This window comes from Cavia porcellus, unplaced genomic scaffold, assembly GCF_034190915.1.
Source record: "Cavia porcellus strain 051 isolate PalLab524CR breed Dunkin Hartley unplaced genomic scaffold, mCavPor4.1 scaffold_28, whole genome shotgun sequence".
Lineage (NCBI taxonomy): Eukaryota > Metazoa > Chordata > Mammalia > Rodentia > Caviidae > Cavia > Cavia porcellus.
Window position 1 is genome coordinate 19,368,026 of NW_026947511.1, and position 144,179 is coordinate 19,512,204.

A 144,179-nucleotide genomic window follows, 5' to 3' on the forward strand; every position below is an offset into this window, starting at 1 on the left:
CAAAAGAAATACCTGAGATGTTCAAGCTTCCTGTCTACTTCTATTTTTTCATTTACTTGTCACAACAACAAATTTCTTTTTCATTTTTCTATGACTCTTTCTTCATGCCTTGTGGTGCAGTATTTTCTTACTGGTCATATGTGTTGCCTTAGAATTATTTTTACTAATGAGCTTTGCATTTTAGTTTAGGATAAAAAAGAGATAATCATCATTGGTAAACTGTGTTTATTGGAGAAAATAAATCTTTCAATAGAACAATGCAGAAAATCATTGACCTCTCTGACACTAGTGGGTATCCAAATTGTTCCAAACTAGTGTTTGTCAACAATGTGCTGGGTGCCTCCATCCTATAACACTGCTGTGCTTAATATTTTGATACATGGGCTGGGGATTTAGCTCAGCGGCAAGGCAGGCAGTCGTGAGTTCAATCCCTGGTACCGAAAAAGACAAAAAAAAAAAATTTGATACATGGCTGCACAAATTCTCATTGCCAATACCTACAGTACTTAAGGCCTTTTTTGACTGCAGGAATAAATTCTGCTCCCACTAGGCAAGCCAGAAATGCCAGGGAATCAAGGATTCTAGAAAACCCTACAACCAAGACTAATAGGAACTAAAAGATAAACCCTCCAACCCAAGGCCAGTGTCTCGACCAGGATAAGATCTACAAGAAATCTTCTGGAAGTATTTTATCTGCAATAGCCAGGATAAATATGTATAGAAGTGAATCTATTAATCCCAAGAAGAGGACATTTATCTATTTACCCATGTACTACACTGAGGAGAGAGGAATCACCAAATTGATTGAGCACTGTTTGGAACCAGCTCTGAGCAGACACTGGGAGAATGAAAAATATTTGAAAATGGGGAGCAGTGGAGACTAGTTGATAGATGGTGTCCTAGGCTAAGTCTGTCTCACTATGAATCAGTAAAGATTATACCCTTACCCCAGGTAAGACTTTCACATTAGTTTAGCTCTTGGAAATAAGAAGGCTGATAGGCTATGTTAAGAGAAATACTTTCATCAGGGAAAACAGAAAGGGTTCCACCAAACTCTGTGGGAAGTGGAGAAAGGAGTCTCTGACAGGTATCATTGTCTCTGGTTACTGTAACAGGTGAGAAAATACTTGAGAAAAGTAACTTCAAGGCAGAGATTTACTTTGGCTGATGGTTTTAGAGGCTGCAGTCTACAGTTACTGGTTCCATTGTTATAGGTCTGAGGCGAGGGAGAAGATCATGGCAGCAGGGAATGATGGAGCAAAACCACCTATCTCATGACAATCAGCAGAGAAAAAGGGAAAGATCCAGAGAAGAAGGGACCAAGGATAAGATAAATCTTCAAAGGCATCATAGCCTGTTTCCTCTAACCAGGCCCTATCTCCTTACTACAAACTCATAAGTAGATTAACCCACTGATGAGCTAAGGAGCTCCTTGAGGCCTCACCTCTAGACACTACTATATTGGGGATTTAGCCTCAATGCAAAGTCTCTAAGGGATATTTCATACTAAACCATAACAAAAGTACAAACAGTTGTTGCTGTATAACAGGACAAGAGAAGATCTGCAATTCAGAGAATTCACTGGAGCCCTGCTTCATGTGTCCATTCCCAGTGGCAACTCTGCAAGAGCAATTTAAGAATCCTAACAACCCTAGGATATAGTAACAGAAACACAGGACTCTTGAAGATGAAGGGCAGTGTGACCTCACTACCTAAGTGAAATTCACGAGCAGAAGTTCCGCTGAGGCTGAGGGGAATCTAGAGCGAGCAGTAGAGGATGCAGATGATGAGTTTCCCTTACGTGCAGTTGCAGCAGTGAAAGCCACGAACTTGTCCAGGAATTCTTTTATTTCTTTGCAACTGTGAATCGCCACAAATGTGAAATAGGATGAGATGGAGTAGACTTAACATGAGGCCCAAGTGGCTCTGGGTGACACAAGAAGAAACTGCAGCAGCGTCTATCAGTTCCTGGCTCGTGTCCCTTGACATCATTTTTTTGGCTCTGCTTTTCCAATTCTGCCACCTTCAAGTGCTGCCTGAAGGTGTTCTTTGTTCTGGAACAAAGGGAATTCATTTATCCTCATCCTGTGTAACTCTTGATCAATGCCAAGGGTAGTTGATAGATAAACACGAAGACCCTATGAGACAACTCAAGCATGACTTCTATACTGTTTCCTAGAGTTCACAGAGGAATAAATTCTTCTTGCCATATAATAGACTCTTGTTTGGCAGCACATCCTTTTTCATCTGCCTTTCCTTCCTTTTTTCATTTGTCTATAACACCACCAGTGTTTTCTTTGATCATATTCCATATATATATATATATATATATATAGTCTTAGGATTTGTTTTGAAGAGACATACTTGCTAGGCATATACGTTATGCCTAGCACAAAAAAAGAGTTCTTTATTGGATTACAACTCTTCTGCAAGTAAACTAAAAATATATGCTCCTCCCCTAAGGAAAGGAAACAAGGCTTTGAGCTTTAGACCTCCTGAATCTCCTTAGAGATATTGATAAAGGGATGAGACCATCTACGAAACTTGAAGTTTCTTCATTGTAGGTTGAAGTACTCTGAATGCATACAGAAAATAAAGGCTATAATTCTACTGGGGAACACTTACGCAGCACAACTATAAACCAGATCCTCTATAAAGTGCTTTACATCCATTATTACATTTTGTTCTCACGGTAAATTTATGCAATAATATTTTTATTCCCACTTTACTGGCAAGTAAATAAAAGGTGAGTTCATGTAGCTTGACACAGTTGAGTTTGGGCACGGCTGCTTTGCACACACACTGTCTGCCTATGCTGTGTACATTTCCTACAGTAAGATAAGTCAGTCTTTGCACAGTTAGTAGCCGAGGTTTTGAACTTTGAGCATATAGCAATTATTGCAACCTTCAAAGCCAGAATCATCATAAAGCCTAAGAAAGAACATTAATTGTGGGAATGAAGATCAAGGGTGATCAAAATATATGGTAAATGTTTAAATATAAAAAATCTATGACAATAAATGACATATAACCATTAATACCCCTCAAAATACACCCCTCACTTCAAACACGTTTATTTAATCATTCTTGTCACCTTCTGAAGTAGTTCTGAAAACCCTCTTTTATGAACGTTTTTATGACGTGACCAAACTTCAGTGTGATCTGCCAAGTGCTGTCCACCAGAAAAGCAGTTTTATAAGAACAGTGCAGTGTGGTTTCATCCACCTTATTCACTGGATCTGGTGCCATGTGGCATCTGGTTCTTCCTCAAAATCAAAATGACCGTGAAAGGTAAACATTTTGAATTGATTCAGGACATCAAGAGAGACAGAACAACACTATTAAAGACATAAAAGGGGACTTTGAGAACTGTTCCAGGAAGTGGCAAGGTTCTTAAGTATGTTCCAAGCAAGGGGGCATTTAAACAGGGATTGATGGCAATGTACATTTTACTGTGTAGAACTGTTAAAATTTAAAACTTCCCGTGTTTTTCAAACACGGTTGGTAATTGCCAGGGCGCTAGCTATCACCAGCACTGAACAGCTGCCTAGATAGCAAACAACCCAAGGTCACCCAACAAGAGGTGACAACTGAATGTAAAAAGCGTAGGATAGTCACAACAGTAGTTCTCCATCTGAAGTTTTCATTTTTACTGCCATACGCATACCTAAAGGATAAAACATACAAGGATAAAAATAAAGTGGGGTACCAACAGTAAGGCCTGTAAAATTAAAAAATTAATAAATGACCTCATCAAAATGAAAATACAACAAAAATCAAAACTTTTGCTCTGTGAAGTAAAATATAAGAAGATAAGGTATTGAGTGTGAGAAAATATTTACATACCACACATATAACAAAAATTTATGTTTAAACAAAAAAATACTCAAAAATATGTACACTGTATATATTAATGGTGAAGAAAGCGAGCAATTAGAAATAAACAATTGGAAAATGAGCAAGAGACCTGAATAGGTATTTCTCTGAAAATGGCAGATGAGCACAGGAACTTATCAGTCACTAGAGAAATGCAAATTAAAGCCCAATACAATGTCAACATATACCTATTAAAAGGCATAAAGCAGAAAACAGTGACAACCTCAAGTATTGACAAGAATGTGGAGAAACTGGATCAGCCATATTTTGTTGATGAAAATGTAAAATGGTACATACATCACTTTTTTAAAAAGACTATAACAGTTTTTTATAAAATTAATCATGCAGTTAGCATGTGAATCTGCCACTTCAATCTTTGTCATTTATCCCAAAATAACAAAATCTCTTTATTAAAAAATCTATAAACAAAGTCTACATCAGCCTTAATCATAATTTGCAAAAACTATAAACAATTCAAATCATATGCTCTTTAGCCAGTAAGTGCTTATACAAGTATATCCACCCAATGGAATAATAAAAATAATGAACTATAAATACATGTAACAACTTGAAGGATTCTCAGAGGAATTATTCTGAATGAAAATATTCTCAAGTTATTCTGTGTCCCATTTATACGCAGTTCATGAGATAAGGAAAGTGTAAAGATGAAGTATAGATTAGTAGTTACCATGAGTTAGGGAGTGCCTCCTGCTACAAAAAGATAGTGCAAGAGCTTCCTGTGATGAACACCTTTGTGTCTTGATTGTTGTGATAATTCTATCATACCAGATGTGATAAAACTGCATGGCAAAGAGACTGTCCCACAGATGAGTGCATCTGAAACTATTAAAGTACAAACAAGGTCAGTGGGTGGTAGCAATGGTAACTTCCTAATTCTATAATTATACCTAATATTGCCACTAATATTAATTATACCTAATATTACCAATTTCTCTGCAGTATTTCAACTTCATGTGAATCTCCCAGATTGAGCTAAACATTTTTTATTATAAATTACCCAGTTTCGGGCATTTCATTATAGTAATGAAAAACTGAATAATACATAATAGAATGAACTTTTCCAAAGCTATAAAATACAGCGCTCTAGAGAAATACAGGGCAAGGATTCAGGCTCTGCTTGTGCTGCTGAAAAATCGATGCTGTTATTTGGAACAATCTGTTTCCTTGTCCAATTTTGTTCCTCTAGAGATGGTTCTACCACTATGGAAAAAAGCTAAATGCTGAGCCCAACCTTTCTCATTCCAGCCAAACTTGACTTGTGGTTTCTGCTACAATACTCACTTAAGAAACAGCTGCAAAACGATTAATCAAGGAAAGTATGAGTGCCTAAATCTCTTAAGAGTACTTCTTTGTGTGTCCAAAAATATGGTAAATAGCATTTTCTCTAAAATGTACACGGTTCCGATGGAAACCTTGATTTTGCATAGAGCTGTCTCTTTTATTTCCCTACATGTAACCACCAGATATTGATTCTCCTAGGAAAGAGACAGCAAGCATGCATTTGTTCAACTGATGTTGAACTAAAAATTACTCGTATGTCATAGGAAAATCCATATAAATACATTGGATTTTTAGTTCATTACCCCAAAAAACAAATGTCTTTGGGACCCAAAGAATGGCATTCCCAGAGAAACAAAATACTTCTCTAAGTATAGCTCAAGCACCGTTGGCAGGGACAGTTCTGTCTTGCTGCAGACTACATACAACAGACAGTAAATAAATATACAATGAGTTAAAAGAAAAATACTCAGATTCCTGTTCACTGACTAGCTGTCTGCCCTTGAGTAACCACTTTGTGATGCTTGGCCTCAATTTTTCTAGGACATGGATAAGGAAGGCTGTTTATCCCAACTATTAAAAAGCAAAAACATTCTGTATACTTTGTACTGGAAGTTCTTGGGCTTCAAAATATGTTCCAGGAGCCCTACTGAGAAAATGTCACTGCTGAGCAGAAGTAGCCAGATTGATCACGATTGCGTGACAGTCACAGAAAACATTTAGGCTGCCACTTCTAGCAGCCTCCACACTTGCTCCTGAGAAGAAAGAGGAGGGAGAGTAAACAATAAAGCTATTCTTCAAGGCTATTTTTCCAGAACAAGCCAGAATTCAGCAAAATGGAGAACTAAATAGTTTATGGTTTTCCATCTTTCCATTCCATACTTAAGAGTTCAGTTTAATAATTGTTACCCTTTAAAGTAAAATGCTATTACAGAAACACAACATACATATTATAGAAAAACAAATGCAAATAACTAAAACTTAAAAAATAAAAATATGATATTCCTACCACAAAGAGATTTCCCTAACACCTTGGTGCACAGCATTCTTGGGCACTTTCTATGTTTCTATGTTTCTATATACATATGCATGTAACTGCAAGGAGGTGATGTGTCATTGTATCATTTTGGTTTTTAGCCAATTATCTTTACACTATTATTGTAACTAATACCTAGATAGTATTCAGATTCTCTTGGTTGACCCCAAAGTGTTCTTAAACTGGTTTGTTTAAACCAATATCTTACCTAGTACAAAGATGGCATAGTTTCTTTTCTCTCTCTCTCTCTCTCTTCACCCTTTTTAAGTCTGATTCAGCTTCCAGCATCTGTGAAGTAGAATGCCTTAATTATCCTAGAGTATATCCTGCTCTCTGGACTTGTATTTGTCTTTGTTGCTCTTTTGTAGTGTTGGATAGCTGTTCTTACACTAAAGAAATCCAACCTATAGGCTCAAAGGATTCCAATTGCACCACACCAAAAGCTACATAGTATCTTTGCACATCATTGGTGATGCCAAGTCTTGACCCCTGGATTGATGTGATCATGACCTGGTTGGTATCACGTTTTACTCTAAAGTTTCCTCTGCCACCTTTTTTCTAAGTGTGTATCTGTGTGTTGATACTATGGCCATGTTCAATTCTCCTTCAACTATCTATCTAAAGATTTTTAAATACAAATTGATCATGTATACCTGGATCAAACCATTTATTACAATTTCCAATTCACATTGTCCTATTTCTTTGCAAATTAAAAGTGATCCTTTCCCTTTGAGCATCATAACTGCCCTCAACCAATTGTGAATTCTAAGGTATCATACCAACGGTGCCTTTTACTTCTGGTTAGTATGGCCACACATAAATTTACGGCTTCCATATTTGTTTGTGCTGTTCAGCAATCTGGAGACAGTTCACTCTGGTCTCATCTTCATGAAATATCACCTCCATGACTTTGTGTTTTATAATGCCAGTACTGAAATGGCAGTCAGCTAGAATGGGTTGGTCATTTTCCAAAGTGTGATCATGAAGTAGGTCTTGGAAATAGGGGCATTCTGAAGTGGTTTACAACTCATAGAAGGAATTAAAAAGCTGGCCTGTTTTTTTGCTTGGCAGGTTTACTATTCCCCAACTCCTTTGTCTTTGCTGTCTAACCCTGACTCTGCTGTCCAGTCCAGCGGGGTGGGCATGACTTGATCTAAGCTGAGATCACCTGCCCACCCATTTGCCCTATCTTGTCCTCATGACCTATCAATACGTGACTCCTGAAGCAACAGTCTCCTGAAATTTTCAAGCTGTGGATGCTGGAAATTAAAAGACACACTTTTATTGAATGTGTCTTATGTGTCAGGCATTCTGTTGGATGGGTAATTCTGAAAGAGAAAGTTATAAATAAAGAATCTGAGGACATTTACATTCATGTGCTTGCCCGAGTTTCAGACTCTTAGTCTTTCTGAACACATTATCCTCTCCTATCCTGCTGGTAGCTGGCACTCTAGAGGCAAAAAATATCATGAGTGTGTGGATTGTCCAGACCAATGGTGTACAAGAAGTCTTTCAAGGGACTTCTGAGATATTGTTCCTTTCCTTTTAAAAAGGAATGTCTGAGAAGAAACTACGACCTCTCCTCACTTTCACTCTTTTTTCCTTTCTATCTTTCCTCATTTTTTTGTCTTTGTTCTGATTACAGGAGAATATTAGTCCTGAAGGCATGGAAGCTATCTCGTACTCTGTTTTTAAGACACTGTTTTTAAGGATAAATGCCAGCATACTGATGATGACAAATCAGAAAGATATCTAGAACTTGAGAACTTAATGTCAGTAAACAAGGCAGACCTCAAAGACCTCACTGTATCATGACAGGCTTAGCACTGTCCTGGGTCCCAACTGTTATTAATGAGATAGTAGATATTATCCACACATCCTAACTGATAGACCTAGAAAAGCAATAGATAGGGGTTTGAACTCCAATCTATCGGTCTCTTATGAAAACAGAAGTTTCAATTTGTTGGTCCTCCTCTTTCATCTACAGTAAAATATTCAGAGGAGACTCAGAGAGACAGCTACTGTATCTGCCTGCAAGTTTTACCTACCTGTCTTCAAATGTAAACCCAATGCTCAGCTCTTTGCCTGCCTTTTCCTCCTCTTGAATCTGGACTTATAAGTGAGTGGTTTGATCTGTGACTTCCTGGCTGATCTTGGACCACGTCTTCCCCACTCCATCAAGATTTAGCAAGCCCTTAGGAGCTGGCCTGGGAAAGGCATCTATCTCTACATCAACTTTTCTCCTACAGAAGTGCCTGCATGCAATCCGGAAGCCTGAGCCAAATAAAAAATAATTACTTGGCAAATACTTTGATCTTCAGGGTATGGTGTGCATATCATAATGTTTTCTGCTCTTAGACTTTAGTCACCCATCCATCGGACAGATAGATATACATATAGATACAAACATAGGTAGATATAAATGATGGACCAGAGTGTACTTAACACTTGCAGTTTTAGTTGTTTACATTTTTTTCAGAGAAGTACATTAATTTCATAACACCGACTTCTGTTAGGACTCATTAATTCAATAAAAATTCATCATCCATATATTATGTGTAGTTTTGTGCTATTATTATACTATGGACATATAATATGTACTTTTACACTATGTTTAAAGTATCAGATAAAAGCTTAAATTGCTCCCTTAAGAAAATTGTAGTTTGGAGGTCTGTAAGTGCCTTAGCTGAAAGGAAAGACTGACCCATGAGCTATAGGAAGAAATTTTCTTTTTATTTCTGAGATACTTCACCACCACAAATATCCCTCCCCAATACATAGTCACAGTGTGAGGCCAAGAGCAGACTTAACTCCACAAGTCACCTCTGATCTAAGAGGCTGCAAGGTGAGGGGCTGGCTTTGACTTTATTTAGAATCTGAAATTGCAGATGGCTGGAGATTGGGCAAGATGGTCTAAAGCACATAGGAAACCATTAATTGGGGACATTGGGGTGGGGTATAATTTGTTTAGTCCTCTTACCCATGATCATTGTTCTTTGTCCTTTTTGGAATGTCTATTTTAAATCCTTCAAGTATGTGTGTGCACTTCTTGATATCTGGGACTTTCTCTGGAGAACAGAAGAACTTCAGCTCACTTGTCAGACAAACAAGGGTCAACGGGTTGACTAGGCCCTTTCTAAGTGTGCATTTTTTTTCCATTTGAGCCACCTTTGATAGAGCCAGGAGCTAAAGCCTAATTCAGAGCAACTGATACCCAAAAAAAACCAACATTTACAGTAAAAGATAGAGATGCCAAGTTCCCTGGCTAAGCTGAGTCATCTGTAAAATGTGGACTCAATTCAATTTTAATATTAGAACAGTGGCAGCCTGAATTTGTATTTCTGTGTAATCTCTGCTTAGTGCAAATTAGACCCACAGATTTCGCACCAGGCAGTTTAGATGGTAGGGGACACTGCACATTCCATAATAAATCTCATTTCTTTTCAGACGGAGGGAGACAACAAAAGCCAGATGCTCATTATACTTGATCCAAAGATGGATGCAGCACATTTGTGGATGTTCTCCTGAACCACAAGGTGGTGCTCAATTACAGGAAATGCTTAAGTTTGCAGCATCAGTAGCCTGGAAGAGAAAACTGAAGGACAAGATCAGGGTGGCTGAAGGAGAGGGAGTGGGAGGAAGGAAGAGAGAGGGGCACAAGGAAAGGACAAGAAGAAGAAACATGAGAGAAAATGCAGGGCTCTAAAAGAACTAGCAAGCACTCAGTGTACGGCACATTCCCACAAATTCTTTGAGACAGAAAGAAAGGAATAGAAAGAGAGAAGGGAGAGGAAGGCAAGGAGAGAAGAGAAAAAAGAAAAGAAAAAAGGCAGTCTAGAAAAGCTCTAGGAAGGCCTCAGTGCACAGCACAGGCTCACTAATTTGTGGAGCGACACAGAGAAAAGAGAGAAAGTTAGAGGAAGTAAAAAGGGAAAGGAAAGGAAAGGAAATGTAGGTCCGAGGGGCCTAGCAAGGTCTTAGCATGCAGGAAATTCCCACTAATTCTTGGAGAAGGAGATGGAGGGGGAGAAGGAGAGGAGAAAGATATGAAAAGAAAATGCAGGGTTGGAAGGCCTAGCCAGGCCTCAGTACATGGGAAAATAGCACTAATCCTCGGTGAGGGGAGGAAAGAGGAAGGAGGAGGTCCATTGCAGGGCTCTTACAGAGTGGTTGAGGCAGAGGGGACACACAGAGGGGCTGGGTAAAGGCACTGCTACTGTCCCACTGGCTCTGCTGAAAAAAGAAAAGAAAAGAGCCCCTAATGAGGGCCTAGCAAGGCCTTAGGGCTCAGCAAATTCCTGCTAATCCTTAGCAAATGCACAAGAGCCCCTTTCAGGAGCTTCTTGCTGCAGGTAAATTAGGTCTGAAAACTCAAAGAAGCTTAAAAGAACAATTAAGTCTTTGGTTCAGTAATGAAGGCAGCTCTATACAACAGGGCAAATGATTAATATAATTGAGCTCAGAGCTGAAAGAACCACTATTTCTCTGTCGTAAGTCCTGCACCTGTGAAGGCCTGGTACCCATTTAAAGGTGGACTAACAGGGAAGGAAACCACAGGCGGCTCTGCGGGAAATGGGGAGGTCACCTTCCCCCAAAATTCAGAGAGTTAGGAAAGAAAAGAGAAGGATGTCTCCCGCCAGCTCTCCTAGTAGTCAGTCCTGAGCTTTCCCAAAGGCTAAGCACAGGTGGCTCCTGAGCGCCCTCCACACTGGCTCTGAATGCACACTGGCTCAGTCATCGTGCTGTGTATTGATTACATTTAGAAATAATATTTTAGATCTGTTGCATGAAATGAAATATTAAAATTAATTTCCCCTGTTTCTTTTCACTTTTTTACTTGGTTCCTAAAAATCAGTGGATTAATTACCAGTGCAGCTGACGTCATTTCTATGGGATGTTTCTTCCATATTGCTGCTCTCACAAGGCATCAGTGTAGCCATATCATTTATAAAGTGCTGAAATACTTTTGAGCCAGTGGGACTGTAGCAGCACCTTTACCCAGCCCCTCTGTGTGTCTCCTCTACCTTAAAACCACCCTCTCAGAGCCCTGCAGTAGACCTCCTATTCCTGGTGTCCACCCTACTATCCCCAGAATGGGTGTGGATCCAAAGAAGGGTGGGCATTCCTGATAGTGCTGACCCTCTACAGACAAATGGCCAGTGCCAGAGTCACCCTGCCATGACCTTTATGAAGTCGCCTTCTCACTGTGAGTTGGTCTGCCCAGGTAACACATGAGCTCACATGGAAGAAAATATTTTTTATTAGTATTATTATTGGCAATACATAATGCATTCATTCAATATGAGAAGTTAGTGCACACACAACAAATCCTAATCCTTTTTATTGCCCCTTCCCTTTTCCACCCTCCTCTATTCCTTCATTTCTATTCCTTCATTCCACCCACAAAAGGAATGCCTCCTTATTTCCTATCATCTTTTATTTTTCTCTTTAAATTATTTATTTGAGTTTCTCATGTAAGAGAAACTATGTGATAATAGAGTATGTGTCAAATTTATTTCACTTAACATTATAGTGTCAAGGTGCATACATTTTCCTGCGAATGACTCAAATTTATCCTTCTTTTTTGCAGAGTGGTAGTGTATAAATGCCACATTGCTTTTATTCATTCATCTGTAATGGACATATAGACAACTTCCAAGATTTAGGTATCATTATTTGTGTTCCTGTAATCATAGATATGCATATATCACCTATAATATAATATCTTTAAGTTAGGAAATTACCTAAAAATAGAAGAGCTGGGTTGAATGGAATTTCTAGTGTTAGTGTTTTGAGGGATCGCCATACTGATTTCCATAGTGTTTGTACCATTTTACATTCCTACCATCAATGTTGAAGACCACCTTTATCCCCACAGCCTCACCAAAAGTGTTTATTATTTGATTCCTTGATGCTAACCATTCTTTCTGAAGTGAGATGAAATCTCTGTTTTTCCAATTTGCATTTTTATAATGGCCAGAGATGTGAACATTTTTTCATGTAATTATTTAACATTTCTACTTCTTCTGAGAAGTGTCTATTTATTTCAGTTGCTAATCTTTTACAATGTATTTTGCAAAGATTCTTGTCTGGTTGTGACTACCAGGGGTTCTAAGGCCTATTTATACTTGAATTCTTTCCTTAAGTTTGGAACGTTTTCATTTCAATTTTTATACCTTTTGAGTCATCTTCTAATTTTTCCTTTATTTCTATAATTCGGGTGAGCTTTTTTAGTCATGTAGCAGCTCTCATGTTGCCTTGTCATTTTAGAGCATCACTGAGTTTATGATTACTATATCCACCTTGTCTTCAATTTTTGACACTCCATCCTTATATTGTTCAAATTTGTTGCCCAAATCTGTTATGATTTGTGTCTGGATGTCCCCCCAGTGTCTCATGTGGTCATGGGGGCAGGCTTTTTAGAGGTAGCTAAATCTAGAGTTTGTGATCCGTTCATTGTCTAGTGCTGAGATTGGGGGTACATAACTAGAACAGGTAGCCTGCATACAATATAAGGGAGGAAAAGATACTTGCTCCTCCCCTTCATGCTCTTGATGCTTTTGCTGTCTTTTGTCACCATGAACTGTTGCCCCTCTGCCACACCACTCTGCCTTGAAGCCAGCTGATTATACACCTAAATCTCCACAAACTGTGAGCTAAATAAACCTTTCATTTCTTAACTTTGAATGTTGGGTATTTTGTTTCAGCAATGAGAGAAAATAACTAAGACACTATGCTTCCTATTGAATTTTTCCTGTCTTGTGTTTTGCTTACTTTCTTTTCATAATTTCCAAATTTTAACAAAATTAGCCATTTATATCTTATATTATCTTTACTCCATTAGTTTATTGTTTGTCTCTTCTTTAAGTTTGTCATATATTTTATTAGTAAAATCCTATATCTGTTTAATTAGATCCTCTCTCAAGTCAGTAAACAGCTTATGAATTTACTTACATATTTCTCCTTTGGACTTTTCAATCATTTTGACCATTTTGGTTTTTATTCTTTACCTGAAATTGCCTCTACTTCAGTGACTATGAAAGGGGAGGGGATTTTTAAAGGCATCACTTTTGGGGAATTGTTTTACTGTCTCATACTTCTGTTGTTTTAGTTCTGTAACTTAAAAATCAGCTACAGTCTACTGTATATAGAATCTGTTCCCTATGATATATCCTTGTGTTTGGCTATGTCTTATTATTTATAACCAACTCTTCAAGCTACTCAGCATAAATTTGAAGGTCTTCTTAATACCCAATTTTCATCTGGTGGCTTGATCCCCATACCACACAGAGAAAAGAAAATAAACCACAGTAACATTAATGACACAAAGACAAACCAGAAGTTGTCTTACAGTAAAATCTAACTAATAGCAACAATTATGACACTCCTGGCAATAGAAACCAGCAAAAACAATAGAATCAAAGACAAACCAAATATTGACATATATAAAAACAAATAAAAGCTATCTGCAATAATAATATAGACACAAGGAAACAAAATATTGATAGATAGTATGTATCTACTAACTGCAATGACTGCACTATCATTAACAATAAGTAAGTCAACAATCAGCATGGAGTCAATTAAATATCTTACAACTATAAAGTTTAGTAGTAATAGTAAAAATGGAAGGGTTCAGAAAGTGAAAAATTGAAGAATTAAAAGTTGAAAAAGAAAGAAACAGAAGATGAGAAAGAGATAAAAGTGAAATAAAGAATTCGTATAAGAACAAAAGAAATAATAGAAGTAGGCAAGAGTAACAGAAAAATATGAGTAAAAGAAAAGAAGAATGAAATAAAGAGCAAAAGAAAGATTAAAAAGTAGAAGAAAAACCAAATTCTGAAGAACAAAGAAAATAAGAGTTGAGTCCACAAAATTCTTCCACGTGTTAGAGTAGGTGATCTCTCTCTCTCTAGGGCCAGTGTTTCCTTTCTTTCCTGCAGTGCTTCAGTTGTCTGGGTACGAGGGAAGGATAGTGAGTCACAGCCAGGTTCTCTCTTGGTTCCATGCCCATTCTTTTCCTGTATATGCTGAGTCCTGCCCCACCTTTCCCTTTGTGTGAGATCAATCAATGGATAGTGTCTGCTTTAGGATTATTTTCCCTCCAGTGACTGTGATTGTGCCTCTCTGTGAACCCTAAGTCACTGCTACCTCCATTTATGATCTGTAAGTTTGGGATTCCTGGGACTGTGGCAAGTATCCAAGTCAATTTGTATCCCTGATCATGTTGGCGTTGGGGAAAGCAAACAGACTACTGAGTTCTGTGTGGAAGCAGACGATGGACAGGAGAGGGAGTGTTACACAGCAGTCCACTGGACTTAGTATCAGCACTGTCAGACCCAGCCCCCTCAGAAAACCACTTGCACCTAGCCTCATTCCACACCACAGAGGGTGGGGTCACTGTATTTTTCCTGGTCTTAGTTCACCAGGCCTTAAACTTCTCGAGGGGGGATTGTCTATGACTAGCCTCACCCCTTTCTGTGACTGTTTTTGTGACTATTGCCCAACCAGTCACTGTGGCATGCTAACCCCAGAAACCCTGAAGTGTAGTTGTTCTGTATCTTCTGACTGTAGGAACAGCTCACTCTTAAACAATTAACTCCTTCCCCAAATGGCTCTTGATTATTCCCAATTATGGTAAGTACTACAATAGACTTCTTCTCCAACTCTAGTTCACCATGCAGAAAGAGTTCCTTTCAAGTTTCAAGTTGTCACTGCAGTGTACAATAACTGTTTTCCCCCTTGGGCCTAGCACTGCGAGGCTGCCCTGTTGTTTCTCCCCAGGGCAGCTGATTCTCTCCGACTTACTTTATATTCGCAAAGCCAGCGCTCCTTTACCATACTACAAGGTCTTAATCTGATCTAGTTCTCCAAAGCCCCATTAATTTCATTTCTCATTTATAGAAATTTCACTCCAAGCCCTCCCTTGACTCAAAAAAAAAATACAGGACAGAGAGTTAGTTAAATTTCTCTCCAGGCATGGTGGAACATGCTTGTAAACTGAGGCAGGAGAATTGCTGCCAGTTTGAGCCCACTCTGGGCTACAAAGCAAGTTCAAGACCAACCTGAATAGCATAGTGAAACCCAGTCTTAAAAAGACAAAATAAGAATAATAAGTTTTATCTTCCATGTTAATAGGTTTTTAATTTTTCAAAAATTTAGATAGTGTCTGTGGGGAACCACTCAGACCCCCAAAGCTTAAGGGGGGTCTAAGGACATCTGAGGATGTGACCCCACTTGATTAGGGCAGGTTCACAATGGGATCCAGTTATGTAACCATGACTTAGTACAGGTAAACAAGCACGCACTGCTTATGGCACTCTATAAATGTAAATATGAGATAACAATTTATATAATAACTATACAGTAAAGATACAAGCAGCCTCTTGCACTCCTGTTCTCTGCCCTGTTCATGCGGCGTACTGCTGTTGCTGATGTCTTATACACGTGTAATCTGAAACTTTGGGACCTCACCTGCCTTGCTTCCCCTCCCCCAGTGAGCTGACAGTGTCTCAGTAAGTCACTAAGTTGCCCAAGTTGGGCTCAGACCTAAGCTCCTCTTGCTTCTGCCTCTCAGAGTACTAGGATTATAGGTATATGTGCTATCCCCAGCTGATAGTAGGTCTTACACAAGTCTTGCAGTGCCAATCATCACCAACTAGATTACAGTGGAGGATCTGCTATGGCTGTCAGACTGCTCCTCTTGCCAGCGAGGAATTTAAAGAGCAAAATAGTGGATTCATCTGTGCCCTAGGGGAGACCTCCATATATTAGCAGGCCTAAAGGAGTCAGTGCCCCCACAACACAGCCAGAAGAAGGACTGTATTGATGTGGAGAATAAAGACTCTGCTCCAGGGCTTTTTCTCAGCTCTCTAATCAGAAAAGTTGCACAAGTGTGGAGGGAACTACTTACCTATCTGAATGCACAAGCATTGATGTGATATCCCAGAGTCACAGGTGCTTCTGTTAGATGAGGACAAGGGACCAGCAGATATCAGGTAATCATAACAAAACCAGGTGAGTTTGACTGAGGAGAAACACAACTTTTGAGCTCCCAATCATGGCCAGCCTCCTACTTAATCGTTAGTGAGTACTTATAAGGTCCCAAGCTCTGTTCTAACCTTATTTCACCATTCTAAATGGACAGATAAATACTGTTATTGACCCTCACTTCACAGATAGGAAAAGTAACATATTTAATTCCCACAGCAAATAAGTACTGAGAGCTTCTCTATCTATAAAATGCTACTCCTCCTCGTTCACCATAAAATGCTAGTCACTCAACAAGGAACTATGCAAAACATCAGCCTGACAGAAATCTAAGTTTCACCAGCCCCTCTCTGATCACATAACATGAAGGAGCTATACATGCCTAGAAGGAGGGCACTGAGGCACTACTCTGAACTGCTGACACCTGGTAACAGTTGTAGGTCAAATGGCTGATTTGAAGGCAAATTTGCGGAGCATGACAGTCAAGTTATGTGAGGATGCAGCTGTGATCAACTACAACTTAGAGCTATAGAAAAGAAAGAGAAAACTTAGCTATATTATGTACCACTTCACTTAACTTTCATATCTTATGGGAGAGTGGATAAAAACTGAGAATGGCTAAGTGACATGATAAATGTCAAATAACAAGTAAGAAGATAAAAAGGATTTGACTCAGGACCACCAGTCTCTAACAGGCTACCTCTCTCTAGAGTGGATAAAATTCATTTCTATGGACCTATGAATCTTATGATTGTGGGACTTTAGGAGAAACTCATATGCTAAAAGCAACTTGAAATGATAGTGCCTTGGACCCGACAACTAGCCCACAGGAGGAGTTCAGGTGCCCAGCTCCTCCCCCTGCTTATGAGTAGTTCTGTTATGTAATTGTAGATTTTGCTTCTATGGTTTAAGGTACAAAATTAATACTTAACACAGTTTATCAGTTTCTAAACTGTGCTTGATGCCATTATTATTGCTAATTATACCACTTTGGCTAAGATGTCATATCTGTTGTGGTTAGCTATTCTTCCTTTTGTAACAATACCAGGAGGCTCTGGGGTAACAACCTCACCAAACCCAACACCAAAGGACTGGAGACTGAGCCAAAGAGATACCAACATCCCACTCTTAGTTACTTGGGAATGTAGGATCTTGGGGGACAGACACAAAGCAAGAACTTCCTACACACTGAAAACATCCCTGAAGTACAGACTTTTCTTGGAGAGGCCTTGATGCTAGTGACATAGCTACCTACTACAAAAATTTACAAAGATCAACAGAGAAAACAAAATAAAATTTTTAAATAGAAAATGACAAGATGCAGAAGCAAGGTGCAATCTCAGACCTTCAGCCCACCCAGAACAAGTCCAGTAGACATCAAGAGAGAAAAAAATGGTAACACATACCTGAAATTTCTGAAATAAAAAAAATAAATCCACAAGCTATAAAGGACATTAGATCAGAAATAACTGCTCAGGTAAAATAAGAAATGTCAACATTCATAAAGGAGTTGCTCAGCATATCTAGAGAGGAGATAGATAAAAAATAGATGATGATACAGGAAGGATGAAAATCATGAGTAATCAATAAAGGAAAGAAATAGAATGCATGAAAAGGATTCAAATAGATATCCAGGAAATTTAAAATTCCATTTAAAGTTGGCAAAATCCCTTGGACAAAATTGAAGACAGACTTTCAGACCTTGAAGACAGGTTCAAGGCTAGTAATTATGAAAGGAAAGATCTCTTCAAAATTGGCCAGGGATTTAGCTCAGTGGCATCAGCACCTGCCTGGCAAGTGCAACATTGTAATCAGCTCCTCTTCCTTCTGTAATAATACTGGGAAGCTCTGTGGTAATAACCTCAACAAAGCCCAACACCAAAAGACTGGGACTGAGCCAAACAGATACTAACATCCCACGCTTATTTACTTGGGAAGGTACAATCCCTGGGAAATTCAATCCCTGGTACAAAACAAAACAAAACAAAAAAAGAAAGAAAGAAAAGAAAACAGGATCAAGAAATAATTCAACAGCTGCAAGATGGTGAAAAGAAAAACAATATGACTAATTGGTGTCAATGAAAAAGTAGGAGTCAACACAAATGATACAAAAGTACTATTTGCAGAAGTAATACCAGAAAATATTCCAAGCATGGGAAAAGAATCTGACATACAGGTAAGTGAGGCTTATAGAACTCCAATTAGCCATAACCAAATAAATCTACATCAAGATATATAATAATCAAGATCCCAGAAATTCAGCACAAGAACAGAATATTAAAAGCTATTAGAGAAAAGAAATAGATCACTTATATAGGAAAGCCCATTAGAATCATGGAAAACTTCTCAACACAAACCCTCAAGTCAAGAAGAGCTTGGAGTAAAGTATCTCACACCCAGAAAGTAAATAACAGCCAACCCAGACTGATGTACTCTGCAAAATTAATGGAGCTTCCAAAATTAATGGAGAAGTAAGATGCTTCCATGACAGTGAACAGCTGAAGAAATTCATGATCACCAAATCATTACTACAAAGGGTACTGAAAGATATTCTAGAAAGAGAAAATAATTGATAACATGACAAAGATAAACCAATATATATCAGTAATAACCATCAATATAAATAGTCTCAATTCACCAATCAAAAGAAACAGCTTGGCGGAATGGATCAAAAAATAAGATCCAACCATATTCTGTGTACAAGAAACACATTTAATGCAAAAAAAAAAAATCCCATACACTGAAAGACAAAGAACAGAAAACAACACTCTTTGCAATAGGAACCAAGAAAATAAGCAGGGGTGGCTATTCTGTTTGCAGACAATGTGAACTTCAAGCCAAAAGTGATCGAAAGAGATCAAGAAGGTCACTACATTCCTATTAGGGGAAAAATTCAAGAGGAAGACATAACAATCAAATACGCATGCACCAAATATAAGAGCAACTATGTGAGACAAACATTCGTAGACAGGAGAAATCAAAGACGCACTAATGCTGCACCTACAACCTCTAGTAAAGGAAGAGTAAGGCAATGCAAAGCCTGTACAAGGGAGGAAATTACAAAGATTAGAGCAGAAGTTAATGCAATTTAGGCTAAGAAGACAATACAAATGATTAGTGAATTAGAGTTGGTGCTTTGAAACAATAAATAAGTTGATAAATACTTAGCCAACCTTATCAAAAAAAGGAAAGCAAAAACTCAAATTCATGCACTGAGAAATGAAAAGGGATCTCAATCCTTGTTTTGAAATTATACTACAAAGCTACTGTGATAAAATCAGCATGATACTGGTGAAAAAATAGACCTGAGGATGATTAACTATTGTCAGTCTCCTATTATCTTGTTTCAAAATTCTATGGCATTTGTTTTATTGATTTTTTCCTTTTAAATAAAAAAAATAAAGCCTGAATAATCTGTTTTAAAAAGGAGAAATAACAATGCCTCACTAATTTTCATTCACTAAATGCCATCTTCTCTCTCCTCTGTTATGATAATCCTTTGTCATAGTATTTATACTAGTAAAAAATACTGATTGAAATATAATCTTCTGTAGGATTTAGAAACTTTCTCCTTAAAATCATGAAGCCTAAGAGAAAGGAAACAAATGGTTTGTAGCCAATAGGCTTAGACACTGAACACAGCAGACGTCATCCCTACCAGTCCTAGACAACGCTCTGGCAGAAGTTGGGCATCCACGCTTTTTCTTGCTTCTTTTCTCACTGTCAAGAAGATTCACTGACCCTTCAAGACACTCTCCATCAGATTTCAAATACACAGTATCTTCGTCTTCACCTTGAAATGGCCATGTTCACTCCCATCTCAAGATTGCTGCCAGGGGAAGATTCCTGAAATGTACATTCCATGGAAGGAAGCTTCTTATAACAAATAAAATATGTACAGTATCTACTTCATGATGTAGCAGGTCTAGATAATTCAAGAGAAAATAAATAAAATGTATAGAGTATCTACCTCATGACATAGCAGGTGTAGATATTTCAAGAGAAACAAAAACAAGCTTAAAAATTTGTATAATAATATCCACAGCAGCTTTACTCCCCATAACTAACAGACAATCTCCTGAATATCTACTAATAGGACAATACCAACTGTGGCATATCCATACCATGGAACATCACTCAGCATTAAAGAAATAAAGACATACTAAATGCACAGTTGTGTGGATTAAGGGGATAGAGTTAGCAAATAAAAACAGAAAATTTTATGGGAGGCACTTTTACTAAAACTTTTTATCTGAAATTCAAATATTAATTAGTACTCTAAATTTTGACAAACAACAGTGTGTTATGTAAAATAATAAAACCTAAATGATTATGTTTCTACAACACTTATTGGCAGGAAAAATTAATATGTAGACATAAAAACATACACATTTCACAAAACTGATCACCTTATGCACTTAATTTTACCTCAGGAAATAAACATTATCCTCGATGAATTTTCATTATCTAATCTTTGGACTATACCATACAAGGTCTCCCCTTCCCTTGCCTTTCTTACCCACGTCTTCCTCTCTCATTTCCCAAGTGTGGGGGGACTCTGAGGGTGCCAGTCTCCCTCTAGTAATTTGCCAGGGAGATTAAGACCCACTTTCTTCTCCAGCCCCTAGGATCCTGCAGTCTGCCTCCAATAAAGCAATGTCCTATTGCACTGCTGTCAATTTTTACAGCACACTAAATTGTAAATTCCTTTCTAAGACAGAGAGCTTTCTTCTTTGTATTCATACAGTAAAATGCAAGCCACCTAGCAACCATCAATAAATGAAAGAACAAAACATTCATCCAACCTTGTTTCTTAATTCTCTTCCTACACACTCAATACTTTCATTAAACATTTTTCAACATAATATTTCAATATAATATTTTCACATAATATTAAATATGTATGCACTACAAAAATATTCAAATGGTCAGAAGAGAATGAAAGATAAAATTTTTACAAACTCTAGTTGTAGAAGAGCTCTACCCAGAAGCAACTGCTATTTATATTTTTCAATGCCATTCCAGAAATTGTGTACTGCACACTCATGCTTATGTCTGTTTATGTATTCCTCCTGCTTACATAAATGGGCGATGTGGTGCTACTTCTTCATTTTCCATTCCCCATTGCTAATCCCATTTTACATCCTAGTCATTGCTTCCAGAAGTGTTCCTAGTATAACTCTAGACCTGAGTCCCGTGCTGGCTAGTTTCCAGGTGGGGTTGCTCAGTGAGACATAATAGAAAAAGAAACAAGAAGTTGCCTAGGCATCTTTGGTCCCTGCTTTGGCCCTGTGTCCTGGGGGTGGCTCTACAACTTCAGCCCCTTAAGTCCCAGCACCATGTGTCTTACTCTGGAAAAACACTGTAAGAACAAGGGAAAGCCAGGGTGGACCAAAAGGAGGTGCTATCCTGAAATGCAGCACAGTGAGCCTCAGCGCATGCTCCAGAGAGCTAGGAAGCTTGGGACAGCTCCTCAGAATTGTGCCACATTGAATCAAGAGAGCTGAGTTTATGTATCCTTGGGTAGGCAGTCATTGACCACAGCCACCCTAGGAGGAAGTGTAACATTTATGAGGTGTTCCTGTGGTGGCTAAGGGCAGTTCCCGGTGAGGGGTCTGCAGGGACCCAGGAACAGTTGGTATTGCCAACCCCGTGAGTAGTGCACCAACCCTGAAAGGGAGACAGGGGTGAAGTGTTGCATTTCCACGAGGATGGTAATAACTTCTCACTGCTGCTGGTGTCTGAGTGTCTGTTCACAATCTCTGTTCACAATCCAAGTCACAGCACATTCAAATTGAATCATGCAAGGTAAATTCTGTTTCTTGATAAAATCTTGACTGACACATCCCTCTTTCCTCTCTCTGTCTGTGTCTGTGTCTGTGTCTGTCTCTGTGTCTGTCTCTGTGTCTGTCTCTGTGTCTATCTCTGTGTCTGTCTCTCTCTGTCTCTCTCTCTCTGTCTCTCTCTGTCTCTCTGTCTCTGTCTCTCTGTCTCTGTCTCTCTGTCTCTGTCTCTCTCTCTCTCTCTCTCTCTCTCTCTCTCTCTCTCTCTCAAATTCATTTGTGGCAGTACTAGGGGCTGAACCCAGGGTTTTGTACATGCAAAGCAGGCACTCTACCACTGAGCTACATATCAGCCTTTTTGGTATATGTGTTTATTTGCAGTACTGGAGAGCAAACTCAGGGCCTTCACACTGAGCCACATCACCAGACCGTTTTCATTTTTTTCATTTTGAGAGAGGAACTTGCTAAGTTGTTAACTTAGGGAGACTCAAACTTGTGAAGCTCCTACCTCTACTTCCCAGAGCTCTGGGATTTATATGTGCACCACCATATCTGGCTTATTTATTTTTTTGAGATAGGGTCACACTAACTTGCCTAGGCTGGCTTTTCAATTTACAATTTTCCTTCTTCAGCTTCCCAAGTGGCTGGGGTTACAGATGTGTGCCACTATGAGCAGCTCTACTGTACTTTGATGTACGTTCCATTTCACTCACCTCAGTCTTGCTCAGTTTCTTCATATTGCATGACAAGTCCTGCATCGACATAATATTTCTCAAATCTCTTATTCTGAGACATTAAGGTTGTTTCCAGCTTTAGTGTTGGAAATGACACTGAAGTGAGCATCTGTGTATATCTAATTGCTGGATGTTTACTCGCTATTTGCCATCCTGCTGTATGAGAGAGGCTGCATCGCCTCCCAGTCATCAGGGCAGTGTGTGGATTTAAGGACTCTCAGTTTCGGGCTGTTCTCCCCCACCCTGATCCCAAGCCTCCTGCAGATACAGACACCTTAGTGTAGGTGTGGTTTTAACCCCTCGGCTGCTCATAGAAAACTAATAAAAATTCCTTCCCATCATGTAGACTGTCTTATGGCCCTCAGGACTACAGTGTCAGGTAAGCTTAGAGGAGAAATTTTCATCTCCACTTTCTCCACTCTGAGCTCAAGAAGTCCTTAGTAATTCCATTAAGGGACCACAACTGGAAACTGGAAGGTAACCTGGAACCAAGAGCCCTATAGTATGCTGACACACTTGTATCTACATTCTACAGCCTCTCAGACACTGTAATGATTGATACATTTTGTCAGCTTGAAAGGTCCAGAAGCTTAGCTAAGTAACCTGGCAACTCTACATCTTTAGTGTATGGAGGGCATGCCCTTACTGCTCTATGATGTTGTTCATTCTGTAAACTTGAGAAGTTTAGGAGTTTAATTAAGTGACTCAGCAGGGGGCCAGGGTCTTCACTTTATAAACATCCTCATCCTTTGCCAGAGAAGGGCAAGATGGTGTATTATACTCGCCTGAGGGCCAGTAGCCTGCTTGCAACATAAGGGAGGAAAAAGAGTTTGCTCTACCCAATTTTTTGCTCCTGTTGCTTTTGTTATCTTTCACTACCTTAAACTGTGGCCTTTGTGCCATGCTACCCTGCCTTGGAGCCAGCTGATTATAGACTGAAACCTCCACAAACTGTGTACTAAATAATCCTTTCCTTCTTTAATTTGGACATTGAGTATTTTGTCTAAGCAAGGGAAAAGTAACCAAGAAGGTCACTCAGCACACTGCTGCTGTTTCCAAGTACTGACCAAGTAGTGACCTCACTGGAATGCCTCATCTCAATGGAGGACTATTCCAGAAAAAAATTCCACTACCCCATTTCCAAATTTCCTCTTAATGCCCATCCATCCACACATGACATAGACACATTCCATTTGCTTTGATTAGGAATATAAATGTGTGAATTATACCCTCTAAAATTAGTTCTAGAACATTCTTGAAAAAGGAAGAGTAGTTGTATAATTATAAGAACATAAAGTGAAGTGCCACTTGTTGGGCTAATACGTTGCTTCATCTGATGGTTTAATTTCTTGATATTAAAATGAGCTGCATTTGATTCTAACAGGCATAGATGGAATCCAGCCTAATCTGATAGACTTGTCAACTCATTTCCAAATTTGAGACAAAATCTGAAGAAATCAAAAAGAAGAGAGAAGCTGTATGTCATGTAATCCCTGTAATCCTACTACTCTGAGAGGCATAGCAGGATGATCCTAAATTCAAATTGGGCAATTTCAGAACTTAGTCAAACCCTGTCCCTATCTCAGAATTGAAAGTAATAAATGCCTGAGGTAGTAGCTCAGTGTAAAGATTCTGGGTTCAATCCTCAGAACAGAGACACAGCCATGGATATAACAGAGACAGTCAGAGAAACAGAGAGAAAGAGAGACAGAGAGAGAGAGACAGAGAGATAAAGATGGAATCACTGACTTGAAGACACTGAAGTGGGCTGGTTGAGCCTGCCCCAGGCTGTGAATATACTGTAGTGAGAACTAAATGCCATCCTACTTTCCCTTTCTTTTACCAGGAAGACATCACACAAGAGAGTGAATGTGGTCTGCTGCTCAACAGAGCTTAGTGCTGCAGGGCTGCGTCAGTCAGAAGCTGACTGAATGAGAACAGGAGGCAGATGGTCAGAAGAACTGGGTGTTACTCCTAGCTCAATGCCCTAAGGCTGTGCAGCTTCCTTTCCTGTTTCTTCATTGATAAAACGATGATAGCATCATCTGCCTGGCCTATATTACATTCTTGTTATGGGACTCAGATGGGAAAATGGATAAGAAAGCACTTGCTACAGAATCCACAGAGGCTATAATCTTATGCCCTCACCTATATAACTGCCACCCAACAGGTCTAACTGGAATGTCTCGGTGGAGATGCCTTTCACAGAAAGGAAGGTCAGTGATCATTAGACATCTCAAGCAGTTTTTATAGGACTGTGGATGAGTTTTCTGTGATCTGTCCACAGTCTCCCGAGTCACCCCCAGTGATCATTGAAACCATGAATTCATCTTTGGCTCTGAGTACAGGGAAAAGAAGTTAGTTCTGCATTTAAAGCTCACATGGGGAAACAAAACAGAAATTTTGGACTAGTTAGTACCATGCTAAAGTCAGTCAACAGAGTTAGCAATAGTTTCATCTTACACAAAACAAAAAACCTAAGAGCTATTAATATTGATGTTTTCAAGCACTTTTCTCATTCTCCTTTGAGTCTTTTCTCATGACATGCATGAGCTGTCTGTGCCTCCAGACTACTTCCCAAGGTCACCAAATGATTTCTGAACCCTTTCTTAGCCATGAGCATCATTGGTCACTGCCTCCTTGAATCACTTTCTATACTTAGCTTCAAAGGCACTATTTCTCTCTTTCCTCCTATCTTACCAGTGAGGTCCCTTTCAGCCTCTTTGTTGGTTCCATCTTCTTTTATTTTTAGAGACAATGAAGTGTTTAGAAAACACGTCAGCCTCAGTCATCTGCTTTTTCCCTTCCCTACATACATTGATGCTCTCGCTGAGATTTATGGCTTCATACACACTGGCATCTCACTGCACAAACTTTTTTCCATGATTCTGCTCACGAAGTGAATTGGCTGTGAGCTGAATCAAATTTTCCCATAAGCTCAACACTGAACCGATCCCTTGAATTTGACTCCATATGTTCCTCGTGATCATACCTCCCACAGACTTTAATCTGAACTCTGTGCCTGAATACCAGTTGCCCATTCAGCATCTGTGCATTGATGTGTAGTACATATCTCAAGCATAACTCATCCACAACAGATTTTTATCTTATAGCTGTAAAACTTATCTCAGCAAATGGCAACTCCATGCTTTCAGCTGCTCAAACCAAAAGTCTTGGGATCATCCTTGCCTCACTGTTTCATACCCCATTTCAAACCCATCAACAAATCTTGTTGACTGTATGTTCAAAGTTATATCCAGAATCTGCTCGCTTTTCATTGCTTCTAATCTGTTCTAATTTACCCTCATCTCCTAATTGAATAACTGTAATAGCTTCCTTCCTGTCTTTCTGCTTTTCCTCCTGCATTTCTATAGTTTATTCTCAGCACAGCAACAGGGTCATGAATCAGATCTACCACTTCTTTTCTGCTCCCTCCTCCTCTTTGCCTTTCCTCTCCCTTGTCTCCTTTGCTGTGGCTTCAACTTCATTCTATGTAAAAGCCAAGATGTAACCCTGTATAAAGCACATCAGCTGCCCTCACTCACTGTATTCTGCACACCAGAGTTAAGTGTGCTCCTGCTCAAGGCTCTTGGTGCTTCTTTCGCTGCCTAGACAGAAACTTCCCAGATAGCCAGTCAGCTCGTTCTCCCATCTGCATCACACCTCTACTCAAATGTTGCATCCTCAGCGAAACCTTAGCAGTCATATTCAAAAACACACCCGCACCCTGTCATACTCATGCCCTTTGCCCTGATTTCTTCCAGTGCATATCACACACACACACACACACACACACACACATGCATGCACACACATACACACCTCTGTTGGATTTTGTTTCTATTCTTTACCTAAAACCTAGGTAACTTTCTGAGACCAGTAGGTGGCTGATAAATAATAAGCATTCAAAGTTCATTTTGTTTTGGTAATGAGTAAGAAAGATATAGCACATCTAAGGATCCAATTTTGGTGATTAAAAATAGCCAGCATTTCACATGACTTCTCAGGGTAAGTGAAAGGCTTTTGGCCCAGGCCAGACACTGTAACCGGAACCAGGAAGCCCCTCTCTCCCCCACCCCTAGGAATTTACCTGTGATGCTGTATTCACCGCCCCTGGGAATTTGCCTATGGCACCAAACCTAGGACCAATGGGCTACCTGATGCCCCCTTAGGTTCCACCCCAAACCGAGGCTACTTACATACCCCCCACGTCACGTGTTCGCTAGAGAGATGGCCGGACTCCAGCGGTGGGGGGTGCCGGTCATCTCTCTCCGTGTTCTCAGAATAAAGGCCTCTTTTTGTTTTATACTTCTCACCTTTTGGAAATAATTTTCATTTTTTGGAAATAATATTATCATTTGGTGCTGTGACTCGATCAGCAGGCAATTGACTCCTGGGACACACCCAGTTGAGTCCCCCAGCTGATTCACGAACTGGATAACATCCTGGATTAATTCCGTGCCTTTTCTTCTCCTGAGATGTTTGACTTGTCGCCAGCCACCTGTACTTACCATTGGCCAGACTGATTTCAGGTGAGCACTCTCTGGGGAACTCTTGGCACTGGGCAGCCGCAGTCCACTGTTCTCCCCGTTTGCATGGGTCTGTGCATTTTCACATCCCTAGGACAGCCCAGGGCAGGGTTTTTTCTGGGCAAACCTGTGTCTACCTAAAATCTCTCATGTTCTTTGGGTTTGTATAGCCCAAAGCAGAGATTTTTGGACCGCCCACACTGAAAGACCCTCACTTCCCTTAAAGCCTCGTGCTTTCATGGGCAAAACTGTTACTGACCACACGTGAACTCCACTTGTAAATCTCTCAGTGATGACTGGAATATACAAGTTTTTGGAACCTTAGCCGCCATGTGGTGCCACAAATGAGTGATGGCTTGTTCTCTGGACCACGGCTTATTTCTTGCCTGAATCAGTCATGGGAAATGTATTTTCTAACTCCCAAAAGACGCCTTTACAATGCCTAATTTCCAATTTACGTACTCTTAAGATTAAAAGTACCATAAAGACTAAACAATTAACTTTTTACTGCCAGGAGGTCTGGCCAACCTACCCACTTAGCAGCAATCGTTGGCCCAAGGAAGGAACATTTGGCCCCTGCATTCTCAGAAACTTGTATCATTTCTGTCAGGCCAGCAACAAGTTATTAGAACTCCCTTATATTCAGGCCTTTCTTATTCTGAGAACACGCTCTTCTCTCATTAAGTCTTGTGCTCCTGCTCAGATACTTTTAGCTAACTCTACCATGCTGAAAACTTTTCCGTCCTGCCCTCAGGATTCACTTGACGATGTTCCTCCGGTGTTTTCCCAGCCGCCACCTCCCTACCCCCAAAATGGTTCCTCGCCATTTTCTCCCATTGTGCAATCGTCTTCCCCTCCATCTCCCGGGATCCATAACTCTCCCAGTGGCTCTAATCCCTCTGTTAGCACTTCCTTGCTAAGTCTCCGACTTCTTATTCTCCTGAGAATTCTCTGTCCCCTACAGCATTCTCACCACCTGCCCACCATACTAGGTCTCGGTCACTATGTCCTTCCAGCAAGCAGCGTGATTGTTCCAGCTTGAACCGGGAACAGTTGCCATGTTGCAACCCTCTGCCAGGTGACAGGGCACCGCCATGTTCAGACAGGTCACATGGCGACAGGGCACCACCATGTTCAGATGGGTCACATGGCGACAGGGCACCACCATGTTCGGATGGGTCTCGAGGTCAATGGGCACCCCCTTGTGAACAGCAACAGCTGCCCTGTTGTGATCCACATGGCACTTCATTGTGCTACCGACAGCGATTCTCTCACTGCAAGGCACACAATGAAATGCCATCTGCCTGTGTTTCCTCATCCCAGGGTGAGTGGCAGCCACTCTATAGCTGCTCTTCAGATAATTCCTCACACGTGTCTACCGGACAGATGGCTGCTCAGTGGCCCTCTACTCCTCATTCTTCTCCTCAAGCTCTGCTGCCACTTTGGGAGCAAGCTGGCCCCAAGGGACTTGTTAATATACATGTGCCTTTTTCCTTTTGTGATCTGTCTCAGATTACACATAAATTAGGTAGCTTCTCTGTTGACCCACAGAATTATATCAGGCAATTTAAATTTATTAATAATTATTATGTTTTACATTTTAAGGATGTTTATATGATTCTAAATACCACCCTTAGCTCACAAGAGCGAAATCAGCTGTGGCAAGCAGCTCGAGATGAAACTGACCACAAGCATAGGGCAAACACCACTGAAAATGACCCTGGGCCTGTGGCTGTGCCAGACCAAGATCCTAACTGGAACTATCAGAATGGACAAGGTTCAACAAAATTACATAAGATGATTGAATGTCTGATTGTGGGCCTTAACACTATTGCTCACAAGCACACTAATTACAACAAGCTTCTAGGACAGGTCCAGGAGGCTACTGAAAACCCAGCTGTATTCTTAAATCGGCTTTGGGAAACCTTAATTATGTATACTAATGTGAACCCAGACTCTCATGAAGGGATGATTGTTGTTAACTCTTATTTTATTTCACAATTTGCTCCTGATATTCGTGCAAAATTACAAAAGGTTGAACATGGCCCTCAAACTCCGCAAGGGGATCATCTTAAATTAGCTTTCCGTGTCTTCAACAATAGAGATAAGGTTCAAAAAGAGGAAAAGCAAGCTCAGAAATTAAAGTTTGCTAAATATGAGTCTGACCTCTTAGCAGTGGCACTCAGAGCTCCCAAGACAAAACATCCACAACAAGGTGTGGCTGCCCGAGTCCTGTCCAGACCATGCTTCAAATGCAACAAACAAGGACACTGCACGAAAGATTGCCCTAACCCTAGCATTTCTCTAGGACCATGTCCACACTGCAACATTAAAATTGGAAAAGCGAATGTCCTACCCGCCAGCGAGTGGGTAAGCCATCCTCTAATCCTTCACGCTCACAGGAGACTCCGTCAATGCCAGATTCATCACTGACTGACCTGCTCAGACTTGCTGCGGAAGAATGATGGGGCTTGGGGCTCACAGCCCCCACTCCGGTAACCTTGTTGGAGCCCCAAGTCTCACTGGAGGTCTCACTCAAAATAATATTTCTGCTTGTGAATACGGGGACAACTTATATTGTACTTGCTGAATTTTCAGGACCTTGTAGTAAGTCCTTGATTTCTGTTGTGGGCATTGACGGCCAGCCAAATCAACCTTTGCAGACTGAGCCTATCCCATGTAGATTCCAGACTCTTTTCTTTACCCATAGCTTCCTAGTAATCCCAACACACACTCCTGGTCAAGACTGGCAGATAGATTTTACACAGATGCCCCACCACAAAACTTTCAGATATCTTCTCACCTTTATTTGTACTTTTTCAGGATGGATAGAAGCCTTTCCCACAACCAGGGAAACTGCTGATGTAGTTACCAAAGTCATATTACAAGAAATCATTCCAAGGTTTCGTCTACCTCAGAGTATTCAGTCAGATAACAGTCCCGCCTTTATTTCTCAGATCACTCAACAGGTATCCTCAAGCTTACACATCACCTGGCACCTACACATCCCATACCATCCACAATCCTCAGGAAAAATAGAAAAGGAAAATGGCCTCATAAGACACACCTTATAAAACTCACTTTAGAACTACACCAACCTTGGCCTCAACTTCTGCCCTTAGCCTTAGCCAAGCTCAGGGCACTTCCCCAGGCTCCTACTTTCCTAAGTCCTTTTGAACTTATGTACGGCAGGCCATTCTTACTCCACAGTCTTCCTACTCCCCAAAATCTCCCTCCCCTGGCTGACTATGTCCCAGTCCTCTCCTTCCTCCGACACCTGTTGCGACAACATGCTGATCTCTGCCTTCCACAACCCTCTGGAGAAAACAAACCAGATCCTCCCACACCCCCCAGGAGATCTAATTTATCTCAAATGTTCTAAGTCCACAGGACTACAACCAAGGTAGAGTGGCCCCCATCTGGTCTACTTGGCTACCCCTACAGCAGTCAAAGTTGCTGGACTCCCATCTTGGTTTCACATCACTCAGGCTAAGAGGTGCCCTTCCAGCCCTAAATCTGATCATTCTGAGTGGTCATCTCATCTTCTGTCACCCACCTGTCTCCGTTTCACGAAGGCCTCACAGCCACAGTTAACAGGCTAAGTCAGGTTTTGTTATCCATTTTGTTTCCTAATTTTTTATGTTCTATTAATGATCATTTTTACAGCAGGACTCTTGACAGTCTTTCCTAAAGACTCCCACATCATACATAAGATAATCTTCATAATGTTCTATATGATAACAGTCACAGTTCTTTCTACCCTCAGCTGTCTGGTTAAACATGACATCCCTGAAAGCCTAAGTCCTTACCTTACCTATATTGGTACAGCCACTGCCTTCCCTACTCCCCCTATTTTTTCCAGTTCAACTCCTAGACCAGAGACAAGTCTTACCGACCTACCTCTTAACTTTTATGCTTTCAGATGGGGGAGTAATCACCTCTCATAACTTCACTCCTCCTAACCCCACATTTAATTTTCAGAATTCTGCCTTACCATGGAACCTCATAGGCACCTTTCCTTCTACCTCACCTGGGTCCTTAAATATGACAGTGCCATGTCTCCTCATAACATCTTGTCTCTTTGTTTTCCCAGTCTAACATACGTGCATTCACCAGTGAAGTTGTCCTGGCTAAAACACCTGGCACCAGCTTCTACCTGGACATCAACCGTCATTCTGTCGACTCCCCTAGGCTCTGCCAGCAGGAAGTAGTTAAAGAGAGAAATCTTCGCCCCTTTTCATAATAATAATCATAAGACGGAATACGAAAGGCTTTTGGCCCAGGCCGGACACTGTAACCGGAACCAGGAAGCCCCTATCTCCCCCGCCCATAGGAATTTACCTATGATGCCGTATTCCCTGCCCCTGGGAATTTGCCTATGGCTCCAAACCTAGGATCAATGGGCTACCCGTGCATCCCTGATGCCCCCTTAGGTTCCACCCCAAACCAAGGCTACTTACATACCCCCCACGCCACGTGTCCGCTAGAGAGATCACCGGACTCCAGCGGTGGGGGGTGCTGGTCATCTCTCTCCATGTTCTCAGAATAAAGGCCTCTTTTTGTTTTATACTTCTCACCTTTTGGAAATACTTTTCATCTTTTGGAAATAATCCTATCAGTAAGATTGATGAAATTTAAGTTATATCCCTAATAGACATAGAAAAGACATGACTTGCCCAGTTTTTTCACGATGGGTTTTGTGTGAGTGAGTTAAGTGGGATCAGTGAAATAGCTAATTCACTGTGGTTTTAGATGAGACAGTAAACTTGGGAGTATTTACTGAAAGTTCCCACAGTGTCAGCAGATATTCTTTAAAAAGTATCATAAGAATACTGATGGAAAAAGATAAATTATTTAATAACTAATACGTCTAATTTGATGTTTAGGAGAAATGATAAACTTTATCCCTAGTTCAGAGCTTTCATTCACTCTGACTTTGGGGAGATAAAGGGTTGTGTTTAAGAAAGGACTCTGCAGCTCTGCTCAATGGTGATTTTTTCCTTCTCCTTTGCTCTCAAAACCTAGACTTTGTTCAAATATGTAGTCATTTGCTTCATGTGCCTCCCAAGCCTCAGGGTTAAATCATTAGTCACTTTCCAGTTTTCCAGTTTTAACTGTAATGCCACTGACTTCATGAGAAACAGCATAGGATTCAGTGTGGTGCTGAGACGTGCCATGGCCGACTGGAACGGTTTTCTGCTTTGTCAGAACCTGAAGTTTAAAGAGGAACCTCCATTCTTTACATCTGTGGTTGTCTGCGTGTGATATCTCAAGAGGGGCAACCATTTGAGGCCTGAGAAAAAACTATTACTCTTATGACGGGCAAAGAAAAAAAAGAAAAGAACCAAGTTCTTGATGACGTTGTTGAGCCACAAAATGAACCAGAATTGGAGTTTTCTTAGCTTCATATTTTTCCTATGCAAAATAACAAACATATTTTTTAAAACACTTAGTTTGATATTCTATAACTTATAGCCAAATATACTCAAACATGCATTTTAAAAATAATCTGAGGGCTAAGAAAGCCTTTCTAAGCATGACACAAAACTCATAAGGCATAAATAAAGGTATTCATAAAATTCACTGCATAGCAAGTCAATTTTATCATTATAAAAATCAGTAAATAGAACTTGTAAAATATAGTCATTGCTATATCTGAATTATGTAAATTTATAAAATATATTTGGAATAACAGCATATAAAAATCAATTGAGTATAAAATTTAACAACTTTAACAAGGCAAAAGTACCAGATACAAAGTAAAAGAGACAAGAATAAAAATTATTTTTAACTTATAGCATAGACAAAGAAGAAATATTCCTAACACATAAAAAGTTTCTAAAAGCAGAAATTTAAAAAGTCGACTATCCTATAGAACAATAGTATATAAAAAATATTCAAATACCCTTTAAATACATAAAAAGGCATTCAACTTCCTCTATTATGGGAAATTGCAAATTAAAACTGCACAAATAAACCTATATAAGTATCAAGTTGTTGATTTAGTTGCATAGAGAAGAATTATTTTATGGAACCAAAATAATCAGAGCACACAATCAGAATAGGTTACACCAAGGTATGCAAAGAAATTTTCAATACTTGTTATTAGTAACATTGTTATTTTTACAATGCTATACATCTAGTAGGATAGAGCAAATCTAATGTCACTATTTTTTTTAAAAATCAATATTTTTCAGGCACAAAGAAAAGAGTTTAAATATAAAAACAGTGAAGTTAGAAATACAGCATCATCAATTAGAATTCTCAGTATGAACTTAGGATGCATTTTTAGTTTGAAAAAAATACTTATTTTGTAGAAACAGTTTCCAACTCAATATTAGTGCCTAAATTGTAATCTAAAAACTATCCTCAAAACTCTTTGGAAGAATGGCAAATGTAGATAAGATGAATCTAAAATATGTTCTATTAGGAACTAAAGAAATTATTGAAGATTACTGATCCTATGCTGTTAGGATTCAGGAGTCAGTCTGATAGAAAAATCTGAGTGTGAACAGAGAAAAAACTATAAGCATGGTGGTACATATCGCTAATCCCAGCACTTTGGGAGGCTGAGACAGAAGGACCACAAGTTTAAGTCCAGCCTGGGCAAATTAGAAACTTAGTGACAACTTGTCACACAGTAAAAAATAAAAAGGGCTGGAGAGATAGCTCCGTATGAGGGCCCTGGGTTCAAGCCCTGGTATTGAAGAGAAAAAGAAAAAGCAAAAACTTCCATTGCTAGAAACTACCTCTTCCCCTCCCCAAATTTAAAATTCATGAGTTTATTATAAAACCTGCCACTAATAGGTAAAAAAATTCATCAGTCACATTTGAAGAATGCCTGAAAATTAACTCGCTTTCCTAAAGCTGATAAAGAGAGAAAATCAATTTTTATTTTATTTTCTTATTCATTGTTCCTTGGGAAATCAATAGCTTAAAAGAGGACCCATATGTCAGTTAATAAATGAGGGATGGGAGGACTGCACCGTTTTCTAATCCCTAGTGATATGAGCATAAGCAAAACTTTGATAAATAGCCACACAGCAAACAGGCGAAGATTTTCTGATGGGGAAATTTATAACTCAACCCCAGCAGTCAATCTAAGCATCACAGAAACTGAAACAACCAGACACCAAGTTGACTGATGGACAGATACGGCTCGATTCGTGTTGGATTCCTTGGTTCCTGTGTCTGTCTCAATGTAATAATGGCTCCTTCTATCAAAGCTAAGTACTGGCTACAGAGGCAGCTTCCTGAGCACTGCTGCACAACCAAACACAACACCACCATGTGTATGGAGGCTGTCACCGGTAGGTAGCTGAGGCTACCACCTGATTAAACAAACAAGACATCAATCAGCACAGAGAACAGGGGCTGGTCATAGACTCACAAAAGGATTACCGTGGAGGTAAACACTGTGCCCAGCCAAACACAAACCACAGGCAGTGCCCGCAGCAACAAAAGCTGAACAAGCTATCTTCTCAGGATACAGTTAAACACATCACCCAATAAGCCAGTTTACAAAATAAGATGAAGAATTTACTTTAAGGACATTTCCAACAGTCCAGCTATTCACATAAGATAGATACTATATTTAAAAGTCTGTATTTTATGATAAAAATTTTTGCTAAAGAAAACTCCCCCAAAACAAGCCATCCAAAAGCCTTATCCCAGGAACCTCAAACAGCTTCTCATTATTATCTGGCTTCCTGTTGAACTTACCTATAAAGAACATGTGACTATCTAGTGAACAGACCTCTTGGCTGTTATATTTCTCATACAAATGAATAAATGGGCATTTTGGCCCCTTGGTCCATTTGGGGGAATCTCAGCATGAATCTGATGTGACTTAACTCTAGGGGACAATGCTGAGAGACCAACCCACTTCCAGTTCCTCACAGGAGCTGAGACTTTTGTGACAAATCATATGTGGTCTCGCTCTTTCTGACTTCTTCCAGGGTCCCAAGAAACTCAAGGAGGTCAGGAGCTTTGTCAATCTTTCTCACTTTTTTTCCTTTGGCACCTGGGAGACTGCTTACACATTCCATCAGCTCAGTTAATATTTATTGGGTGAATAAGGAATGAACCGCCTGCAGCTGCCAGGAGAGAGTCAGACTCCAAATATCCTAAGAGGTTGGCACCAAACACCAGCTTTGACAAAGCCTTTGGAACTTCATCTGCGTAAGACATTGTTTGTGAACTGGATAAAACTGAGACAGAGGTTGTCTGCACTTTGAAGTAACTGCCTAGTGAAAAGCAAAGGGGCAGCTGCACTTTGGGTGGTAGGGAAGAAATAAAACGTGGTTAATCAAAGGGGCAAGGCACTGTACCTTTGAAAAAGAAATAATAGGTCAATCAAAGAGGCTAACTGTGGGACTCCTGAAGAAAGAACACCCTGCCCTTTTGGAAAAAATGCAAAAACTGTGGCTGACATATGACATTCCTTTGAGACCCTACAAATACAAAATGAATCTTTGTTTAGTGCCCCTCTACCTATGGAATTGCCTGCTTTTCTGTCCTTCCTGAGATGCTGTCTATGGACTAAATCTGCTGTTCCACCCTGCTCTGCCAATGGGGTAGCCAGCTGTGTTTCCTCCCTAAAGTATAATTGCATTTTATTTTTTGCTTTAGGACCAGTCCATTGCTGATTTCCATCTTGCATAAGCCAGTAACTCACATAGCTGTGAAAACAATACTGGGCACACATGAAACCTCAGGAAAAACGTCTCCCTCTTGCTCTGCTCCAACAGTGCTGCCTGCATGCCACGTCCCACTGTTCTGGAATACATGTTTTCAACGAGTGTCCTGGGAAGAAACGAAATATGAGACAGTTCGCTTGCAGGAAGCTAATTAAGGACTTCTCTTTACAAAATAACACTCTCCATCATTAGGGTCCAAGAGCCTTTTGAGCTACTGTTAGCAATCTCCTATTAAAATTGCAAACATTCAGGAATTTTTGACTCTAAGCCAGAGTGATAACAACTTCTTTTATTATATGAGAAACATTTCTAGAAAAAATAGACACACGGTGGTAGCCAAGCAGCTTTAAGGTGACTTATAGCAGGGCAGCTTAATCACAGCTGATTTTTTTAATTGAAAAGGCTGCTTATCAAAGATATTAGAATGTCATTTAGCAAACGCAAAATTTATACAAGTGGGTTTTCCCCACCATATGTGATGCTGCATACCTGTAGTCCCAGCACTTAGGAGGGTGAGACAGGAGGGTGCTAGTGCAAACCAGCCAGGGTATACACTGAGTTCAAACTCAGCCTGAGCTACATAGTGAGATCCTACATAGTAAAATCAAAAAAGCAACAACAAAGGGATTTTTCCCCTTTTTGTAAAGGAAAAGCATAAAAGCAAATGATTTTAGGACAAAAAGTGGATGTGGTATAAAGTAACTAATGTGACTGAGATCTGCTAAAAATAGAAGCCCGAAGGATTTGGCAAGTTTCCGTGCTCTCTCAAGAATAAATCTCCAAGGCCTGCCGAGCAAGGATGAGGTAAAGTCCTCAGAGTTGAAGCCAATTAGTGCTCAGTAAACAGATCAGATTGTTTTTCTTCCTGCCCAATTTCAGGCCCACCTTCTAAGCAGCTCATATGTGGAGGCAAAACATTCAAGTTCATATTCTCAGAGCAATTCAGCTCACACAGTGGATTCAATTAGACCACGGAGGAACAGCGTGGGTTTTGTTTTGTGTCTAAGCTTCTGGCAAAGCCAGAAAAATGTGCTGAGTCACGAATTTTTAAGGCTAAAAGATTTTGACAAGGGTAGGCTTGACGGGGGACAAGAGCTGTGACAGTTGTACAAATTGGGAATAACAGGGAACTCACTGTTGTTCTTCTAAAGGAAGCCCTGTGTAAAATAAATATTTACCCCACACCTGTGCCCAGGAATACCGAGTGCCTCCCTCCATATAGCACTGGGAAGCCCCATTCTTGAGAATAAACACAGCAAGAATAATAATAGCAAATATTTATGGACACCCATCATGTACCAAGCGTGCCTATATATTGTAAATTTAATTTCCACTATAATCCTATGGTATATTTTATAAGTGAGAAAACTGAGGCTTTGAGAGGCTAATAATTTGCTCACAGTTAACCCAGCCACAAAGACTGAGCTAGGATTGAACCCAAGCCACCTAGGTATGGAATCATAATCTTCCTAAGTGTGGATACTGCATCCCCAACAGTACCTATGTGTTCATATATCTCTGATCGCCATAATCAGCTATGGCTAACTCCTTACTTAGAGATCTTATATTCTTCACACCCTATAGAAAAAGGTCCCAAGATTATTATGGAGGAGAAATTGTATGCACTGTGCTGCTAACACTCTTCCTAAAATAAAAGAGGATGTGAGACATTCTTTTCTTCAAAATAGAGCCCTCGTTCATTTCCTGGAACGGTCAGCGAGTGGATAATCCCATACTACTGTAACTGGTGGCAGGCGAGGCTATCCAAGGTCATGGAACTTCTCCATCAGCACTTACCATTCGGTCATGACCTCCCAGTGCTGGAACTCCTAGTTCTGGGGAATTGCTCCTGTGGAGACTTTCTCTCTTCTGATTGCCCTGCAGAGAATTAGACACCATGTGGCACCTTGGAGGCTCATCAAGGGAAGAAGGGAGAAGCAGGGAGGAGTGAAGAGATACTGAAGTCTGCAAGGAGAGCTCCTGGTAAACTTTCACTCCTTACCTTTCCCAAACTCGCCCAAGCCACTTGCAATGGACGATTTGTTCCAATCAATATTTTACAATAGACTTTTAAAATGCCAATTCTAGGGATGTGGACACATCCTGAAAAATTATGTGCATAAGTGACTTCTCTATGCACTAAAAAAATGGGCTTGACAGCAACCTTCTCAAGTAGGCCTTATTTGCTAGTCGTGCTAGAAATCAAAGGGCTTATTTGAATTTTCAGAAAGTGAAATCTTTATTTTACTTTTGGAAATTACTTGTACCGAAAGGGGAAAATTGTACAAGAGAAATTGTTCCTTTTAAAGGTTTGTTCTTTTGAAACTGCCTAGCTGTGTAACTGCTTCCTGGCTTTGTGATTACTTTCTTGACCTCTGTAACCATGAGAACATAACCAAACACACAGGATGCCTGATCATACCAGTCTACCAAGCTTCATAAACTAATGATCATTAACCTACCCTTGTAACCAATGATCTCACCCTGCTAGCTAATCAGAACTGCCAGGCTGTCCTCTCACCTTTGTAGCCCCTGCTTGTGCCTCATACAGAAGCCCTAGAACACCAGAGATCAGGGCCTGATGTTCTGGGAATGATCCAGACCAGTGTCAGTCGACATAAATAAACCTGCTTCCAAACCCTGGGTGTAATTTTGGTATTTCTGCTTACCATTGCAGTACTTTTGTAATGTGTTATTCAGATCATTATGATTTTTTTTATTATAAAGAGTGTCATAATTTCTTGTTCACAGGGTTATCATTAGCTATAAACATTATAAGCTTGGAACATGTTTTAAAATTCTATAAATCATTAAGTCGGACTTGGTAGTTTGAAACTATAATATCACTACTTGGGAGACTGAGGTAAGAGGATTATTTGAGCCTGAGAGCTTGAGATCCTCTTGAGCAATACAGTGATACTCTGTCTCAAAGGAGAAAAGAAAAGAAAGAGAATTGTATAAATTATTAGTGAGCTCCTTATTAATATTGTCAGAGAGCAACGTGTCCGCTTTTCCTAAGAACATTGATTGTGCAGGACTGATATGCCAACTTTTTGGAAAGCAATGTAATAGTTAATTTTGAACATGTTCTTCTTGACTATCACGTTCTGGAACCTGAATTACATCAGATAATGTATACGTTTACATTCAAATGAAGTGTCACTATGTTAGGGAGAAAACTAAGAGAAAAGGAAGCAACTGCAGTGATGTGGGCTGGGTGTGGTGGTGCATGCTGTAATCCCAGCACTAGGGAGGCTGAGTGCGAGACTGAGTTTGAAGTCAGAGTCACACAGTGAACTCAAGGCCAATCTGAATTACACAGCAGTGAGATCCTGCCTCGGAAAACAAACATAAAAAATAATTTTAAAAAACTGATGCAAAACAAACAAAAATACTTTATTGTAGCTTAAAATTCATTCCCCAAACAGTGGACACACTGAATGACATTAGTAGATATATGGGCAATTATCAGCATTGATAATGTGGAAAGGTCATGAAAATCAGTTTTTCAGGTCATTGGATTTTCTCAAACACAATATTGGCAGAAAAGGAACTTTCAACACAAAAACACATTTTTTCTTTTAAATTTCATTTATTTTATTTACTAATATTCTCAGTGCCCAGTGATGAGGTACAGAAGTTTCCAGAAGTCTGAACACATGGAGCAGAGGTCTGAGGTGTCCCAAAGCCCCATTATTGCATTATTGAACAGGATAAACTCCTTTTGAAGTTTCTATTATACACAGGAAAGTTCTATTTACCTACTGCATGGAAGGGCTGCAAGGTCTCGTGCTAATACAGTGCTTCAGGTGCCTTCCAAGGAAAGCAATGTAGAAGTACAAAATAAACAATCATGTATTTCAAAAGAAATTAAAAAACTAATTTGGCACAATGGGAAGGGTGCCTCTTATACAAAGAACACTTGGCTACTTATTTATAAAAATCCCTGACCTCGTGGCTCTTAAAAAAATTTAATTAAGAGAATAAATGTTTCTCTATTGCCAATCACATAACGGTCATTCTCAACCCAGGCTATGTTATCAGAATCACTTGAACATGTTAAAAATGTAGATGTTTGGGCCACAGCCTACATCTACAGAATTAAATGAAAATATCTAAGCATGGTACCCAGGCACCTATAATTTTAAAGGCTCAATAAGGGATCTAGATATATACCAATGTTTAAAACCCATTTCTTTGAGAAAAAATATCAATTTATTAAACATTTTCTTCCTAGAACTTATCCTTGAGTGAAGTTAGACTAGGGCGTCAATTTCTGATTGCTTCTTTATTTTCCCATGTCCCAGGTAGACTTAGCATGTGTTCTCTCTCTCTCTCTCTCTCTCTCTCTCTCTCTCTCTCTCTCTCACACACACACACACACACACACACACACACACACACACACCTCATATATTCACTGTTTAGTTCTGCCTTTAAATTAAAATGTGATGCTGGGAAAATCTGATCACAGCAAACAAATACCTCATTATAGAAAGATATGCAAGCACTTGCAATCATCCCCACTGTGCCAAAAGCAAATGGAAGTGCCCCATTTGCTACATGGAATGGTTGAAAAATGCCATTTCCTACTTGGAAGCAGGTAAAGTCAGCACTTTCTGGGAAGCACCAGCTGAGTGGACATTGACAAACAAGTGAGCCAAGGTCTTGTGGTCAACCCCGGAGCAAGGCTACGCCTTTGCTGGGTGGGTGTCTGCATCACAGCAAACACACTACCACAGAGTGACTTAGGAACTGAAACAGTTCATGTGCAGCGGGCACCATATGGTGCTAAAGCAAGACAAGTAAAATAAAATAATGCAAACAGATGACTATAAAATAGGTTTTTATGTAATCACTTTGCTCCGCTGCAAGTCTTGATGCTGTTTTATAACTACGTTCACTTCCTGACAAAGTGGCTTGGAGCCTGTTGACGAGAAGGGGGGAAGGTCCACCACAGAGTGACTTATTGCCTGTTGGCCTTCACATACACCCCATCATGAGGCTTGCATCAGCTTCAACATAGAAGAGACACTGGGCCCCTTGCGGTGGAACTAAGGAGATGGCTGAAAATCTATACCTTCCACAGAGAAAGCCTTCAGAGGCTGGTCGAAAGTTTTACAATGTTAACAACTAATGAACACAATAAAAAATAGTCCTACTTCTTGGGGGAGGGGGTACAGGGGATAAAAGTTACACATAGAATACATAGAGTATGATATATAAAAATTTTAAAAATGCATTCAGAGTCAGCCACCATCAAATTCTGCTATGAGAAAAGTCTTGATTCTATAGAGAGTTTGCTTGAAATTTTTCAAAATATTTTTTGTGATATGGTAAAAAAGAATGGCAGAAAAAATAGTGTCTTCCAATATTCCTCTAAACATTAGAGGCAACTTTGTACAAAAAAGTTGTTGGTGTTGGCTTAGGTAGTTGTTTTTTACACATATCCCAGGGGGCCAAGGCTGCCAGCAGCAGAATAAAACCCCCTAGCAGGACACAGAAGCCACTAAAATAAAACGCAATGTCGTAGGTCTGGGTCCAGTCGTAAAACCAACCTGAAAAGAGAATAAACAAAACTGAGTTTCTTAGAAATAGATGAATGTAAAGCCATACTCTAATTTTAATCAATTTTACTTACAGTTAGGAGCACAGTACTGTTTCCAATGTAAACAACTATCCTTTAGAAAGGAGACTCTCAAATATTTAGATGACAAGGGGGATGTAATAGGGAGTAAGGGGGAACAAATATGATCAAAATATATTATATGCATGTATAAAAATACCACATTGAAGTTAGGCGTGGTGGTACATGCCTAGGAGGCTGAGACAGGAGGATGACAAGTTCAAGCCCAGCCTGGGCAATTTAGTGACTTAAAAAAAACCCTGTCTCAAAATAATAATAATAATAATAATAATAATAATAATAAAGGAGCTGGTGCTATAGTTCAGTGTTGAAGTCCTGATTTCAGTTCTAGTAGCAAAGCCAAAGTAACCAAAATGCACTGAAACTTAATGCCTTGTAAAATTAATGGGCATGAATAAAAATATATTTGCTTCTAAAAAGAAAAAATTTTAGACACAAAGCAAACATTTTGAGTTTCTCCTAAATAAAAGAATGACTACAAAAACAAAGCCGATTGACTTTCTAAACTAAAACACGGTGATCATGAATACACCATGAGACATTCCATACAGATTTATTCTTTGCAAATCTATGCAATCTGAATTTCTATATCTGGAGCTATTATAATGAAGAAGAGTAAACTGTGTTTATTTGAAGTTAAATATCTTACCAACAATTGGTGGTCCAAGGCTATTTCCAAGTCCAGCAAAAAACATTAATATTCCATAGGCGTGAGCTAATTTTTCAATTCCCACAGTCTTGGTGGTCACGTATGGGAAGATGGACCAGTTACCGGTAAGAAACCCAATGACTGCAGAAAGCATTGCCAATGTGACATAACTTTTGGCAAATGGAATTGCACACAAGGCCAGGCCCATGCTTATTAAGGTAGCCACATAAAGATATAAGGTGTTAATCCACTTAAAGTCAGCCAGAATCCCTAACAGGAGTTTCCCAACTGCTGTCATAATTCCTATAATGGAAATGAGAGGCATAATAAACTCCTCTTCCTTCACGTTGGAACTTCTTGCTACGTCTTCCATAAGTAATGAAGGTGGAAACCCCCCAATGTCAAAGAGTAAGATAGCAATAAAAAGCGCAGAAAATACTTTGTTTTTAAAAAGAGAGACAGTTTCCCCACAGTAATTTTTATACAACTGCCACTTCCTCTTGGCAAGCTGTTTGCAAAAATATGTCTGCTCTGCAACTTTCTGTCTGTAGGTTTCAGGTTCTTTTGTGTGTGTGATTGTCGTGGGGCTTTTATGAAGATTTTCCTGTTTGCAGTCACCATTGGCCAATGCGCCTTTGCATTTTGCCTCATTACTGCAGTTCTTCTCCAGAATGTTTATACTCTCCTCCTGGCTCTTTTCTCTTTCATTGTAAATGGAGTATCTGTCTGGTACATTTTCTGGAGCTGGTTTTTCAGGTAAAGGACAGTCAGAGATCTGCAGCGGTCTCATCAGGCTGCCACAGGCTAATATATTTAAAGCTAAAGCACCAACAATCAGCAGGCACCCATCCAGTCCATAGAAGTCAATCAGCATCCTCTGGAGAGCAGCATAGATAAAGAGGCCAACACTTGAACCTAAAAGGGAAATGGGAGCTGTTAGTCTTCATTTCATAGCTTAGGGTTCTCAGATCAAGCATTAGAAACATCACAATATACACCGGCATTCATATTCATACGCGTGTGTGTGTGTGTGTGTAGGTGTGAATTTCTTTCTCTCTTTCACTTTCTTTTTTAAGACAAGGTGATGATAAACTCACTATCTCGCCTACGCTGACCTCAAACACAAAGCAAGCCTCCTGCCTCAGCTTTCCAAGTGCTGGAATTACAAGTGGTGCCACCATACCTGGCCGTGTACCTGTCTATTAAAGTAACAAAATAGTGTTGATAGCAATAACAACAATAATAGTAATAGCAATATAATATTCATTTACAGTTCGGATAGTGTTAATGCTGCATTATCTTGTTTAATCCTTTTAATAATCCTATTGAATAGATCGTATTATTACTCCCATTCCACAATAAAGTGACTGACATGTGTAAAGCTTGGGACATTTGCCACAGATCACAGTGCTATAAATAATACAAGGATTCACACTTAGTCTGACTGTAGGAGCCCATAGTCTTAGCACTATGTAACTATTTTTTGTATTTATTATGAGCTGGGCCCTATATATATATTTATCGCCTTTAAGAAGGCAAATTTTCATATTTTATGTTTGAGATAAATAATACAGATTAGTTTTTAGGGTATCTGTAATGTTTTCATAGTTCAGATCCATTGCTGTATCACCAGAATAATAGATTTATATTTTTATGCATTATTAAAATCATAACAATAAATGGGAATTTGATAGAGTATATAAATTCTACATCATGCAACAAGGTAAATAGTCCTTTGTATCTGCATCCATCACATAAAAAACACTGGGATGCCAAGTTACATAAACCCAATTAATTTGTGCTGTTCTCATCTGGTTCTGCTTCTAATTTATAAAACGTGGAGTATTTTAAAAACTTAAACATCTTCAGGAAATGTGATGTGAAAAAGAAAGAAAAAGTAAAATATCAATAAAAGAAAACAGTCTGAGTGACCATACCTATAAAATGATCTATTCCAAACAATAGCTTAACGCTGACAGGGTACAAGTGGAACCAAACTCCAGACGTGATAGATGACATGAATACTTGCTGTAAAATCCCATCTCATTGCCCAGGGTAGAGGCACACACCTCTAATCTCAGCTTCTCAGGAGGCTGAGACCAAAAGACAATAAATTCAAGGCAACTTAGTGAGATCCTGCCCCAAGACTGAGGCAAAAATTGAAGAAGGGCTGGGGATGCAGCTCGGCGCAAAAAAACTGAGTTCAAACCTGTATGGTCCACAAAAAAAGAGGAGAGGACAGGGAAGGGGAGGGGAGGGGAGGGGAGGAGAGGAGAGGAGAGGAGAGGAGAGGAGAGGAGAGGAGAGGAGAGGAGAGGAAGAGAGAAGAGGAGAGAAGGGGAGGGGAGGGGAGGGGAGGGGAGGGGAGGGGAGAGGCGAGGAGAGGGGAAGGGAGAGGAGGGGAGGGGAGGGGAGGGGAGGAGAGGAGAGGAAGAGAGAAGAGGAGAGAAGGGGAGGGGAGGGGAGGGGAGGGGAGGGGAGGAGAGGAGGAGAGCAGGGGGAGGAGGAGGAGGAGAACAAATAATAATAATAAAGTAAAAATTCAGCTTGCGAAGTAGCATGTGCCTCTAATACTAGCTACTTTGGAGGCTGAAGCAATGAAGACTGCAAGTCTAAGACCAGCCCAAGCAACTTAGGGGGACCCTGTTTCAAAACGATATACATAAATATAAAAGGATGGAAGTACAGCTCAGAGATAAAGTGCTTGTCTACATGCACGAGACTCTGGGTTTAATTCTTGGTACAGTGAATGAATGAAGGAATGGAGAGAGAGAGAGGGAGGGAAGGAGGGAGAGACGGAGGGAGGAGGGAGAGGAAGGGAAGAAAGAGAAATTCTTATAAATAACCAAATGGCTCATAATTTAGAGTTGTAAGAAAACATTTTTGAGGAAAAACTCAGTTATCCCTTCTTCATATTTTTCAAGTTAACTGTTCATTCCCAAAGAGGGGAGAAGAATCTTTGCATGGGTATATTAATTAATGGTTTATGTTCCTGCATTGGGAGCTAAGACAACTTGGTCAGTACTAGGAGTGTCTCCACGCTGACTATCGACAAGTAATACTAGACAAACGTAATCCTTTCCTTAGTTCTGTAAAAGTAGTGTATTATTTGAAAGTGAAAACACTGCAGAATGAACTGACAACACTGAGTTTAACTGGGTGGCTCTTTGGACTACCATGCCGTATCAGAACCCAGTCACTTCTCATGTGTCATTTTTATCTATCATTGTGTCTTTGTACCCATTCTACAAAGTTGTTACACCATGAGAGACTTAAAATATTCTTGGTGGCTTAAAAGCTGCTTCAGCCTTAATTTGAGAAAATAAACAACTTTCCAGTGATCACCAGTCAAGGTTATCTGTCAACGTCACGACATACAAGGGAAACATATCAAATCAATCCAACAGATATTTACACACACCTACCATATGCTAACTGTATGACAAGGGCAGGGAAAAACAAACTACTTATCTTAGTCTACAGCCCATGAAAACAGGGCGATGGCTTAGAAAGATGCAGGAATTTTTCCAGGGCAATAGAAAGCATTTCCTTGTGGGGTCGGGTGTGTAGCTCAGGGATACAGATTTGCCAAGCATGTGTGAGGCCTGAGATTTGATCCCCTGTATTGCAGGAAAAAAGTTTCTTTGTGCAAATTTTTAAACTGTAAAATTATTAATTTTTAAGATTCAAAAATTGAAAAATGGCCAAAGTAAAGGGCAAAATGAAAACATTAATTATGCTTTCACCCTTGTCCAGATTAAACACTATTACAAAAGGGAAAGATTAGTTTGTGCTCTGGGAAACTGAGACATTAGGAGACACACTCATGCATGGATGAACTCCTCAACACTGGGCTTGGGTCAATAAACTTTCTGTAGAGGGTTAGAGAGCAAACATTTAAGGCTCATGGGATCCACGCAGTCCTGGTGCCAGCACTTCTGTCTCTGAAGCGTGAGAACAGCCCGAGCTGATGCACACAGGAGCAGGCACGGCTGTGTTCTGGTTAATTTACAGACACTGAGTCTCACAGCGCTGTCCCAGGTCATGAACAGTTTTTAAGGGAGTAATTTAGGAAGGACTGTCAGGTGGGAAACGTGCACTGTGGTCCAGGAAGAGACACAGCCAGAGTTTGAGGACGTGGCTAAGGTAGAAATAGGACAAAGAACACAAAAACAGAAGAAGAATGCAGAGCAGTTGGAATGCAGTTGAGAGAACCTGTTTAGATGGCCTGCAGAGTATGTCAGGGGGTATAAGAGAAGGCTTGGCCACCGGGGATCAAGAGGTTTCACCTCTACTGTTTTTGTGTGGAGGCAAAGCATGTAGCATTATAGCGTAGGCCCAGGAGCCAGACTGCCTGGTTTTGAGTGCTGCATCTGTCACTCATTGCTTCTCTGGTGTTGAATGACATACAACTATTCTATCCCTCAGTTTTGTGACCTGTGAAATGGGAGGAGTCAGAGGCGAAGGAGTTTCCATGTCAATCCACAGGGACTGAGGCAAAGTGAGCTGGGAATCAGAGAGGGATGAAGCCACCATCAATGACAGAGATGACAAATGAGACAAAGTCACAATAGAATTTTTTTTTAAAAAACCCTCAAACCAAATTACTTGAAATATTGTAACCGAGTCAAAAGGAAAATTATAGACATAAAAGTCTGGGGCAACTCTTTTCCCCCACATTAAATAGGAGCAGGTAAACTCATGCCTAAGGATCCAGCCTGGCCTACTGCCATTGTTTATCTGCACAAAAAACCAAGAGTGAATTTTGCGTTTTAAAATGAGTTTTAAAAATGGAAAAAAAGAATATTTCATGACTTGTGACAGCGTTGTGAGACTCAGTGTCTGTAAATTAACCAGAACACAGCCGTGCCTGCTCCTGTGTGCATCAGCTCGGGCTGTTCTCACGCTTCTAACCCTCTACATAAAAAGTGTATTGACCCAAGCCCGGCGTTGAGGAGTTCATCCACGCACGAGTGTATCTCCTAATGTCTCAGTTTCCCTGAGCATCAACTAATCTTTCCCTTTTGTAATAGCGTTTAATCTGGACATGGGTGAAAGCATAGTTAGTGTTTTCACTTGCCCTTTACATTGGCCATTTTTCAATTAGGAGGATGTTCTTTTGAATATTAAAAATTATAGTTTTACAGTTTAAAAAGTTGTTAAAAGGGTCAACTCAGTTCAGTTCATCCAGGAGTGCCCTCGTTGCCCTGGGGTGGCCTCAGAACAACGGTGTATGCAGATCCTGTAGCCTGTCCAGGAGCCCTGCCCTCCCAGGGGCGCCTGCCAACAAGGAGTTTATATAGACTTACAGGTTTTGGTAACTTGGCAGCTATAAACTCATAAAATACTGGCCACAAAAATTAGGAAAAGTTCCCTAAAAAGCTTTTTAAATTTTCATCTGAAAAGTGAAACACCCTTTTAAAGCCCCTGGAGGAAGGGGCTGGGGATATAGCTCTGTGGCACAGTGCTTGTCTGGCAAGTGGGAGGTCATGAGTTTGATCCCCAGTACCCCCCTAAAAAAGATTTATAAACTCTAAAACCTAATTTGGGCTAGGGATTTAGCTCAGTGGCCTATGCATCTGTCTGGCAAGTATGAGGTCATGAGTTCAATCCCTGGTATCAGAAGGCTTTCATATTTAAAATCTCTATTTTATACATATATTTTCCCTTCTGCAAGCATCTCTTGATGGCTAAAGGAATAACAAGAGTATACAGCCTGTTGTTTGGATGTGCACATAGACCAGAGAGAAGTGTGGAGAAACCAGGGGAGAAACTGCAAGCTCCATAATATGTGCAAGTAAAGAGACGGCCAACATCAGTCCTCCTGCCAGCCGCCTTGAAGTTGTCCACTTTCCCGCCCTTTCTCTTATCTTCTGCAGGGATAAGGTGCTTTACAGGAGCACTATGGTTCTTTTAGCAAAGACTTCACCAGCATAAGGCTCTCAATATCCCGAGCCTGTGGGCTTCCTTTTCATATGCTATATTGGACATATATTGGTCCAGATTTCTCACATAGGTATTTTGAAAGTTACTCTCATCTTTATGGTAAAAAATAAATAAATAAATATTTCTTCTAGAAGAGAAATAAAAGAATAATTTTACCAGCTGATACTAGGTAATAGATTGTTATCCATGTCTATGCTTGGTAAATTCTGACTTTGTTTAGACGACTAAATAGTGACAATACTTATTTTGAAAAGGTACCTGTTGTAAACCAGGGGTGGTAGCACTCACATGTAATCTCAGCACTCAGGAAGCGGAAGCAGGAGGATTGAGAGTTTAGGGCAGGCCAGAGCTATGAAGTGAGACGCTATCTCACAAAACAAAAAGAAGGGGCTGGGAATGTAGCTCAGCAGAGCCTGCCTGGCAAGTGCAAGGCTGTGAGTTCAATCCCTGGTACCAAAAGAAAGAAAAAGTTTAAGAAGAAATGAAAAGGAGGAAAGAAGGAAGGAAGGAAGGAAGGAAGGGGAGAAAGAAAAAGAGAAAGAGGAGGAGCAAGAAAGAAAAGAAAAGGAAAAAAATATACCTGTTGAAATCAGGCCGAGTGCAAGACCTCTGCGGGTGTCAAAATACTGGCACGTAATGGTTACTGTTGCAGTGTACAATAAACCACATCCAAGACCTATGAATAAAAAGACATTGCATAAATTAAGAAAGATTTCATTGTTTTAAATCCATGAGAAGAAAAGAAAAAAAGCAGTAATCAAGTGTCTCCACTAGAACGTTCTCTTACTGGTTAACTTTGGAGCACAAGTTCTTAGATTCCTTTCATGTCTATGTTATCTAACTAACAAAAATGAGTATCATTAACTAATACAGTTGTCATTGTTACATATAGCACACTTTGAGACATTAAATAATGGTGTTTTGGGTGGTTTACAACTATAATGCTAGCACTCTGGGAGGCTGAGGCGGTAGGATCACAAGTTTGAGGCAGCCTGGGCGATTTAGTGAAATCTCATCTCAACATAAATAAAAAGAAAGAAAGGGAAAGGGAGGGGAGAGGGAGGGAGAGGCAATTCAGTGCACAGATCCTGGGCTCAAACTCCCGTGTTATGAAAAAAAAAAAAAAGACGTGAAATAATACCTGGTTTTGGAAAATTGATTTTAATGATTTTAATTGATTTTTTAAGCGTCACTCCTAAAAGAGACTATATTTCTGAGAGCCTTTGGAAGGGGAATGGATTTACTTCCTGATTTTGCTGTGAGGGTTCTGTCAAATGTTAGGCACTGAGAACATGGGGAAAAAAAGACATTCCCTGACTTCAACTTTGAGATCAGTCTGAGCTACATAGCAAGTTCAAGGCCAGCCTGGACCACATAAAAAGACCTTGCCTCAAACAAAACAAAACAAAATGACATGTTGCAGCAGAATGGATACAGAAGATATGAGGACCCATATCGTCGATAAAGCCAGACATAAAAAAGATTTACAAATATGTAAAAAGTCATTTGTTTGTTTCAATTTTGGAGTATGGTTAGTTTTCACAGTAAGTGTTTTATTTATATTAGCATATTACAAGAGTTGTAAAAATTAAGAGAAATAAAAAATGCAAAATTTAGTATCTATATCTAGAATATTGTAAGTACTAAAAATTAGTCATTTAGATTGTAGTTTTCTTCACTTTTCACTCAGTTATGAAGGCATTATGCAGATATCACCTCAGACAATATTAGAAAATCATTTCCTTATTACAACTGCACAACCATGAGAATCAAGAGTATCTTTAATGACAAAAAATCATTTCAAATGGGGAAGGGAGGAGAGGCTTCTAAACGCTACTTTGTCTACGGTAAGAATACAGGAAATAGTGTTTATATTGTTGCCATCAATGTCTACAGGGGTTTTTCCTTCTGTCCTATTTCAGTGAATTACACAACAAAATAAAGTTAGATTTTTCCAAAATCAAGATGGAAATATTAAGAAAATCATAATCAAGTAGCTAGAAACAATATATTCTAATGAAAAGAAAATGCAAAGAATTGATAAGATGTGTTCTTTTCAGAAAAACAAAAAGAAATTGTGAGAAGCTTCTGTAACTCACCTCTTGTATCACCTTTCCTATAATATTCCTAACCTCATACCACACGTTAGTGAAGTTATTTCTTTAATGCAATTATTGAGAAAATAGTAGTCTGAACTACAGGTTTGGCTATGTGGCTTTGATTCACTCGAAAACTGACAAGCTGTCATTTTATTTGAGAAATAAAAAACCTAAACAAGATGATGTATGTGCAAGACTGCATTTCTTAAGAGATCAATTAATTGATCAAACAGAGTTATGGAAAATAATACACTTTAATGTTATTTTGATATTTTTAGATTATAATTGGATATCAACTATAGATTGGATATTAGTTTCTATATTTGCTGCTCTATTACACAACTGTTTCTGATTCCATGGAGACTCTTTTATAACCCAAAACTGCTCTTATATTCTTAAACTAAGAGGTGAGAGAAGAATGGAAGAAAGGGACACATATGTGTTAAATACCTCTGCATGCCACTCAAATAATTACCTCACAGTCATGCTACCTCTGTGAATTCATGAATCCACTTCATAAAAAATAAAAATGGAGACTCAGTGCAGTTGTATGATTTTAAGATCACAAAACTATTAATTGTGATTATGTCCTGTCCTTGCACTATGTCATTGATCCTTACCAAAGCCTACAAAACAGATGCTTTGACTTTGCTTTTAAAAATGAGAAAAAATGAGGACAGGAAACACATTTATCATCTCACACCGGGAAGTAGAGATAGCTAACCCACTTGGTCTGATCCTAAAGATTGCCTGTTAGTGCTAGCTCTTTCTCTAGCTCACATTATCCAGTTTATGAGGCCACCCAGCTCATCCCAGACATGGGAAGGTCCTTGGAATACGACTCTGCATAGAACTGATGCTCAGCACATTTCACCCTTTGTTACGGTTTAGGTCTAGGATGGTCCCCCAAAATATCATGCACACAAGGCAAGGCTTTTGGAAGGTGAATTGACCATGCTGTAATTAAATGTGCTATTTGGAAATAGGGCCTGGATAAAAAAGGTGGGTCACTGAGAGCTCAATCTAGAAGGGCACACTCCCCTTCCTAGCTTCTTATTCTCTTTCTGCTGCCTGGCTGCTATGATATGAGCCATTTTCCTCTGGACAGAGCCTTTCATCATCCTGCTTCTGACCTGGATTCAGTGGACTATGGGCTGAAACCTAAAACGGTGAACAAAATACACCTCTCCTCTCAGTTGTGGGTGTTGCTTATTGTGTCTCAGTGATGGGAAAATGACTAAGACAAACTTTGGTACCAAAGAAGTGCCATCATAATCAGGTGGTTTAGAAGCCTTTGGAACTGATTTACAAGAAGAGTTTAGAAAAATTTAGAGATACAGGCCAGAGAAGCCCTAGAATGCTGTAAGACAATCGTGATGAAAGATTCTGGTTACAACTCGGAAGACCAGAATCCTAATAGAAATGTATATAAAAAAGGTGTGGTTCAGGAGGTTTCAGTTAGGAATAAAGACTGTTACACAACAGGCAATATATGTTAGCCGCTGGCAGAAAATTTGTTTATATTTTGCTCATGTCCTAAACCTCTGTAGGAGACTAAGATTAAGGGTAGCAAACTAATCAATCTGATGGAAGAAATTTCAAGGCAGCCCAACATTCAGACTGTGGAATGAGTACTGTTACTGGCTCTCGCCAGATCCACATTGAGAATTCAGAGCAAATGGCACAGCTGAATGATTTCAAAAGTTTTGAGTCTCACTGGAAAGCACAGCAAGACTAAAGGACAGTATGTTTGCTAAAAAGATTAGCCTTAAAAAGAAGTCAAATATTTTGCATTAGGACAATAGGAAATATTCCTTGAAGGCATCTAAATAATCAGTGAGACACTATCTTTCACTGATTTAAAATTATAAAAGTAAAAACAAACTCCTTTGAAAAACTTTGCTTTGAGAAGAGAACCCTAGACCCCCTACTTGCAAAGGGCCACATAAGATATTGGTTTGCTGGCCTCACACGTAAAATTGTAGCATTTGGAAGAGAGAGGCACTTAGACTGGTGTGGGTTCAAGGCCAATCTGAACCACATAGTGAGAACCTATCTCGAGAAAAAAATATTTAATTTAAAAAAAATTTTTAAATAAAAAAGCCAGGCATGGTAGTGTATACTTGTAATTCCAGCACTCAGGAGATTGAGGCAAGCAGATCATCATAAATTCAAGGCCAGTTTTGTCAAAGCCAAACTGAATTACATGGGGACAGCCTGTCTCAAAAAAACAAAACAACAATGTGTCTTAAAATATACTTTTTACTTCTACTGTAAGCTTTGGTTTGGGCCTGAAAAAAGATATTGTGGATCACAAAGAGCTATTTGTGGACACAAATATCTTAACAGAGCTGTTTACCTGCCCAATGGGACGACGGGACCACTTCCAAAGTCGAAGAAGAGGCAGATATCATGACATCTAAGTTTTATTTTCTCCTTCTTTCCTTTTTTTCGGTGTTATTTAGAGACAAGTGCTAACATAGAAACTCATCACCCTATGCCTTCGAGGAGACAGGACTAAAGCAACAATTTTGGGAGAAGCAGTTACTGACAGTAAGTTATTAGTAAATTTTTTACTCCTTACTTAACTGAATAATATACCTGACAGTAACGAAGGGACTCATGATTTGTAAAGTCAGAAAAATGTTTGTAAACAAGGTCCTTACCTACAATAATACCGTAGGAAAAAAACAGAAAGTAGATATTGGGAGCAAAACTGCTGAGCATCAGGCCTCCAGCCACCATGAAGCCACTGAAGATAGTGACTGGTCTCGCTCCAAAAGATGACACACAGAGACTGCAGACAGGACCTATAAAGAAAAATCGAAACCTCCATTTATTTAGCAGTAACCCCTTTCCCACAATGAAGTGATCTGTACACCATAAGTTCAAAATGATTCTTTCCATCATAAAAACCACACCAAAAATAGACATCTGCACTACTATTTGCTATGTATGAAATACTACATGAGGCACTTCCCATAAACAATCTCTCAAATCATCTTAATGTTAGTATCACCCTGGAAGGCAGATACTAATTATCCCAATTTTTTTATAAAGAAATTAAGAAGTGCGGCTGGGGATTTAGCTCAGTGGCATAAGTGCCTGTCTGGCAAGCGCAAGGTCGTGAGTTCGATCCCTGGTACCAGGAAAAAAAAAAGAAGAAAGAAATTAAGAAGTGAGGCCGGGTGACACAAGGCTGTAATCCCAGCACTCAGAAGGCTCAGGGAGGAGAATTGTGAGTGTAAAGCCAGCTTGAACTACACAGCATGTGTGAGGCTGGCCTGGACCACATAGTAAGACTGTCTCAAAACAAAGCAAAACAAAGTGACATTTAGGGTCGGGAAGATCACATAGTTTAAAAGTTTAAAAAGGAGATTTTTAGATTCAGACTTCATTTGAATTCTAGCTTTATTTAAAATTAAGTACTACTAAGTTGTGTCATCTCTCTGTGCTTCAGTTTCCTCATCTGAAAACGGGAATAAGAACAGTACCCAACTTCCAGTATTTCATTGCCCCACTGACTGCCCAAGACAAAAAATACCAAGTGTTAACAAGTATATGGAACAAGCAGAATTCTTTTTTTTTTTAAATTTTATTTAAGGAGAAAAGAAAAAAAAAGCAGAGAAAGGGTGCAAGTTATACAGATTTACAGAAAAAAATAAATAAACAGTAGGAAATCACTAGTTAATGGATTACATATTGTCATCTTAGAAATAATTGTTCAAGTCACAAAATTAAAGCTTGTAAAGTGGACATTCCAACAATGATACTGCAAACAGTTCTGTTCAATGATCCAATAAAACTCTGTGATATCATTTTCTATCTTATACACTTAAATATACATGCAGTTATATAGTTTAGAGCACTTTCTTTTCCTCTCTTTTGTACAATGACTATTATACATTTTGGGTTTCATTGCTCCCACGGTTCTTATTACTTTTTTCAAAGAGAGTAAAACCAAATGTGACATAACAGAACAGAATCGGCCAAGTCAAAAGGGTGGACATAATAGATAATGTAAAAACATAATACAAGGTGATCAACAATGGTTACCATAATGCCTCCCGCTATCTCTAATAGAATTGCCTATATCATTAGTTATAATAAAATTGAACAAAACAGTAAAGAATAAAACCAACAAAACCAAAACATTGGAGACATTGTAGGTCTTCAAAAGTAGATAAAAGTCAACGAGAATGGGCGTTATAATGAATCTCATTATCTTCACAGCTGATGCCTAAACTTTCGAACCTGATACTATCCAGCAAAACAGAATAGGGGAACATCAGTCAAAAACAAGATGGTGAGAGTAATACAGGGCTTTAAATCGAGATAATGGAAAGTCAAAGTGGATTACTATAATATATCCTGCTATTTTTTTCCTTTAATTAAAAGGATAAAAATAAAAAAGTAGATAATGGAGTGGAGATTGAGATAAAAGAGGGCATAACAGCGAAACAGCGCAGATCAAAACATAACCATTTAAGCAGAATAGTGTTTCACCACCAGATAATCCTGACCTAAAAGTAGTTACCATATTGTCTCTTTCACAAGCAGAATTCTTATATACTGCTGGCCTCATCTGCCAAAACTGAACATGAGCCCAAAAATTCGAATGTCTATGTACACATACAATATAAATGTCACATCAAAAGTTATCTACATAAATCTCCATAGTAGAATTATTGATAATTGCTCTACTCAAGAAGCCACGATGTTCATCAGCAGGAGGGTATATGAGCAATTGGGTATATTTGTACAGTGGCCTGCCATATGATAAGAAGTATGACCTACAGCTACACATGACAGTGTGGATTCAGCTTCACAAACAGATATTCAGCAGAAGACACCCAACACAAAGTACAAACCACGTCATTCCAATTATAAAACAGGCGCTATTAACATATCAGGATGGTGTTTTCCTGCAGAGGGAAACTAGCTAGTAGTTAGCAGGGCAATGCAGTCAGAAGCACTGCTGAACTTTGAGATTGCTGTTCACGTGCTGAGTCTTAGTGTGCACAATCATATAGGTGTGTCAGCTTGTGCAAAATCATCACATTTTATTTTCATGATATGTATGCTCCTCTGTATGGATCTTCTATATAGACTTTTCTAAGTTACCACAGGCTGAAAAATGATGAAATTCTTCCACAGCCTCGCTGTTAGGAAGTGGCAGAGCCAGAACCCAATAATCCTAAACCCTCCAATCTTCCAATATCAGAATCCCTTAAGCACGTATTCAAGACCAGATTATGACCATACTGCTCCCAATGCTTATGGCTCTCCCACATTCCTCCCTGGTCATAACTGCCTTCTGTCACTGCTATGTGTGCCTCTCATGTGAGCCAGTGCAGAAGAGCGGATGACAAACATAGGGAAAAACTCTGCACCAGTATTTTAAAAGAAAAATCTATTTGAAACATCAGACTTAACATCGAATAGTGGAGCTGTCTATGTATGTAAAGAGAAATACTTAGAAATGGTCTAGTAGAAATTGTCTGGCAGAAATGGTCTTCAGGGTCAAATTTCATAGCATGGTGTCTGACAGAATATGGCACTATCCTCTCTTGTTTACTAACTTCATTGACATAGATGGTCAGCGTTTATAAAGTTAACAGGTACAGTGGAATTGAAATACACAGAGATTATTACTGGCATGCTTAAAAAGTTCCATTTTACATCCTCAAACTAAATTTTTAAATATATACTCCTTGATGCATGTTAAGTCCACAAAGAAATATAGGCTTGGAGTTTCTGAAGGTTGGGGTGAAGGATACTAATTTCCATAGTATGAACAACCTAAAACTAGTGTTTTATAAAATATGCATCATTACCAGTTTGATAAATTCTGAAACTCTGTTTTTTTTTTTTTTTATTTAAGAGGAAAAAGAGAAAAACACAAAACAAACCAAAGCGGCGTAAGGGTACACGCAATACAGAACTACAAAACAAAACAAAACAAAACAAAACAAAACAAAACAAAAAACCATAACAGTAAGAAATTACCTGCTAGTAGATTACACACTATTTTCTTGAAAATAGTTCCTCAAATGAAACTCTGTTTTTGAAGACAGAGTTTCACTAGTCTCCCTCTCCCCAAAAATAAGACCTTGCTAGAAAATAATCAGCCTTGAAAACTAGAGATCAAAATTCCTGCCTCAATCAGCCCACCCTTTTTTTAAATCTGCCTTACTAAGCAAGAAAATAGTGTTGGCAGGTAAGGCAGAGATAGGCTGATCGGGGCTGGCATTTTTGATCTTTAGTTTTTAAGGCCTTTTATTTTTCAGCTAGGTCTTATCTTGGGGGATACCTGGTATACAGCCCAGGTTGGCCTTGAACTCACTGCCCTCCCACCTCACCCTTCTGAGTGCTAGAATGATAAGCTGGTTCCACCATGCCCAGCTTGTGATCAGTTCTCAAATCATTTTTGCTAAACATATTACTCTTTCCAAAACGATGTTATGTTAGGAAGAAGTGATCAAAAATTTGGCAGATATAAACACCAAACTGAAAAAGCAGCTTTATAAAAAAAAAATCCCATTTTTCACACTGCCATCTGCTGCTAAATTAGAGGGAAAATGTCTCGATGTCAAAAAGACAAAGAAATTTATAGCAGAAACCCTTCATTTTGAAAATGATGAAACTGAAGTTCAGATATATCGTGTGATTTCACCAAGCATCCATAGCTAGTCAGTGACAGGGTTAAAGCCAAAACCAGCCAAGTGTTCATCTCAGTTGGGGAGTATTTCAATCAGTATCAGATTTTTTCACCTGAAAGTGAAAATATGAGTGAAAAAAACACCAAAGTACTGAAATATTGTACAGAGTAAGTACTTTCACAAACTTACACCAGACTAAAACATGATATTCACAACCACTTGGTATTTCAAAGTTAGAGTAAGTTGTCTTTCCCTTATCCTTAGAAAGTGTAACCAAAACCCAGCTATTACTCTCACCAATCTGGAGCTGCCTGGCATACTGGAAACTGGCCAGTGCAGTGAAATCCTGTGGGCAGCAGGAATGTCACCTTCCTTGAAAGAGTGAGGAGAGCCAGCAGCTAACACTCAAACCCACCACTGCCAGGACTTGGCACTCTTTCAGCAAGTGCAGTTGGCTACGTCGCCTCACTACTATCTTGGGGATAAGCCCACTGATTCATAAAGAATTTGAGAGCTGGAGGAATTAAGGGGAAAAAAGACTGTTAATTTGGGGCATTGTTGTGGGTTATCACAACTCATTCCATACCTTTCTAATGAAATTATGTGCTTTAGCATAATGGTAGCTGCCTGCATCTCAGTAGCTGGGCCTGAGCAATCTTTGTGTTAACCCACTTGGTATGATGCATGGCAAGGTATACACTCCTATGCAACAGTGTCAAATCTAGGTTTCTATCCACTTTATGGCCCGTGAAGCATTTTTTGTGTATGTATCCTTGAGCATCACAATGGGTAAGTTGGACACATGTTATTCTTCTCTTATGGTAAATATTCCCATTCCATACTTTTGTGATGAAATTATGTATTTAGCACAATGGTAGCTGGCTTGATGTCTCAGCAACTGCATCTGAGGAATACATAAAACATTGTTTGTGTTCACCCACTTGGTACAGCGGATGCCAAGATGTGTACACTTATGCAAAAGTGTCAAATTGAGATTTTTACTCACATAATGCTCCATGTATTGTGTATGTATACCTGAGCACCGTGGAAGGTAAAATACACACGAATTATTCTTCTGTAGAAATCTAATTTGCCACAGTGGAATCTGGGTGTGGCTCTCAGTAGCTGTGCCTCCGGAAAACAGGAATCTAGCTGTGCATTCAGCCATTTGGCAAACAACCAGCAAGGTGTATACGGGAGCTTCAAAGCAGCAGCAGGTGAATTTTACTCACGAAATGCTCATCACTGAATTTCTTGCAATTGGAATTTTTTTTTTCTTTTTATATTTCTTGTAGAAGTATCCCATTTCAGTACAATGGCACATGAAAAACTTGTTCTCTGTAGCTTTAAGTAGTATATGCCAAAAAATATACACCTTACTAGATGTGAAGACATATACTTTCAATTTAGAAATTTATCCCATTTCCCAAACTAATGGGAATGTGATATTGATAACTGGTTACCATTTTCCAATCGATGTTACATGTGCTAACACAGTATAGTGTGGGAACTGTATGCAAGAACAAAGCAGAAATTTCCAATGAATTTGTAATTTCAAAACAGAGAAAAGTACAGTACAATGTCTGGATTTCAGAAAGATATAACATTGGTCTTGTATATACAAGACAAAGAAAAACAAACTGGTACTGCTGATTTCAATATCGCAACATGATGGAAAAATTGAGAGAAAAACCTTTACAAAACTGAGGCCTGAGGTGGTAACTTTTCACAATAAAACCAAAAGCAGAGTAAATGCTTATGAGTTACTCAGAAACTGTGCTGTTCCTCAAAACACAAAGAGTTGGCCATAGTCATGTTTTACTTGATTCTGAATGTGTGTGGCATGAATATTTTAATAGTTTCAAAAGAAAATAACAATTGCAAACTATCATGGAGAAATTTTCTTAAAGTATTGGGACTAGAACTCCTAAGAGATCATTTAAAACAGAGGAAGAGCAAATGTTACTGCCTGGTAAACTACTCGAAAAACTGGTGAGCTCTCAGGTGAACAGCCAGGTACAACACCACAAAGAACTACTACAACAACAGGAAAACCAGAAAGATGTCAGCTACGCTCTACAAAGGAGGACAGGAAAACAAAACATCAGTGGAAGCAATACTTGTGCACAGAACACACAGACTTTGTGTGTGAAGACTGCCTTAAGTATGACAATTCAAGCAAAGATTATTTCTGAGGTCGACTTTTGTTTGTAGTTACACTGCAGTTCACATACACATTTATTTCCTTTTTAAATTAATATTTTATTTCACAAGCATACTAAAATATTTTTAAAAATCTTTATTTTTAGTGGTAACCATGGGCTAGGAGGAAACACAAGATGTGCTCTTCCCATACGCCTGCAGTAACTGTGGGCCAGACGGAGAAAAAGGAAGTGCCCTTCCTGTGAGCCAGTTGGCACCTGAGCTGGGAGACAAGAAGAGCTAAACTGCATTATACTTACACCGGAAGTTGATTCAGAGGAACACAGACGGAGTTGATAGCAACTGATGGGATATTTTCTTCTGTCTTGTTTTTGAAATCCAATATTGTTTCCACTGTTTTGTTTTGCTCTGTTTTATCGTTTCATTTCATGCAATGTTTTTGCTTTGATTGGCTTTATTTTGTTCTGTTTTGTTTGATTTTATTATGCCTAAATGTATGGGCAGCAATTGTTGATTTCATATTATTTTGTTTTGAAGTCCTGTACCACATTCATTGTTTTGTTGTGACTGGCTTTATTCTGTTTTATTTTGTTTGGTTTTATTCTTTTTAAAATAAAACAAAATTTATTTTAAAGAAGAAAAAAATTTAAAACAAGGTAATAGAAGAGTAACAATGGCAAAAACATTGTGTATAGTTATCTTTAAATTAGTTACTCAGAGTATAAAATACAAAGTTTAATTTTCCAAACAACATTAGCACAAAACTTTCTTTTGAATGAACTAAAAGAAACTAGTAGGGTAACTATCTTAACTATATATATATATATATATATATATATATATATACACACACAGAGAGAGAGAGAGAGAGAGTTTTGTTTTCTCTTTCAGCATTTATTTCTGATGTTATCTTTTAGGTCTTTTTTTTTTTTTATCAGTACCAGGGATTGAACTCACAACCGCATGCTTGCAAGGCAAGTGCTTATGCTGCTGAGCTAAATCCCTGACCCCATCTTTTAGGTCTTATAAGCAAGCACACAATTGATATGAGAATGTTGATGTCTATTCTAAGTACTCATTAAATATTTGATATTGTATTTTATTGATATCTTGTTTTCCTGTTAAATGCACATTGAACAATATAGCAAGAAGCTCCTGACAAAACAAGACCATGAGATGTTAAGTATGTCCACAAAAAAGACAGGAAACCAAAGCACATGTGCTGTCAGTGTAAGTGAGACACACATGTACAGAATGTGCTGTTGTCAAGGTGAAAACGACCTCAAGTGTGATAATTGTAGCAAAGATTAATTTTGTTGTAGAGTTCTGGTGATATTTTCATTGTAGTTCATATAGGAATTTATTTCTACTGTTATTTTTTAGACTTTGTAAATAAAAAAAGTCTATGCTTTATAAACCCTCAATATATATTAAAAATGAAATAAATTTACTTGTTTACTGTTAAGTACTCCTTGTTTAATTGTCATAAAATTAAAATTAATAATTCATTATTCGAAATACTTCTAAAAAAGTAGATCTGGATTTTGTATACCTTCAGTATGCTCCTTTAATACAAATTTGCTCTGAGGCCCCTAATTAGGTCTGCTTTGAGAACAAAAATATAGAACAAAAGACCTCTCTGCTGTTTCAGCAGCTAGGCTGTCTAAAAATGGCTCTACCCATCTCCTGATCTAAAGAATGGCATCCAGCCAAGAGGTGCAGTGGCTCATCTTAAAATCGCAAGGCTATCAGAGTCCTCTAGATGTTACCTTCCGCTCCTCCTGTAAAAGTCAGGTTTCAACCTAACAAAACCAGTAAAGGATCCACATTAAGGGATTTATTGTGAGGAGCTGAGGCACTGGGCCAGGCAATGCTTTACTAGGTAGGCAAGTTCATAGTCTGTAGGGCAAGTCCATCAGGAAGGGCAAGTCTGAACTTTCAGGCACAGGCCAAAGCTGCAGCCCTCAGGCAGCGTCTCTCCTTCTGGAAAACCTCATTTCTGCTCTCAGCTTTGCAATACATTCAATCAAAGCCACCCAGATTAGAATAAACTGACTTTCTGAAAATTAACTTATTCTAGACTTCATTTATACCTAGAAAATACCTTCACAGCAATGCTGAGATGATAGTGTTGGAATCACCAGGAAATGCAATTTAGCCAAGTTGACACACACAACTGACCATCACACTTCCCAACATAATCCTTCTCCAGCCAAATTTACTTCATCAAACAAGATGCTTGCAGCACAGACTGCCCTCTTTGTCTGTCTGCCTATAAGAGTGCATCCTCCCCGCTGGCCCATCTCAAAGACTGTCTCCACAAAACTGCAACCAGGCCAGACCTTGGCCTTTACTTTCCCTTCTGCCTACCTCTGCCCTGCCTCTCCCTTAATCCATTTTGGTCCCCACCCTTTGATTTGGCAAACCAAATTCAAAAGAGAACCCCACCTAGGTGTTAGGTATTAACTGCTAAGTCTTTAAAATTTATAGAACCTCAAATGTCTGTAATCCTCTCTAGTCTATAATTTTGTCCAAAAGGAAGCACAGGAGCTATCTAAGGAGGTGGGGGTCTTTGGCAAATAAGAGAAAAGACACACATGCCATGGAAGATGAAGATCCTGCTCAACACCTCAGCATTAAGCCTTCCTGCCCTACTCTTCCCTTCCTCCCCTGTAAAATCCTAGTATCGCCCAAGATGGAGCTTTGAGATTGGAGCCCCTATACCTTCTCAAGATTGTGGCCCTTGGATAAACCTGATTCCTTCCCACACTTTGCACTCCAGCTGTGCACAGAGCAGAGCTGCCCAGGTAACCCCAGTCAAAGAAGAGAATCCAAATGAACTAGCACAATCTGGAGCAATTGCCATGGAGTCCGAAAGCCCTGGTTAATCTGAACCTTGGAACTGTGATGTATAAACACCGACTTGGTTCACTTGGATTCAAGTTAACCTTTGACATTGTTAACCTCTGCCAACCTTCTGTGAGAACTACCACGTCCCCCAAATTAACCTCAAAACTGAGACCACACTCAGCCCTTTTCTTTCAAGCTGTCTTAACTCTGGCCAGTAGGAGTCAGAATTCCTGCCTAAGAAGTTAATTTCCAACCCCGGGGTAGTTTCAGGGTATTAACACAGCCAACTCAAAGCATATTTGCAAGACTTCTTGAATCTGTTTTCCAGGATTACAATCCTAACCATCCCCAATAAGTGTATGGTTTTTTGGTTTTATTTTTGGGTTTTTTGTTTTGTTTTGTTTTTGTTTGGTTTTTGTGTGTGGTTTTTATTTTGTTTTTGTTGCTTTTTTGTTTTTGTTTTTGTCACAATGAAATTTATTTTCTCTTCAGTGAACAAACCTGAGGTTATTTCATCCTTGTTATTCTCTTTGGTATATGTGAAGACTCAAATTAGTAGTGACCTTTCCTTCTGTTTCTTCCCTGAAACTACAGACCCCTTATATGCATAAACAGTGTCTCCCATCATGGGATCCTCGGCAGGGAGGTGATCGTATAAACATGTCATGAGGGTGAACACATTGGCAATGTGTAAGCTCAGAAGGCAGAAGCTTCCACAGCCAGCTTTGTTCATCCCAAGCATCACCTGGACAAATAACTCAAGTAAAATGAAGAACATTTTTTTTTTGTCAATTATTCAAGATTCAAGAAATCCCTGCCCCAAAATTTAAAAAAAAAATTCAAAAATGGGTTGGGTGTATACCTCAGTGTGAGAATCTGGGTTCAATCCCAACTACTGCAAAAATTTTAAAGTTATTAATAATTAAGATTATGAGCCAATGTGGCGTACACCTGTAATCCCAGCAGTTTGGACGCTGATGCAGGAGGACCATAAATTTGAGTCCCAGCCTGTGCAACTTAGTAACTTGACGAGACCCTGTCTCAGTAAAACACATAAAAGGATTTAAGAACATCACTCAGTACAAAAATTCTTAGGTTCAATCCCCAGTACTGTGCACCTCCCTCCCCAAGAATTATGAAGAGTGTAAAGCTCAATATTATATGCTTTTTCATAGTTCTAGTATGCTATTAAGAACAACTGTCCATTTTTCAAATGAGAAAAGGACCAAAAGAAAGAGGGGAGGGGAAGAGAAACATAAAAAGAATTAAGATGTGTCATGTACAAGAACTGTATCAACTCCCATGATCAATGTAATCATTATGTACTACAAACATGTAGTCATAAAAATTGTAGTAGATATCCATATGCAGCTTGATTAGAGGAATGGGATGGGTCTTTAAATTCCAGATGCTTATGCATAAACTTAGGGAAGCTAGCTCTCTCCTACCTTTCTTTTCTTTTTCTTTTGACTTTGTCTTTTATCCTGAATGGCCCTTTTCCCTTATGGGTTCTATACTTTCATTGGAACTACTTGGGAGAATAATTTCACTTGTGAGTGATTTCTTCTCTAATAACTGATATTTCTTGAACACTCACGATATGCTAAGCAGCATCACAATTATTCCGCTCAATAATCAGGTTAAGTTCAGTACATTTATTATCCCCAATTTAAAGATGAGGAGACAAGTCTATCGGATTACCTGAACTCAGCTGCCATTCTTCCTTTCCATTATGCACTATCCTCTAGCCTTGAAGATGGCATACTTGGCTGGGAAAGTAAAAGTGGCTGGTAGGGAGGCTGGGGATTTAGCTCAGCGGCATAAGCACCTGCCTTGCTAGCAGGCGGTCCTGAGTTCAATCCCCGGTACCGATAAAAATGAAAAAAAGACCAAAAAAAAAAAAAAAAAGTGGCTGGTAGGAAGCCATCCAGAAAGGGCATTTAGAGAATTTAAGGAAAAGTACACGAAATGTGCAATGTATATGCTGCTTGACAAATAGTCTTATTCTGTTGTGCCTTGGCCTATTATAAAGTTTTGGAGGTCAGATCACAGAATTGATCAAGGATGACAGCAACCTGACTTTCTCAGGACAAAACTGGGTACCGTTTTTCTGATATGGCATAGTCTGGTGCATCAGAATGGACTGCAGAGTAAACTAACATGCGGATTCCAGGAACCACCTCACCTTTGCCCCTCACCTACTGGTAGTAAGAAATTGACTTTGTATGCAAGCTCAAATAATTCCTGCATACCCTGATTTAAGAGCAACCGTAGATACCACTGTGAAGTTCACCTCTTATCAAACAGATATATGTGATTATATACACATATAACCAGTTATCAGTTATTTCTAACTAGGGCGATAATTAGAATCATTTATAGAAAACTTGAACATATAATTGCTTGGCTTCTGACCCTAAGCCAATCTAATTCAGTTGGTCTATGATGGAACTGAGATACATGAATTATTTTAATGTTTTAGGGATTGAGCCCAGAGTGTCAGGCATACTGAGCAGCTACTCAGCCACTGAGCTACACCTTCAGGCCCATGAATTTTTTTTTTGAAGACTCAAAGGCAATTTTTATTTGGGAATTACCACTGGTTGGAACCTTCTCTAATGAAATTTCAATTTTTAGATAATTCTCTAATGTTCAGTTTGTCTTCACTTTTGAATAAGGAAGCCTGATAAAATTCAGGTGTGGTAGCGCACACTAATTCCAACACATAGGAGGCTGAGTCAGGATTCTGAGTTTAAGCCCAGCCTGGGTAACTTAGCAACTTAGAGACAAGCTGTCTTAAAATAAAAAATAAGAAGGGCTTGGAATGTAACTCAGTGAAAAAGCCCTTGAATTCAATTCAATTGAGAGAAAAAGAGAGAGAGAGAGATGATAACCATGTGAGTCACCAACATGATATATACTTGTCCTGTTTCCAAGGTAATACTGATCTGTTTTTTTTCAACAAAACCAAATTGTCAAGAGAGTAGATGGTCAACGTGGCTCACGAACTGCTATACTCTGCTTACAAATACAATATAACCACAGCTTCCAAGATTTATTGCTTCATTTATGCTACAAAGAACCAAGGGAAACCAACTTTCAGTATGCTCAGTAGAGTCAGCTATGTTCACAGCTGCACATAATGTTGAATGTACACTGATAGTACGACAGCTAAGTTAGGTAGAAATATCAAAGGCAGTCAGACAGGGCTGGGTCCTTGAGCAAGTCAGAGCAAGGATGAAAACACATTGCAACTATAGCTGGAGCTCAGTTATTGAAGGCCAGGCCTCAAGGTAAAGCTGACATGACTACTGGGCATGGTGGCACATGCTTATAATCCCAGCACTTGGGATTACTGAGGCAGGACAATTGCTGTGAGTTTAAGGCCAGCCTGATCTACAAAGTGAGTTCAAAGCCAGCCTGAATTGCATAATGAGACACTGTCTCAACAAACAAAACAAGATGGAATGACCAGGCGTGCATGCCTCCCCAAGGGATAAGCATTCAATTAAAGATTATACCATAACTGGTAGTACCCGACTCAATAAAGACTAGAAAAATAGCAGTCATTCGGATGGGTGATCAGGACCTCCTGACCCATCTCTTCCTAAAAGGTCTTTGTCTTTACCATGTACACTTGCTATGTGACCTTCTTTCCCATTGGATCAATATTACGTCTAAGTGGCTATCCTTGTAAACCTATTGGTTGATCATAGTTTTGACCCATATTGTACACAGCTCATGATTTTGCCTCATAAAACTTCCTTTGAGAAGTGGGCTCATTGGAAACTCACTTTAAGGTCCCCTCCTATCTCTCAGGAGCTATCTCTCTCAGTAATTATTTCCTACTCTTAAACTTACTGTTCCTTAGAATTCATTCTTCAATTTTGGGAAATACAAAGTCGGCATATCTGATATGTAACAGGTTGGGAGTTACATTTTTCCCCCTATTAGCACAGACACATACATGCACACAGCCACGTAAGTGTTAGATTTTGTCTTTTTTTCCTACCATTTCATCTTTCTTCAACTCTCTGCTCTCCTTTATCTATGTTTATCTGCAAAAGCTTTGATCAGCAGATCAAAGGCCTCCCATTCAGTTGATGACATCAGGCCTAGAGAAGTTAAGTGGCTTGCAAAAGTTCGTTCAGTGGAAATGGAGACTGACACCAGGCTGCATCCTGCAGGAGATCTCAGCTACCTCTCCTCTTGCCTGGACAGACTTTATGAAAAAAAATTTGTTCTCCAGCTACATGCCAAGGGGAACATCATTTAATTATAATTTGACCCTTTGTGGAAGCTAGAGCAATTCGATTTCTATGTAAGTGTTTACAGAAATGATGACTGGGGTAGGGATTTAGCTCAGTGGCGTAAGTGTCTGCTTGCAAGTGTGTAGTCGTGAGTTTGAGCCCCAGTACAAAAAAAAAAGAAATGATGACTAATAAAATATATAAAACATTTTCTCATCTCCAAGCCAAGTTATTTTCTAGAAAGCAGTGTTTTCATATCCCTTTAATATGTCAATTACCATTTACTTGTATTTTGACAGATTTACAAACAATCCTTATTTTTAAAAACTCTTTCAAACAAATCTTGGGCAACCTTTCCTGTTTGTCTAAGGCTGATAATGGCAGTATTATTTTCATTTGTTTACTTAGGTTTGGTTACTTTATCTGACACAGCCAGATGATCCAGCATTGTTTTTCAAGTCTTGTGTATCTTGTTTCTGATTTGATAAGGTATCAACAACTAGAAGTAATTGCTTCTCTTCCTCCAAGAGCTCCCCTAAAAATCTGAGGCACAGCATATTTTAAAGCAGAAATGGCTACTGCACTCTGTTGTAAACATATTTTCATGAATCCAGTTTAGAACTCAAAAATATCTTACAAATCATTACATTCAATTTCCCCACAAGAATGTGATTTGCTCAATGAATCATGTCATGTTCATAGCATAAGGAAAATGATGCCTGGAGGACTAACCCCATTTATGTCACCATCTTAGCAAATTTATGCTTAAATAGTTCCAAGGAAGTGAGAGAAATGATGGATGAATATTAATGCAGAGTTCAAACCCTGACGCCAGAAGCTGAAGTGGCATATGGTAGTATCAACGAAAAGGAAAATAAAAATTTACTTTTCTCTAAATATAGGAATCACTATTATATCATAATATTATATCAATAACATTATATATATATCACTTATTATAATATGTCACTTATAATATTAATTTTGGTGACACACAAAATACAACACATGTATCATATACAACCCTGTGTTAAAATGCTTAGGAACACCATCATTGTGAGACAGGACTACACTTTGCTCTGTCAGATTTTTGTCATGAAGTCATAAATACAGGACATGGGATCTGAGTAGTGTAGCTGAGTCAGAGAGCAGAAGTCAAGAGTCATGCGGAAATTACCTAGAAGCCAGCTCAGCGATGACCAGCCACTTACCTTGGCCACGCCTAGCACTCACCTTCTACCTCACTGGTTTCACTCTTGGAAGCGTGTGTGTCCCTTTCTAGACTGTGAGCTTGTGAAGGACAGGGACCATGCATTTGCAAATCATCTTTTCACTTTTTGCACTTAGCACATCACCTGGCACATAGTAGCAATTAAACCAATAAAGACACAAATGAAGGAACGATCAGCTATTTTAGGGGATTCCTGGATTTTCACACAGATCTATTACAGTGAGAGAGAGGTTCACTCTCTCTCATCTCTCATCTTGAGACAATAAGAAAATATATGTTCTACTTTTAACAGAAAAGAGCCTTGCACTGTGCAAATGATGCAATAAATGTTGTTCAGTGATCAAACACAAAGAAAGAGGCATAAATTTATCCACTTACTTGCAAGCAAGCCAACTCCGCTTGCTAGGGACCCGACCCAGGCTGTTTTTCCTTTCCCTTCACCAAAGGCATCCAGCCACTCGATGTATAAGACTCCAACGGCCAGCGGGGAACCGTAACACAAAAACTGAGTGACGAAAGAGACAAACACAATCACCCAGCCCCATCCACCGTCAGGTGACTTTTTATGTTCCATTGTAAGGTGAAGTTAAGGCAGGGTTCTCCGTAGGTCCTAAAAACAAAAACAAAACAGAAAGGAAAAGAAAAGCCCATCAGAGTGTGGTGACACTGTATTTTAGACTAAAATATCTCCTCCCAAATTATATAATTTTTTAAAAAATTCTCTAAACATATACATGGACAAAGTTCCACTGATACGTCAAGTTAACTTCAAAATTTCACTTTTGATTTCTATAATCACATAGCTACTAGTACAAAAGAAGTGGGTTTTTTAAGGGTAAAAAAGACAGTGAAATGTCTTCTTCTTAGCATTATCCCCCTTCAGCAGGCTCCCAACTCTTCCCTGCTGCCAGGGAGTCACCAACTTTAGTCTCTCTGTTCTTAGTTTCTTTAGCTCCCCAGGAGGAGACCTTTGGGAAGGAACACTTCACAGGGGTGCTCCCGGGTCTGTGACTGTGGCAGGGAACACTCGCAGGGCGAGAGGGTAAGTTGCCATGCCGCTGAACGGAGGGGCTTCTCACAACTCCTGGCAGCTCCACCTTGGAAGCAGCCTGTGTGTTCATCAAAGAAAGAATGGGAAGTTTCTTTCCCTTTCTCCTTCTCAATATCTGTTGTACATTTTGGATCTTATTCTTTCAGTTTTTTACACTAGGGAAGACAATAGGAAAGAACAACTATGATAGGGGAAAAGAGGAAAGAAGAAGAAAAAAGATTATACACACACAGGATAGATAACTATACTACTCATCTCTTAGTTGATGAGAAAGAATGGTTTGTGCATCTGTTGTCTGACTGCTTGATCATTTTTTCATGCCTATATCTTATAATCTACAACTACTTTAAAGATAGCAATACATAATATGTTAACCAATATTAATCTATTATTTTATTTTGAAAGTCTACATCATCATTTATTTGTTTTAAAATTAAAAAGAAGAATGGATAAAGAAAACTGTGGTGTTTATACATAATACAGTACTACCCTGCCATAAAGAAGGATAAATTTGAGGCATTTGTAGGAAAATGGATATATCTTGAGACGATAATGTTACATAAAACAAATCAGACACCTGAGCTTAAATATTACATGGTTTCTTTTACATGACAATTCCAAAGTATAAATAGTTTAAAGAGCAAAATAAGAGACACATAAGAGAAAGAAAAATAAAGGGGCTTCTAATGTTCCAGAGATGCCTGAGGGCTGCCCCTTGTGCTGCCACTGGGATCACGTCACCCCAGGGAGGGCCGTGACCTCCAAGGATGCAGCTCCCTCCAAAGGAAGCCATCTGGCTCCAGAAAGGTGGTCAGCTGAAGGCCATCTGCCAACAGCACTGCTAGCAGCTGGGCCAGGGCATTTGCACCCTGGGAAAATAAATGAGGACCTGGGAGCAATCACAACATTCACCAGCCCAAGTGTCCTTCCAAAGTTTCCTCACACACACTTACAGCAAAGCCAGGAAAATATTCTTAGATTTCCTTTTTTTATACAAAAAGGAGCATATTACTTAACATCCTCAAACATTTTCCCCTATCAATACACAGAAAATATCCTTAGTCTTATTTCTTTTAATCAGTACATGGTATCTCACCATATGGTTATACACTTTCTTGTTTACTGATCTACTTACTGAATAAGCCACTTGCCTGGTTCAAAAATGAAAGAGGGGCTAGGGGTGTACTTCAGTGACAGAGCACTTGCCTACAATCTGGGAGACCCTGAGTTCAATTTCAGTACCACAAAAGGAGGGGGGCAGACACACAGCCCCTGTCTGCCCATTTCCTACCTAACCCTCATCTCCTCCATAGGTAACAAAACTTGCCTTTTAAAAATACCTTTCTACAGTTCCTTTATCATATATAAACAAAGATTTATATATGATAAATAGATTTCCTCTATTTAAAATAACATGGTATATTACACATGTTGGTATCTGCCTCACTTTTTTCCGTGTGATAAATGTCTTGAAGCTCTTTCACATCAACACGTCTTCCTTGTTCTTTTCTTAGTGTACCACTGAACTCCAATACAGAGCTTTCTCTTAACTTGTGTAACCAGTCCCCTGTGGCTGACAATGAAAAGCAAAAACGCTGTGAAGAACCTTCCATACATAAACATCTGTTTTGCTTATGTGCACTTCTATTAAGCAAAACGCAAAAGAGGATTTACTGAGACAAAGGGAGTGTACTTTTATAACTGGTATTGATATTACCAGTTACCACTGATATTTCAAAGAGATCAAATCAACTTATCCCAAGCCTCTGTGAAACTTTCAGAATTCTGACAATCTGTCAACCTTAAGGCGGTATTTCAAGGCATGGTAGCCCACCCCTGTAACCCCAGAGCTCTGGGAGGCTGAGGCAGGAAGACTGCAAGTTAAAGCCACCCTGGGCAACTTGGTGACTTAGAGTAACCGTGTCTCAAACTGAAAAGGGCAAGGGTGTACCTCAGTGTGAAGGGCTCGTGTTCAATTCTTAGTCTCTCTCTCTCTCTCTCTCTCTCTCTCTCTCTCTCTCTCGCGCGCGCGCGCGCGCACGCGCGCGCACACACACACACACACACACATTTCATTGTGATTTTAACTTGCATTTTTCACAGTATACCATATGTTGTTTAAAGAGTAAACAATCATGTGAAGTTCTTGAGTATATCTGATTTTGTTTGTAGATTTTCTATTCTGCCCCTTATTTCTATTTATTCATTACCAGATTACCATTACCAGATTAGTTTCATTACTAAGTCTTTTTATATAAACTTTAAAAATATATTTCAATCTCAAGTGGAGTTAAATTTCTTCTCTCTCCATCACAGTACTTCAACATTTTTCTATATACTCGTTTTACTATTTGATATGAGCTTCAGAATTGACTTTTTTGTTTCAAAAGGATAGTGTATTCATTAGGATTCAGTTAAATTGAAAAATAGGGAGCTGGAGGTTTAGCTCATCATCATAAGCACCTGCCTTGCAAGCAGGCAGTCGTAAGTTCGATCCCCGGTACCGATAAAAAGGAAAAAGACCAAAAAAAAAAAAAAAAAGAAAGAAAAGAAATTATTAAAAAAAAAAAAGAAAAGAAAAATAGAGTTGAGAGCCACATGTGGTGGTACATGCCTGCAATTCCAGCTACTCTGTAGGCTGAGACAGGAGGATGCCTGTAACAGTAAGCAACATCCCTAGTCCTTTTTATTTTTGTTTTGAGATGGCATCTTGCTAAATTGTTCAGGCTGGTCTCAAACTTGGGATCCTCTTGCTTAGCTTCCCAAGCAGCTTGGATTACAGGTATGCGCTATCATACCTAGCTATCTATGTTGAATCTTTTAAGAATATGGTATGATTTATATTTGTGCAAGTCTTTTTGCATTCTTAGTATTTTAAACTTTTCAATTACTGCTTCTTGATGTATTTTATCATTTTTACTAGTGTGTGTGTGTGTGTGTGTGTGTGTGTGTGTGTGTGTGTGTGTTTGTGTTTTACTGGGAAATGAACCAAGGAACTTCATACTGAGCTAAATGTCTGGCAGTTTTTTGTTTTGTTTTGTTTAATTTTCTTTTTTGGAACAGAGTCTTGCTAACTTGCTCAGGCTGGGCTCAAACCTGTGATCTTTCTGCCTCAACCAGAAAGCTGAGTGCTGAGATTACATGTATGTGCCACCATGCCCAATTTAATTTCCTTCTCTTTATTTTTGTATTGAATAGTACATTCTGAGTGTTGACTAATAAGAAGATACATTTTGGTCTAATTCCTAATTTTAGTGGGGATAACTTCAAATGCCCGAGTTCTGCCTCTGAGGTTAGATTTATTTTTCCCAAGTGAAGAAAGCAATCATATTTTTCTACTTTTGAGTATTACTATCAAGAATGGTTATTACATTTAATCAAACACATTTTCACTAAACAGCAAGATGATAATACGATTTTTCCCTTGCAATTTTTACTATAATAAATTTGCATTTTCTCCCATTGAAGCATCCATTAATCATTATATTACATTTTCCTTGGTTAATGCATTATATTCACTTTTAGTCTACATTACAAAAGGTTTTCATTTAATTCTTAAGTAAATTTAATTTTAGGTAAATTTGCCTATTTTTGTTTTCAAATTTTACTAGATTTGGGGCTCAAGATGATATTACTTGAATTTCTAAAAACTGAAATTATTTTTTCTTTTTCTAACATCAGAAACAGCTTCCACAGCCGTGCATTTGGAGACCTAAGGTCTGATCTTCAAGTCCACATCTCCCACTTAACCCTCAGTGTCTCTGCCATGACGGGCTTAGAGTTAATTTCAGCAGAGGCTTCTTTACCTACAGGTTTGCCAAACTATTCCCTTGGCTGTTGTTTTATCAGATAACAAGTTAAAACAGTAAGAATATCATTCATTCATGCACTTCCCGAGTTAGATGACAAAGCGTTTGGGTCCCTCAGGAGAGCCATGGCTATGCCTCCTTTACCTGAGCTGCAATAAATGTCTTCACTTTGAGTTCACATCTCTGGGAGAAACCCATGTCACCATTTCCCACAGCCCTTTGCACAAATTAGTTTTCAATATCTTTACCTAAAAATGGAAAGATTTTATAATTTGTGCACAAAACTGTAATATTTAAAATCTCAATGCTCAAACATGATTGTGTTAACAGAATAATTAAAACTTCCAAACAGAAGCCCTTTAAAATAATCAGATATATGTCTCTACCAGAAGTTTACGATCTCTAGTGACTATTATAAAAGTAATCAGTGCAATTCTGGTCCTTTGTTATATTTGGGTCTGGATGTCCCCCAAAGCCTCATTCAGTCATAGGTGGAGCTTTTTCAGAGGTGGCCCAATCTGAAGTGTGTGATGTGGGGATTAAAGGTGCGAGTGATTACTAAATCAGTCCACTGATTGGTTTAGCACTGTCCTAATTCAGTAGCCTGTATACATATAAGGGACAGAAAGAGATTTGTCTTGTCCCTTGTTACTTTGCTATGTTCTGTCCAGCATGAACTGTTTCTCCTCTGTGATGCCTGTCTGCCATGCCACCCTGCCTTGAAGCCAGCTGATTACGGACAGAAGCCTCTACAAAGTGTGAGCTAAATAAACCTTTCCTCACTTAATTTGTGGATGTTGGGTTTATTTTGTCTCAGCAAGGAGAAAAGTAACTAACACATCCTTCTATGGACAATTTAGTGATTTATAATTCCTTTCAGATCCACTTTAAGGAAAATGTAGCCTGAATTCCCCAGCTAGGTAATATATGATAGAAAGAGTCAACCAACTAATGACTTTGAGAGGGTATTTGAAGACAAATGCATATGAGATTGTCCTTCATTAAATTCTCAAATTACAGCATGAAAAGCACATGCAGACATAGGCAGAGCAGCAGAACCATGAAGAAAGCCAGTGTTTCCTGGGAGGTGAGGGTGGGCAGGATCAATTATTTTCCTTGCTATTTTTCAAACATAGAAGTAGAGAGAAATTATTTTCTATACCGAATGCTTTTGCTTTGCCTTTTGCTTCACCTTTGGAGGACAATTTAACACATGAGCCAGGAGAAAATCTCCCAGTAAATATTTAGGAAAATGAAACCTTGAAATACCAAGTGCCCATCTACGTCAACTCAGACTAGAAAGACAAGATTGTGTGGGGTTGAGTAACAGCTTCTGACCTGTCATCATCCCATAGCTTAAAGTGCAAGCAGGCAGAGGATGTAACTCAGTTAACACAGAGCTCACCTTGCCTCTGAGGGGTCTGGGTTACATCCCCATACCTCATCTCAAAAGAACACAGAGAAAATACTGTTCAGTGACTTCTTGTTTTCACCTAACTCCTATGGTTCCCTCTGCTGCTTAGCAGCCCATTTATTTGGTATTTCTCTAGGAAATTCCAACCTATGACCTGTGAGTTGGACATGCTTGGCTTGCTAGAGCCACACTAAGTAAAGAGGAATTGTCTACATATAAAATATATAATATGGTCAAGGCATGCAAGTAGTAAGATTTCTTTTTAAAAATATTTTCTAGTATGACACGGGCATGCCTTGACTTCAAACACTGGATATACCTGGAAGTAATTTCAGAAATAGGTTAGTGTGCATTTCTCTCTTTTGTTTTGGCACTTGGTTTCCTTTTGGGAAATGTATGTCTGGCATACGAGTGCAGAGTTGGTGGAACTGTTCATCAAGATTTCTTGACTTTGATCAATATAATATGAGCACAGGAGAGTATGTGACTGATGGATATTAAATGGTTGAGAATAGAAAAAAAGAAAAGCAATCAAGGCAGATGATAGAGTGAAAGATCACAGAAGCTGGAGTAGAAGGTCTCACAAAGTAGATAGGCTTTAAAGAAAATGTAGAGATTCACGGAAGGGCAGCCCGGGCAAAAGGAACAACATGAACACTGGTGTGGATAGGTTTGGAGGAACTGAAGAGGGCAGGTCTCGGAGCTCACAGAAGGAAGGAAGGTGAGAAAGATGGCACTCTCTTAGGAAGAATGTGTTTCAAGAAGCCTATGTTGATAATATAGTATAGGGTTCTTTCCATACTTATATAGTAAGTTCTGATATTAATGGAGTATAACAAGAACTATAAGAACAAAAGGCATTATATTATTTGGACTAATGTTTGGTGAGTACAGTCACAATTTAGAGGTCTTATGTCTCCACGAAAATATACTTCTATCAGATACATATACTGATAGTATACTAGTAAACTCTTAAAACTGGAATCTTTTTTTACTAGAATGTTAACCAAAAATCTGCAGGATCAAACACCTTAAGAAACTCTAAATTAGAAATTGTGTTGAGTGACCATTTGAGGAATATTGTAATTTAAATGCATTTTTGTGAAAATACACGGTCTAGCAGTATATCACAAAATCAATTTTAACTTGTCATGTATTTCTTAACTTTAACTTAAAAATTAAATTCAATTAATGTACTCTAACCCTCCCAAGGAAGACAAAGAAGGGCATGAAATAAAACTAACAATAAGAAGGTATCACAACTAATTAAAATTTGATTATGCTTAGTAGAAAGGACAATGTGTTTCCTAAAGCTGGAGTTTGTTTTGCTAATGAGGAAAGAAAGTTGGCAAGTTCCAAATCACTTCCTCCAGAAAATGAACAGGACTATTGACGAAAGTCCATATTCCATTCAGGTAGTTTTATATTCCAGTCCTGTAGGTCATATTTAAGTTTCATTCAAATGCCAGTTGTTTGCTATTCTGACTCTTTATTTTGGCAGAAAATTTTTATTTTCCTTGGTAGAGGTTGTCAGAATTTCATATTTGACATTTCATAATGACGCAGAAGCTATATGTCCCTGAAACGTACACACATTTACCATATTAATTTTTTCAAAATACAGTGATACACATTAATTTAATCTTTTTTGTTGACCATTTCCTCTTTCTTTCAGCAATAGCCTTCCTCTAATAATCCTTTTAGAACATTATCATAAATGTCTCAATAAACACCTCTAAATACATTTTTCATTCAAAATCAAGGTCAAAAGTAGGACCTTGGTCAGGACCAAGGACCAAATGGTCAGGTACTGACTCACTTTTTTTTCTTGTGCACTGCTGGGAATTGTAACAGGGCCTTGTACATGGCAGGCAAGTGCTCTACTTCTGAGATACATCGCCAGCCTAACTGACACACTTTAAGAGCTTAGAAACATGTCACCGTAGCCTGAGAAAACATAGCTGATACTAGGTGCATGTTGTATTGATCTTATCATCCGTTAGATGAATTACAAAACTAATTTGTCTCAGGGTTCTGTGACCTTCCTTCAGCTACACTTAATTTTGGCTTATGGAAGGCTATAAACTGTGGGCAAAAACTGAGAAGCCAAAACCCTCATTATGTTGTGGTGTAAATAAAAGGTCTGAAGTCACTTTAGAAAACAGTTTGAGGGATAGAAATGTGGAATGACTATTAAACTGTAATTTCTTTTGAAGATGACAAAAATGTTTTAAAATCAGACTGTGATACAAGTTACACAATTGAATAGCCTAAAACATGACTGTTTTCAACACACGCTGAATTATTCAGTTTTATCCTATGGGAATTATATTCTCAGTAAACACTCCAAAGTTATCAAAAGCCTATTTTAATTCTGATTCCAATATATATAACAAGTTTCATAAACTGAAAAGCAGACCTGCTTCACCAGAAGATTCTACTATTGATAATGCTCTTTCCCCTAAACTGTGACTGTTGTCCTACCAAATATGTATTCTCTATTATTCTCAGTTTCAGGACAGGGCTCCTGGGAATTGAGAAATAATCATTTGGAAATAATAGCTAAGAATGTAGGTAAAGAAATAATTCTTTGAGTATTGTAGTAAGTAAATAAAAACAGGCAATTATTTGGGAATTCTAAAAATAGAACGGGTTTTAATGAATCAAGAGGTTCATGAATCAAATATAAATTAATTAAATTTCATTTCTCTTCACTTAATGAGAAATAAGCATAAGAAAGACAGTGCGTCATTGTGCCTGTTTCTAGCTCTTGAATCTGGTCTTCTAAGTATCGCAGTGCTTACACTAGTCCTGCTTGCACTTTCCTATTTCTTAAGCTCTTCCATTCTACAGTCTCTGAAAGGTAGAAGGTACAACATCTGCAGTGTCCACTTGCACAGGAAGGAGCACACCAACCATTTACTGACAGTCGTAAGTAGCATTTAGCTTTAAAATAATAAAAATTCCCTGCAGGGCAAAAACAAATTTGCAAGTCAACATGCTCTACTTGTTGATTAGTAGTTTATTAGTGAACACGGTCACACTGAGATTAATATTGGTCTTTTAAAAGTTAAAGTTGCTGGATCAGCTTCGCCAATTTTCACTGACATAATGTCTGTTTATGATTTCTCTTTTAAGTCAAATACATTTAGTTATATGTCAACATTTTAAAAGGAGAATCCACCATACTATTCTTTTAAATAAAGTATCAAAATTTTGGCCAGGGATTTAACTCAGCAGCATAAGTGCCTGCCTGGAAAGCATGAGGTTGTGAGTTTGATCCTGACACTAAAAAAAAAAGAGAAAATTAAAAATAAATTATTTTGGGGCTGGGGATTTAGCTCAGTGGCATAAGTGCCTGCCTTGCAAGCAGGCAGTCGTGAGTTTGATCCCTGGTACCAATAAAAACGAAAAAGACAAAAAATAAATAAATAAATAAATAAATAAATGATTTTGTAAAATCATGTTGAGTCATTCTAACAATTTAGATATATTTAATTCTATTTCCAATTATATAAGCATTAACTTCAATATGAAATAGGTATATAAACTATTACAAAAATATTACAATATACAATAATATCTGAGTATATAAATAATAAGTATAATTATGAACACAACCATGGTAACCTCTGTATTCAGCCACTTCTGTGGCTGTCTCCTGGTGTATTAAATACTGATGAAAAGAAAGCCCAAACTAGGGATGTAAAAAATCAAGTTACCTTTAAAATTAATGCTTATCAGCCAAAATTGATTGATATTTATAGGGGGAAAAATTCATATACTAAGATAGAATGTAGATATAATATACCAAATATTTTATATACGATGAATATTTACAGACAGTAGACCCAAAGTCTACCAACTGAGGAACAGATAAATGAAATGTTATATATCCACATAATGAAATATTATGTAGTAATAAAAAAGAAACTACCAATGCATGTAGTGATAGGGGCAAACATTGAAAACCTTAAGCCAAGTGAAAGAAGTCAAGTGCAAATGACTACTTGTCTAGAAAGGCAAATCCATAAAGACAGTAGATCAGTGGCTGCGTGGGCTTACGAGCTTTGGGGGAGGACATGGGGTGTGACTCGTGATTATGAGTTGATACTCTAAAATTGATTAGGTTGATGGTTACGCTATTTTGAAAATACTAAAAATCATCAAACTACAATTTAGGAGAATCATATGGTATGTGAATTACAGTTTAATAAAGATGTTATTTTTAAAATAAAAGTGAACCCCAACTATGTACATTTTTCAAAACTCCTTATATTACATAATTATCAAATTTTATTGTATGTAAGTTATATTTTCAATAAAGCCAACTTTTAGAAAGAAAAAATAATACTATAAACACAGGGTTACAGTGATCCATATAGATGCCTGGTTTGATGATTTAAAAAAATCAACAACAACTGTATGAGACTTCCCAGAAATGTGAGGCCCTCGAGGGCAGTGGCCCCCTGGCTGCCCACGTCCATGCCCTGACTCACGCACACACCCAGGGTTTTACCTCAGAAAGAGGTGTGTGCCAGGGTAAGAAAGCCAGATCTTGGCGCTGCTTATTTCCGCTGTCATTATTTCTCTGCAAAGGGACACCGGAGTGAAGCTTTCCTGAAGCACGGGAATGACCAGAAGAATCCAAGCAATAAAAACAAAGCAAAACTCAGTTTCTTTGCGCTCGCTGTCACCTTGTGTGCGCATGTGCACATGTGTGCACGCACATGCTATGCACACGCATGGTTCAAGGAATTGATCCCAGGGCCTTCTGGGCTCAAACTTATCGCGCTGCTGAGCCTCTCCGAGCACCGGAGTAGCAGGTGTGGGTCCCCACTCTGAGCATGGCAGTTTCTGAAGTGAGCATCAGGGAGCTGTGGGAGTTTTATGGACTATGGAAAAAGGAGGTAACAGGAAACAAGAGGAAGCGAGTTAGCTGCATTAGCAGCATTTCCGTTACTTGATAGTCTCTTTCATCCCTCTCAATTTCACATGAAAATGCCAGCGAAAAATGGAGAAATTTGTCAAATAGCTGGTTCTAGAAGGACAGGAACTGAGTAATGGTCAAGATCGCGGGCCTCACTTGTAGACGTGTATCTGGGTTCTGATTCGGTCTATAATTTGTTCCATGGGATTCTGAGCTAATACTTCATGTTTCTGAATCTCATTTGCTCATTTGTAAAACAAGATGACAATGAATTGAAAATGCAAAACACACACTACCTGACATACAGCGAAAAGCCTATAAATGTTAGCTATTGATTTTATAACTAATGGATTTTAGTAACTTCTGAGTAGTTATAGCTATTCACCCCTAATTCTAGAGGTACTAGTTACGAATCATTTAGAAATCTAGGGCTTTTACGGTTTTTTTCCTCCTTATCTACTTAATATTTAGGACACTAAAAGCAAAACCTGAGTATTGGCAAATTGCAATTTGGCACAATTCAAAAGTCATATTTATCACAGGTTTAATATCCCTAATCCAAAATATCCTAAACTGAAATGCTCAAAAAATCTGAAACTTTTTTAGTGACAAACCACCTGATGCTACATCTGGAAAATCCCACACCTGACAAGTGGCAATCAAAAACAGGTGAACTAAAAATAGTGTATAAAATTACTTTCAGATTTGTACAAAACATAAACAAACTTTGTGTTTAGATTTGAGGCATATCACCAAAATATCTCATATATATGTAGATATTCCCACTCAAATCAGAAACACCTCTGGTTCTAAGCATTTCAGGTAAATGTTAGGATTTGGTTTTCTTTCTAATTTCAGGTTCCAGGTCTAAACACTTTCACTTTCACTTGTGAAATTCCTTCACATTAGGAATTCCAGAAATCTGCAGTACTTTACTTTTAAGTGCTAGGAATTGAACTCAGTGCCTTTGCAGTGAGTTACATCCTAGTCCTTTTTCTCTTTTGAGAAAGGGTCTTACTAAATTGTTACATCGCCCAGGCTGGGCTTGAACTTGTGATTCTCCTGCATCAAGCCTCCGAATTCTAGGTTTACAGATGAGCAGCACCATGCCCAGATGAAATCTGCATTTTTTAAAACCGCACCCTGTGTTGTTAACTCAGGGCAGCCATAGTCGGACTCAGAAACATCGTTAAACCACAGCGATTCTCAACCTTGCCCCAGAGGGACTCATCTGGGAAGCTGCTCACATGCCTGATGCCAGATCTCACCACACCAGACTCCCCCAGGCTGGCCCCTGATACTTCTACTTCTTCTAGAAGCTTTCCCAGGTGATTCTATTGTGCAGGCAGAGGTAAGAAGCAAGGCTCTGGGAAGGGAGAACATCTTTTGACCAACTATTCCCTCTTCTGGCTCAATGGAAGGAGAGTTCAAAGGAGAGGACAGGGTAAGAGGCAATAGGTAATGAAGCAGGGGCCGGGAGCTAGTATAAATGTGTCAACCCTGTCTTAGTCATTCTGGCTACTATAATGAAACATCACAAACTGGGTGTCTCATAAATCCCAGAGATTTATTTCTCACAGTGCTGAAGGACCAGAAATCCAAAATCAGGGTAGATTCATTGTCTGGTAAGGACCCACTTTCTGGTTCATAGATGAGGGTCATAGCTACGTCCTGACACAGGGAAGGGGAAAGAGGTCTCTCTCATAAGGACCCTCATCCTGTTCATGCACGCTCTACACTTAGGACCTAATCACCTCCCACGGAGGTTACTTTATGGATTGCGATTTCAACAAATGAATTGGCAGAAAGGGACAAATTCAAGCCATCGAATACCCTGAGTCCACCCACTGAAGCAGCAGCCAGACTGGGTTCTTATTTCTGCTCTGCCCTGTTGTCTGGATTGCTGAGGACATGGCTTGCTTAGCACATCCAACCCCGTATCAAATAGAAATCCTAACAAAATTCTTGAAGGAACAATCATCACTGAAAGACAGTTTCTTGATTTTTCTATAAAATGTTCAGGAAAACAAGGGAAGGGACTATGTGATACAAAATTTAAAGGATGAATTTGTCCATTTATCTTCAGATTCACAACGGATTTTTTAAATAAAAATATGAGAAAGTGGTGTGAGTATATCAAATACTCTTTAAGGTGACCTCTAACATTCTATCATGCCTGAGTGAATTTTGTGATTATAGGAAAGCAAGCACCTCTCTCCAAAGACTCAAAACTTGACAAAACAGAGACAATAATAATTGGACCTTGCATCCCATGACCTTCTTCTAAGCGCACTTGAGTGCAGAGAGAGAACAAAGGAATGAACTGTAGCGTGCTCCCGCCTCATTTGTGACATTTGCTCTGTTTCTCTCTACTGGTGGTTGCAACATTATTAACCCTGCACTTTGATGTGGCAAATCCCCAAAATCTACTGGCTAGAGAAAGAGGCTCATTTCACCCTTGGAGCTCCAGAATCAGCCAGCACACTCCAAGCCCAGCCAAAGAGAGGAAAGGCTTTTCCTGTCTTTCCCATGGTCCCAAATGGCCAAGCAGAAGCTCACCTACCCATAGTACCATTCTTCTGCTGGACAGCAGCCAAAGAAAAGACCCAAGACTCTGGGCAGCCATTGCTAAAAAGCGTTCATTCCAACTCTCTCCATCCACACCACACTCCCCGAGGCCTCTTCAGTCTGCTACAGCACAGTCATGACTGGAAGGGAAGCCCCAAGAAAATCCTAATGTGTCAGTGGTGTTGAGGAGAACAATTATATTAAGCCTATCAATATAATGATAGCGTAACCTACTAATTTGTTCACATTAGTAAAATACCCTCTCAGCCTGAGAAAGGTGGTAAGAGAAGGGCTGTGATCTTTTGGTAATAGAGGTCCACAAGAATAGCTGATAGGGGCTGGGGATTTAGCTCAGTGGGTTAAGCGCCTGCCTGGCAAGCACAAGGTCCTGAGTTTGAGCCCTGGTACCACAAAAAAAAAAAAAAAAAAAAAAAAAAAAGAATAGCTGATAGAATTTCTACTTTTACTTCAATGGCTACAGTTTCACACAAGTACACACACAGATGTTTCTATCTATGACTGTGTAGAGACGCAATTCTAGAACATGTAGTGCAAGGAACGCAGCCAAAGGCTGGGCCTCGACAACCTGAGTGCACATCTCACTTTCAGCAGCTGACTTAAATAAGTGCATCTCAGTAAGAGGGAATGATTATATTTATGGCATCAGATTGCTGTAGCGATTAAGTGAATTAGTATATGGCAAGTATGTAGCATGGGGCCTGTAACTGTAATAAGAATCATCATTAATTTTTATCCATTTAATCCTAATCAATTACAAAGTGATTTCTTTTTTATCCTGGTGTAGCTTCCCTTAAAATCTAAAAGCACCGAACCTTAAACATGCCTGGCCACAATGTCAACATCCTGACACTTAACACACAGCACAGCTTCTATTAGAACCCTGGTCCTAAGTTCTCACCTGCACTGGAAACATCTCTGCCCAAATAAAGAAATGGCATCTTCAACACCCTTTAATATAGGTGTTTTTTTTTTTTTTCTTTTTTGGTGTTTTGAGACAAGGTCATGCTAAGTAGTCCAAACTGGTATTGAACTCACTATGTAGTCCAGGCTGGTCTTAAACTCGCAGTAATCCTCCTGCCTGGTAGGTGCTGTGATTAGAGGCATATAACACAAGACCCAATATTTAGTATAGTTTGACAGAAAGAAAAGTCAACATTGGCCAGGGATTTAGTTCAGTGGCATAAGCACCTGCCTGCCAGTGCAAGATCATGAGTTCAATCCCCAGTACAAAGAAAAAAAGAAGAAGAAGAAAGAAAGAAAGAAAGAAAGAAAGAAAGAAAGAAAGAGAGAGAGAGAAAAGTCAATAAACAAGAAAGAAATCTTATCACAATGACAATAGGCCAGCTGCTTTTAGGTCACTCAGATTCTTTAGGTCACGAATGGCCAAGAAAATATTTAAAAAAGAAAAAATATACTAAAGTTTAAATATGATTTGCTTTCACTTCCTTTCTCTTTTTCCCTTCCTTTGCTTCCTTCTCTCTTCTTTTCTTCCTTCTTTTCTTTCTTCCTTCCCTTTAATCTGTTCTCAGTTCTAAGTCCCTGCAGGCAACATAGAGGACATCAAGTATTACAACAGCATAAGTAACATACCAAATTTTTTGAAGTTAGAAAACAGCAAAGAGGTACTCAGTGAGCTCACAGAAGAAATAACAAACAGATAACTGAAGTAATAACCAAAAGGATACAGCAGAAGCTGTCAGAAGACATTAATAAAAAGCTAGATATGCTAAACAAAATGATACAAAATCTGAATGACTAGTTTAACAAAGAATTAGAGTATGTGAAAAGGTTTCAATCAGAAATCCAAGAGATTAAAATCATATTAAAAAGTAAGGGCAGTAGAAGTGACCAGTATAAGGACAGAATTTCAGAATTAAAAGAAAATGATGCTTTCAAAGACCAGCTACTCAGACACAACAAGAGAACATGAAAAATGGATCAAACAGTTGCTAGATGATACAAAGAAGACTAATCTAAAAATAACCAGAATAGGTGAAAATCAGAAAACAATACAAATGGCATTAAAAAAATTTTTTTCACAGAAATAATAGTGGAAGACTTCACAGATGTAGAGGGAAAAATCAATATACACATGCATGAGGGACACAGAACCTCAAACAGCCATGACCAAAAGAGAACCTCTCTGTGCCACATTATACTCAAAGGAGCAGAAGTCCATCATGGTAACAAAATCCTAAAAGCTGTTAGAAATATGTTATTCATTTTAAATATAGATTTTTTATTTAAAAAAAACTGTTAGAAAAAGGCAACAAATCATATATAAATGTAAACCCACCAGAATTATAGCAGACTTCCCTTGCAAATCACAAAAGCCAGAAGGGCCTGGAGTGAAGTGTTTAAAGCCCTAAAAAAAGTAACATCTTCCAAATGTGGCTCTGTATCCTGCAAATTTTTCTTTTAAAACCGATGGAGAAATAAAATATTTCCATGACAAGGAGCACCTCAAGAAATTCATGATCACCAAATCAGCATCGCAAAAAAATTCTCAAAGATATCACACAAAAAGATAATGAATCCAACAATGCCAATAAGTCAAAAACAATGAAGGCACTGGATGAGATGAGCAGCTATGCAAAAGGAAAAAAATAAGGAAATTAACAACAGGAAAGTAATGCAATGATAGGAATAAGTCAGTACCTCTCAGTAATAACTCTCAGTATGAATTGTCTCAGTTCCCCTATCAAGCGACAAAGGTTAGCAGAATGAATCAAGAGACAAAGTCCAACAATATGCAATGAACAAGAAACATGTTTAATTCAAAAGTAACTTAGAGATTAAAAATTGAAAGGTTGGAAAACAATATTTCATGCAACAGGAACCCAGAAACAAGCAGTAGTTATTCTAAATTCAGACAAAGTCAATTTCAAGACAGGTCAAAAAGAATAACAAGAGTCACATATACTGGTTATGAGAACAAATTCAACAGGAAGAGATAACAAGTGTAAACATATATGCACCAAATACTGACACACCCAACTTCATAAAACAAACATTAAAAATGAAAAATCAGATAAATGCCAATACAACTATAATGGAGGACCTCAATATACCACTGTGACAAGTGAACTGATCAATCAGACAAAAAAAAAGTCAGACTTGACCCAAACCTTCAAATAAACAGACTTCATAGACATCTACAAAGTGTTCCACCCAACAATGGAATACATTCTTCCCAGCAACACTTGGTACTTCCTCCAAATAGACCACATACTAGCCCATAAAGCATGCTCAAATAAATGGAAAAAAGAAAAGAAATTATCCCATGCATATATCATAGTGCAATGAAATTTAAAATCAATGGCAAAAAACACTACCCAAACTATGAAAACACATGGAAATTAAAAAATACCTTCTTGAATAATCAGTGTGTCACAGATTAGTTCCTGTAATCACACATCAATGCCAGTGCAACACACTGTAACATATATGATACAATGAAAGCAGTCCTAAAATGTAAGATTATAGAAGTGAATTTCCATATCAGAAAAACAAAGCAAGCTCAAATAAGTAATCTAACAATGTACCTCAAGGTCCTGGAAAAACAAGAACAATCCAAATTCAAAGCTAATACAAGAAATGAAATTATGAAGGTCAGGGCAGAAATTAATGCAATTAAGAGTAACATAATAATACAAAGAATCAATAGATTGAAAAATTGGTTCTTTAAAATAATAAAACAGACAAACTCTTAGCCAATCTTACCAAAATTAGGAAAGCTCCAAATCCTTGCAATTACAAATGAAAAAGGCAAAAAACACAACAGAGTCTCCTGAAATTCAGATCATCAGTAACTACTTTGAGAATAGGTACTTTAGTAAAATAAAAACTTCAGAAGGGAGATTCCTAAATACATAGGAAGTGCCACCAAAGATGAACCAAGAAGACATAAAAATCCTCAAGAATGCTCTATGAGTCAATAAACTGAGGAAGAATTAAGGAAAAAAACTATCAACTAGGAAAAGCCTAGGTCCTAATGGATTCACTGCCAAATCTACAAGAACTCTAGAGAAGAGCTAAGGCCAATGCTCCTCAAACTCTTTAATGAAATTGAAAGGGAAGGAGTTCTCCTGAAGTCATTCCTAGAAGCAAGCATTCCTCTGATTTCAAAATAAGAAAGATACAACCAAAAAAGGGAACTAGAGGCCAATCTCTTTAATGAATGTAGATACAAAAATTGTGAATGACACACTAGAAACAGAGTACAGCAAATCATCAAAAGGATCATATACCATGACCAAGTGGGATTCATTACAGGGATGCAAGGCTGATTCAACACACACAAATCAATAAATGTAACGTACCACATTAAGAGAACCAAAGACAAAAACCAGATGATATCTCTGTAGATGCAAAAAGAGCCCTTGACAAAGTCCAACAACTATTCATAATAATAAAAAAAAAAAACCCTGATGGAAATAGGCACAGAATGTCTTTATTACTATCTGATAAAGTCAATCTGTGGCATATCAACAACCAATATTATACTAAGTAGAGAAAAGCTGAAACCTTTTCCTCCAAAATCAGGAACAAGACAAAGATGTCCATTATCACTGCAACTGTTTAATATGGTTCTTAAAATATTAGCCAGAGCAACTAGACAAGAGAAAGAAATGAAAGGAATATGAGTAAGAAAGTAAGGAGAAAAATTATCATTATTTGCAGATAAGATGATCCCCTATCTAAGAAACATCACCAGAAGACTCCTAGAATTAATAACTAAGTCTAGTAGCATAGCAGGACACAAAGTCAACACTCAAAAATCAATAGCATTCCTGTACACTAATAACAAACTCACTGACAGAGAAATTAGGGAAAGCATATCTTTCACAATAACATCAAGAAAAACGAAATACTTGAGAATTAACCTGGCCAAGAAAGTGAAATAGGGGCTGGAGGTTTAGCTCAGCGGCATAAGCGCCTGCCTTGCAAGCAGGCAGTCGTGAATTCGATCCCCGGTACCGATAAAAAGGAAAAAGACAAAAAAAAAAAAAAGAAAGAAAAGAAAGTGAAATACCTCTACAATGAAAACCACAATACTCTGAAAAAGGAGTCTCAGAAGGACATCAGAAAATGCAAATACAGCTCTGATACTTGATAAGCAGAATATAGTCAAAATACTATACTTTCAAAACTATTACACAGATTTTATGCAATTACAATCAAAATACCAATAGCATTCCTCACCGAACTAGAGAAAGCAATCTTAAAATTTGTAAGGATCTAGAAGACAGCTAGAATAACAGAACTAACTCTATACAAGAGGGACAAGGTAATGGGCATCACAGTTCTGGATTTCAAGTTATATGTACTACAAAAGCATGATATTGCAGGGGAACAAAAGACCTGTGGATCAAAGGAACAGAACAAAGAATGTAAAAAACAACTCTAGGCACATTCAACCACCTTATCTTTGACAAAAAGGCCATATATGTTCACTGATGGAAAGATAGCCTCCTTAACAAATGGTACTGGGAAAACTGGCTATCCACATGTTGAAGACTGAACCTAGACCCATATCTCTCACCGTGCCCTAAACTAAAATCAAAATGGATCAAAAATCTAAACATCAGAACAGAAACACTTAATCTTCTGGAAGACAAATAGGTAAACCTCTTTTTATGGTACCGGGAATCTAACTCATGACCTCACACTTGCCAGACTGACACAGTGCTGCTGAACTGTATCTCCAGCCCCGTAAAATTCTGGGAGACATATGTGTAGGTAAAGACTTTCTGAACAGAACCCAAATTGCACAAGAAGTGATATCAGGAATCCACAAGTGGAACACATCAAATCAAAAAAATCTTCTTAACAGAGAAGGAAACCACAATATAGAGTAGAAATAGAACCTACAGAATAGGAAAACAAAATTGCCAGTTACTCCCCAGACACAGAACTAACATTTAGAATACATAAAGAATAAAAAAATTAGGCATCCTCAAATTTAAAGACCCAATTAAAAAAGGATCATATGAAATGAATAGCTACTTCAAAGATGAAGAAACATAAATGGTCAATAAATACATGAAAAAATGTGCAACATTGCTAGCCATTTGAAAAATACAATTAAAATAACACTGAGATTCCACCTATTCCAGAAAAAAAATGATTACCATCAAGAAATCAACCAATAACAAATGTTAGTAAGAGTATAAGGGAAAAAGGAACTTGTCTTCAATGTTGACAACTGTAAACTGGTACAACCACTTTGGAAATCAGTATGGAGAGACCTCAAAACACTAAAAATAGAAATGCCACTTGATCTAGCTATTTCCCTTCTACATATCTTCCCAAAAGAGTTAGAGATATCATACCACAGTGATGCATGCATACCCATGCTTATAGCAGCATAATCTACAGTTGCTAAATTTTGGGAACAGCTTATTTGTCCATCAACAGATGAGCAGATAAAGAAAATATTGTATTTATGCACAATGATGTACTACTTTGTCATAAGGAAGGGAAAATTCAAGTCATTTGCAGGAAAATAATGCACCTTGAGATCATAATGCTAAGTGAAGTAAATCAGACAGTAGCACAAGGCTTCTCTTATATGAGAAATCCAATATATACCTGCAATACAAAATAAAAGCCAGATAATAGGGGGAAAAGTTATTGTAATCCAGTATAGATAACATATCTCAAAGTATACATTGATTTAGTATAATTGTCATGTTTTATATCATTTTTGGCCTGTTAGTCTGGCTATTAATATGTATGTATGATAACTAGCTTGAAGAAGACTTACAAGACCTTATAAGATAATAATTCTGGTGTTGGCAAAATAAAACAGGGCTGGAAAAAAGAACTGAAATGTATTATGTCCATGTTCCAATTCCCTACCGTGAGTGTAATCATTATATACTGCAAACATGTACTATTAAAACTGAAAAATTTTAAGAAATAAAACATAAAAATATTAATTATGATAATATGTGGAGGTAGGAGTAGCAATAAATTGTCAGCATATCTTCCTTTAACACATGAATATTCACCTGTACTTTCAAATACATTATTATGATAATAATTTAAAATAATCCCACATTGAATAAGGTTAAAAAAAGATCCCTTAGTCATTAATCCCATGAACAGTCATGAATTTCTAAATCCATTAGATCAGATGAGAAAACAGCAGGATTTGCAAACTCTTCAGAGTCTGAGAATACATGGAAAGATTTAGAGAGGTCAGCATTAAGTATAGGCAAAATGAGAGCCACAGACACAAATACAAGTTGCTACTGTCATCTGCATCCTACACCCTTACCACCCCCACTCTACCACCTGGCTCATGCTACAGCTTGTCTCCACTTCGATCCATCCTCAGAGGTTGGTCAAGGATAGTAGTATGGTGAGAAAATGAGGATTGTAAGGAGAGTCGCTAAGTATATGTTTTGAACAGTTAATACCTAATTACATAAAGTCCAATCTGTCAACTTTAGTATGCCATGTGTACCTTCAGAATAAGAAAATCAAAGCATGGAGATGTAGGTGAGATGCCAAAATGCAAAAATACCTGGTGCATTTAGGGGCTTATTGGGAATAATAAGAATATTAGAAATTAAGACTCTGGTTGGTCTTCATACGTAAGGCTATCACATTTGCTAATATTTTTGCCATCCCATATTCTGTCTTTTCCCAAAGAACTTCAGTTTATTTTGAGTGGGTTACTAACAAGTGAGATCATGTAATAGTTTTAAAGCATATGAAGACACTGAAATATGCCCTACCATTGAATGTGTAGTGTGAAATTAATTAGAGTCAGGAGGACACAAAGAAAAACCATAGAGGAATATTCCTCCTACAGCCACTGGGTCCAACTTCTACTATTAATTTAAGTTACTATGTACAATGCCTTTATTATGTGCTAACACAATAATTCGAAACACAAGCTCTGAAGGTAGCCTGTTTGGCCCAAATTCTGGTCTAACCATTCACTTAATCGAGTGACTTTATCAAAAATTTAATCTAAAATCAAATAATGCCTCATCGGATAATGTGGCTCCTTTGACATAACACATTTATTAAACATTAACAATTGCTATTTTATTACAATTAAAGCAAAATAATAGAAAGCGGCTTTACTCTTTCTTTGACCAGGAAAAGGGAGGTGTTTTCTTATCTAAAGTTTGAATCAAGCTAAAAAGAGTTATATCACAAGATTACAGGTTTAGAGCAAAAATAATGCTGAACTTGAAGAAGACTGAAGATTGAAGACTGGAATTCTGCATTGAAGATTTGGAATTCTTGATCTTACAGCAATATTGATAAGAAACAAATGTCACTGAAGTCTTTTCACTTATTTTAGGAAACCTGAACTTCAGATAAAAAGTACAGTTAAGGATGCTGAGATTGTTGATATTAATATAGTAATAATGTTCAATCCCATTTTAATTTCTTACCACAATTTGTCATGTACTCCTATTTTAGCCCCATCTCACCTCCCAGACTTAAATTCCAGGCTCAGACTGTACTCCAAACTGCTTTGCTTTCTTTGAATACACCAGACATCCACACTTCCACTCTATTCTCTATTCTAGCAGGCCTCCTTGTCACCAGTGAACTCCCTTCCCTTTTCAAATCCCAGCTGAAATGCAGCACCCACCACAAAACTCTTCTCAGTTTTGAACCCTGAATGAACCCCCACTTTTCTTTGTCATTCAATAGCACCCTATTGATGTTGCTGTTCTATGATTCCAATTAAACTGTCTTGCATTACAGAGATTTGGAAGCATCCCTATCTTTCCTCACTAAACACTTTGAAGGAAACGGACCATGCTTTCTTTCCTTGAACTCAATGTTTTTTGTTTTTTCAAGTACTGGGGACTGAACCCCAAATCTTTGCCCTGAGCTAAATCCCCTTTTGTGTTTTTATTTTGATACAGGATCTTTTTAAGCTGCTAAATTGGCCAGGCTGGACTCAAGCTTGCAATCCTCCTGCCTCTACTCCCAGAGCACAGTCCTCTTATATTTGTACCGGAAAATAGGGCTCCTTTGCCACTGAGCTAACTTATCCAACCCCTTTTCATTTTTGTTTTGAGACCAAGTTTCACTAAGTTGCTCAAAATGACCTAACTTGTGATTCCTCTTGCCTCAATCTGTTGAATAGGGGGGATTAGGACTTTACTGTGTACAGTCCAATCCCTTATCTACCGAGAAAGACAAGGTGTCTAAGAAGAACCTCCCAAAGAAAACATTGGATATCTAAAAATACCCATTTTTGTAATCTTTGCTTAAAACTGAAGTCAACAGGTGATTCTTTTCCTGGAAGGTTATAGTTTTTCAAGCAAGACTTTGTTTCAGTTCATCTTCCTACAAGCCTTCTGTATGCAACTGTGTTCTGTGAAGGAAGGTCAAGAAATATCTCACTGTAGAAAAAGACTATACAAAAGATGAGTTTAAAAGAATGGGATGTGCGAGCAAAATCTGAAGATCTGACATCTGTCTAATTGTCAACATCCAGCTCTAGTTCCATGGCCAGATCCACCCTGAAGTACTACAATCTGTCCTGATAAAGGACTCAGACACATTTACACTAATATCATTGTCATTAGCTTTTCAGAGTCAACATCTGAGGTCAGCAAAGATTTCCCACTGTCTTGATCTATCTTATCAACACCTTTTGCCCACCCCTACCCCCATACTCATCCAGTGGGAAGGAAGGAGCCCTGTTATCCCACTTGCATACACACAAACCAGGATGATCTTAGGATATGCTGGTGCTGACAACATGACTTGCTGCAAAAATTCAGGTTAAACAAATTTACTATCTAATTTCTACTTCCAAAACCTTGTGGGGGAAACGTGCTTCTGGTAATGATATGGGTGCTAAACCTATATTTACATATTACTTAAAAGAGGCTATAATCATGTAGTGAATAATCTGCCTTTCCACTCCATAATCTTCTCTAGCTTCCTCAGTCATCCACCTATAGTGCTCTGGACAATTTCTAAGAGGATGCTATCAGTTGCAGGGTGGGGATGGAGCATGGGAATCCACCCTCAATTTAAACTATAAACTATTCAAGATATTTAAAAAATACACCCAAACATTGGCCCTGTAAATTGGTCCCAAAGAAGTTGTATTAAGTAACATATGCTACAAATAACATATTTGGTGTAAATGCTGCCTAAACTTCCGGAATCATTTGTGCTAGATAGATTTGGCATCCTAAGACTACAACACTGCTTTCCTCTGACAGTCATGTTTTAAAAGTTGCCAGCTGTCTCTGTCTGGGAAGCCTCTGGGCACTGCTTGGCAGGGAACCTAGGGTGAGCCAGAAATGGAAAATAAGCATCAAGTCCTCCCAAGTTCCGCTCTGGGTAAAGGTGGCTAAGGTAACAATGGCTCCCGTGGTCAAGGCAAATTTGGACTCCTGCGCTCACCCGGGTTGACCTGGTGGTGCTGAATGAATGAACCAGATTCCACGGGGCAGAGCCTGTCTGGCCCTTCCAGACGCCTTTCTTTTAAAAAACAGCTCAGATTCACCAGGACTGTCCCAACAACTCTCATCTGGGCACCTGCATGCACAGGTCCCTGCTCTGGCAGCTGGAGGCCCAGCGGCCCTCAGGGGCATAGAAACCCACCTGGATCACATCCTCCTCTGTTCTCCCATCTGCAATCCCAGAAGCTGTGTCAGTAACCCCAGGATAGTTCTCCACCCTCAGCCACATCTGGGGACACCTTCCCCACCACCCCCACTCCCACCACCACCACTAGTATTCCTCTTCTATTTTTTTTTTCTACTCCCTGAAAAATGCAGCCCTCAGATTCCCGGGAAATTTTGCCCCCCGCGAAGAAAAACTCCATTAGGATGGAAAGCGTGGAGGGGTGGGCGCGAGCCCTTAGGCTGCACCCCAAACAAGAAACTGGTTACTAGCTGCTCGGCCGCGCGCGTCAGGGTCGCGGTCGCCTGTTCCCTCTGCTCAGACTCAGAGGAGGGACTTCTGCCTCGGGGAGGCTGGGCAGCGGGGCGCCGCCGGCCTGGGGACCCTCCGCGAGCTGCAGTTACCTGCGTGCCGGGGGCTCCGGGCGCAGCACGGGGCGCGGTGCCCGGGCGGGCCGGGCGGATGGACCGGCGACCGCGGCGCCGCTCTGGCCTCAGTGCCGCGCGCGCTATTTATCCCGGCCTGGCCGGGCCGCGGTATTGGGCAATCGGTCCGCTAGGCGCTGCCCCGGGGGCCGCCGCCCTTCGCCCCGCCGAGCCCCGCGGCGGCCGTGACCACATGGAGCGGCGGAGCCTGCCCCTCCTCGGGCTCCACCTTCTCGCCCTCTTCCTCCTCTCCGGGAAGTTTGTTTTTCCCTCCCGTCTCTCTTCTTTGCGGGGCACCCTGGCCAGTCTGAACCGGTTGTGACTGAGCGGGTGGCTGGGGGAAGGAGGAGGAGGCGGAGGAGGAGATGGAGGCGGAAAAGCGGGCGGTAGGGGCGCTGCGCCTGCTCTCGCGGCTGCGGGCCCGGCGGGAGGGAGGGCACTGCTCGGCCCGAGCCAGGTGGGCACCCCGGCCTGGCGCGCTCCCGGCCGGCGCGCACGAGTGTCCCCGGTGCCCACCGCGCGCAGTAGCCCAGCGCGCCGAGGACCGCGCGCCTTAGTGGGGGGCCCGGTCCTGAAACGAATGCAAGCTCCCCGCGTCTCCCCGGCTCCCAGGGCCCCCGGGCGCCCTCCTGGCCCGAGCTGTCTACCCGGCTGGCAGTGGTCCCGGAGAAATGGGCACCAGAACTTTGTAAAGTCAGGGCTTCTGGCCGCGGGGAGCGGGGATGCCAAGCGCTGCGCTTTGTGACAGCTCCGCGGGGAAGGAGGGCGTCCCGCGGCGGGCGCGCAGAGCGTGCTCGGGAGAGGTGGCGGCGTCCGAGGGCGTCAGTCTGCCCCCAGCCGAGCCAACTGTGCCGCGCGGGGCACTCCCGGAGTCAGCCCGTAGCAGGCTGGAGACAGTCCCTAGGAACCGGCCGTCCCCCGGGTGTGCCACCCACACCCCGTGGGAAGACGCGCTTTTCGGCGGTGCTGTGTACACGCGCGTTTTTCTAGGAAGCAGCTCGTACTTTCTGATTTCTCAAAGGGGACAAGGACCATCTGCTCCCTTGACGGGAAATCCCTTTACACGTTTAAAGCTGTCGTTCTGACTAAGACAAGGACTACATCTTGCAAGGGATTCCTTTCCGAAATCCAGATTAAACTGCCTGAACTTCCGGAACCTGTTTCCCTCTGCGAAACACCAAGAGATTCGCAGAGTCACGTTTGCATCACGGGGTAAAGTCGATGTAGATGACAATTGAAAATAACCTGGGGCCCTGGCCACACTGGCGTGCGTTCTGATAGTCCTGAACTCACAGGGTGGAGTTCATCCCCTCTGCCCTGCGCTACTCCTTTCTATCTAGCTAATTTTCACGTTATGGGAAGAGAATGACCACAGCAGTGCTGAATCAAAAGCACTGATTCTCTCTGAAAAGAAGAAAGAGTAGAAAAAAATACTAGATAACAGTGAGAATGAATGGAAAGTAGCTCTAAAAATAGTTTCTGGAAGAAAAAAATATGCACAGACTATGATGTGGACACTGTGATGTGGACACCTTTCTGAAGAGAAAAGGCACCTGACAGGCTGCTTCTTGTGAGCTGCTTTCCACCTGGGCTGTGATTACTGACCTGTCCACTTTGTGATGATGTTCGGAGCTACTCACTGACATTTGTGTGCTTTCTCTATCTGCTTACATAAAAGACGTTTTAGAAGACTTTTTGTTTGATTCAAATAGGCCCTTCAGAGCACATGTTATTTTGGTTGTGAATCAGACTAACAGACATGAAATTATATCTTGAGAATAAGCAAATCCTGCTTGAAAAATATTTCTACATCACCTACTAATTTGTGAAATTTTGCCACATACCCGTTTTTACACACACTAAATTTCCTCAGATTTCTTTGGGGATGTGGGTGTACAAACTTTTGGCTTGCCTGGGCCATACTGAGTAACAAGGAGTTTGGGGCCACATATAAAGTAAACTATTATTTTAATATTTTAACTTAGTAAATTATTTACAAATTAACAGAAGCCCAAGTTTAATAGCCAAACAGGAAAATGTCTGTGTCTGCTTAATAAATGTGTATATTTCAGGCTTGCATACCTGTCATAAGTACAAATAGTGTTATTGCTGCATTTTCCAAAAGTCACACAATCACATGTAACATATGACACATGTGGGCACCCTGTGCACTCAGCATCTATACAATCCAGGCTCAAGCACCTTGAATGGGTGACAAATCAGTCAGACGGGGTGGCACACAGCTGTAATCCCACATTCTGGGAAGATGGGAAGTCCTGCCTGGGCAAGTTAGCAAAACTGTCTCTCTCAATAAATTTGAAAAAGGTTGGGGATGTAGCTCAGCAGGAAGGCCCTGGGTTTAATCTCCAGACCAAAAGAAGAAGAAGAAAGGCGTTAAAAATCACAGAATGATGTTTAAAAGTTTACATGTGTCCTGCAGGGAAGGAGCTGAACATATGTGTCATAGAGGAAGTAAACTGGCAGCAGGGCCAGTCCACACCTGTCAACTCAGAGCTGAAAATGAGCCTGTCTGCACACACGCACGGTCCCAGCTTTTTAGTGTAAGGACCCCAGTGTCTCAGGGTGTGAAAACTCAAATAACTGCAGGGTCAGACTTGTTTAATTAGTGAAGTGGTGAGACAGCCCTTAGAGGACTTAGAGAGAGGGTACCAAAGCTGTCTCAGGGGGATGGCCACTGGGCTCAGGGACTCTGGTGGCTCTAATGTAAAAATTGTCCCTTCCTCTAGGAAGCTCACTGTTAAAGTCACAGTGCAGCAGGGTCCTGACACATGCGAGAATACCCAGCAATTTGGTCCAACCCTTACCCTGCCCCCACATGTGGACTCAGACCAGAGAAACTGGAGAAGGGACACCCTGACCACACCACGCTAAACCTGGGAGGACAGATATTTTGGTAGACAGAAAACATAATTCCCCTCCCTGCCCCATCCCCCCAAGTATTTACATCCAATGACTTGGAGATGCAAGAGTTCTGGCAGAGGAAGCTTATGTGAGAAAAATCCCACTGGTTTTCCTGCTCTGTGTGCCCCTCAGGTCTGTCTCCAGGCCCACACCTCCCTGTAATTTCAGCCAATGGACAGAGAGAAAAAGCTGAATTTAAATGAAACTGGCTGGGCAAAATAAGGAATCTCAGGTGAAAAAAAAATGATAGTGTGGAAGTGATGCCCTGAATGGGACTCCTTTTTTGCTTTGTGCTATTGTCATTATCATCACTATTATTATTATTATTATTAAGAACTTTGTGATTGTGAAATGCTCTGAATTTCCCCTCCTGGGACTGTTAGTTTCCTCAGTGCTTTAGAAAAAGAGTTGGGGAAATTAACCTAAAACTGTTCTTTTGAGTCTGAGTAAGGAAGCAGAAAGAGAGAAGAGGAAAGAGAAGAGAAGGGTGATATATCCAACCAGCGCCTGAGTCACACCGGTCCAGTAGGTCCCGCATTCCTGTGCCCTTTTAGTTTTTTAATTTTTAGATTTTGAGACAGTTTCATTAAGTCACTGAATTGCCTGAGGTGGGCTCCAACGTGTGATCCTCCTGCCTCAGCTTCACACAGTGCTGTCATTACAAAGGAGGAACCAAGGCCAGCTTCCTTCCTTCCTGATAACACTGCAGGTTTCTCCCTCACCCCCGATTCTTTTCTCCTCTAGATAGTGCTGGGCATTGAACTCAGGGCTTCACAAGTGTTATGCAAACACTCTACCATTGAGCTGCCTCCAAATTCTTTGTTCTTTTGTTTGTTTGTTTGTTTGCTTGTTGTTTAGACAGGGACTCATTTAAATTATCCAGACTGGCCTTGAATTTTGGATCCTCCTGCCTCAGCCTTTGGAGTAACTGGGATTTACTGGTGTGTGTCACTATACCAAGCTAGATTTCTTTTTCTTTCCATTGATTGTTCTTCCCCTTTTATGAAGGACAGCATATAGCCTCAAAACATACTTCGACTTGTAATAAAAATAACTAAAGAAAGTAGATTTTAGGGTTTTATAGCAGTTCCTTCAGAGATCTATAAGTCACTTAGTTCCTTTTCAATGTCTCACACTAACAGATAAAAGATCAAAAAATAATAAAAGAGGATCAATCATTCTCTACAAAAGTTTGTAGAGCTTTTGTTTAAAAGAACAAGTTTTCAGATGTTTAAATAACCTTGAAGATGTACTACATCATATTTTTACTGTCAATTGTCCAGAATATCCTTTAATCTTTTCTTCTCTTTCTTTTTCACCACACTAGCTCAAATCATTTGTAATTTTAAGGAAAGGGGAAAAGGGAAGAGAAGTGAAGGCCGTTCTTGGAAAGTCCATGGATTGTCAAGAAGTCTGCTATCTCATTAACCTTGTGAATAATCTCATGTGGTAAGGTGCTGTTATCTCCTCTCACGGATGAGGAAACCGTGATCAGAACGGTTACATCTCTTGCTGACTCATAGACAGGCAAGTGAAGGAGGGAGCCTGTGCTCTTCCTGTGCTGCAAAACAAAGTGATTCGAGGCTGGTGAGAGCTGACACGGAGGATCCATAGGTCACACACACAAGCCCAGCTGAGATTTCCCAATCAATCTGAGGAGGAAATGCTTTCATTATATCTCTGTTTTGCCAGTGATGGAAATGAACTAGAAGAATCATTTGCCCAGTCATTGTTAGTAAGAGGTGAGGGCAGGCTTTGAATCCAAGCAGTCCCACTTTGGAAATGGTACCCTGAACCATCCATCATTCAATGCTCTCAAGAGCATTGAAAATAGAAACAGAACATTATGCCTCTCCTCTTGTGTTTAATGTGATTATGTATGTGGGTATATGTACATAAATATACACTTTACACTTCACACCCTTCTGATTTGCACTAAATATTTCAAGCCCATGACCAAAACCACACACAGCCTCCAAAGCACCCCACATATCTACATGTAAAGGTCGTGACACTTCACATGTACTCATCAAGGTAATCTGCTTATTATCTGTCCCTGTCTTTGGAGACAGGGTTTGGCTCTGCTATTCGGCCTGGCCTCTGCTGATTCTCCTGCCTGCTGGGATTACAAGCATGCACCACCATGCTTAGCTTCATCATTTGTACACAGCAAAACTCTGCACTCCTGAGAGCAGGTATGAGGTTGCCTGTTCATCATTGTTCCTGACAGCACAGCAGCTGGAACAGAATGGAAACTTACTGAGAGATCATTTATTGAATGAAAGGATGAATGAATGACCAACCATATGAGCAACTGAATAAATGCACAGCCAAAGTGTCAGTAATTATTTCACTGTAACAGGACACTGAAATGACTCTGCCAAGATCCCTCCTAATTGTTTAACCCCATAAAATAAGCATGAGTACATTTATTATTCCATGGAAAAGGAACTAAGTCTTCATAAAATTAAGTGCACTGCCCAAGTCAGGGGGCACCAAAGCAGCAAAAGCAGGAGGTGAACACAGGCAGTGTGAGTCCAGAAGCCACACTTGTTCCTCATGGCCACTACCAGGCTTGTGCACAGATTCACTCTAGGATCCCATGTTTGGCATGCAGTAGGTTCTCAGCAGCACACTGAAGGAGTGGAGAAGACAATTTCTTCATGAGCCTAGAATGATTCAAAACCACTTGCCACATTTTTAATTCATCCATGAAAGCATGTGGATTATATATCTGCTTTCATGAACTACAGGGTAATTATGTTAGATAATAGATTAGGGAAGAAGGGTTTATTCCCAGAGACAGGCTGTTAGAGTTTAAATGTACCACAGGATCCAATTTCTTCTTTTGAAAATAACAGGTGGAGAACATGAATGTAATTTGAAAATAAACATATGACCAGTGAATTGAATCTTTTTTTGTGAAACAGAGCCAGTATTTTTTAAAATGTGCTTCCACCTTAGTACCTGACTTAGCTGTGTGACACAACAGAATTTAGACAACTCCAATTTTCAGTTCAAAATGTTAACTTTTAGCCTTCCTCTCCTCTTTATTACATAATATAAGAGAAGGAGTATGACTGCTGCTCTACCTAGAGGCCACACAACCCCAAATTTGTGGCTAGTTCAAAAACTATTGCATGGTTTCAGCAACATAAACTCTTCTTGTTTGGAAAATGTGGCCATCTTAGATCTATTCACACACTGAAATTCTAATATCTTGGGCATGATTTAGAAGAGGGTAGGTAGATCCTGAAACTAAAAGTTACAAAAAATATATATACTCTTTTTTTTTGTCTTTTTCATTTTTATCGGTACCAGGGATTGAACTCACGACTGCCTGCTTGCAAGGCAGGTGCTTATGCCACTGAGCTAAACCCCCAGCCCCCAAAAATATATGTACTCTTAAGGGGAAAAATGTAAGTCAAACTGTTCTGTAATGGTTTGAAGACAGGCTGAAACTGACACAGCTAGAACCCATCTGAAAGGATAAACAAATTATTCCCCACCTATTCCCACTCTAGACTGGAGTCCAAGAGGACAGTTGGCTTATCTCCATCTCAATAAACTACCGTATTATTGAGAAGTGCTATCTTCTCAAACTTTTCCATCATGGTACTGGGAAATGGTTCCACATGGTAGGCAAAACAGCCCTCTGTAGACATGGATATATTTGAGGTCTTATGCCTCAATTTAAAGATGCCTGTGAATCCTGGCTTCTACTCCATATCCACATTTGTTTTATAATAACAATGTTTAATATTAATAATGTTCATTTTGTTTAATATTTTATTAGCATATTTATTGTTACTTACTAATAATTTAATATAATAATAAAAAAGCTCAGATTTTTAAGCAATTCTTAGGCAGTTTTGGAGTCTAGACAGGAAACAGAATTTACCCCAAATAGTCAAGCAAAGGAAGCAGGGGGAAACATTTATTTATGAAAAAAAGCTAGGAATGGTGAGGCTGTTACTGCCCTTAAGGCTTTAGTGACAAAGGGAAGATTTAGTGTTCCCAGCACCTGACAAAGCACTGAAAAGTACCTAGAAAAGAGGGGCCACTTAAAAGGAACTGGGGTTGAGAAAACGTATTATGTTATGGTTTCAGATGAGGTGTCAACATAGAGGTGGAGAGAACCTTTATCTCTGTCTCTGTCTCTCTGTCTCTCTGTCTCTCTCTCTCTCTCTCACACACACACACACACACACACACACACACACACATCTTTTGATAGTCACTATTGGTGAAACCTAAGCAAAAATCAGGAATTAAGGGAGTCCAGGGATTGCTGTCTACAAAGGATCAGCCTTCCAGGCAAAGGGTCCAAAACGAGCAGATTCTGAACTGGCATAGGGAGGTTGGCAAATGAGAACTGACTAGAACCACCAAGCAACTAAATGTTTTCCCTGTATTATATCCTTATGTTTTCAGAGCAACAACCTTGTGAAATAGATGCTACTTTGCCATTTTACAGATGAAAACCAGAAATTAGAATTTAAACCTAGACTCTGTTCAACTCTGTCTTCTGTGCTCTTTACCACACTCCTTTATTTAATCAAGAATTATTAAATTTTAAAATTTACTTATGTTGTTTTAAAAATATTTCAGTAGCAATGTAGATGTCCTGTTTGCCCATGTCTCCACGTTCATCACCACCCCTCGTCTGATGTCTATCTTAATTTCATCAGCAATTCACCTGAAATCAGCCTCATGAATTTTATAGTGGTATTATTATTATTCTCAACTTTAACTTTTCCTGAGCTCCATAGATGTGCCCTATCTGCTGTCTGTAACCTAAAGGCTATGCTTGAGCTACAAAATATACTGCCCATTGATATTTATTCATTAGACAAGAATTATTCATTTATTTTGTGCCAGGTATTACATGAAAACAAAGGGCATGAAATTTAGCAGTCATTAACGACTCACAAGCATAAACATCCTAATCAGGACTTGTGTTAAGGGAACACAGAATCAGAAACAAAATTACTTAGGTACAAAGGGAAACACAGGCATGGTGAGAAAGAAGGAAGAGCATTTGCAAAGATTTTATGGCTTAAAGCCCACCATGGCATTGTGGGAAGTACAGCAGATAATTACAAAGGATTAAAGGACAGCATATTTGTGGAAGGTTGGAGGGGAAACAGATATAGAAACCTCACCTACAAGGAACAGTTCCTGGCTTTTGACAGAATTGGGTAAATTGGAAAACAGGAGTCCATGCACAGATCTCACTGACAGAGACTACAGCACCTCCTTGAGAAATTCATGAGTGATTATTTTATCTTTGCAGGATTTCACTTAAGATTCAAAGTCCCAGAGGAAAGAGTACCACTGACCTGGGTTGCTATGAAACCATCCATAAAGGAAGGGCAGATGGGCACTTAGAGAGCATTCTTCTGGGGACAGCTAATTCGCCAAAAGCAAATTGGGATGCTGACTAGCCAAAACACAAATGATGTCCTCTCTTGTAGTTTAAATCACTGACACTCTTGTCTCCATACTGGAGCTCTCTGAAAAGCAAAAGCGGGCCATAGTAACACTCGAAACACAAATTACATGGTAGGATTTGCATTTCCAAATAATTATTCTTAGAAATCATGTTGTAATATGGACTCAAAGAGAAACTAAGTAGAAGGCTGATTTAATGAGGTAAAAATTATGAAAATATAAAATTTTTAAATATTTATAAAAAATTAAAGGGACCAATTTGAGTGATTAACAGGTCATATGACTGATGAGTATAAGAACTGGTAGAGGGAAATGCCTAGGATCCTTCCAGATTTTCCCTAAGAGCTTTCAAAGAATTGCTGAAAAATTAGGGAAGTATGCTTCGCAGCCACCTAAATAGTTTCAATTCCAAACATTGTGTCTCATTGTTCTAATAATATATACAAACCTATGAAACATAAGCATTACTAAATCAAAAAATGTTTATAAGATTCCATTTGCAGCTGGAAAAATACTAAATTTTCTTGTCAGACTGAGTTTCTTCATGTGTGGTTTGGAATATATGATCATGGATCACTTAATAGATGCAACAAAAACAAAAAGTGAGAAACCTATTAGATACCAGTACAGTGAGCAGTAAAGCCCAGCAAAAAACAAAATAAACAAACAAAAAAGCACTTGTACTTTCACTGGAAATAGGCTTGGCCTATCCAAAAAAGATCAAGCATTGATTCAAGACTAAAGAAGCTTTAGGAAGAAGAGCAATATCTCTTGGCAGCAATAAGCAAACCCCAGATGCACAGCCAGCTCAGAGAGAAGCATGCCAACAGTCATTTCACCCCCAAACAAATTCATCCCTGTGTACTTAGATAAAATCACTACCTTTCTAAATCTCCAGCCATGTCACCCACATCAATCATACCAATTCTGGTACTCACTGAACTAAGGCTGAATCCAACCTCATTTCCAGATATCCTTGGAAACGCAGGGCACTACTTCTGGGTATTTTAGGACCCTTTCTACCTTGGTTATTTCTCCTACTCACACTTAATGATAAATGAAAGTTTTGTTTTTGTTTTCAGACTACTTTTTTGAATTAGAAATTTAGAACTGGAGGGGGCCCTGGAGATTCACAAGTACAACTTCATATTCAGTGTAGAATTTAACCTGCTAATGTTTCAGAAAAAGAACTAGAAACCTCAAGATAAATGAAAAGAGGCAGAAGGCACAGATAACAAGAGCCCAGAACTTGAAACCAAGCCCACCTGCTAGATTTGTAACTTTGATGAGATTCTCTATCTTCCCTGTGCCTGTTTCTTCATCTGTAAAATGTCAAGAATAACACTTAGCTTGCGTGGTAGTGGCAAAAATGTGTGAATTAAATTAGAAAAAGTGCTTATTACAGCTATACATAGTAAGTTCTTAGTTACACGAATATCCCAAAGAACACCAACAGAATTAAGGCACCAATCCAACTTTTTTGTACATAACTAAAAAAGGGAAATTCCATCCACTGACAGATTCAAAATGACTATCAGTGTCATATATAATATCTTTTAAGACATGATGTCAAAATGCATCACTTGAGGGCCAGTCTTGGTGGCACAAGCCTGTAATCCTAATATTTGGAAAGCTGAGGCAGGAGGATCACTGTGAGTTCAAAGACAGCCTGGGTTACAAATGGAGAACATGTCTCAAAAACAAAAAAAAACAAACAAAAAGTTCATCACTTGCTAGGCATGGTGGTACATGCCTGCAATCTCAGCACTTGGAAGGCTTAGGCAAGCAGATGATGAATTAGTGGCTATTCTTGACCATGTAGTGAGACCCTGTCCCAAATACAAAAAAATAATTTAAAAATAAAGTAAATAATTAGTTATTAAATTTCCTTTAAGAAGTTTCTGTAGCAACAGGTAAGTCTGGTAACCAATCCAGAGAATCAACAAATACTGTGAAGTTTGAAAACTACTTTTTTGACCAAGTAGACATACTTCTTAGGTACAACACTCATTCCACATTACATCAATATTTCTACAAGTGAGTACAGCTTGTGTTAACAGTGGTCTTGATGAGCAACAGGGTTAGATTCTGATTTGGATGTAATTCTTGGAAAAGCTAATAGTTCAACTTTTCTTTGGCTGGTCAAGGTTATTTTTCAATAGGTTCTTTAGCCAATGTGTTATAATATACCACAAAATCAAGAAATGAACATTGGCAAGGGATAGAAAGAGAAATACCTAATGGGTACTCCATGATGTTGACAAATACAATCTGTGGTAAATTCAACTAAGTGTGGAAGCCTAGGGCCATATTTTACAAGAAATCTGTGGTTACTGAATACCAAAAGCCACAAATTCTGTATGCAATGAGTATCCTTATAGAAAGTAGCCATAAGAATTCTTTGTAACTCATAGTGTTTCTCTAACCACACAACTAATAAAGCAAACCTCTTACAGTAGAAAACACCAAGAAAAATATCAAACACCTCACACATGGCAGGCACAGACATTATTTATAATAACCAGATATCAGAACAACCCAGATATATATGTCAACTGATAAATTGATAAAATGTGATATATCTATAGAATGAATATAACTCTGCCATAACAGTACAGACATATAATATGCAGGCCCTTTGAAAATATTATGCTAAGTAAAAGACTCCAGAAAAAAAGTGCTACATATTATGTGATTTCATTGTATGAAATGGCCAGAATAACGCAGATCTATAAAGATAGAAAATACATCAGTGGATGCCCACGGCAAGGGCAGGGGACAGATTAAGGGGATTTGGAGAGTAACTCCAAAAGGGTACTAATGAGTTCCTATTTGGGATAATGAAAATATTCGCAAACTGATTATGGTGATGGGAACACAATTCTATAAGCACACCAAAATAATTGAATTTTACCTTGAAATTGCATGTAAATTTTATGTCAATTGAATCGGATGATACGTGAATGTCAAGAAAGCTGTGTTTTATTTTAAAAACTACAATGGATACAGTTAAGCTTTGTTTGTGGTTTTCAAAAAGTTGCCCTTAAAATGTACTTTTTCATTCATCTACCAGAATAATGGGGCTACCTAACATTGTGCCAAGTTAGGGGCCAACTTAGAATAGCCCCTATACTTAGAATGGAGGAATTGCAACCCTTGGAGAGCATTTAGCTCTCAGGACATGTACCAACAGAATGGGCAGATAACACCATAAAGTCTTATTGTATTGATCAGTTTTTCTGTCACAGAGACACAATACCTGATACCCACAATTTAAAGGAAGAGAGATCTAATTCATCTCACAATTTCGGGTTTTCAGTCCATGCTTGGCTGGAAACAACATAGAAGCAACATTGCAGGAGAGTGTGGCAGAGCAAATATATCATGGCAGCCAGGAAGCAGATAAGGGGGAACAGAGCCAGAGGGGAATAGGCAATGGACTAGATAGAGACACCAAGGTTATACCTCCAGGATCCACCAAGACACACCAGATGTGTGCTTTACTAAGGCCCTGGGCAGGTCCCAAGCCAGTCAAGTTGACATTCCACTTTACCTGCCACACTCGCGTTCTCTTTGTCTTCTGCCATGTAAGACTCCTAACTGCTTGTAGGCTAGATGTCAGAAATGAGGGGAAAACTCATTTTTGTCAACCCTGAAAAATCAGTTCCCTGTTTATTCACTGAGCTATAATTGTACTGCTCTTCCCAATGTTTTGATGAATTCTACAGATTGAAGAACCTTTGTATCTTGTTTCAATCTCTTTCTTGTCACTGGCACAAAGCACCCAACACCTGCAATTTAAAGGAAGAGAAGTTTATGTTGGTTTACAGTTTCTGAGCGCTCAGTCCATGTATGGTCAGCTGATCCAAGGCAAAGAGGGCATGGTGAAAGGGCATGGCAGAGGAAGGTTGCTCACCTCATAGCAGCAAGGAAGCAGAGAGAGAGAGAGAACTCAGAAACAGAACACAGAGACAAAACACACAGAGACAGAGACAGAGAGGAGAAGGGAGACAAGAATACATCCTTCCAAATCATGCCACTAGTGACCTGCCTCTTCTAGCCAGGACCTATCTTCTAATGGCATGTGAGCTCATCAGTGGATTAATCCACTGATAATAGTGCACCATGGAGCAATCTTCTTCCAAAAAGTCAGAAATATGAACACATGAGACTTTGGGGGGACATTTCAATCTAAGTGACAACATACCTGCTATTTTCTTTGGATGTTCTCATCAGTCAAATCTCTGCTCCAATGTTGCTCTCTCAGGAACGATTTCTTATATCCCTTTAGCTAAAAATAGTCTGCTGCACATAAACCTTTGTGGTATTGCTGGTTGTATTTTCTTGCAGCCCATGACGTTCTCAAGTGCATATCAATTTGTCTGTCTCCCTCATCAAAAATCAAGCTCCATGGGGACAGGGATGCTGGCTGCCTTATTCTGGTACCTATAACCGTCCAGACAGGCAGTGGATGCTTGACAAATATTTATTAAGTCAGTGATCTCCATGATGCAAGTTATAATCAGCTTTCATAAACAGCCCCTAAAAGGTCAAGTCTGTGCCTTGGGGTCACAGCTTTTACAGGACTCCAGATATGCTGACACTCTAGAGATCAATTTATAGCTTCCTCCTGGCTGAAAAGGGCAAATGGCTTACACTGAAAACCCATTTGGCTGCGGAGGACTTCCTGTACCTTCACACTAATCTTTCCTCTCTCTGGCCCAGGTCAGATGGTTAGAGCATGCGCTGGAGCTTTTCCTGTGCGTTTATAAATAAGTCTGGGCTCACTGCTGAGCTCAAAGTAGCCTGCATGACATTTTCCCTACATTTTGTTCAGTTAGTAAGACTGGTCCTAGTAAGACCAGCAGTCATGCAGAGAATGACCCAAAACAATAATCAGGCTTCAAATGATCACATAACAATGCACATTCAGAGATTCCACTCAACCTTTTCCTCAATCTACACAGAAGCAGGTCATTCCAGGGTTAGGAACTGGCTGTTCTTACTAACAAGTCTATGTGGCTTATTTTTCACATAAGTAGCTTCATTCAAGTGGACACATAAAATATTAGGCCATCTATGTCACTTATCACTAAATGCTTCAAAAACTGTTGAATATAGGTCATGCAAGAAGTTTTATTGAGCCCAAGCAATTGGCACATTTACCAGAATGTCACTTGTAAATTGTTCAGAAACAAACAGCTCACAATAGTATTTGAGATTTTTTTTTTTTACTTACACTAAAAAATCCACAGTTAATTGACTTTATGGAAAAGCATTAATATATTTGTATACTGAATGAAGAACAGTGACCCAAGACCTCCATTTACAAGGCCTGACTGCATATTTGATAACTAAACAATGGCTCTCAGTGGCCGGAGAATACATACGCCATTTTATTATAAATTGAAGCCTTAGAAAAGAGGAAAGAGCTTCCTATGAAGCCGTCAGCCAGCACACTGCAAAGTTTCAGAACACATTTAGCAGGGGCATATGTGTTACTCATTGAATCCTTCAGTTTAAGATTAAGATGTTTCATTGTCCCAAACTCTCATCCTCCAAATGAGGAAGCAGTGAATAATTAACCTCTGGCTCAATATGAGACCAAATAGCTGAATGGTTAACAACAGGGATTGAGAGTCAGATGGTTTTGAGCTGGGTGTCTTGGTTCCCTCATCTTCTAGCTGCATCAGCATTGTTAGGATATCCTGTGTGAACTTAGACATTTCACTTAATTCTTTTGAGCCCACATTTTCTTATCCGAGTGTTAATACAGATTAAATTTCATGAGGTATTCAAAACACTTAGCACACTATATGCCAGGTTAAATCTTTGTATTTATACCTAACGAGGGTTCTGGCAAGCATTTTCTGACCTCTTTTCTCAAATTCAGGATCATTGCTTCAAGCTACCAAAGAACTGAAAAGATTGCTAGTCTGCTCAAATTGATACCAAGAGATCAGGTAATTAATAGCACTTAGCTACAGGCATATAGGCAGGGTCAGGTAATCCCTTATTTATTGATGACAAATTAAGAAGCATCATTTACTTCCATTAGGGGCTTGATTGTAAAAGCACAGGTAGAAATTAAGGTCAATATAATGTCATAGAAATGCACTCCAGGAAAAACTTGTCTCCTAATCCAGATTGTACACAAATACGTATATGCCATGAGTATTCTTGCATTTCATGAAAATAATCTTTTTCCAATGCTACTGAAGGAAATGAAGGTTTCTCACTATATAGAGTTATTTCTTATTGATGTTTCTTACAATATCTCAGATTTATGATTCCTTTATGTTATGCATTTTCATAGAAATTTCAGTCCAACTCATTTAATAGTCATAATATTTTGTAGGACTTAACAACAGTGTTAATGCCATTTTCATTTATTTAGCATAGACATATGACGCACTGAGAGGCTAAGCAATTTGCCCAAAGGTCATGCAGCTGCTCAGTGGACAAAGCAACAAGAAAGAACACTTAGCTCAGTGAGCTTCCCAGAGCTTCTCCTGTAATCATAGCATGCATATGAATCACTGGGGATCTTGTTACAACGCAGGTTCTGATTCAGTGGGTTATGGGTCGGTGGCACAAGTGCCTTGCTTGGCAAGTAGAAGGTCCTGAGTTTGATTCTTGGTACCAAAAAATTAAAAAGTGAATTCAGTAGGTTTCAGGGTTCTAGAATTTTGAATGTCTAGCAACCTTCTAGAAGTTGTTCCTGCTGGTAGTTCTCAGACCACCTCTCAAGCAGGTGAATAAAACACCCTGTGCATGTCCTTCCTGATCTTCCCCAAATGCAACTGCACCCTTGGGGTATTCATCCATTTTCCCTTTGGACTATGAACTCTGTGAGAGCAGGAAAAGTGTTTTGTTCATTACTTTTACCAGGCTGTTTACACCATGCCTCAAAAAGAAACCAAAATTTTTGGAGCACAAAGAAAAAAGTTATAAAGCCAAGGTGCAAACTGGACATGGTTGTACACACCTATAATCCCAGCATGCTGGGAGGCTGAGACATAAGGATTACTGCAAATTCAAGCTTAACCAGGGCAATTTAGTGAGTTCCTATCTTAAAATAACATTATAAAAATTGTAGAAATGTAGCTCAGTGCAAAAGTCTTGGGATCAATCCCTAGTGCCTCAAAAATAATGATAATAATGCCACAATGCTTACATATTATAACTGTGATTACTCATTTAAAAATAATGTTTATCATGTGTATTTTCTTTTCTCAAGTCATATGATACCTAGTTGTAATTGCTAGGTTGAAAAATAACCACCAAAAGAAGACCTGCAGAGTCAACCAGTTTAGACCTGCAGAGTCAACCAGTTTAGACCAGTTTAGACCAGTCAACCAGTTTTACAGCACCTCTTCCTGAAATCAAGGTTCTGGTGGAACATAATCACATCCTTGGGCCAGTGGGTTAAGTAAGGTCATTCCGAGTGTAAGCAGTGAGTGTAGAATAGGAAGGGACACAGGGTTCACTAAGACTCATCGGAAGATGGACACACCACTTCTGCAATCAGCTGAGGATAATAACAGTCATCTACCAGAAATTGAGGGTTTTCCATATGCCAGGCACCGCACTAGGCACCTGTTATGTTATCTTTTCTACAAGCCCAGGTCATAAGCATGCAATTTTAAGGTAAGGACATTGAGACAAGATTATCAAAGGCTAGGAGGTGAAATCAGGGCTTGGACTCCCACAGTCTAGCATCAGATTCTGTGGTTCTTCCCACATTGCCTACTGCATGGAAACTCGCAGGAAAATAAAAATTGCCTCAAGACTGAAGTGATTTTACTCATCCATCAGTGATCAGATAATAGGCTCCAACAAACCCTGTTTGGAGAGGGTCGGGGAGAAACACAACACATCAACAGGAGGTGGCCCTGACACACCAAAGGAAAGGTGTGAAAATGTAGTGTTGGAAAAAAATAATGGTACAGTTTTTAATCAGTGATCAGTTCGATCCTGTTTTATGGCTAATTATATAACACTACTGAAAAGTTAGGTGAAAGGCAGTCAAGGGATATGTCTCAAAGGTCCAGTTCCTTTCACACTTCATTAGGTCCCTTACAAAACCTTAATGCTTGAGCCAAACCTGAGAAGACAGTTATCACAAGGAAAGAATCAGAATTTTGTTAAGCACATGTGCCCAATATAAAAATATCAGGTCTAAAGGACAGAGAGAGCTTTATTTTTCAGAAGCTTAAAAAGCATTTTGACAGTTATATTTTAACACTGTCAGAAAATTAGGGATTAAGAAAACAGGACAAGAGAATGCACTGTCACATTGTACAGACTGGCTTAATCTTTTTTCTTGATAGAAGATTTTAAAATGCATAATAAGTAAACAGTAATGTTCCTAAATACAGAGATGTGAATGTTGCATTATTGTTGGGGGAAAAAAGTTGGCGTCTAGGGATTGGTTTTTAACTATACTTATCTTACTACGATATCAGTATTTACCTTGGGAGGGATTATAATGCCAAATCTGTGAAGGCTCAAAATCTAGTTTTGCTGCTTCTTAGTTATGGTCTCAAACTGGCAAAATTCCTGCAAGATTTAGTTTCTTTATCAGTAAAGGGGGGCAATAGTTATCTTCCTCCTAGGATTATAATAAGATTTATATCATTTGGCATACTGTGAGCATTTAATTCTAAATAGGATGTTATGCTCTATTTTACCTCTCTCTTATAAATCGTTTTCCTTAACAATCTCTCTCAAGTATTTCTATTCCTACCATTTGAGTTTTTGTTGATGGAACTTTTTTTTAATCACCCAAGGTTAAGAAACAAATCTACCTACAAACTGATGAAATATGTGTATAAGAAAATGACTATAACGTATTGTTATACTATATGTAAAGATTGTGCTTTGGAGGAAGTTACACTTGTGTGCAAAACAGAATGATGCAAAATTTCAATAGATATACATAGCCTTAAAAATCAATTTCACTCATAATTTCACCTGCAAATTTTAGTCAGTATATTAAATAGTAATGTTTTAAAAAATAAATTTTGTGATTCAGTAGTGTAGATCCTTGAACATTAAATATAAACCATAAAGTGCTAAGTAATATACAAGATTATTTCTACTATAATGCCTTGTTACAGTAAATTTATAATATCAAATTAACATCACTCAGCAAATTAAAATACACATTTTTATTCACTGGGATTCAATTTGAAATGTATATGGAAAGTAAAAAATGCTTTCTAAGAAGTTATAACAACATACACAATAGACATTAAGTCAACAAATAAAACAAACAAGATTTTTAGAAGTCTTCCCACAATTTCATCTTCTAAACTTTGGGGAGTGGTCGTAGAAATTAATATCCAGTTTTTGCCAGTCATATTCAGAATACTCCTGTTGCCTAGGGAATAAAAGAGAAAAGTATCCTCAGATGAGTACATTTATAATTCTAATTCTTCCAACTCAATCTAACATTTGCATTATAAAAATATAGTGATGAAGAAGAAACACTCTGTAGTTCTTTTTAACCAACCACGGACTAAACGATTTTTCTCTTGTTTTGACCACATAAAGTCAAAAGTCACAGGTTTTTTCATAGCCAAACTTGCCTCTTTTTAAAGAGATAGCTCAAGCAACATCATAGTGATCATTCTCTTTTTTTTATGATCAGTATTTGTTGAGTATCAACAACATTTGTCACTTAATCATATTAATTGGGACTGATGAAGACCCTGTACTCTTCTAACCTGTATGATTAATGGTATTCCAGGAAGTGAAAATTTAAAGACACGGTAAAAGGTGTGTAGTGACCAAAATTTTTTTAAAATATTTTTTTACATTTTCATGATATTTCCTAAGATCTCTCCTGGTTTGATCACTTAATATGACATCAAATGTTTAATTTACTCCACATCTCTGTGTTACAGAAACAGCTTTTGTTTCTTGTCTTTAATAGTTGAGAATTTTATTTGTGGTCTGTTTTCTATGTTGTCAGAACATATCACTGAATGCCTATCAGGGAGTTTAGAATGATTCTTAACCTTTTTAGGTAATGCAAAAGCAAATTACACTGAAGTTCCTTATACACACACACATACACACACCTAAAATGAATGTCAATATTTGTAAAAAGTGGCAATATTTGGATAATAAAATATTTTATCTATTTTCACTTAAATTCAAAATGGAATCAGGCACAGTGATGCACATCTTAACTGGAATCAGGAGAACTCTAAGCTCCAGCCTAGCCTGGGCAACCAAGAGCTTAGCAAGACTGTCACAAATTTTAAAAGGTGTGGGTTGGAGATGTACCTTAGTGCCAAGGTCCTGAGTTTCAATCTCCAGGATAAGCAAAATAAATAAATATAAAATCAGAAAGGCAGGTTTAGTTTTAAGACAAGACAAAAAGAGAGAAACATGAAAATTATACTAGTGTTATCTTCTTATCTTCGTTAATCTTTGCAATAACTTGTTCCATTCCCAGAGGAGGGAATGACTTGCTCTAAATTGCACAGCAATCACTGGCAAAGTAAGCATCTGAAATTTTCCCTACATTCAACACATTTGCCTGTATTTCAGCAACAAGAGGCAAGAATAATACATGGGTTGCCAGGTGACTATCCTCCCCTCCTGTGGCCTCATCCTTAGCGTGAGTTTCTGCAGTTTGTCCTCCCAGGCTCTCCACACACAGGGAGGGAGGAGTGGGCAGTGGACATAGATTGGTGCTCCTTTCTCACCTGAATGAATCCCAGGTGGTGGGAGGTGACAGCTCCTCGGTCTTTGCTGGGTCTGCTGTTGGAGACCAAAGTGCATGCGGCACAGGTGGTCTCTTAGCAACCTTGGCTCCTGCATTAAAGCACATTGCAAGGTTGAATTTGACTGCCAGGTAGGGGAGGAAGCGGAGGGGCAGGGAGTCCACATGGAGAAACTCTAAAATTACTTTCAAAAGAGACGGGAAGGAAATGTTGAAATGACTTTTGAAAATATGACATTTAATTTCATTTTATCACAGAACTGTACAGCTAAAACTGGAACAGTTGACAGAAAGATTGAGCTGAATTCTAGGATTTCCCTGGCAGGGCAAACATTCATCACACTTTTAAAAGGAATAATTCCTTCAAAATTATTTTAAATGAGCATTTAAATATTACAATATTTATTTGTGTATGAGATCATAACTTGTGAGACTGTAACTCTGATATTTTTCCAGCTCTAGGGATCAAACTGAGCCTCATGTACACTGTACCACTGAGCTACACCCCAGTCCCATATATTTGATTTTTACCTATTTTAAATTCTAGGATTTTGTATCACTATTATAAGCAAATTTGGATGCATAGGAGTAGATTTATTTACAAAAAATCAAGTTATGAAATATAACAACTGCTCTATATTTGAAATATAATAACTGCTCTATGAAATATAATGACTGCTCTATATTTTAATGCTTTAATTCTCCTTTGGATAATTAACACAAATGACATTATCATAAAATATGGAGATGTTACGGTCAAAAGCTTTTGTTGAAGGTATTTTTTTTTAATAATTTAAGTTTTTGTTGAGTATCCGTTATGTGAAACGACTGTACTCAGAAAACTCTCAGATTTTAGAATGTTTCATATACAAAATTATACATTACAGTGAAGGGACCAAAGTCTAAACACTAAATTCACTTATGTTTCAATATATACACCTTATCAACATAGGTTGAAGGTAATTTTATGCAATATTTTTAGTACTCTTGCATTTTTTTTTTTTGTCTTTTTCGTATTTTTATCGGTACCGGGGATCGAACTCACGACTGCCTGCTTGCAAGGCAGGCGCTTATGCCGCTGAGCTAAATCCCCAGCCCCAGTACTCTTGCATTTTGACTGTAACCCAACACATATAGTTGAGTGTGGAATTTCCAGTTGTGGTGTCATGTTGGTGCTCAGATTCTGGGGTTTTGAGATCAGGGATGCTCAACTTGTATATCATATATATTAAAAAGTAGAGCTATCACAAGTAGGTAATAAGTCACAGTGAATGAATTGTAAACTTAGTAAGACCTACCTGTAAACCATAAAGAGGAGCTACTATTTCATTTTCATTACAAAAAGAAAGATAAGGAGACTCCTTAAACAAACTGATTCAACCACAAAAAGGAGTATCATTTTTTCCATAAAAATGATGGCTACTACAAATGTCAAATCATGAAATCATGGAGATACTTCCTAGAGATGATTTTTTTTTTTTTTTTTTTTTGTAATGGGACTCAAACTCAGGACCTTGCACCTGCCAGGAAGGCAAAATGCCACTTAATTACATCCCCTGTCTGTCTTTTTTTGTACTGGGGATTAAGCCCAGGGCCTTGCACATACTGGTCAAGGGCTCTACTAGTGAATCATGCACCTAGCCTGAAAATGATTATAAATCATGCTTATGGCAAACCATTACACTCCTAAAGAAGAAATACCTTGCTACCTATTCCAGGACATACATACAAATAGTATTTATTTATCATATCAAAACTTGGAAACAAACTAAACGCCCAGTAGATAAACTGTGGGATAGTTACATAACTCTGTTACAGAGTAACAGAGTGAGTCTTATAATATTGGATTTGTTGAAAAAGCAAGGCACAAAACAAAACACACACATTTGTCAGTACTTCTATACAAAGTAGGAAGACAGTTAAAGTGCATCACTCAGGGTGTGATTACTGGTGGCAGTGGGGTAGGAGCTGCTATAAACATCAGGGTAGTGGTGACCAAGTGTGGACAGAGAAAGGGCTAAGCAGGAGCATACAACAATGTTACCTGTCCTCCTGGGTAACAGCATATTGGTCAGTTTATTTTTTATTTTTATTTTTTGTGGTACTGGGGCTGGAACTCAGGACCCTAGGGTTAGGGCTAGAGCTTGGCAGGCGGTATCCTCAGTCCTGGCAATCACTTTTTAATTACCTGTTAAACTGTACATAGAAATTGTATGCATTCTTCTGTCCATACATTAGACTCCAGAATTGCAACGTTTTTGTAAAACAGAAGAGTACACACAAATGTCAATGGTGGTGAGATAAGTTTGAATGGAAGGACTACGGGTGACTTCCCCCTTGGCTGTTTGTGTTTCTCACGTCCTTTCAGGAGGGTGTTGCCTCTATAATACCTGAAATCTAAAGAAAGTAAACCAGTTACTGCCAGCCTTTTCCTCTCTCCATGTACTTCAAAGTAATTTATGCTCATTGTATTTTTGTGAAGCCAATCATTATAACAAATGTGAACAAAAGGAGAGTTAAATTTATCAGCAAAACATTTTACTGAAAATATGTAATTTATATAACCAACAACACATTGTCTTTTGCTAAAGAACATGTTTCTGCCTCATTCAAAGTACTGTGAGAAACAGGAACTTCTGTGGTTCCTGTTTGGTTCTTCTCCAGTTTCTAGATTTAAAGTTACTGCAGCAACACAAATCTTTACTGTCACAGTCGGTCAACACACACACACATACACACACACACACACACACACACACACACACACAGATCACACAGATTGTACTGTGGAGCAAAATCATGAGTATTACAATGCTTGATGTATATTAATTTTTAACTCTGCTAAAGTCTTGATAATCTAGTGTTTGTTTTTTTTTCTTTTAGAGTTAAGAAACATTCTTGGAGTGGGGAAGTTATTTAATAGCAATTTCAGGATAAACATTTTCTAGTGTTTTTTATCTGGGGGGGTGAAGGGAAAGTAAAAAGAACTGAGATGTCCTACGTACGTGTACCAACTTGCTGCAATTAGTATAATCATTATGTACTGCAAACATATCCTAATAAAAATTAAAGTTTAAAAATACATCTTCAGCCAGGGATTTAGCTCAGTGGCATAAGCACCTGCCTGGCAAGCATGAGGTCATGAGTGTGATCCCTGGTACCAAAATAAATTAATAAATATAAATAAAAATGCACCTCAAGCTGGGTGTGGTGGCACACAGCTGTAATCCCAGCACTCAGGAGGCTGAGGCAGGAGGATTGGTTACAAGTTCGAGACCAGCCTGGGCTACAAAGTGAGCTCGAGGCCAGCCTGAACTGCAGAGTGAGACTATCTCAAAAAGATAAAAGCAAAAATAAGAAACAAAAAAAAAATACACCTCAAATATACACATATTTCAGACAAATTATAGCACTTTAAAAATTATGATACAACAAATTCAGTGTGCCTATCTAAAGACGTTGGTCTTATCTTGGATGTAGTAGTTTTAAAATCATAGTTAAAATGACATGACCTCCAATTTTCAGTATGACATCTTGGGTTATTTGGGGCCAAGTGCATTTTATATTGAAACTTCAGAAAGTCACAAAGAACTTCCCTTCCTGCTTGAATGGTTCTGTCTCTCTTTTTAGAGAGTGCAGTGGAAATCATCTCATTATTTTTTAGATAGATGGAGAGCAGCGATAACTCCTGGTTTCTAGGAGTGGGACTTCATTAAATTCTTTGTTCTTGGCTTGGCCACCAATTTACCAGCCCTGGCCTTTGAATCTCCCCTTTCCTCTTCTCTCAGTCTATCATCTATCATCTGGCTATCACCACCTACCTATAATTGATCTATCCATCTATCTAGTCTTTCAAATCAGTCCTGACTCCTGGAGCCACAGAAACAGAGCATTTTCTAAACAGCTTGGTCCCCAGGAAAAAATAAAACAACAGTAATAAAAACCCTTTATGACATAAAATACCATTGATTGCCCTTTTCTTAATTTTTTCCAATCCTTATCATTTCCCTTTACTGGATGTGGATTTTTGGTCCAGACAAATAACAGAATACAGTCTTAAAGTCTCTTCTGCAATCAAAAGAAAAATACTTTTCATTGGATTTGAGTTTATAGTCTTTAACATCAGGGTCACTTTTCAAAAATATTTTCTTTTTTCAACAGGAATTTTCTAATCCTACTCCTTGTTTCCATCCATTTGTCTAACAGTTAAGATAATATTCACAGAAGTTCCCTAGAGAGACACATGCTGAAAAGTGAGCTGATTGAAATCTTTTTTTTCTCAGTACTAGGGATAGAACTTAGGGCCCTTCCACCGAACTTCACCCTGAGCTCTATTTTTTTTTTCCAGACAAGATCTGACTAAGTCACCAAGTTGCCCAGGTTGTACTCAAGCTCACAATCCTCCTGCCTCAGCCTCCCACTGAGTACTGGGATTTCAGACATTCACCAACATACTCAGTTGAAACCTGCCCATTTTTGCTCAACAGATCACTTAAGTAAATCATGATAACTATCACTTATTGAGGGATCTAATATGTGCCCTGTCCTAATTATGTACTGTTTGGAGGTGAAGGACTCAGAGTAGCCTGAGACTGTCAGGATTCTACACCAGGGCCCAAACTCTAACGTAGGACACTCCAGCCCCTGGTTGCCCTTCGCCTTCAGTTACGCTTGATTTATTAATGATTTCAAGAAGTTACTCTTGAGAGGGTCTGTATTAGACTGGAAATTGACTATGCCACATAGTTACATAGCCATTTGTAGACCTTGCTCCTTCTGTAGACCGTGCTTCCTTCCTATAAATGTAAACTGCTTATTGAACAATGGGATGGATGGTCTTGCCATTACCTTTGTGACCCCTCAGTTTCCCAGAATATCTTAACAAGAATGAGCTGTTAATTTGTACCCATCAGAACAATCTTCCCTTTGTCCAAAGGACATTCCCATACCACAAGTACAAACTTGCTGTGTAGCAGTGAGGGAAATATACTTTTCAATTATCTATTTGTCATTATCTATCTATCATCAGTCTAGTAGTATTTGAGACTGAATCCAGGGGTGCCTTATCCCTGAACTATATACACAACCCTTTTATTTTTTTTATTTTTTTTATTTTTTTTTTTTGCCTTAGGTAGCTTTATTATTATTTTTTTTTTTTTTTTAAATTTTATTTAAGGAGAAAAGAAAAAAAAAGCAGGGAAAGGGTACAAGTTATACAGATTTACAGAAAAAAAATGAACAGTAGGAAATCACTAGTTAATGGATTACATATTGTCATCTTAGAAATAATTGTTCAAGTCACAAAATTAAAGCTTGTAAAGTGGACATTCCATCAATGATACTGCAAACAGTTCTGTTCATTGATCCAATAAAACTCTGTGATATCATTTTCTGTCTTATACACTTAAATATACATGCAGTTATATAGTTTAGAGTACTTTCTTTTCCTCTCTTTTGTACCATAACTATTACACATTTTGGGTTTCATTGCTCCCACGGTTCTTATTACTTTTTTGGAAGAGAGTAAAACCAAATGTGACATAACAGAACAGAATCGGTCAAGTCAAAAGGGTGGACATAATAGATAATGTAAAAACATAATACAGGTGATCAACAATGGTTACCATAATGTCTCCCGCTATCTCTAATAGAATTGCCTATATCATTAGTTATAATACAATTGAACAAAACAGTAAAGAATAAAACCGACAAAACCAAAACATTGGAGACATTGTAGGTCTTCAAAAGTAGATAAAAGTCAACAAGAATGGGCGTCATAATGAATCTCATTATCTTCACAGCTGATGCCTAAACTTTCGAACCTGATACTATCCAGCAAAACAGAATAGGGGAACATCAGTTAAAAACCAGATGGTGAGAGTAATACAGGGCTTTAAATCAAGGTAATGAAAAGTCAAAATGGGTTACTATAATATATCCTGCTATTTTTTTCCTTTAATTAAAAGGATAAAGATAAAAAAGTAAATAATGGAGTGGAGATTGAGATAAAAGAGGGCATAACAATGAAACAGCGCAGATTAAAACATAACCATTTAAGCAGAATAGTGTTTCACCACCAGATAATCCTAACCTAAAAGTAGTTACCATATTGTTTCTTTCTTTGAAATCCTTGAGTACAACTTCGTATACTGTAGCATTAAGTATATCAAAACAATGTAAAACCATTCAAGAGAATGACAGCATTACAGAGTATTTAGAATCGACTAACAGAAAATGAACAATGGTTTCTGTATAATCTCCTTGTCTTTAAAAGGTTTTTGCTTATACTATCGTACATAATAAAATCCAATAAGATACAGCCTATTTAGACCATTGGAGACAGAAGGACAAAAGCTAGATGAGACTTCAAAACAAGATGATACTAAATCAGTATTACCTATTAAGATGTCATTTTCTCCAAAATAGCTGTTCCTATCATCCAATCTTCTCTGCCTCATTTCTGTTAAGCTCTTTTTCTGTCAGTAGCTGTCAGTTTGTCTTCTTCATTTTGTTCTCTGCTCCATTTGTTGTGGCCTCCCCGCCACTATTTCTGGGTTCTTTGTATTTTTCTTTTTTTAGAATATCCTGCAATACTTTCTGTAGAGTTGAATTGGTGGTTGCAAATTCCCCCAGTTCCTCTTTATCCTGGAAGCACCTTGTTTTTCCATCAATTTCCAGGGACAGTTGTGCAGGATATCTCAATCTTGGCTGGAGATTATTATCTTTCAAAGCTTGAATTATTTCCCCCCACGCTCTTCGTGATTTGATGGTTTGTGCAGAGAAATCTGCTGTAATTCTGATGGGTGTTCCCTTGTAAGTGGTCTGTTTCTTGTCTCTTACAGCTTTTAATATTCTGTTCTTGTATTGAATTTCTGGAATTTTTATTATTATATGCCTGGGTGTTGCTCTGTTTGGGTTGTAGGTAGCTGGGGTCCTGTATGCCTCATACATCTGAGTATCTTTACCTTTTGCTAAATTAGGAAAATTCTCCTGGATTATTTCTGTGAGTAGCTTTTGTAGTTGACTTGTTTGTGTCCCTACTTCTTCTTTTATGTTCTTAATCCTTAAGTTATGGATCCTCTTATCATCTTCTTGTCTTTGTATTATTGCTGTTTGTTTCTTTGTTATTTTTAAGAAGTTTTTCATTTCATTCTCCCATATTACAAGTCTGCCCTCCAGTTCAGATAGTCTGTCCTTAGTTTCTTTCAAGCTGTTATGCCAGTCTTCGATAGACTTCTTAGTATCTTGGTAGTCCCTTTGAACCTGCTTCACGTATTCTATGCTTTCTCTGTTTTCTCCATCAAACAATTCTCCCCTTTTTTTCTGTTCTTCCATTCCACCACCTGTTTTTTCTTGGGTGGTACTTAGCATTTCTCTAACTATTCTGCATACTTCTAGTTTCAGGTCGTTGATAACTTCATTCCTGAATTGGTCTATGAGGCTCTCTATATGGTGCCTTATGTATATTGGTGCGGTGTCTGCTATTGCCTGTTTCTCAGAATGGGGGCTGAGGGGCCTTTCTTGTTGCTGCCTCTTCCCATGCTGCCTCTTCTTCTCTGTTCCTTATATATGCAAGCTTATATAAGAGGCCCAGCTTCTCTCCCAGTCAGCCATAGCCTGATCGAATTGCGCCAGTTAGGTGTTCCCGCTCACCGCTGCGCACCAGGGAGTTACGGACCAGGCAGCCTACGCGTCTCCCCTCCCGGCCACCGTCAGGCTCTGGGATCTGGGTTGGGACAGTCTACCAGGTCCGCCGGCAGCGTCACGCAGGCCAGGCACTTTTCACCAATCCCGCCCGAGAGGGGGATGTGTGGCTGGAGTCGCCACCGCGCCCTGCTCCCGCAGGACTGCTCGGGCCCAGAAAGTCCTCTGCTGGAGTCAAACTGTGGTAGAGTGTCAGTTTCTCTCACTCACCTCACCACAAGTCAGTGCATGCCTCCCTGCCGTTCGCAGATTCCCGTTCTCAAGCTTCCGCGCGTCTCTCTCCTTGCCGAGCCGCTGTAGAGGCAGCCAGCCGCTGCGCGGCGGGAAACCCAAATCGCGGCTTACAATGGCGCGGTTCCAGCCTCCACACCGAGTCTTTTCTGTTCCTGTTTTAGCACCAGGACTGCATTCCAAGTTGGCTTCTCTCAGCCCAGTTCGTTCCTGAGTCAGCAGAGCATATCTCCACCTGCTTATGTCTCCTTAGTCCGCACCATTCCTGGCTTCTGAGCCGAGTCTTTCAGAGAGCCGCCGGTAGTTGCTGTTATCTGTCCGCCTTATTTTTTGAACACTGAGTCCTACTGTTACCCAGGATGGCCTCAAATTTGGAATTATCCTGCCACAGTCTCCTGAGTGGCTGGGATTACAAGTGTGTTCCAATGTATCTGGCCTCTCTTATTCTTGTATGCTGCTTTGTTTCTAATCACTGGCCATCTTGTACCTAGCAAGTTGTACTTGGTAGTTGCAAGAAGACTGATTTACCATTTTAGTGAGGCTTTAGGTAATTCATGTAACTCTCTGTTCCTCAGTTAACACTTCTGTGAACTGGGCAGGGGTAATAATAATTCCTACTTCATAATACAGTGTGAGAATTAAATAATCCTTGTACCTAGGAAATAAAAAATAAGTGGTGACAATCATTACTGATTGTAGTCTGTCATGTTACCTACTAGACTATATGTTTTACATGAATCATTCTCAGGCTTCTTAAGCACCTAGACACATGTAAGGGTCAAACTCTTACACATCTTTTGAGACTCAGTGTTACCTCCTCTGTGGTCCCCTCTGACCCCTTCATGCAGAATTTATTTTGCACTTGTCGGTAACATGCTGCCAGTTGGTACACTGGATTACAGCTGTCTACATCCAAAATCCCAGAGAGCTGCTGTCTTCCTCAAAGGGAAGGTGGCCTAATCCACTCCAGATGCCAGGACTTCACAGTCTGGGTCACTAATTAGTTCTCAACAATTACTGACTTAATAACTGCACTTCTGGTGGATGCTTTCTTGGAAGACTGAACATTCATGTTATTCAAATGATTCTTGTAAGAAGAAATACTACATACAAAGATTCCTTTTCCCAGAAAATAGTTTTAAACATAAAACCCCAAAGTTGAGTATTCTAAACTTGCCTCACTTTGGAATATGTCTCCTTTTTGTCCTAAAGTTATATTCAATGGAATTGACTTTTCAAAACTAGAAAAAGTATATGAAAATTATGTCTTAATATTTTTGTCTTTGTTATTGTTTGTAATTAGGGAACTGTCAAGCATTTGAAGGACAACATAAAGCATGGCACAGGATCTATACGGCTTTAGGACAAGAGTGTCTTGTTGGGATGGTCACCATTTCTAGGGCACAGCAGACATCTGCCCCACTTAAATTCCTCAAATTTGAGTGATTTAGGAGTTAATGGGACACCTGAGCATATTCAGTGGTAAATGGATTTTATATGTTGCACATTTCTGATATTTGAGTTCAAGTTGTATTTACTGAACTAATTAAGGTCCCACTAAAGTCTGTGCAAAGCTGAATAATATCAGAAAGAATTTAACACGTCTGAGAAATTTACTTATCAGTGACTTAAGCCTTGCAAGAGAGAGTGTTCACATGAGAATATGACTTAAATGACGTTAGCCCTGAACATTGTTGTAGCTTGTTTCTTGACTAAGACATGAACTCAAAGCAATTTTCTTCTTTCCAGCTAAGAAAAGCAATAGTAGTCAAAGACCTGAAGTATTTAAAAGATGTTGGCACCAGAAATGATATTTGATCTTTCATAAATGTCTCATTTGACAGAACTACAGAGATATGTCAGAGATCACGCAGTTGTTCCTTTCTAGAGCTAACTTCATAATTGCCTTAGCAATTTCTTAATATTTATGGCAAATTGGACCCTGTTTTCCCAGACTTAGCTATTTGGAAAGATTCTGTCTTCACCACTTTCCAACATTTGATGCAAGGACAAAGTATGACCAGCAAGTCAATAATAAAGTAAATCACAAGTGACAACTAGAAATTTGGGTGGGGAAAGTTCACAAGACAAAGAACTTGAGCAAGTAAACTTTGACTGAGAGGAAAAAAATGTTTGGTCACAGATGGTCAGTCAGCAAGGTAGAATGAGGAGAGAGTGCAGGATTTGGAGCTGGATGGAACTGGTTTTAGATCCTGACTCTGGCACTATTAGCTCTGTGACCTTGAACGAGGTACTTAACCTAAAATGCTACTTCAGCTGAAGAGCAGAGATAACATCCCTACAAGGGTGTGAAAGGATTTAATTCATAACAGTTAAGTGCCTACACACTCACACACACACACATACACTTTGGTTTTAGTCTCATAAAACTTCATGAGGTGGAATATTAAAACCACCATTTCTTTAGAGAGAGCCAAACCCAAAGAGGTTAAGTAATCTGCCTGGGGTCACATACTTAGCAGCAGATGCCTGGGGATATGGATAGGGAGCTGCTTGGCTCCAAAGCCCACAGCCTTGATCTTTGGATACCATGGAATTGGTAAAAATGTAAGCCAAGAGCCCAGCATGCTGCCTGACACTGCACAAGGAGTGAACAGGGGAAACGGCAGAAGCAGAAAGAAGGTGTGGGAGGGTGAGGCGGGCTGAGAAAGATGCGGGTTGCCTGGCAGCTCTCATGAGCGCTCCTGATCAACAGCAGGCTCCAGTGTGACAGCAGTGTTCCAGACTTGTCAGGAGCCCCTGTATCTCATCGCTTTTGGCTCTATTGCTTATCCTTCTTTCCAGGTTGATATTTCTCCAATTTTCACTTTCCCAAACCTCCAATGGCCATGCTTCCAATGGTTTCAGTTCATATCCTGACCATAAAATTATGCATTGCCCCTAAAAGGCCTAAGTTACTCAGCTATGGATGGATGCTGCCATTAAGAAATATTCTAGATCCCAAAATATCAAGACATCGTCAACTTTCTCCCTGCCAAGTTTCCCAACAGTCCTCTCCCCCACAATGAACCACATTGTAGTAAATTTGTCTTTTTCCTTTTTATCGGTATCAGGGATCGAACTCACAACTGCCTGCTTGCAAGGCAGGCACTTATGCCGCTGAGCTAAATCCCCAGCCCCTGTTGTAGTAAATTCTTACAAGGCCAAGTGAAAAGCTGGCGTTGACTTAATAACTGCACTTAAAGTAGATGCTATCTCGGAAAACTAAAAGCCACCCATGAGTCATCCTTCAAATGATACGAAGACATAGAATTGGGAATGAGGTGGGTTCATTGTTAGCTCTGTGGGGTTTTGTATCTGCAGAACTCAGCTAGCCAAACAAATGTCATTCTCAGGTTGAGGGGGAGGAACAGAAAAAGTGATGAATCTCTGGGTTTGTTGAGTTCTCAAATGTATTTGGCAAAACCTCTTAAACTGTCTATTTGCCCTGCAATACAAATTTCCTGCAGAAATTCACTGCTGCCATTAAAATGTTTTTTAGGTGCTCATGTAATTTCTGAAACCAGCTGGATGTTCTTCTTCAGGGTCAAGTATGGTTGAGAAAGTAGATAACTGAGTGGGAGAACATAATTTCAAGTTTCAGTGAAAGACTCCAGATAAGAAACAATAACTCCAAGCATTTAGCCCAGGGCTTACAAACAAGCAGGTGCTCAGTGATTTGAAGGAGGTAATGGAGATGAGACAGAACTTTAAGGCATGTTCTTCGAAGCTCACAGTCATTACTGAGAAGGGGATGCCCCAAAGAGGAGCCTGAAAATTAAGAGCAAGCCCATGCTGACTGTTATCAGAGTTACTCATAAAATGACTACTTCCTGCCATAATAAAAGTTTATGGGCCCCTCCCTAGCCTATATTTGCACCTAGTAGAAATTTAATACATCTTTACAGAATGAAAGCTTGTAGAGGAAAATACAATCTCATCCTACCTCCTAAGTCACAGAATCATACTCCTTTCTGGCCTACCCAGACATGTAGGAGGTGATCTAATGTAGTGAGAAAGGAATCCATTCTCTGGAATGCTCATTATAATATAGCAGGCAAGGTCTAGCAAGTAACAGCTTATGTTGGAAAATCGTTTTTGGTGCTTCACCCTCATTGATCTTAGCTTTAGCCTTCATGTCCTGCACTGCTAACAGTATACCCCCTTCCAGGCCTTCATCCCCAGCATTTGCATCACTTACATCATCCTAAAAGTGAAGATAGATATTGACTAAAAACAGTAAAATTTCAGTGTTGCCTCTATGTGTCAGTGTAATGTTGCCATCAAAGATCACAGTTGGAGGCTCTGGACTTGAATTTGAAACAAATGATAGAGATATTTAGGGAGACTTGAGAAAAATCTGAGTGAAGGATTTAAAAAATAATATAAAAACAGTTGTCACTCTAGTGGGACGCTTATATATGTTGTGAGTAAACCCTGTAGCCCTGTGAATGGGTTATGATTCTCATTTCACAAATAAAGAAACTGCAACTGACAGTGGTTGGGTACTGCTTAAAGTCATACAACTTACAAGAAGAAAAAAGCAGAGTTCCAACCCCAACCCACATTTGACTCTAATTCACTGTAATGCCTTCGTTGTGCAATATATCTTGGTGCTTGATGCACATATTCGGGAATCAAACATACCAAAGCTGAAAGCTATATCCACCATGTTTCCTTGAAAATAAGACCCAATCAGAAAATAGCCTTAAAACCTAAAAATCAAAACTGTCAGCCCTAATCACCCTATCCATGCCCTACCTGCCATTACTGAATAGTCCCTCTGCAAGGCAGCTAGTGCAGATATAGGTTGATTGGGACTGGCATTTTTTTAAATCTTGATTTCAAGGCTGATTATTTTCCAGGTAGGACTTATTTACAGGGAAACAAGGCATGTCCTAAAGGATTGGATTGTCACATTTCAGCTCCACTCATAAACACCAAACAAAGCATCTGCCTCTCTGGACTTCAGATGCCTCCCTTTCCAGAAAACACAGTGACTCACTTTACAGGACTTGCAGAAGCAATTGTTTCAAAGAAGGCTGCAATGACAAAACCTTTGGCTAAAATACAAGGACGTAATGAACCCCATGCAGAAAGACGGTACCCTCTCTGACCCTAACCTGCAACATGGAAAAATCACAAGCGTGCGTGCCTGCCTTATGCCTCCCCCTGCATACATCTCCCACATGTGCACATTCACTTTGCATCACTGGAACTCGCTCTGGAGAGAAAACACAGGGAGATGAGAGTACAACGCTGTAGCCACAAGGCTTGGTTAGGTAATTCACGTACGGTGTTATTCATCCTTTACTTCTCTTCCTGCCTTTATTTAGCATAAAGAAATGAAAAGAGTAAGATTTTAATTCATTAATCACTTATAATCAGCTTTATAAAACTTGGCAAGATGTTAAAATGCAAGAACTAGAGGCTTTGGAGTTTTACGCTATAATATTCTCCTTCTATCAGATGCAAACAAGAGACGCCAAAGTTTCCTCCTACAGCAACATTTAAAAATGCTACAGTTTCTGTAAAAAAGCAATACTTACTTTGAGGGTTCTGTAAGTGAAGTCCAAAGTCGAGAGAATGAGCTCTCTCTTGTGAAAAACACCATATGTTCCTTGTGGATCACAAAGTCACTGGGCTGTTATTAATAACTGGCTCAGAGCTTATGAAGAAACATGAGCCAAAATGTCACGGGAGGCGGCAAGGGGAAAGGAACTGACAGACACAGGTGGAATAAATTATGACAAAAATATACCTACACGGGACCTGAAATAAGCCATGAGGAGGGGACCAGCTCCTCCATCATGAACAGGACCGTGTGTGAAATGTTCTAAGAGTTAAGCCAGCCAGCAAAAATATCCTTAGTATGCAAATCATCACCAGTTATTTAATGTTTTACTGTCCTTTGCTCTTTTAATTAAACATTCCTTTTCTGCAGATATCTGAATATCTTTTCAAATTTGTACATTGTACTTTACTTTGACTTCTCCATTTTCAAAATATGTCAACAAGTGGATTTTCAAAAATATATTACCTTTGGGGATGAGGGTTACTAGGGACTGAATCCAGGGCCATCATAATGAGCTACATCCTCATCCCTTTTTTCTTTCAAGATAAGGTCTTGCTAAATTGCCTGGGTTAGTTTCCAACTTGCAATCCTCTGGCCTCACCGTCCTATAGAGCTGGGATTATGGGAACCTAGCAAGACATTTGGCTTATTAGTTTTTTAACAGTTTCTTTACCTGTAAGCATATTAGCTTCCTTTTCTTTGGGATCCCTACCAACTTCCCAGAAAAGGTGGGGGGGCATTAAGGGAAATGGATCTTGGGACAGTATCACACATAAAAGGTATTCGGTAGAATTAACATGGTAAAAATAGGGCTAAAACCTATCTTCTGGTTTATCACGATTCTCTCTTTTTGCAAAGCTATCTTTCAAAACTTTCCAAGATTGTGCCTTTATCATCTCCCACAACTAACATTAAATTGTTCAGACCACTAATAGTATGCCTTTAGACCTAAATTTCAGCAGAGACTGGCTCAGCCTCTGTTGAGTGTTACAAGAAAACTATTAGACAAAAGTCACTGAAATCTATAGAGGGACTTGTAGACACTGAATGGAGCAACACTTGTTAAATTACTTCATTCTTATTTTTTAGCCGTCTTTACCCTCGCTTAAGCCTGATGGATGCTCTTTTTTTCAAACTGAACCCCTTTTGAACTAAACACTATCATAGAGTGGTAAGGCCAGCTTCAGACTTTATGAGAGTCAGTAGAACAACTGTTAGGAAGAGAAACTGATAAATTATTGACCACCAGTTGAGCAAATGGGTGAAGAGTACAGCTGATACAGGGCCGTTAGTTGTTTTTGTTTTTAATTTTTCACACCCCGATCAGTTCATATACAGTTGTACATCAGTGATGGCAATAAATTCTGATAAATGCATTGTTAGATGATTCTATCATTATAGAAATATAGATTGTATTTACACAATCCAGGATGCTATTGGTCAATCACTCAGTGTGGCCCTGAGATGTATAAACTTATACACTTTGCCTCTAACACCCATTTCTGTTGGTAGAGACCATTCTCTTTTATTTCTTACACTTCAAAAATGGTTGCAGTTAAGCCGAGTGAGGTGGCATGTGTTTGTAATCTGAGAGCCCTAGGAGGCTAAAGCAGGAGAATCACAAGTTCCAGTCCGGCCTAGGTGATTTAGCAAATCCTTATCTCAAAATATATATTTTTTTGGTTTAAATGTAGAAATGGCTGGAGATGTACCTCAGTGCAAAAGCCCTGGGTTCAATCCTAAGAAACACACACACACACACACACACACACACACACACACAAGTTTAAAGTTAAAAACTGCTGTTGAGTATCAAAAAAAGTGGTGCATTGGGGCTGGGGATTTAGCTCAGCGGCATACCGATAAAAACGAAAAAGACCAAAAAAAAAAAAAAAAAAGTGGTGCATTAAATTATTAATTTCAACTATTTTTCTCCAAAATCATTTAAATAAATCCTTTTCAGTTTTTATTATTAAGCAGAACCACACTTGATAAGCACGTGTTGTCAGAGGAATTACTGAATCCATAATCAAACCTTCAAAGAAAAGAATTCAAGCAGCAACACACTGCCTTCTCCTGAGTCCACTGCTCAACCTGGTGCCCTGGGAACAGCAGGAGGAAGATTTCAGGCCCTGCCACCTGAGAGCAAGGCCAGAGTTGAAAAAGCCTTGCTCCTGTGTTTCCAAGGCACAGGGCCCAGTAAGCAAAGCTTTGTGTGAGGAAGGAGACTGACTTCTTTGCAGGAAGAGTTACCCACAGTGAAGCCACTGACAATAAATAAGTAAAGGACTGAGGCAGAAATAATATTTTATCAGGAAACCAACTTCCTGGCTTTAATCACCCCACTGTTTTTTAGACTAGAAGGTCTTTGGATAGTAGGGGGCAGTGGAAAGGAAATGACAAAAAAAAAAAGTCTCTAAAGCTGTTGCCAATGCCACTGCCCTGTCTGGCTCAGTTTTGCCCAGTTACAATTCCTGTCCAAGGTGAAGGGGAATTTGCATGGCTGACACAGTGCGGAATGCAGAGGTGGAGAGTTTTTGAAACTGACAAACATGTCATCACATCTCTAAAGCGGAAACTTGATAAGAATAAAGTATGTAAGTAAATTTTGTGTGTGCGTGTTTGTAGTACATGTGTACAGTCCTTGTGGGGAGTTTGTTTATAACACGGTAATTCCTTTTTAATTCCTTTTTCCTCCTCTTTTTTCCTCTCCTCCTCCTCCCTCTAATCCGTTTCCCATTTGAGAAAGATCTATCTCCCTACTTCTATTATCTACATTTTATTTTGCTTTCTTTATAACTTGGATTTTTCATGTAAGACAAAGCATGCAATATTTAAGCTTATGCATCTGATATATTTCATTTAACATTATGTTCCCAAGTACATCCATTTAACAAACCAAAGCATTCCAAAATCTGAAAAAATTCTAAACTGTAATATTATAGATTTAAGCTGCAGCATTCATATATCTTTGCTGCTGGGAAAATTAAGTACATTTTGAATGTTGTGATCATCTTTTTAATTGTACATTCAGAAAATTAATGTTGAAAAACAAACTCAGATATGACAACCTAAAATAACTTGTACCACCAAAACTTAATATTTTAGAAATCTTGTTGCTTAAAAAATCATTGAATAAGAGAACATGGAATAATAGTTTTCATATTTGAAACTTAACTTGTTCTAGTCCCTTTACTAAAATCTTTGCATAAATATATCAGTGAACAAGAAAAGAAATAAGGCTGAGTAGTTATGCAATTTATCCAAAGTTATATGTGTCATGGTTATCTGAATTCAAGCATTCTGGAGCCCAGTGCCACGCGGTCAATATATAAGAGTAGCTCCCGTGAAAGCACACATTTTTAAGGGAAGGAAGGAAAGAAACAGGAAGAAAAGGAAGGAGAGGAGAAAGAGGGAAGGAAACAAGAATAAAGGAAGTACTCATAGTGTCAACTGAAGTGTGTATTCTGGTCTCCTTGTAGCCAGATTTGACAACGGGACAAATATCGGAAAAGTGAAATTCTCAGAAATTGATTTACCTAGAGAGCTTACTGCACATAGATGCATGTTAGTGCCCCCATAAGCTGAACTTTCCATCAGAGGCAACATTGTGCTAACCCAACCATATAGAGAATTCCAATTATCACAGAAAAACAAACAAAAATGTAACTTAAGATTTGAGCTTAGGAATACTGCAGGTCCAAACCTGGCTCAGAGTCTGAAAGGTTTTGCCTCTAGGTCTTTGAAGGAACTCTTGCTGCAGAAAGGTCAATGACATGAATAACCTTTGGGTTGTGTGAGTGGCAATAAAATTTACTTAACAACTGAGGATTGTAATGACAATTGAAGGCAACTGCTTTCCCAATGCAAAGAGAAAGTAAGTAACACAAAAAGCACTTGGTTATTAATTGCTTTATAAATAAAGTCATTCCTTTCCCCCTCCAAACTGTTAACATTTTCATCTCAGTAAATCAGCACTGGATCATGCAGCCAAATGGTTCTCTGAGCAACAAGAAAACAGAGGATTTATTTTCAGATGAGAGGATAAAATACAAAGTCAGGATTGCTCAAATTTACAAAACTGGTTAGGAATCGGGGTACCATGCCGTTCCAGGGCTATAATATAGATGCTGTCTCATCAGAACATCAAACTGCTCTTACAGAGAAGTTAGAAGGTTAGACAAGCCTGATTTTCCCCTCTTAACGATTCTCAACTTTTAGTTCTATTAAACCAAGGCTAAATGCATGGTAGTCCCCTTAGAGAACAAGCCAAAAGCGTCAGAAATGTACATCCCACCCCCATCCCCAACACAGCCAGTTACAAACATTTTTAAATTCCTAACCATACTAACCCAGGGGTAATTAGACAAGTTAGCAGCTGTTATAAAATGTCTGAAACTGATCAAGAGGACACTGGACCACACCTTGGAGCCACAATGTCAGAGTTTGGCCTCTCACCCTGTTCTCAGGTGGTTTCATGCATAGCCACACTACCCAACAGGGGGGTGACCCATTGTATAACCTGAAAGGCTCCCCCAATACATCACAAATATCCAGCCTGGCAATTTAAAAAGCACAGTGTGTATTCCCATAAAGAAACTGGAAGACCATGAGAGGGACTTAATATTGTCTTCTTCCTAATTCCTTAGCTCAGATATACCCATCATAGATGTCTCACTTAGACACTTGGTTCAGTACAGATTATTTCCTCAGAAGTCTCAATGTTAGTGTAATAGCTTAGTACTCCTAAGCTAAGTAAATTCACTCTAGTTCTTTAATAATCTCAAAGTTTCATAAGGTCAACTCCAACCGTAATGACAGCAACATTAAATACCAGCTTGTGGACCACTGTAGGGTTTGGCCTTTTCCAAGCAAAGGAGAAGGCCCCACAGTATCAGCTCTGTGACCTGTGGAAATATGTAGATGGGAACTAAAAATAATAAAGAGAAAACATTTTCTTAGCTTCAAATTCAACAGTCAGTCATGACAATCCAGTTGCCCAGGGCTTATAACTCATAAATCTAGAAATTTTTACTCAGTTCACAACAACCCCTTGCCATGTTTCTCACTGTACAAAGTGATATATAAAATGTTCTTAGCTGATTGTGGGGCACACACATTTAATCCCAGCACTCTGGAAGGTGAGGCAAGAGGATTGCAAATTCAAGCTCAGCCTGGCCAATTTAGCAAGAACTTGTTCCAAAATAAAATATAAGAATAGGCTGAGGACATAGCCCAGTGTGAAGGTCATGAATTCAGTCACAAGTACTACAAAAATTGATTCTGACCTTTAGCAAAAACAAAAAAACCCTAGAATTTTCTAGTATTAGCATGTCTAGCATAGGCTCTATTTCAAGATTCCCTTCTTTTCAATCCTTAAAAATCTCTTAATGGTTGGACAACTATTTCGAAGAAAACAGGAGACATTATGGTAGCCACTGTTGATTTCTTGTTGACTTGTGAAGTCCTGTGTTGCTTGCATTGTTCTGTTCTGATTTGTTCTGTTTTGTTTTGTTTTAGTCTCTTAAAATAAAAAGAAATCTCTTAATGGCCACCTATTCTGTTTATAAAAATTTTACTATAAAAATTTATTGGTGAAGGTTTTATAGAGGAAGACAATCAATAGAAAATATATGTATAATAATGAAGGAAGATTAGGTATGCTCACAGGATCAAAATCAGAAGAGTCCACAATAACCATCTGTGTGCTGTTGAGACAGGGAATCCAGTAGCTGCCCAGGAAGCTATAGAAAAGGGGCCAACGATAAGGCATTAATCCAAAGGCAGAGAAGTGGAAACTCACTGGAGATCCACTAGTGTAAGTCTGCTCTGGAAGACTGAAGAAAATGGAGATTAATGGCCAAAGGTGACAGTAGCAAAATACACTCCCAATTAAGCAAACTGAAGTTCTTAAAAAATATACACTTCCTTCTCATGTCCCTTTTTTCATCCATCCAAGGTACAAGCCTATTGTTCATGAACTGAGGTACCATATGTAACCCAGCTGGTTTTTGCCTTTTTGGTTTGCTGGCCCACATGCCAGTCATCTATGGAAACATCCCACATATACACCCAGAACTGCTAGGCACTTCCTAATCAAGTCAAGGTAACATATCATAATTAAAGGCCCATCCCTTGTTAATTGGACACATCTCCGTAAATCATATTAAACCTCCAATACAATAGCAGATTCATAATTACACCTTCATGATACAACTAACCTGTGGACAAATGGAAGCACACTAATTTTGACCACAAAGTGGAAGGCAAGGTTTTTGAGTGTTACTCTTTTTTTTATATTCCATAACTGAAATATTATAATGTAGGTTTAATAATATTTAAATACCACTCTTAAACTATGTTATCTTACAAAGAAAGGGAACAAAGATATCTGCTTAATATGTTTGTATATATGCACAAACACTAACAAAATAGGAAAGAAACACTAATAAAAATTATAATTCTGTTTCTGTGACAGGTCAGGTAGTAGCTGGTACGGTGGTACCTCAGTTCATGAACTTTACTCTTTCCACGATTCTGATTGTAAACAAGTTGGATGAGAACTTAATCAAATTTAATGTTTAGATTCAATGCTGACCTTATGGAGAAATTTGATTTGGTGCTCATCTAGTTTGGTTTGTGACCAGAAACATGGATCCGAGGTACCTCTGATTGCCACTTTTTAAATCTGTATTTCCTTGGCCTTCAGCAAGAACCTCAGCAGATCTTGTTTACCTAGCAAAGTGACTCATATCTTTATTCATGAAGACACTAGGTCATTTTTCATCCTGCCTTAAGTGGATCGCTCTAGTTTCCCATTACCTTAATACCAGGGCACGGTAATACTAGGAGACACCTTAAGGGATTTCCTGCATTACAAACATATTCCTCCTCCCCTCCACTATGCAGTAATAATCCAATTTCCCCTTGGCAGTCTGGATCAATCATCCCTGCCAACACCATAACTCTCTTTTTAGTCAGTTGACTCAAAGGCATGAGGAGACCAAAATGGTCAGAGGAAAAACTCTGCTTCAATACAATGGCATCATTGTTGGACTCCCAGTGGAAGCTTTCTCCCTTCTAGGCCAGGAGGTCATAAAAAACAGGAAGCCACAGCACCATTAGGCATAATGGTGAATGGTACCATTTCCATTTCCACCCCTTGATTCCTGGACTGTGAATTCTAGCAATAGGAGAAACAGTACAATATAGAGTATTAGATGCTGAATACAAACATGTACAACCTTCTGGAGAACTTCACTCCTAGCCCGGCAAAGGATTGCCAACTAGATGATAATGTAACTGCATCCTTTAAAGGCCATTTCACCATTCTAGTAATCTAGCTGCTTTGGATGGTGGAAACATTGTAAGACTAGTGAAATTTATGAGAATGAATTACCATACTACTCTGGTCATGTAGTGTGTTCCTTGTTCAGAAGCAATGCTTTATCGAATACCATGATAGTGCATGTGGGATTTCATAAGTTCGCAGATGGTAATTTTGACAGAATAATTATGTGCAGAGAAGGCAAATCTGTACCCAGTATAAGTGTTTATTCAAGTAAGGACAAGGTTTTGCCTCTTCCATGATAGTCAACCTGTCACAAGGTGATAGGCTGATCACCCTAGGAATGGAACTATGTCAGGGCCTCAGTGTTGGTCTCTGCTGCTGGCAGAGTGGGCACTCAGCAGCTGCTGTAGCCAGGTCAGTCTTGTTAAGTGGAGCTTACTCAACTCGTGTATCACCTCCATCTGTCACCATGGCACCTTCATTCATGAGCCCACTGGGCAATGACAAGGGTAGTTAACAGACTGACTGCTGCCCACAGAATGGGTCATCCTATCCACTTGATTACTTCTCTTTTACTGAGGCCCCCTTTTGGTGAACATTTACATGAAATGCAAATATCTTCATATGCTTGGCTTATACGGAGAGATCTATCCACATGCCTTTCCCTTATGTTTGTCATCAATTTTTCAGTCATGTTCCAAGTACCTGACTATCCAGTCAGGCCATTAGTTAGAGTCTATCTGGCTATTTTTTTCTTCCAAGGAAAATGTACTAGCAGGTGCACTGCTCAAAGTTCTGTCCATTATTAAGATTTCTCTTCACCACTGTCTTTCAGAAATGTCCCCCACAAAGGCACTGCATGCTGCAGCTGCTCATTTCTAAGTGGTGCCTACATAACATGCAGAATCATCTGTAAATTAGGTCCTTGTCTTTCTTCTGTCAGCTGATCATAGGGTATACCTCATGAGGCCACTGGCAGATTCTGGAAGACAGAAAGCAGTACATCAAGAATAGGAACCAGGAATATTTGGTCCATTTATTTGGGCAAATTACCATGCCCGTTCATTTACAATGGGCCATCTTTGGATCCATACTGCAGCCAGCCAATCAAATAAAGTATTAGCACCTTTAAAAAAGCTCATGATCTGCAACGTTAAGTCTAGAATCTTTGCTTAATGAATCTATATCAAGAAATTCTGTTGCATTCAGGTTTATATTCCTTCCATCCTTAAATTCTCAAAATCCATTAAAATCTTAAAATCTATTTTCATATATGTTCCCAGACTTCTGCTTTGAAGAATTAGAAAATGAAAAGTTCTTAGGGACTTAGGGCATATCTCTTCATGTGTCACTGTGCACCTTACCTTGAGGAGTTTTCTGAACTTGGTTTAAGGCCTAGAGGCAAAAGTGAGGGATGCAGGTAGATCCTGAGTCACATTGTTGGCATTGTTTTGTTTGATCACTGCATAAAGGAAGGTCATTACTGCCTCCAAAGGCAACAGAACATCAGTTTCTTCAGGCGAGGGCGGAGAAGCCAATTCCACAGAACGTAGGCACAGGGATGCCTCTGCCACTAAATGTGGGAAATCTCTTCCTTTCCCAACATAATCTCATCAAAATTTAGGAATTCAGCTTCCCCAGACTCTTCAGGTGCTCCCTAAACATATCCACCCCAATTGATGTCATCTTTTCTGATCATTGCACTCACTTTAAGTGCAGATACTCATAGAGGCTAAGCATTAAGTTGTGCTGTATTCAGCCAATTGCACACTCAGGGCTTGGGGTTGGTTTTTCACCAACTTTAGCACTATGGCACAGGAGAGAAGAATGCCCTTCAGGACACACTGAGAAGCATTTAGTTTGTTTATTCATGTTTGGAACTTGCAATCTGAATTCTTTGAGCTAACCAGGCAACAGCATTGTGTCTTAGTCCTTCAAAAGTATTCAGAAGTATTATGTGAAGTCACTGAATTTTTTCTTTCTCATGAGTGGTGAATGAAACAGTTTTGCCTTAGAATAAATTACAGGACATTATGGCTGAGGTTCAACATGGTGGAAGGCTAAATCAGGGATGCTAAGCCTGATGGCCACTTCCTCCTTCTTCCCTGATTACAAATTCTTCCTTCCTTTCCCAGTGCACTAAAGAAATTCCAATCAGCTCCTTGTGGATCATCAAAGCCTGCCCCAAGCACCACATCCGGTCCAAGGTCACATACACTCTACATCCCCATATCCGGGCAGAGGAGAAAGCTAAACTCTTGCTGGTTGTGGGCTCTTCTCCACGTCTTTTAAAAAAAAAAATGTCACTTTTTCTTTTTTCTTATATTCTGCTCCTTTATTGCATCAGAAAACTCTAACAGTGATTGAGAATGATCACATGGATATATGCCACATGTTATTTTAAATAGTCCATGTCAAAGATTATCAATACTCTACATTGTCAGGAGAGATGATGACAACTTTAGGTCTAACCAAATTAGAGAGCCAACTCCAGGAACTACTAAACTGATAAGAGAAATGCATCCTTACCATTCTGTTTCTTTAGAACTACTCCTGGTACCAAAATCTGTATTGGACTGGTTTCACTAGAGGAACACAAATAGAAAATGCCATCTATGTATAATTACACAAGGACATTTATTAGGTAGGCTTACTGAATCAAAGATGGGAGAGTCCCCAGTGGCTGTCTGCATACTGCAGAGCTAGAAGACCCAGTTGCTGCTCAGCCCAAGAAGACAGAAGCCACAAAACAAGAGGAATCAAGGATGCAGCAGCAGGACTTCAGGGAGAACATGGCGGACAGACAACAGCAACTACCGGAGGCTCTCTGAAAGGCTCGGCTCAGAGGCCAGGAGTGATTCGGACTAAGGAGACATGAACCTGTAGAGATATGCTCTGCTGACTCAGGAACGAACTGGGCTGAGAGAAACCAACTTAGAATACAGTCCTGGCGCTAAAATAGGAACAGAAAAGACTCGGTGTGGAGGCTCCACCCTGCGCCATTGGAAACTGCGATTTGGGTTTCCCGCCGCCGGGCGGCTGGCTGCCTCCACAGCGGCTCTGCAAGGAGAGACGCGCAGAAGCTCTGGGAACGGGAGTCTGCGAACGGAGTCGAAAACAGGACGGACAAGGAGGCGTACACGAAAACTGACTGGTGGCGAGGTGAGTGAGAGAAACTGACCCCCTACCACAGTTTGACTCCAGCGGAGGACTTTCTGGGCTCGGGCAGTCCTGTAAGAGCAGGGCGCGGTGGCGACTCCAGCCACACATTCCCCTCTCGGACGGGATTGGTGAAAAGTGCCTGGCCTGCGTGACGCTGCGGGCGGACTCGGTAGGCTGGCCTAACCCAGATCCCAGAGCCTGACGGTGGCCCAGAGGAGCGACTGACTCCCGCGTAGGCTGCCTCCTCCGCAACTCCCTGGTGCGCAGTGGTGGGCGGGAACACCTAGCCAGCGCAATTTGATCAGGCTGTGGCTGACAGGCAGGGAAGCCAGGCCTCCTATGTAAGCTTGCATTTTATAAGGAACAGAATATATGGGGAAGGGAAGCAACAAGAAAGGCTCCTCGGCCCCCAATTCTGAGAAATAGGCAATAGTGGACACCGCACCAATATACATTAAGCGCCATATAGAGAGCCTCATAGACCAATTCAGAAATGAAGTTATCAACGACCTAAAGCTAGAAGTATGCAGAATAGTTAGAGAAATGCTAAGCACCACCCAGGAAAAAACAGATGGTGGAATGGAAGAACAGAAAAAGAGGGGAGAATTGCTTGATGGAGAAAACAGAGAAAGCATTGAGTATGTGAAGCAGGTTCAAAGGGACTATCAAGAAATTAAGAAGTCTATCCAAGACTGGCATAACAGCTTGAAAGAAACTAAGGACAGACTATCTGAACTGGAGGGCAGACTTGAAACATGGGAGAATGAAATGAAAAACTTCTTAAAAATAACAAAGAAACAAACAGCAATAATACAAAGACAAGAAGATGATAAGAGGAGCCATAACTTAAGGATTAAGAACATAAAAGAAGAAGTAGGGACACAAACAAGTCAACTACAAAAGCTACTCACAGAAATAATCCAGGAGAATTTTCCTAATTTAGCAAAAGGTAAAGATACTCAGATGTATGAGGCATACAGGACCCCAGCTACCTACAACCCTAACAGAGAAACACCCAGGCATATAATAATAAAAATTCCAGAAATTCAATACAAGAACAGAATATTAAAAGCTGTAAGAGACAAGAAACAGACCACTTACAAGGGAACACCCATCAGAATTACAGCAGATTTCTCTGCACAAACCATCAAATCACGAAGAGCGTGGGGGGAAATAATTCAAGCATTGAAAGATAATAATCTCCAGCCAAGATTGAGATATCCTGCACAACTGTCCCTGGAAATTGATGGAAAAACAAGGTGCTTCCAGGATAAAGAGGAACTGGGGGAATTTGCAACCACCAATTCAACCCTACAGAAAGTATTGCAGGATATTCTAAAAAAAGAAAAATACAAAGAACCCAGAAATAGTGGCGGGGAGGCCACAAAGAATGGAGCAGAGAACAAAATGAAGAAGACAAACTGACAGCTACTGACAGAAAAAGAGCTCAACAGAAATGAGACAGAGAAGATTGGATGATAGGAACAGCTATTTTGGAGAAAATGACATCTTAATAGGTAATACTGATTTAGTACCATCTTGTTTTGAAGTCTCATCTAGCTTTTGTTCTTCTGTCTCCAATGGTCTAAACAGGTTGTATCTTATTGGATTTTATTATGTACGATAGTATAAGCAAAAACCTTTTAAAGACAAGGAGAATATACAGAAACCATTGTTCATTTTCTGTTAGTCGATTCTAAATACTCTATAATGCTGTCATTCTCTTAAATGGTTTTACATTGTTTTGATATACTTAATGCTACATTATACAAAGTTGTACTCAAGGACTTCAAGGAAAGAGTCTATATGGTAACTACTTTTGGGTCGGAATTATCTGGTGGTGAAACACTATTCTGCTTAAATGGTTATGTTTTGATCTGCCCTGTTTCGCTGTTATGCCCTCTTTTTTCTTAATCTCCACTCCATTATTTACTTTTTTATTTTTATCTGTTTAATTAAAGGGAAAAAAATAGCAGGATATAATACAGTAACCCACTTTGACTTTCTATTATCTCGATTTGAAGCCCTGTATTACTCTCACCATCTTGTTTTTGACTGAGGTTCCTCTATTCTGTTTTGCTGGATAGTATCAGGTTCGAAAGTTTAGGCATCAGCTGAGAAGATAATGAGATTCATTATAACGCCCATTCTCGTTGACTTTTATCTACTTTTGAAGACCTACAATGTCTCCAATGTTTTGGTTTTGTCGGTTTTGTTCTTTACTGTTTTGTTCAATTGTATTACAACTAATGATATAGGCAATTCTATTAGAGATAGCGGGAGGCATTATGGTAACCATTGTTGATCACCTTGTATTATGTTTTTATATTATCTATTATGTCCACCCTTTTGACTTGACCGATTCTGTTCTGTTATGTCACATTTGGTTTTACTCTCTTCCAAAAAAGCAATAAGAACCGTGGGAGCAATGAAACCCAAAATGTGTAATAGTCATTGTACAAAAGAGAGGAAAAGAAAGTGCTCTAAACTATATAACTGCATGTATATTTAAGTGTATAAGATAGAAAATGATATCACAGAGTTTTATTGGATCATTGAACAGAACTGTTTGCAGTATCATTGTTGGAATGTCCACTCTACAAGCTTTAATTTTGTGACTTGAACAATTATTTCTAAGATGGCAATATGTAATCCATTAACTAGTGATTTCCTACTGCGCATTTTTTTCTTCTGTAAATCTGTATAACTTGTACCCCTTCACTGTTTTTTTTTTTTCTTTTCTCCTTAAATAAAAAATTTAAAAAAAAAAAAAAAGGATGCAGCACCAGTCGAAAACCAAAGGCCTGGACACTCCCCGGAGATTTTCTGGTAAAAGTCTGTGTTCAACGGCTGAAGAAGCTGAAGACTCATGTCCAAAGGCAATAGCAGCAAAATACACAATTGCTAAAGCAGCCTGGAGTTCTTCAAAAACTTCAAAAGTCCCTGCCCACTTTTTTAATCTACTCAAGCTATAAACCAATGGATCGGTGCCATCCATAACCTGGGTGGGTCTTCCCCACTCAATTTGCTGACCAAACACCAGTCATCTCTGGAAACAGTCCAGAGATACACCCAGAATCATTAGGCATTTCTGAATGTAGTCAAGTTGACATATTACAATTAATGGTCACAAAAATCTTAACTATAGAAAAAAGCAGCGCAATGAATTCTCAAGTTTAGGCAATTGACATACTGACCATCTTGCTTCTTCTGTACCCACAAGCACTACTCCATTTTTCCCATGAGTTATACCAAAATATCATCATCATTGCATCTCTAAATATTTATGAAGCTCTAAAAGCAGCAGCTCTTTGAGACTAGTATTTCTACTGAACAGATTAAGAAACTGGCTTTAACAGTGTTTTACTTATCAATACAAAGTGGAAAAATATAGCCTGGGAAGATTAGACAGCTAGGTGCTCCCACATATCAGGCAAGTTAATCCATCTGGAACCGGCACTTTCTGCTGCTTTGGGTCCTGTGCCTTTCCAGTCATACCTGATAATTCTCAGGCCATCGTGTCATCTCCCACATGGCTCTGATGGGCAAGCGTATGACCTCATGATTAAGGAGAAAGCTTCCCCTGGGACACAATCTGCCTAATTCCCTATAGAAAAGTTTTATGATGAACCTGGAATCTTCTTCATAAGTAGAATGATACCTCCTCCTGCATCTTTATCATAGTACAAAGGCATTTCTCATGGATCTGAGGCCTAGGTTTTCAAGGAAATAGCTATTAGCTAGAATAAAAACTTTAAAAAGAAAATAATCACAATGACATCATCATTGCTGGAAATGAAACTGACATTAATTCCTTAATATCATGTATCTGGGAGTATTCATTTATCCTATAGCCTGCCGTACTTGGTCATGCAGATACTGAGCTGAGCATAGAGATGGGTTCATCTGCTCCTCAAAGTACACACAAGTCAGGTACCTCTCCAAACAAAGTCCACGGGCTCCCCTTCTCTCCAGCGTGAACCAAAGCATCCCTTCTCCATTTTGTTCCTACATCCCCAACAGCTTCTGGGAGATACTATGGCAGCTCTCAGTGGCCGCTGACTGAAATCCCGTATTGTGCCAGGCCTGCCAATGGACATGCCCACCTTGTTTCCCACATTTTTTCCCTAGTAAGTGGCTAGGATCTCATGTTCCAGAGTCAGACTATTTGGCCTCACTACATGATTCCAGCTAAGTTAAATTTTGTAAAACAGTTGACAGCTGATCTAACACAAAGAGGAATGGGACCAGAGCTGGCCAACTTAGTCTACAGTGCCTAAGAGGCCACCTGAGAGAAAAGTAATCACCTGGGGGAGCTCCTTGGGCTTCTTTGTAAGTTCCCTGCTTATGTGTAAACCAGGATGATGTGAATAGAAGAGAAGGGTACAGAATTGTGGGTGCAAAATCCACAGTCCTAAAACAACACATGCTCGGGGCTGAGGCGAGTGTGTCCAAGTCTAGACAGCACACAGCTGGTACATGAGACCTCTTGCTCCAAAGCAAGTGCATCTGTGCTGTTGACCTAACTAAGGGAGTTTCTGTCAACTTCTTATCTTCAGCCAGCTCCAGGTCCAATCATGGGCTCAGCTTGGAGTTTCCCTAAATCTCTTTTTCTACTATCCTCTTTGCACTTGCAATGCACCTCTAGCACAGATGTCTTTGGCAAGGGGGCCCCATGCGTTTCTCAGATCCAGAAGTGGCTAGCACAGGTTCAAACACTGCTCATGACAGACAACTGTTAAACATTGTGAAGTGGTAGTTTAACATACTGAAAATTAAACTGTATGGAATTACAAGAAAAGATTATACTAATAAAGCAAGGGTAATAAACTCTTTTTTTTTTTTTTTTTTGTATTTTGTATTTTTACTGGTACCAGGGATTGAATTCATGACCACGGGCTTGCAAGGCAGGCGCTTATGCCACTGAGCTAAATCCCCAGCCCCTAGGGTAATAAACTCTTAAAGCTCCCATTTTGTAATTATTTTGCTACATTTTTATACATTTGTAAGGTTATTTATGTTGAATATATTTGCATGGTTAGAAAACTAGATCACAGAGTGCTGGTGTACTTCTCTATCTAAATGCAGTGACTTCACATCGCTGGCTTGAAATCAGTCATGGTGAGAAGTAGTTATACCATAAAAATTGGCAAGCTGTTGTCCCAGAAAGGAGGACTGTCAACACTCGCCAACATACTGCCATCTGACTCTTCTAAGTCTGCACCTATGACGACATCTTCAAACAAGCCTGCTGAAAACATGGTACATATTCCATTTGGGGAGAGGAGGCAAATCAGATGGTAGCACAGCTAACAGTATGCAGACACACTTTAATCTTATTTCAGATCCTGACCAATCTTCAGGCTCTCAAGAAAGATTGGCTTAGCAAAACCCCCAGGTGACTACATTCCACCTTCTTACCTGTATGTGAGTCTGCACTAGGTATTTCCAGCATAGGTCACACTTCCACAAACTGGACTTCAATTTTTATCTTTTTCTGAAGCACACACAGAAGTGCTAGCCATCTTAAACTTCATATAATTCTTCGAATGCCCTAGATGAGGGGCCATGCTGTACTCAACTGTGTTGGGCAGAGTGACCACTGTAGATCTGAAGATGTGTGGGAGGTCTCCTTTCTAGATGCACCTACAGCTTAACCGCAGCTGAGTGTAAGAGGGGCCCTGTCATCATTCTTTTTTTCAAAAGAAAGTAGGAATGTGGATTTCTAAACATAGAAACCTCCCTTATTTTAAGTCAAGAAGTATTTCATATTGTCATGGCTACTTCAGGCTAAACCCAGTGTTGCGAGTTAGCTCCAGGCCACCTGTAGCAGACCTGAGGCCCATCTGATTTCACCTGGACACTCGGCTACTTTGCTGTCAGCCCTTATCTAGCCTGGAGTGGTACTCATATCTTCTCTGCTTCAAGCTTTTGCAGATGCCTCTTAAGCACAACTTGGAAAAAAACAATGTGGATTGTTCTTCCCAGGATCACCTTTAACCAATGAGTGAAAGGAGTTGGTGGATCCAGTTTCCAGCAGCCTGGCCTCTGGTCTGATAACTGTGAAATATGTTCCAAGTTATTTCTTGGGATTTCCATTGGAGCTGAGTTCAGATTGCCCACACTGCTAACCTAGCAACTTATTTACTTATCTTTACTGGTGTCATTTTCTCTACTCTGGTTCTACTTCTTGGAATCACTTTATAAATAAGCTGTCTGTACTCAAGTCGATGTCTCAAGGTTTGCTTTAAGGGAACCTAGTCACCGACTGGATAGATGCCCTCATTCCAGGTTTCACCCATGCTGTTCCTTCCACCCTGAAGACTTTTTGACCAAATCCTACCTGTTCTTCAAGAATCTGCCTCAAGACCAATTCCTTTGGAAGTCTTCTGTGACCTTTCCTTTCCCCCAGTGCTCTAGGGTCCCCTGCATTGGTTCCCCAATTCTCACACTTTTTGCATTCATAAACTAAGCTCCAAAAGAGAAAGAACTGACTCTTTCTCACTGCATACCCAGTAATGTACTATACCCAATTTGTAGAATGAATGAAGTCACATTAGGAATGGTGATCTTCCAATTTTTACACTACCATTCATTTGATCCTAAAAACACTATTTGCACTCCTACTTTGTAGAAGGGGAAAACTAGACCCAGACACTACTGAATTCACAGGACATAGTTTACTGTAACACTTTTACATGTTGAGGCTTCACACCCAAATCAGAGTGTCTAATGGATATCCAGAAGTTTGTAATTTCCCTATACTGATTTACCAGAGCACAGCCAAAGCTCCTTGTAGGGAGAAAAGTAGGTTGACTAACTAGGGTGGTTTATTAGGCTGATCTTAATTTTAAGCAGTTACAAGTTTTTCTGGTACATTTAATGAGCAGAAACCTAAACTCATTCACAAATGACTTAAAACAAATTTTTCCTATTTTAAATTTCATCAAAGTCTCATATTCTCCATGATTTTTCTCATCATGCTCATACATCCTCTCTTAAACATGTGGAAACATTAACAGCTGTTGTCACATCTTTGTTTACTAATTCTGTCATCTTTTTCGCTTCTGAGCCTGGTTTTCTTTTTGTTTGTAAGATTAATCACTAAAACTTGAACCCTTGAAAACTTAAATCACTTAGTGATTTAATCACTAAAATCAGGAACCTTGAAGATTACATTAGATTACTACAGGCAGACTATCTTCCATACAAAAATCTAAAATCTTGGGATGCTATGGATTGTAAAATATTTTGAGCACATGATATATTGTAAATGAAAAATTCCACTGTTTCACGAACAAAATTATTTTAAAATATTGCACAAAATCAGGCTATGTGTATAAAGTATATCCAAACATAAATGAATTTCATATTTAGACTTCAATCCCCATCACAAGATATCTTATTATGCATATGCAAACATTCCAAAATCTGAGGAAATGAGAAACCTGAAAAACTTGTCCGAAGCATACTTGACCTAAAACAGGGTTGCAGAAAATAAGAATGTCAAGGAAAAAAAAATCAAAATATATTATTTCATAGCACCAATGCAATATGAAATTAGAGATGATATCAGAAAATTTCACAGGACAGGAATTCAATCTATCCTGTCACATACACATAAAGACACAAACCAAATTTATCATGCACTAAATTTTTCATACAGAATGTTAAAAAGTTCAAGTTAGGATTAGACGTTAACACAACTGCACTTAGTGTCTAAACACAATTGCATTTCCACAAGTTTTAATTTTGTTTTCAGTACCTGCCATTGAACCCAGGGCTTCTTCACTGAGCTATTTGTCCAATCCTTAAATAGCATTAAAATAAGGATCCAGATTTATAGAGAATTATGCACAAACACAACACAACACAAACACAACAAAGTGTTCTGAACCAAGCATGTTAATTTCAGAACCTCTCTACATTGACAGAGCCGTTAAAAGGCATTAAAAGAAGCAATGCACACTTACAGCTTAAAGTTTACTCACCTGCTGTGCATCTAAAGCATTTTAAATCCTGATGTGAAGATGACGTCTTTATTATACAGAAAACTGAAGCTAGTGGATGAAGACTTGAATTCAGGTATCTTGAGTATTTTCCTGATCAGTATCTTCACAAAGTTACAATTAAAACCCTGCTGCCATGGGTAGACCAGAATGTTTTTAGTTCACCAAACAACTAATCAAATGAAAAATTCATTGCACCAATACTAAAAATGGGCTATTAAGAATGAGTTGACCTATTCAAAGTATGTTGACTTACTTTGGAGGAGGGGTGCTAGGGATTGAACCCACGCCTTCACAATGAATTATACCTTCAGTCTTTTAAATTTTTTCTGAGAAATGATCTCGCTAAATGGTCCAAGGTAGGATCAAACTTATGATCCTCCTGCCCCAGCCTCCCAGAACACTGGAATTACAGGCATGCATCACCACACCCAGTTTGTGTTTACTTGTAGAGAGGAAACGGCTTGTGAAGGTATCAAAAATGGGTTCTATATTCCAAAAAAAAAATCTTACTGTGGCCCTGTACACATTTCCTTCCAGAAAGTGGATTCTAACAGATATGGACTAATACAGCTGATAAACGATACACACTCTCCCCTGAATACGTATAAAACACTCTACATATTGTTTCTTCCTAAATGAATAGATACTAAAGGGAACAGACAATGTCCTGAAGAACTACACTGTACTCTTGCACCAATTTACTCACCTTGGTAAGGCATCTATGTTATTTTACAGGTAAAGGACTCGAGCCTCAGAGAATTTAACTAGTCCCGAGAAAGAACTAGTATTCAAGTTCAGTATAG

At 39.1% G+C, this 144,179-nt stretch overlaps 2 protein-coding genes across 6 annotated transcripts; both read right to left on the reverse strand.

Annotated features, from left to right (window-relative positions):
* Positions 1 to 39,321: 39,321 nt before the first annotated feature.
* Positions 39,322 to 92,954, reverse strand: Slc16a9 (solute carrier family 16 member 9). 2 transcript variants are annotated; one of them, XM_013156984.3, is made up of 6 exons: positions 92,935 to 92,954; positions 67,822 to 68,053; positions 52,954 to 53,097; positions 48,769 to 48,864; positions 42,243 to 43,157; positions 39,322 to 41,504 (listed from the first exon to the last, which is right to left on the reverse strand). In XM_013156984.3, exons 2-6 carry the CDS (start codon positions 68,015 to 68,017, stop codon positions 41,326 to 41,328), a joined length of 1,530 nt encoding a protein of 509 aa, XP_013012438.1. In that variant the 5' UTR covers positions 68,018 to 68,053; positions 92,935 to 92,954; the 3' UTR covers positions 39,322 to 41,325. The 2 variants fall into 2 exon arrangements, with proteins under 2 accessions (XP_013012438.1, XP_003473611.1); XM_003473563.4 differs by lacking the exon at positions 92,935 to 92,954 and adding an exon at positions 92,267 to 92,407.
* A 16,867-nt stretch (positions 92,955 to 109,821) lies between these two features.
* On the reverse strand, positions 109,822 to 125,159 carry Mrln (myoregulin). Of its 4 annotated transcripts, XM_063239529.1 has the most exons (5): positions 124,886 to 125,159; positions 117,799 to 119,991; positions 113,590 to 113,798; positions 111,385 to 111,493; positions 109,822 to 110,048 (listed from the first exon to the last, which is right to left on the reverse strand). In XM_063239529.1, exons 4-5 carry the CDS (start codon positions 111,458 to 111,460, stop codon positions 109,888 to 109,890), a joined length of 237 nt encoding a protein of 78 aa, XP_063095599.1. In that variant the 5' UTR covers positions 111,461 to 111,493; positions 113,590 to 113,798; positions 117,799 to 119,991; positions 124,886 to 125,159; the 3' UTR covers positions 109,822 to 109,887. The 4 variants fall into 4 exon arrangements, with proteins under 4 accessions (XP_063095599.1, XP_013012005.1, XP_063095600.1 ...); XM_013156551.2 differs by lacking the exon at positions 117,799 to 119,991; XM_063239530.1 differs by lacking the exon at positions 113,590 to 113,798.
* Between the last annotated feature and the right edge of the window lie 19,020 nt (positions 125,160 to 144,179).

Bases quoted from the DNA above. Each gene is read 5' to 3' on its own strand.
- Mrln (XM_013156551.2), bottom strand. From the start codon at position 111,460: ATGCACTTTGGTCTCCAACAGCAGACCCAGCAAAGACCGAGGAGCTGT. The intron at 110,049-111,384 runs GTGAGAAAGGAG...TTTATTCCCTAG, and splicing joins ACCACCTGGGATTCATTCAG to GCAACAGGAGTATTCTGAAT.
- Slc16a9 (XM_013156984.3), bottom strand. From the start codon at position 68,017: ATGGAACATAAAAAGTCACCTGACGGTGGATGGGGCTGGGTGATTGTG. The intron at 53,098-67,821 runs GTAAGTGGATAA...TTTTCTTTATAG, and splicing joins CGGAGTTGGCTTGCTTGCAA to GTCCTGTCTGCAGTCTCTGT. The intron at 48,865-52,953 runs GTAAGGACCTTG...TTTTATTCATAG, and splicing joins TTCCTACGGTATTATTGTAG to GTCTTGGATGTGGTTTATTG.